The following is a 144179-nucleotide window of genomic DNA, read 5'->3' as shown; positions in this document are numbered from 1 at the left end:
TTATTTTTCTTATTATTAAGGATCATTTTTATGGTATTGATGCAGGAGATTTACTCACAAAAACTGCTACACCGGTGTGTTTTTAATAGGAATATGCTTGTTCCTAGTCATTTCTAGGGACCCCTGTTAATAATATGATTTAAATGATTTTATTTAAAATAATGTTTCTGTTTTCTACAAATGTTCATATTTTCACTGAGATTTTCTATATCTCTAATATTCATATAATTTCCTATTCCAGTAACTTCATACCAATTTGTGGTCTTAACCATATATTCTTCATTCTAATCTGTACATTTTCCATCCAAAACCCTGTCCACCTCATCCATCCATCCATCCATCCATCCATCTATTAATTCATTCATTTTCTGTAATCTCTTTATCCTTGCTCAGGTCTTTGGTAGATCTAGCACCTACCTTGGGAGTTGGGAGAAAACCAGACAACACAGAGAAAACCTGCTCAGATAAAGTAAGAACATGCAGAATCCTGCACAGACTGTAAACCAAGCTCAGGATCGAACTGCTGACCCCTGTGACCCGCCTGCTCCCAATTATTAGCCTCAATGATACAAACCTAATTAATGTGACACTCAGCTCTGGGGTCAAAACTGAAAGTGATGGTAGTGTTAAAGACAAATTATCCCAACACAATGTTTATGACCTTTTCTGTAGATAAAGCCAAACACTGGAGGAAAGGGCAGCTAAAAAGAGTCAGTTCTGTTATCAACAAAACACTGTTCTGTTCACGAGCAAATATGTCGGTATATTACACACACACACACACACACACACACACACACAAACCCATGAGTCATGTTCTCTGTTCTAGAGAGAGTAGCAACTAAGGGTCAGTGTGATAAAGATCTCTGTTGTGACAGCTGGACAAGTGAGAATTCAGATAAACAGCATGGCCATGAAGGGATGAAAGAGGCATGACCAGACACATTAAAAACTCGACACTATACTCACACACACAGAAACAAACATCTCTATCACAAGTGTGAATGTGTGTGTGGAGGGGGTCGTTTTGAGTGTCATATGTTGAGAAATTTGGTTGTAAAAAGTAATACTGCTTTTTTAAACTGATAGCAGGTAAGGTTAAGGTAAAAGGTGATGTACTGTAAGTTGAAGGCATAGCATGAGTTAATAGCATAGAATTAATTAACTGCATCAATAATTATGTCAGTTGAAAGTCCACATGTGGGTCTTAAGACAAATGGGTGTGTGTGTGGGTGTGTGTGGGTGTGTGAGGTCAAGTTTGTGCAAGGCAGGAAGCTTGTTGCAGAAAACACTGTCCCCCAAACACATTTTGCACTGTTCACTCATTAAGAAATAGGTCAAGGATTCCGGCTGCATGCACAGCGCCTTGTCAGAATCTCTCAGGCTAAACAGGGGCAAACCCACTGGGAGGATGTGTGTGCATGTATTTGTGTGTGTGAGAGAGAGGGAGAGAGTGAGAGAGAGAGTGAGAGAGAGAGAGAGAGAGAGAGAGAGAGAGAGAGAGAGAGTGGGATAGTGGAGAGGAGATCAGAGGTGACAAAAGAGAAAGAGGCCTTGGAAGAGCTGTGAAGGTGCCATACTCACTGGAGAAAGTGTACAACTAAAACGCAGTATCACATCCAAGACAGATTGACCTCTGATGCAGCATACTCGAAATACATGCAGCATCACATGCCACTGGGAATTTGCTGTGCAATGTTACAACAGTGGAAATTCAGAGGTATCATAACAAATTCTCTCCGGTTCACTGGTTTCACCCAGATGGTTTAATTCAATAGGAGGCGCTACTGAGCCATGCAGGTACAGTATGCCAGTGTCCATCAGTAGGATTAAGGCGTTTCAACAATTAGAGCTGACAGATGATGAGCGATCAGACAACACACATATAAACGGCTTTAAAATAAATATGTTCATTTTATTTATAACATTTTTTACAAGAGCATGTATTTATGAAAGGTATATTAAAAAAACAAATGTTTTCCAGTTACTAAAGCTATACTATAGCACTATTGAAACACACCCCAAAGTGCATCTTCACAACTAATGAGTCGAAGAGTTCTGCATGGCCTGCAGATCCATCCAAACCCACTGCTAGACTAGGTACTTCAGTTTGATTTCCTATAGAAGACTGAAAAATTGAAACCCTCCTACAAATACAGGCAAAGAGGGAGCTCTGGAAACTCAGGACTACAGAGAGCCAGACAAACACCCGTTAAGCACATAATACACCCCAATTAGCCTCCAGGAAACATTTAACGAGTTGGATTGACATACACAAATCAATACCATGCGTCCGTGCATTAGAGGCTGAAAGGCTTATTTGACAATTTCACTGAACATTGAAATCCAACCAAAGAAGCTCATGCTGCGAAGGGAGCTTTTATTTTGCCGAGTGTGACTACTGCTGGATGGAGTTCTAGAGAAGTGATGCACTCAGTACACAGCATTAGGCAGGGAGAACGATGGGTACAAGTCGTGACCCCATGGCTTTGTGTAGTTAACCTTATTGATTAAAGAGTGTGATGTGGAGATGCTCCACACTCCTTTTACATCTCCCATGACTTCACTGAAGAAAATACACTGGAAGGCTCTGGGTTTTAATCCAACTGCAATTTTTCATCCACCAAGGAGGTAAAAGCGCATTCTTAAAGCAACAACAAGGTGTGCGGCTCATGCTCACTTTCACCAAGGGAAAGCCAAAAAAGGAGTCTGATACAGTGATAATAAAATATGAAAGAAGGAAAACACAATCCCAATTTGTTTTACCCAAACATTAACACACACTAAGACTTTAACTTATTATTAGACAATATGTGTAAAATTAGCCATATGCAGCTACTGGTTAGGATCAGGTATTTGTAAGCTCTTGTAATCCGTTTAGTGTAAGCCATCACTTGGAAGCTGCTCTACCATTCCTTCCATAAGATATAAAAGTAATGCCACCATAATTTTAGCCTATGCCACAAATTAGTGCCTCATTTTGTGTTCAGTATACAACCCTTTGCATGCACAAAATACCCGACAGGGATGACCATGCCTTATTCCTAATGTATACTGACAGATAATGGTGAATTATTTTGGTGGTAAGTGGGCATCTATTTTAATAATATCTCTTAGAAATGAATCTCTTAGAACGGCTCTATAACATAAGTCTTTAAAAGTGTGGAGTTACCTGTATAGCCGTTCTTTACATGACCTCAGATCTTTCACAATTTTTAAAATAGCTATTTGTAATATTCTACTCATCAACTCTTGAAACATTCATGCTTTTTGAATTACTTCTTTAATAGCAAGGTAATTAATATTTTTTCAATAACTTTGAATGTTAAACTGTAAGTTAATCATGTTTCTGAATAATTTGTATTATTGTGGTAATCATACACATATATACCATCAAATATATTTTCATAAGTGACTATGTGAGATTTATGTGCATTTAAAACAGTGTTATTCCCTGACATTTCAACTGTGACTTCATGTGAAAAATTATCATGTGAATGATGAACTACTGGAAAAAACACAAATAAAAACACATGGAATATATATAGTGTGTGAAAAGTGCACTTTTCTAAATAACACTAAATAAATTTCACATGTGCGTTATGATTATTTCTTTCCTTTAACTGATTGTTCATTAAGGGTCTTTTCAGAATTAAATTGAAAGATAAAACCACACATCATGTTAAACCTACTCTCACCAGTAAAACAAGTAGTGATTGTAGCTTATATTTATTGTTATTAAAATTTGATTTCCCTTCATTGTGCGTTAGACTAATATGTTCTGAGAGAACACACTAAAGTCGACATGCAGCGTAGCTTAAGACATAACTTCACTCATTTGCCACTGATAAAACAAGTTTTGTTGGCATTTAGCTTGAAGCAGATGTAAGTTATAATAATTCAAATTTAGGGTTTATTTTCAACTACGAATGACAACTTTTCCTTGTAGCTCATGTAGTTAAGCGTTCTAGATGAAATGAAGTGACGATTTGCGTACAGCCGAAATTTGCTGGTCCTCTGCAACCACACATGAGCAGAGGTACATCTGGAATAAAGCTTATCCCAAATGTGCACACCTAGGCAAGCGTTATACTGTGTAAAGACTTCAGGGAGCCATTTCAGACGTGTTTTACTGAGTTGACTGGATCATCATTGTACCTTTTCTTAATTTGAATGAATCTTCAAAGGTATATTTCTGCAAAGCATTTAAAGAAAGTCGTATGTATAACTCATCACATTTAATTAACACTAAACATGTAAAGACACACGGTGTGTGTCCTGTAAAATAAATCCACCAAATGTCAAGCACATGGACATCTTGTCAATGCCCACACGCTCATCATGTTTAGATTCGTATATTATCCACAGACCAGTCAAGATTCTTGGAGCGCTAAGCAAAAGGGTAGGCGATGCTGTATCCTGCTAGATTTCGAACAGGTTTGAATAACAGCTCACATAATATATAATCTATCTTCTGTTATAGACCAGAAGATGCTGAGGTCTATGATATCATATCACACACATTGATTCATGCTATGTTTAGTGTGATCATTTATGAATACAGTACAACTTTCTATATGATAGTCCAGTCATTTTAGACTAGTTCACATGAAGGTGATGGTGATACAAGTTAAATAATGGCAAATAATGGATGAATGAATGAAACCGCGTCTATTATAATGGGAAAAGACAGACTATAGTAAAGGGGAACGCATACAACACACACACACATACACACGCACACACACATACACACACACACACACAGAAGGTGTCAAATCCACACAGGTCATCTGGGTTAAAGTGGTCTGAATACGAGCTGGCTGTCAGTTGTAGTTAATACAGCCGACAGATCGACAGAAATGTTCCGATGTGCTGGCGTTAGTATTTACAGCCGCACGTCACACATACGAGCGCTTTCAGGTCCACATTGAGTCAGGATGCGATTCCAACTCACCTTATAATAGTGAACAACGACAATTTGCTCTGTCTTCCAGTGTCTGTCCTCAGCATGGATAAATCCACATCAAGCTGATGGACCGTCAGATCTGCACTTATTCCCAGGAAATTCCTAGGAACCTACAGGACGAAAGGAAGGACGAAAGGTTCTGCGCTCGCTTTTCTCTCTCTCTCTCTCTTCGCTCAAACATCAGTGATGGGAGATGCAGACGCTCTGTTCTGGGTAATATAAACCTTCGCTTTTATAAAGATGGCCATTTACAAATGTCTTCCAGCTCCATGGAACGTTCAGGAGTGTGTGATGTCCTTCTTTCTCCTGCTCGGCTGCTGCTTGCGGATCTCCAGACGGCACGCGCTCTGTCTGCACTTTCACTTCACTGATGGTCTTGTGTTAGAACTGCACGAGGCAGGAGCGCGAGGTACAGTGTGTGTGTGTGTGTGCGCGCGCGTGTGTGCGCGCGAGAAAGAGAGAGAGAGAGAGAGAGAGAGAGAGAGAGAGAGAGAGAGGACGGCATTACTCCACTGCATAGCGTTTAAAGCAACCACACACACACACTCCCTCTCTCTTTCCTCATCCCTCCTGCATCATCCCTCACGCGCTAACGCTCGAGGGAAACACTGCACGCTCATTAATCAGAAATACACAAATCTGAAATGTAGCCTGTCTTCCAGAAAATCAAGTAGCTTACACCTATGACGTGTCTACTACAATCTATACCAGGTTAACCACTAGTTTTAATTGATTTGTTTTGTTATATAGAGTGGCCACCAGATTAAACGACTATTCTTTGTAAGGAATAGTTTCTTAGCTGCAGTTCTGACTATGATGTAACTTCTGGTCACAGCTGAAGCATATACTTAATGCCAGTGTCAGGTGCTAGTGTAAGTACCTTTAGGAACTGTCCTTTATCTGTTGTACATTAGAGATACTCGGTTTCACTGCATTTTCTTTCTTTGAAAATAGATTTTCCATCTATTACTAGGACGTCATGCATTTTGAAGTGTACCAGTACAATTATCATACAATAACAACCATAATAACACTCCTGTGCAGTTTATTATACAAATATATGAAATAGCATCATTTCTAATCTACACTATCATCTTCCCAAAGTATTTGTTATTATTTTTGGATAGTTTGTTTGGATTGTAGATATATCATTGTGGATGCATGGCGTAGATCTCTTTGCCATCCGACAGCACAGTAACTCAGACATCTTAATCGTATACAAGAAATAAACGCATAAATATTTTTTTAAAGTAAAACACGAACACGCGGATAAAGTGAGCGTAGATCCAGCCTGCAGTAATTATGTATTTACATAGTGCCATCTATCGTCCAAAACCTGGAATTACAGCAGTGTGTTCTCACGGGTTTAAACCTCTATTACATTCTAAATTATGTTACGTTTGGAATAAATAAATAAATAAATAAATACGACCACCACCATCAATACTCTTTATACTATATATAGTCTTTATATAATAATAATAATAATAATAATAATAATAATAATAATAATAATAATAATAATAATTGTGTTGTTGCACAATATTATATATTATTGATAATGTATTTATTTATTCATTTATTTTGTGTCAGCACTATATTCTTATTTATCTAACATTCCTTAAATGATTTATTGAGCTGCATGCAAATAGATAGATAGATAGATAGATAGATAGACAGACAGACAGACAGACAGACAGACAGATTTTTTACACTATATTGTACTGCATTATATATAGTATTGCATATAGATTGTAGTGTAATAGCATTTTAAAACATACAATATCATTAACTTAACTGTATAACTTGGTATTAAATGCTTTTAGGAATCTGGACTGGCATAATTTCTTCTTCTTCTTCTTAATGTATATTTAGGTAAAATTGCTGTAAAACAAACAATACAGCAAGAATGTTGTAAATGACAACACTACCAATACTGGATGTATATTTCCATAGTGATTTTTCATGGTTTAATAAAACTTGTGGTTTATCACTAACTACCAAAAGAATTTATTTGACCCAAGTTAATTAAAGGCTTTTAAATCCACTAAATTTTTAAATTTGACATACATTGCAATTTGAGGTGTACTGCAATAGTAAATCCTGCAGTTCTGTGGTAAATAGAGCCATTTGGATTTAGTAGCTTTAACATTAGCCTGAGCTCTTCACCCTTACTCAGAGTTATAAGGCTATGAAGAAAGCATTGCAGGGCCATTTATCCTGTGATCCATCAGTAATCTAGAGTGGAAAAGGGCCTGATGGCAACCATCAAAAGTATTGCAAAACTGCCAAGGGCATTGTCATATTGAGCAATTGATATGTAAGTACACTAAAAACCTGAACCAAAGTTAAAAGATTGAGTCAATACCTGGAGGACTTTTATATTCAAGTTCAGCTGCACTAACCCTCAAAAACATATTAGCCCTTCACTAGTAATGCAATCATGTGCTAGGCTTCTTCTGAGTTCATTATTCGCCAGTGAGACTAGAAGATGCAGAAATCTCGAAAAAGGCTGCACAGAAAAGCAAAGTCTGTAGCTTTTTATTTTATAAAGTGTTTATCTAATAAATGCAAATCTGTTTTGCCTTTTAAAACTTCTAAATTACATGATCAGTGAGTTTGGGATATTTACACTCAGAACTGGCAGTGCTCTCTGCACAAGCAGACCCAAGAGCACACATTATGGGCTTCAGGCTCAGAGGGCTCTGATTCAAGGTTGGCTCAAGTGCCAGCTCTGGAACGAAAGCTTTAATTGGTACAATCCGTGAAACATTATCTGGTGCTGACCTTGGCTGAGATGGCACAATCTGAGCATAATTACAGATGATTGTTTAACTCTGATGGGCTATGAAGGCTCAAATTAGGCTCCAGTTCCAGATGTCAGAGAATCGAGATACATGTGAAGTATGACAGGAGAGCATGAGCTCAATTAAATCTGGATTATGCAAACTAATAGGTATATTTGATTCTTCAGACCATTATGGTCATGATCATGTGTTTAGGCATAAAATATGATCTCTTTTTCTTTTTCATAGAAAGGACAGTTCATGCTTACTGTCTCCTGAAGGTCACCAGATGACAGCTGGTGACTTTTTTAATTATTTTCTAATTACCCAGGAATTTTTACAAATGATCAATTTGACCTCATAGAGAACACTGCTGGAAAGCAATAAAATGTATTCAAATAAGCAACTAAAATTTGTCCTTCAAACTAAACTGTACAAACTTCATTAACCTCAAAACAAGTCAATGCTTTACCATTTCTAATAGATGCATTCATATACTTGGCATCCATTTACAGTCTGGTTTAGAATTCCAATATTGCCAGAGTCATTGAGCAAAACTGGCCATGGTCTCTGGGAGTGAGGGATTGTATGATCTTTATCCCTATGAATCATAGTGATATTATAAGCAATTTGGAGTCTCCGTGAGCTTTATGTGGAAAAGAGTGATCTATTCTGAATGTGTTACGCTGCCCTCTGATACAATATGAGTAGTAGTTCCCGAAAAGATGTGGTTGGCAGACTTCTCAGTCAAAGCATGTTATAAAACTGTCATAATTTCTGGTTGGTATCAGTCTTATGAAAGGGGACAGAAGCTGCTGGGTGGGAACTGGCAGATGAAAAAAAAACATAGATTAAATAATATTGGGATGATTAAAAAAAATCATACAATATCACACCATTGTCTACACGCTCCATGTCCCCAGCCTGTAAAGTGTTTTACATTTTATTATTATTATTATTATTATTATTATTATTATTATTATTATTATTATTATTAGTAGTAGTAGTAGTAGTAGTAGTAGTAGTAGTCTGTCTGTCTGTCTATTCTAACTAAAACAAGGAGTTTATCAAGCATGTTCTGCACACCTCAATTTAAGTTGAATAAATTATTTTCATGATGATATCATGAAAATAATTAGATGGAAATAAGCTGTGTCTCCTCAAAGACCTGCTTACTCTTTTTTTAAGATGAGACCATTTTCTATACTTACCACTATAGAATTCTTAATGCTTCCTCTGGGCCCTTAAACAGAGTGTTTTCTCAAAGAAAGGTATTTAAATTGAACCAGTTTTTGGAAGTTAAGAACCATTAATTATTCAGTAAATCATGAAAGAACCCTTGAAGACCATTTTTTCCTAAGAGTATACTATTTTACCATTTTACAAGTAGTACTCAGAGAAAACAAGAGGTGCCAGAATAATAAAACTTTGACAATTTATTTTAGAAAGAACATGCAGTAACGCCTTATGAATCAAATTCACCAACAGAGACACAAAGCTCATTTGTCCAAATATGCAGTTACAACTGCTAATGTCCTACAGTATATAACTTAACAAGCATTCCCGTTGCAATGTTTTGACATAAGGACTCCCATTATTGTGAAAAGTACTAGGAGTAATAGATGGATCTGCCATGGGTCATGGAGACCAAGCATGTCTTTGGAGGCTTTGTTGCACTATAACTTCAGAAAATATAAACTGGTAATTTATGCTGGCTCATTATTGACACCACAACTGTCAAGGGTTTCCATTAAAGCCCAGAGACTATACGGTAAAGATATGCATGTGCGTGTCTTTGAGTGTGTATTAGTGTTTAACAGCCACAGCACTGAATAGGCAAACAAATCGGTGTGAGTCATCATTCACACTAGTGACAGCTTTCCGTTGGCATGATGTGCCAATGCATCATTTGAAACCATTCCCTGAGCTGACAGGCAGCCTCATCCTCCCTGCAGGCCTTAGAACACATTTGCAAACAAAACCAACTCCAATTTTAGCTTTTGTGCTGTTAACTCTTATGTTTTGTTCACCATTTAGCAATGGATGTACACCGTAGCAAACCTCTCTTGATTTTATAATAATAAAAGTTCACATATTATTTTAGAATATTAATTGTATTGTTGTAACAGTGAAAAGCAACAAACAAAATGTTTAGGGAAACAGTTGTATATAACTTACATAACCATGTCAAGACATGAATGGAAGTGTGTATGCACAGGTGTGAGAGCAAGGAAGAATCATGACAGAAACTAAAATAAGCTAAAAAAAATATATAATTTTATTTATTTTTAAAGACTCTTGATTAACTATGATATTTTATAGTAAACAAATAAAAAATAAAAAAAATAAAAAAAGGAATTTTCAGGCACATAATTGTTCGCAGGGTAATATAAAATAAATTAATAGGACATATTGATTAATCTTCCATGCAAGGTTCTCAGAAGGGTGAAGACATAGGTGAGGACATAACTATTAAAAACTAAATTGCTAATCTCAACAACTAGAAAATTATTAACTCAAAGTAAGATCTTGTCATAGCAGTTGTGTGGGTTTTTTTGTGTTTGTTTAGTTTTTACAGGACAGCATACTGAATGAAAATAAAAGCAACTTTTTCATTAATTCAAAAAATGAACATAGAGAATTAAAAACTTGAATTAGATTAAACTAAGTTTTAGACAAATTATAATGTATTGACCTCAATTCTGTATCTTGTGGCCGATCAAATATTAGTCATTAATTCAATATTTATTTCAATGTGTCCCTTCTTTCTGCATTTTATTATTTTTTATTTAATTTTTTGTGCTAAAACATGTGTTCAAAGGTGTTCTTCTAAGGTGGTGATCTGCTGTAGACGCTTTTAAAATACCACTGAGACCTTTCAATAAATACCTGGCAGCTTCAGAGGCATTAACAACACACTGGTAATTTTAATAATCTGAAAGGGCCTCCCAAGACAAAAGCACTTGCATAATTCACCTCTTAATACATGTAAACTTTGAATATAACCAAATGTGAATGAATAGGTAAGAACATATTGAATTAAAACTCAATATGAAAAAAAAACAAATCTTTTGACTTTTAACAGACTTTTTGACCTTTAACAGACTGGAATGTTGAGATTTTGGTGAAATGATGAAGGTAATGTGAGGTGATGGCACACAGCAGGGTTGCTCTCCATCTTTTCAGGGATCAAAGTGCTCACCAGGTGATATTTCATAGTGAGCTGGAATGTTTCAAAAGGGTATCTGCATTGGTGCTTCACGTCTCTCCCCTCGTGGTATTTGTGAACATCACGAGGGGCAGGCATCCTGCAGGGCTCCTGTTCCTGCTATCCTCTCAGTCATGAAGCCTCTGAGAACACTGCATAACCAAAGGCTATTTCTCCTATTAAATACTAAGCAAAGGACCTTACATTTTGCTTCTGCAGGGTTTTTGCTTCTATTTAGAATGTGTGGTGTGTTGACTGATTTAATGTGGAGTTACGGACTGTAAATTGTAAATCTGGTGTACAAGAGTTCAACTGATTGTTGTCTGGAATGAACAAAGTATGTTTCAAAATAGCTAAAAGCAATACTTATGGTAGCTCACCAGTTCTAGTAATTATTGTATCAATAATGTATTTGGAATATTACAGATTTTTTTAACTACTGTACTTAACTACCTTAAAGCATTTAGTTCAGCTTCAAAATCAGCTTCTTGAAGCTGAGTGAGAATATACCGTGGTTGTGTAAATATAATTTAATTTTATTTTAATTTCTCGGTTACATACAGTACTAAGCAAAGATTTTAGGCGGGTGCAAAAAAAATAGAAGTGGCAATAATTTATATTTATCAATTAGAAAGATGGAAAGTTCTGTGGAGATCTTCTGTGGAGGTAGCCTGCCTCAAATCCTTCATGTAATCCTAGACAAAATAGACAAAATGTTCCGATCTGTGGGGGCCAGATCATCGTTTCCTGGACTCCTTGTTTTTCTCTATGCTGTAGATAGTTATTAATGACATTGGCTGTATGTTTGGGGTTGTTGTTCTGCTGCAGAATAACATTGGGTCCAATCAGGTGCCTCCTTGATGGTATTGCATGATGGATAAGTATCTGCCTGTATTTCTCACCATTGAGGACACCATTAAGCCTTACCAAATCTCCAACTCTATTTGCAGAAATGTAGACTTGCAAGGAAACTCCACCACACTTGACTGTTGCCTGCAGACACTCATTGTACCTTCAGAAAACAAACTTCCTCTTGCTACAGCCAAATATTTAAACTTTTATCCATCAATCAATAGCACCCGCTGCCATTTTTCTGCACCCCAGTTCCTGTGTTTTTGTGCATAGTTAAGCATCTTAGCCTTGCATCCACATCACAGGTATGGATTTTTGACTGCAATTCTTCCATGAAGATCACTTGCCAGATGTCACCAGACAGTAGATGGATGTAATGGGCACCCACTGATTTACACCAGTTCTTTGCTGGTGGCATTCTTAATTTACAGCATCTCTTCTCAGCTGCCTATATCTTTTGCACAATAGAGAAGTAATAACACTACGTTTAATTTGTCTGCAATTACTTTTTTTTTTTTTTTTTTTGCCGGGCTGTGTATTTATTTGTACCAACATCTAGGGAGAATAAAAAAGCTACACTGATTAGTATAGAATGATGTTTGAAGTTGTTCTGCAATGATGCAATGTGGGAACACTTACAGTAGTGCTTCTAGTGCATTTACTGTCCTCTGAATTAACTGTCTACTATAACATTGTTGGCAGCTTGACAGGAGGTACAGGCTTAGAAAAATTAATTAACCAAATCTTTTACAGAACTAGACCAATATGCCTAGGGTGACTACTGATGATTATGACTGTGATTATCTGCTCATAGTCCAGCAACTCTGCTAATTAGAAATGAACCAAGCTAATACTGATGCTTAGTATCCAATCCACTGCCTACTTTATACCAGAAATATGTGTTACGTGTGTGGCTAAGACAAACGCATGGGAGAAATAATCTTAAAAATCTTTGTCAACTACTACTAATTCCTGTTACTTTTTCAGATTTCTAAACAATACATACTCAAACGTAGTTAATATGACCACACAGCATTTTGTTGTTGTTTTTTTTTTTTGTTAAAAATGCAAGGTTTCATTCTTCATTGCTCAGGGATAAACACGCTGATTGAGCAGAAAAGAAGTAATTTCTGTTAGGAAAAAAGTGTAACTGACATGCATTTATCTAGTTTTTTTTTTTAAATAATATAATGTTGCCACAGTCCTGCTTAAGTCTTAAATCCCCACAAAAAAGCAGCCAGTAAAATGTTCTATTATTTTTTTAATATATTTCTAAAAAGCGAGGTTTCAACCAGAGTACTCTTTTAACACAATGAATTCTTATTACATATAGGTCAGAAGAAATACTGTAAGTTTTCTACATCACATGTTTATATATAATGTGCTTGTTTAAATATGTTATTATTATTTTTATATAGTAAGCATGTGCAGAGGAGCTTTAAACAGATTTTAAAATGTGTTTCTGTTGATATGATGACATTTTCTTGGGGAGATTTTGGAAATAGCATTTTGGAAATAGTTTCTAGTAGGGCTGTTTCTTTTAGTTTTCTGAGCCAGCAACGACACAATGGAAAATAAAAATAGTGGCCTTGTGACAGCCTTTAGTCACGATGCTCCTACTATTATAGATGTTTTAAAGTCAGCTGGTCTCAACTGGGCACTAAACAAGCTAGTAGCAGGTGTCTTTAGTGTACTTTACAAGCAAGATTTAGTATACTGTATTTTGCCACTAAGGATCATTGTTGAGTTTTCCAAATGGACACTATCTTGAAGATAAAAAAGAAAAACAAACTAGGCATTTTATCTTTAAATACATCAAAAAGAATTTAGGTCGTACTCAGTCGATATGAGGGCTCTGCCATCAACATCACAATCACTTTTTTCATTGACAGACATTTGCTATTTGCGTCTCCCATCCTTTTTCCTTCCATACACATACACAATCTTTATCTGTCAATACTGTCAGTAGCAGAGGCTCTAGAGGGCAAACAATATCCACCACTGACACACGGGTGTTGGCTTTGCAATATTGGGCCACCCAGAGAGATAGCCTGTGGTAAAAGCCTCTGCTGTATGACTGAGACCGGAAAACAAACAGATTTGTTTTATTTTTCACCATGTCTATGTGAATGAGAGACAGAATGATGTGGACACATATTTGGGGTAAAATAAAACAGTTGTCAGTTCCAATTTTTCATTAATGAATGATCTAATACTATGTGAGTAGGAACACTTGAATTTTTTTTATTCAAATAATTTTTCATTAAAAATAACAATGTCTTTCTCAAATCAGGGAACTATTGTTTATGATTGACAACAATAGCTGGGATATAGTGCTCCTGTCAAACTGGGCTCTTTTAAGCAGCAGTTCAATGTAATGCCTTTTCACTGAATAATAATGAAGGACAAAAAACAGAGAAATGCTTTTGTGTGATATGCATGGAGTCTATATCTGATGGCTCTATAAGTAAAAGTATTTATTTTGAGAACTGCAGGAATATGCTGTAATATTTATGGGGTAAGATTACTGAAGCAGTCCACTGACTACAGGAAAAAAGTTATTCTAATCAATTTTTGTATCAGATAAGTTCATTCTTATAACTTCTTATAAGTTAAATAAGAAGCTGTAGCAGTTGTAAACTGTAACAGTCAACTTATCCAAAATGTGCAATTTGTTAGAAGTGTGGACGAGGGTGTGTGAGTAATGTCTTGTGGAGTTTAGTAGGGTGACAGCTGAGGGAAGGAAGCTATTCCTAAGCCAGCTAGTGTGACAGTGCTGGCCCTTATAGCACTTCCCTGAAGGGAGGAGAGTAAACAGTCCATGACTGGAATGAGAGGGTTTCTTGATGAATCCTCTCACCATCTGCACACAGAGTTTTTTGTGGATTACTGTGATTGTTGGGAGCTGGACACCAATGATATGTTGAGCAAATTTCACCACTTGCTGGAGCTTTCTTGTCGTTGACTGAGCAGTTGCCATACTACACTGAGATGCAGTTTGTCAGAATGCTCTCAAAGCTAATGTGGAGATAGGTGAGTCACTTCAGTAGTATTTAGAATATGAATGATGGATCATAGATGCAAAAAAAAAAAACATTCTACTAAATTTCACTAAACACACCATCAACTGAACTTTATTATAAGAGGCAACAAAGACACATCCACAGAATAATTTTCACACACTGGGCACCTCTTTCTGACCATGACTGACAGATCCTATACATCTTTGTAGTATCCTGCTAAAGGAAAAAAAAAATCATCTTGATGTACTCGATTTTGTTTAAATCTACAGAAAAAAAGAGAATTCTGCTTTCACAGAGAGAGTCAGACATGCACTGGTGCACTAGGGAGTAATTGACAGCAGCTTCAACATGTGTGTGTGTGTGTGTGTGTGTGTGTGTGCCTGAGTGTGCATATTGCTGAGCCGTACATATTGCGTTGAAGTGCTTATTGTTATTTTGTCCTTGCTTGAAGGCATCTTGCTGACAAGGGGTGGCTGTGTCGCACAGATGGCGTAACCTTCAACACGTCAGCATTGAGATCATAGTCACAACCATGCCACCATGTATATGAGACATCAGTCTAAACAAGAACAACACCATTAAGAAAAAGAGAAAAAGATTAAGAAAAACAATAAAGCTCTTTTGAACTCACATCAGACAATATCCTACACCACACTTACCCACACAAATAATATAATTTATTTAGAAAGGTGTGACGTACTTTATACATACATAAACACTAACGCACTTGCACTCATACAAAAGCTATCACATTAATTAAATGAACAATAGATTGCAGTCTGGTTTAATAAGATGCTTATCAGAATGTGGAACATGACGTGTTTATTTGCTTCTTGTTGCAGGTTAAGCATTTGGTTTTAATTAAACACATTTCCGTCTCTATGTGCAAAACTCCAGGTGGAATGATGCCTCTTTGCTGAATAAGCAGAATCATCCGAGGACGTATCCTGCCGTTTCTGTATGGCTCAGTGCAAATCAAGCTCTCCATTATTAAACTAAACTGCATTTATTAATAGGGTAATATCTTGTTAAATTTTTTTCATTATGCCCCTCACACTCAAAAATGAAGCATTGTGCATAAGCGAGATGTGCTGCTTTGTAAGTTAATGAGGACTCCAGAATTTCCGTTCCCAAAAAATACATATTGGAACAACGGGACAATAATAATCTGACTTAAGGCTAAATTCAGAAGAGAAGATTAATTTTTAATCTTTAATTAGAGTTTAATTAGAGGTTTTAAAGCTCTAACAGACTTTTTTATATTTCCTGTGGCAGAAGACTTATATGTTTAGCCATCGACATGCATTTCACAGACCAGTGTTAAAAAGCAGGCTAGAAGTATGTTTTGTTAGGAACGCATTCAATGTATTGGATGTCTACAAGCAAATTTCTAATTTTCTTTCTCTAGTTTGAATCTAAATAAATATATAAATGGTGTTTATTTACTCCTGTAAACCTACATACTATTGAGTAATGCATAGTAGTTCCTAAAAAATATGCTGTAAGATTATAATAAAATTGTAATAATATGGAAGTTCAACCGGTTAACTCACTTTTTTTATGTGGTGGGGTTGGGGGTGGTCAGATGAATTTGAAATTTTGTGTCCTTTTACAGACATCAATTGTGCCATCTAGAGGACCTTTAATTGGCTTTAAGATCAACCAAACTAAAATATTCCCATCTACAGCTCTTTCAACCACAAGGACACCAGATGTGTTCCATCAAAAATTCATTCCAATTACTTTTCTTAAATGAGTGTGGGGGTTGGAAGGTGTGAGGGACCCCAAAATGCCAACAGATTACTTTCCCTCCTTGCTCATTCTGTTGCTCTATTCCATTTGGCTAATGTCACTCTATGCGCTGGAGCACAGAGGACAAGGCAATTACACACGCCATTATGTGTCAGTGCTTTTGATCTCCAGAGGGATGGTGGGAGCAGAATGGAAGTAGAGTATGAGACTGATGACGGCTTACCTGCTTCTCATCCCGTCTTTCCGCCCAGACAGGGATTTACGGCTCATAGTATCAGGTTCTAGAAAGAACACATTGATAGCTTAATCCTGCCTGGCCTTTATTTGGGGTCACATCAAGGTCTATGTAGATAGAGGCTGAAAGTGTAGGAATGAAGGGATGAGAAAAAGAAGGATAAAGAGGCTCACAATATGACATTGTGATAAGTACCTCACTCAGCTGTCACTGTGATAAACATGGGATGGAAAGGAGTATCAGACATGACTTATATATTAATGACTGGACCAAGTGAATATCTTGGTAGTGAAGGTAGCAAAGTTTTCCCAGCCTTTCAGATAAAGATATATATGCAGGTTTTATAAGGAAAACACTAAATCCATATTACTTAATATTTTAAAAAAGGAAGCTTAAAATAAAAATACTAACATCAGCACATTTATGCTGGAGCCAAATTACTTTAATCTACATCTTAAATTTAAGTGCAAATGTGTGAAAGCACTATTCTTCAGCTGCCTACCTCTTGTTGGCCTCTTCATGAGACTTCTCATGCAGCAAATTTAGATTTAAATAAGAAAGTCATTCAAAGGTTCATTTTTGATCATGCATTATTTAAAGTTAAATCACTTCCAAATGCTTCCAAATGCTACCCTTCAGGATAACTTACCAGACCACCATTATCTGTATAAATCACAGTAAAAATCTAAGAACATCACTATTGGTTTTCTCAGTTCTGTCCTTTATCTTGAGACAGTTCCACAGAGTAATGTTGGAAAATTAATTTTCCTCCAGTAGATTCAGAACCACTGTGAGTCTTCCCAGGATAAAGTGATCATGGAGAATGAATGAATGAATGAACCACTGAACCACATGAATCAGAACCACTGTGAGTCTTGCCAGGATAAAGTGTTCACTGAGAATGAATGAATGAATGAATGAATGAGTGAATGAATGAATGAATGAATGAATGGAGCTCATACCAGCATTTATGTATGAAAGCAAAATAGGGAAACAACTGAAAATACAGTTTTTTCAGGAAAATATAATTAATGGGAAACCTATGCATCAAATTACTGTTTGAATTTACACTAAATTCAAACAGTAATTTGATGCATAGGTTTCCCATTAATTATATTTTCCTGAAAAAAATTACTTAATTCAGAATTTAGTACCTACCTTACTTTTAATTTTAGGTCAGTAACTCTTAATAAAAAAAAACAGCAGTTCAGGTAACCTTGACTGTAAGAAGAAAAATTATTATTTAAAACTAGATTTGTAAAGTTTGTTGCGACAAACTTTGATGTTGGCTTTGACGAGGCAAGTATTCGCAAAGGCAGGTGCTTTTTGGAGGTGAGTGGACATAAGGGTCAGTGTTACTTTTGGAGGCAAGTGGACAGAAAGATAGGGTGCCAAAACATTTGGAGGCAAGTGGAGATGAGCATGTGACGTCATCCGAATACTCCTGAGGAAGTTCCCCTCATTGGGCTGAGTGTTTTGATATGTCACACGTTCATGTTGTGCTAATTTTTGATTTTCACGTGACATCACGTGACGTCATGTGACGTCATCAGAATACACGTGAGGAAGTTCCCCTCATTGTTCTGAGTGTTTTGATATGTCACATGTCCATGTTGTAAAAAGTTTTTTGATTTTGCATATTTTGGGGGCAGGGCTGCGGCACAACCGGAAGGCCAGTCGGTACACCAATTTAAAAGTTTGTTCAGAGTATCACCCTAAAGGAGTTGGCCGAGTTTGGTGTAGATAGTTCGAAAGCTTGCCGAGTTATAAACCTCCAAAGTTTATAATGGGAGTCTATGGGGAAAAAGGCCACTTTGAGACCCGGTACAGGAAGTACCGGTACTCGGATCGCTTAGAAAAGTAATAGCAACAAACTTCAGACCAGGGTGTACAACATATCCGAATTTGGTGCATGAGGTTCGAAAGCCCTAGGAGGAGTTACTCTTGATAAATTTTTGTCTAAGCTGAAATAGGAAAACAGAATGTTGGCTACTACAAAGCCAACATAAAAACAGAATGCTGGCTTCTACAAAGCCAACATAATAAAATGATATATTTTTAAATTTTAAAATTAAAAAAACTGTAAATAGTAAAAAAAAATATGTAAAAATAAGTAAAGAATTCCGTAAAGATTATTTCAAATGACTAAAATAACTGTTATTATTTCTGTATAGACAAAATATATGAAAGAACATTAATACATGTTATAAATAGAGACAAAAGAAAATACATGTTCTAAAGCCAACCATTTAAACTCGAAAATGGCATTTATGAAATTCTAACCAATATGATGTCCAAATTCAACCTTTACCACACTGCTCCTCTCAGACAGCACTCCTCCCAGAGTCACTAACATGCTGACACAGATCACTGTGGTCAGAACAAATGTCAGGTAAGATGTATTTTTAACTCAAGCAGTTGTGCACTCCAAAGTAAATATCACAGTCTACTGCAAGCTAAGCTGCAATCGTCATATTTTTCTTTCCATTTTCTTTTTCTAGTTTATATCTGTTTTGACCTCTTTCCATTAACAGTAGTTTAATACAGGTAGTACTTTATTCTTTAAATATAGAACAGCATTAAACAATTTAAAATAAAGAAAATTTTAAAATAAAACATACCAGCATGTTGGTTTAAATGTTGGCTAGCTAGATTTTAGCCATAAGCAAAATATATTACTATTATTGTTGTTGGATATTATCTATATTTTGTGATACATGTATAAATACTTTAGTATTATTAATTTACTTTTATTAAGTTAATTATACCTTGTTTATGTTAACATATTGTAACTGGTGTTTGTAAATGTCTATATTAATTAAAGCAAGCTAATATTATTTAATACTTAATATTAGACTGAAGACTTCACACAATGAAATCTCTTCATAATATGCAAATGTTCCCCCACAGTATGCCAAACATATCCAGACAACACTGAATTATTATGTTTTGGTGTATATTTTTACTCAATTTCCTGGCTTGCAACTTGATAAATTTATATTTTTTATGGATTTTTTTTTTTTATTGGAAAGCATAAAATTTTTATAGTCTTAAAGAAAGACAGAGAAATATTAGGGCCTGGGGCTTCATTCAGAGAGGCAATTCAGTTATGATTAAATTACTGGTGATGTGTGTGAGAAACCGGGCTTATATCATCACTGGAAGCCAAGCAATAACTTCACAAATCACTTCTCCTTTCAGGAACATGAGTGAGTAGTTATTATTCAGGTGACAGTGCCACTGACATGGTAATGGATGAGCTGTGCGCCTATACTGTAGCTATAGCACATACAGATGGAACTACCAGTGAATAGATGACAAATGTCACCCACAAAATCATGTTATTGACATGTTCAGCTCACTGCAGTGCTGATAATAATAATCTGACATCATTCTATGTCTCAGTAGTAATGTCTAAAAAAATAAATAAACTGCATTTAGCATCTTTAGCATATAAAACAACAGACAACTGTTATATATTTTGCTATATCTTTCTTTTTTAATCTCTGATTTACACACAGAGTATATACACTACATTACCATATAGTATACAGTATATACACTATATAGGAAACTTAGTCGGCCTTTACTGCTATAATAACCTCCAATGTTCTGGGAAGGCTTTATACTAGATTCTGGAACATGGCTGTGGGGATTTGATCATTCAGCCACAAGAACATTTGTGAGGTCAGATTTGTCGGGGGATGTTGGGGGAGAAAGGCCTGGGGCATGTCAGTGTTCCAATTCGTACCAAAGATGTTCACTGGAGTTAAGGTCCTCCACAGAGGTCACAGCTCTGTTTGAGTTGTTCTACAGAACATCCAGGTTTCGGATTTCCTGCTAAACTGACCAGGATAAAGCAATTACAGCAAAGGATTGAATGAATGAGTGAGTGAATGAATGAATGAATGAATGAATGAATGAGCACTCATTATCATCTTGGGCAGTTTTTCATTGCCACCATCACCTCTGCTTGCTCATTAGGGATACATTCAAATTTTTTTGTTTGAATTTTTTCATTTCTATAAAGCTGTTTTATGACAATGTTCACTGTTAAAAGTGTTATACGAGTATTTGTGCTGATTGTTCAGTGAAATAATACTTACTGTATCTAAATAATGGCTATATTTAACCTTACCCTCAGTAACCATTTATTTTCCAAGATGTTTACCATTGTAAAATAAAAAGCACAAACTAAAACTACTGCAGTCTCACTGTAAGTTTACTGAGCTTGCAGGGTCAATTATTCAAAAAAATGTGTAAAATTTTCAAACAGACCAAGCAGTTTAGGTGCTACAATCAGGTTAATTTAGTTACAGTTGAATGCTCCATGTTGGGGTAATGCTGATGCTTTCCAAACAAACCCCCTCCTATTAAATCCCTCAAGGGGGAGATGAGGCAGGAATTCATCTAATGTAAATATGAAGACAAACACCTTCTCATCCTATCACTCATACATTTGCAACAGCTGACATTTGCCTGACATTTTAGGCCTGGGACAAGCTAAACAAAATAGTCAGCACACATCATGTTAAATGATGGAACGGAAAGTGGTGTGCCAGTGTGAATGATGATTGTTCCTTGTACATGTATCTTATTGGGTTCACAATATAAACAGTGAACACCTGGAAATGAGCTCATCAGTGCTCATCCAGGTGGAAAATACCTAACAGTGGAAAAAGGAGTTGACTATAATGCTTTTGCAGTGGAGAAGCTTTCCAAAGTCTTAGCCTACTGTATCTCAGTTTTTTAGTATCAGAAATGCAAGCAACCTTCACTTCTGTAAAATCGTGGAATTAGAAAAATCCAGAGATAAGAATGTAAGAATCTCAGGAGGTCACATCAAAATAGCCCTTTATTTATGTAGTCCTTACTCTACAATAGTGTAGGTCATACTAGCCCCAACAATTCTGCTAATGTGGTGTGCAAATAAATCCCTTAATGAATCCAACTAACTGCATTATCTTTCACTGTTAAACCAATTAGGGTATTACAGGCCAGGGGGGCCATGACCAGCTGATGAAAGAGACTAAGTTGTACAACATGATTCTGTTTTTACACACACACACACACACACACACACACACACACACACACACACACACACACACACACACACACACACAAACCTTTCTGTGTAACTTGTATGCTGTCAAAATAGCCCCTAATTGTTCTGTTTTCAGGTCACTTTTTTGGGCTCGTGCTTTATTTTAACTGACCAAACAGAATAATTAATTTCATTATTAAAATTTTATATTATTTTTCACAGTTATTTTTGATTTATCCTACCCTAAGGTTTCTGTATGCAGGTCCTCAGTTTTAGTTGACACAATAACATAAATGAAACATTTATAACATATCAGCCCTTTTTTTTTCTATTTTTGCATACTCAAAGTAGGCTATGGGACAGCAAACACCTCAAAAGAAACAGACTTTTTTAAAACTGAGACACAGAAAGTGGAAATGTTAAGGTTGGTTTCAAATAGCATAAGTAATTCCCTTTAGGTTACCACTTCTGTGTGGTCCTTTCTGTATTTTGGTTTCCTATTAGTCTGAAGACACTTGGCTGTTAATAGGATTAGACCACCTGTGTTTTCAGATGTCAGGGAATTGTGGATTATTCGTCATGATAAATTACTTTCTCTTGATCTCAAAATTTCTACCACTGAGTCCCTTTCCAACATCAACAGTAACTGAGCCCTTTTCTTTTTTACTTCTAAAAGCTTAAAGCTAACTTAATTACTTAAATCATTATATATTGCATGAAAAATTAGGGGAGATGTGTGACCTTTCCATTCTTGAATTAATTAAATGGCAGTAAAGATCATTCAAAATGCTTTTAGAAACTTAGGATCAGGACCATTATGGTCTTCAGAATCTTCAAGACTTTCCCTCAGATTTTAGGATATGGACATAATTTTTGAGGTAGCAGAAAAGGTTAGAAAAGCCTTTTTGGATAATAGTGTGACATGCATACTCATTTAACATGATATAACATAACACAACCTTTCAATTTTATGATTCATTGCACATTCTTTAGTTGTTCATGAGACAACAACACAGCATTCCGTAATTAACAAACTCAAGTGGCATTATGTAAAGAAGAAGAAGAAGAAGAAGAAGCCTTTATTAATGTCACATATACATTACAGCAGAGTCAAAATCTTGCTTCTCATATCCCAACTTTTGAAGCTGGTGTCAGAACACAAGGTCGGCAGCTTGTGAATGAAAAAAGACAACAGTAATATTTCAGTTCCCTCTGATTATAGAAACCACCTATACACTTGCTGAAGACTTGAACCTAGATTTGAACTTGAGATCATGTGTCTGTTTTCTAAGAATTGGAAGGAGACAATAAGGAAAAGAATTTGCCACCTACACTGAGCTTCATTGTTCTAGGCACTGACAACACACCGAATTTAGAGTCTGTATAGGGCACAGTAGATTATACGATTCTGGGAGATTACCTCTGCAATCTTAGGCAGGTTAAGCCATTTTGCACTATATATACAATCTAACTGATAATGTGTTCAAACTTTCTACTATATGGAATACGGCTGTATATCTAGTGTGAACTATTTTTCTGTGTATCTGTCTCATTTTCTCGCCAGTTTTTTATTGCACTCCCACCCTCAGATAATGTGATTGGATAGAGGGCTGTGGAGTAATGGGGTTTATGCACATGCTCACAGATACAAAGCATAGTGGCACTGAAGCCACAGGGATGATTCCTCGGCCCAGAGGGCACACCAAGGAGAAGTGTGCTACTTCGCAGAGCTAATAAGAGTCGAGCTAGTTCCAGGTCTTCTGAAAGGCTCATTTAACCCCAGTTCTCCCTCTGGAGAATGGCAATTTGATTTGCTCAATTGGTAGCATGCTAGAGGAGGTCTTTAATGAAATTTGCAGGAAGGCATTAGAGAGTATGAGGGTGTGGGGGTGGAGTAGGGTGACAGAGACAGGGGTCAGAAACTTTTTTTTCAGAAGATCTTCAGAAAGAATAGTGGTCTTTCAGCTCCCCCAGTTGGTTAAGATGAAATAAATGGTAAGGAGGGGGTAGCTCAGCATACAGAATCACTTTATAAGTCTTTATTTGAATTCCCTAACCAGTAGCATGTCACCAACAGCATCCACATTAAAACTGGGCCAGATTCAAATACATACACCACAAAACAAAATCGTACGATTGTAAGAGAGATGAAGAAATGACTCTCTAAATAATTAAAATAATAAAAGGGCATACAAGAATACACACTGAAGCCCCATCAGACTCTGCACTGATGAACTACAATCTTGGATGTGTAAATGTTGATGACAAACATTTACATTCAAACTTAATTTTCCACAGCTGTACACATTTTATGTTATTATACTTTTCCTGTGTTAAGTCAATTAGCGTATCTACTTATGTCAAAAGCTTACATACACTTAGTATTTACTTTTATTTGCTTTACTTGAAACAAATGCCTGGGGTGTCCTTAAACCTTTTACAATATGTTGTCATTTTGTTAAAACTTTAGAAGTATGCAAGTGTATGCATTTTTTAGCCTTAACTGTATGTGCAAATACACTGCCAGACCACATAATAGAATAGAGCCCCCCATTGCTAGTAACAACATCCCCCTTATTTTGCTTAGAAAGGCTAGAACTATGTCTGGCAGAACAGAAAAGAGGGAAGGGAGTGTTCTTGACCTTCATCAGCACAAGGATTTATTCCTAGCCATAGACAGTGGGAGACAGTTTCATGTGGCTTAGTGCCAAAAGCCAAAGTCAAGCACTAACTGATTACCTACTCTTAAAATACTACCATATACATTTTACACATAAAACTCTTAACGCTCCCAGAAACAATATATTTCATATATAAGGATAGACTGTGAATTTCAGTGTATTTTGGCTAACCAGTATAAAAAACAAAACAGCTTTTTCTTTTTTGTCTGGCGTGTTCATGGATCATTTAAATCAATGAACTGTGAGAAGAGCAGGGCTTCAAAAACATAGCTACATCCGGAAACCGTGTAATCAGTATCTCTGAGTAGTTCACTTAACATAAGTGAAGTGCATAACAGCAAGTAAAACCAGCAGCCCCATGTGTCTGTCTTCCTCCCCTCTCCCTCACTATCCGTCTCCTATTATTGCCGTGAGGAATCTGAGCTGTAACCTTTACCTAGAATGAAACACAGCAAGAAGCATGGCAGAGGACATGAAAGGTAAACATTGCCATTTTGTTCCGATGATTGAGCCAAGAATCTGATTTTTAATATAAAGCTGACAGACACATAACATACAATCACATTTGGGTTCTGTGGTGGCCAAACAGGTCCAGAATGGCAAACAGGTCCAGAATGACAAAGGTTGTTTTCAATCAGCTGAACAAATTCTTAAACTCAAATGGCTATCTGGACAATTTTCAATCTGGTTTCCGCCAACATCACAGCACAGAGACAGTGCTCATAAAGATAATAAATGATATTCGCTTAAACTCTGATTCAGGTAAAATATCAGTGCTGGTGCTACTAGATCTTAGTGCTGCCTTTGACACGGTAGACCACACCATACTCTTACATAGACTGGAAAACTGGGTAGGGCTTTCTGGGATGGTCCTCAAATGGTTTAAATCATACCTAAAAGGGAGAGGTTACTATGTGAACATAGGTAACCATAAATCTGAGTGGACATCCATGACATGTGGAGTCCTACAGGGCTCAATTCTTGCACCGCTTCTCTTTAATTTGTATATGCTCCCAATTGGTCAAATAATGAAAAAGAACCAAATTGCTTACCAAAGCTATGCAGATGACACCCAGATATACTTAGCCCTGTCCCCTAATGACTACAGCCCCATTGACTCTTTATGTAAGTGCATTGATGAAATTAACAGTTGGATGAATCAAAACTTCCTCCAGTTAAACAAAGACAAAACCGAAGTCATTGTATTCGGAAATAAAGATGAAACTCTCAAGGTTAATGCACACCTTGACTCTAGGGGTCTAAAGACACAAAATAAAGTCAGAAATCTTGGTGTAATTTTAGAGTCTGACCTTAATTTCAGTAGTCATGTGAAAGCAATAAGCAAATCAGCTTACTACCATCTCAGAAATATAGCCAGAATTAGATGTTTTGTCTCAAGATAGGACTTAGAGAAACTTGTTCATGCTTTCATCACCAGCAGGGTGGATTATTGCAATGGACTCCTTACTGGGATCCCCAAAAAGAACATTAGACAGCTGCAGCTCATACAGAACGTTGCTGCCAGAATTCTGGCCAGAACCAAAAAATCTGAGCACATCACTCCAGTCCTCAGGTCCTTACACTGGCTTCCAGTTACATTTAGAATAGATTTTAAAGTATTGTTACTCGTTTATAAATCACTTCATGGCTTAGGACCGAAATACATTACAGATATGCTAACTGAATATAAACCAAGCAGACTACTCAGATCATTAGGATCAGGTCAGTTAGAGATACCAAGGGTTCACTCAAAACAAGGTGCGACAGCATTTAGTTATTATGCCACCTATAACTGGAATCAGCTTCCAGAAGAGATCAGATGTGCTTCAACAGTATACACTTTTAAATCAAGATTTAAAACACATCTGTTTAACTCTGCATTTACTAAATGAGCACTGTGCTGCTTCACAATGACTGCACTTTTTATCCAAATCACTTTTACTCCTGTTTTATTCTTTTTAACATATTTTAAAGTTTTTATTGAAATCACATTTATTTTCTTTAATTGTTCTTTGTTTTTATTATGATTTTATCGTATGTCTCTTTTTACATATATTTTTTTTCTCTCATAAACTGTTTTCTAATTTCTATGTAAAGCACTTTGAATGACCTCTGTGTATGAAATGTGCTATACAAATAAACAAATAAAAAAGCTGTTTTAATTTTTATTTTTTTTATTTTTTTTATTTCAAATTTACAAGACAAAGCTCCTAAAAATATCTTGGGAGTGTATGGCTACTACATCAGGCTAAAACACACTGGTCAGAATTATTATTATTATTATTATTATTATTATTATTATTATTAGTAGTAGTAGTAGTAGTAGTAGTAGTAGTAACAACAACAGAATCAACAACAACAACAACAACAACAACAATAATAATAATAATAATAATAATAATAATAATAATAATAATAATAATAATAAATAACACTGCCCCCTTAAGGTGCAAGCTATTTTCACTTGAACAAAAAATATCAGCCCTGGTAGACACACAAAAAAGAACTGGCTCAGACGGTCATTGCCCACTTGATTTCATTGTGACGTTCAATATAAAAATAAAAAAAAAGCTTGAATTAGATTTCTTTCTCTAATTTATACAGACTTATATCATATTATTGCTTCTTCATTAGCATATTGTTGCTAACACTTTCCTGTACTTGGTACTCTCCTTATTGGTATTGGTATTGCTTATACCCCACCTATTTGTAGCTAAGGGTTGCTTTTCTTCTTACATAATCATTCATTTATTATAATTTTTGGAAACACTATCTGGATATAATATTATCTATTATAGTTAGGCAAATAAAACAGGATGCTTAGATTAAGACAGCCACACAGAACCATTTAAAACTTAAAAAATTTTGCATGCTGGGCTGTTCTGAGTGTGATTCTGGAATTAGATATTATTTTCTTTTTTTTTTTTTTTTAGTTGCAGTTGATGCAAGTAATATATGATGCAAGTAATCCAGAGCCAGTTAATACATTTTTATTAAATACATTTACAGCTGGATCTTTTATTTTAGAGTATGTCAATTTATTGCATCGAGGAAATATTTATCTACCCTGTGTCCCATGATGCTTTGAGCTGAGCACCAGTTGTGAGACCACTACACATTTTAGTGCTGTATTCCTTGGATTTTTTTTGTATAAGCTTTTGATTTGGATATAAAGAAAATCCTATATCTGAATTTCATCCACACACAACCTGTTTGGGAGAATAGTCTGGGGGTTGTTTTTTTCTACTCCCTTCCCTCATGTTATGCTGTATTTCTTTTTCAATCCTCTGTCTTCCTGTCCTGTCCCACCTTGTCATATTGTATGTATTGTATGGACAGGTTGATGGCTAATTTTGCTGGTACAGTCCAGTGACAATAAAGGCTACTACTACTACTGTTTAAAACCTGAGTTCTCTGTTTACTGAAGGCAATCTGACAAAAAATCAATCATGGAATTATTTTTTTATTGTTTCATTTTACAATGTTAAAATTGTAAAAATTGTTAAAATCTCCTGTGGGCCCACCACCTGCAGGAGAAACCGTAAGGGGCTGGTGCAATGTGGATTGGGTGGCAGTCGAAGGCGTGAGCCTCTGCGACCCAATCCCCGGACACGGAATCTGGCTCTAGGGACATGGAATGTCACCTCGCTGGTGGGGAAGGAGCCTGAGCTGGTGCGAGAGGTTGAGAGATACCGACTAGATATAGTTGGGCTCGCCTCCACGCACAGCTTGGGCTCTGGAACCCATCTCCTCGAGAGAGGCTGGGCTCTCTACTACTCTGGAGTTGCCCGCGGTGAGAGGGCTGGTGTGGGCTTGCTCATAGCCCCCCAGCTCAGCAACCATGTGTTGGAGTTCACCCTGGTGAACGAGAGGGTCGTTTCCCTGTGCCTTCGGGTCAGGGAGAGGACTCTCACTGTTATTTGGGCTTATGGGCCAAATGGCAGTGTAGAGTACCCGACCTTCTTGGCGTCTCTGGGAGGGGTGCTGGAAATTGCTCCGACCGGGGACTCCGTCGTTCTACTGGGGGACTTCAACGTTCACATGGGCAGTGACAGTGACACCTGGAGGGGCGTGATTGGGAGGAACGCCCCCCCCCGACCTGAACCCGAGTGGTGTTCTGTTATTGGACTTCTGTGCTAGTCACAGTTTGTCCATAACGAACACCATGTTCAAGCATAAGGGTGTCCATCAGTACTCATGGCATCAGGACACCCTAGGTCGGAGGTCGATGATCGACTTTGTGGTTGTTTCATCTGACCTCCGGCCGTATGTCTTGGACACTCGGGTAAAGAGAGGGGCGGAGCTGTCAACTGATCACCACCTGGTGGTGAGTTGGATCCGATGGCCGGGGAGGAAGTTGGACAGACTTGGCAGACCCAAACGTACTGTGAGGGTCTGCTGGGAACGTTTGGCAGAGTCTCCGGTCAGAGAGATCTTCAACTCCCACCTCCGGCAGAGCTTCAACCAGATCCCGAGGGAGGTTGGAGACATTGAGTCTGAGTGGACCATGTTCTCCACCTCCATTGTCGACGCGGCCGCTTGGAGCTGTGGCCGTAAGGTCTCCGGTGCCTGTCGTGGCGGCAATTCCCGAACCCGGTGGTGGACACCGGAAGTAAGGGATGCCGTCAAGCTGAAGAAGGAGTCCTATCGAGCCTGGTTGGCTCGGGGGACTCCGGAGGCAGCTGATAGGTACCGGCGGGCCAAGCTTCAGCACGGGTGGTTGCAGAGGCAAAAACTCGGGTCTGGGAGGAGTTTGGTGAGGCCATGGAGAAGGACTATCGGTTGGCCTCGAAGAAATTCTGGCAAACCGTCCAGCGCCTCAGGAGGGGGAAGCAGTGCCCTGCTCACACTGTTTACAGTGGGAGTGGGAATCTGCTGACTTCGACTGGGGACATTCTCGGACGGTGGAAGGAGTACTTCGAGGATCTCCTCAACCCCACCGACATGTCTTCCACTGAGGAAGCAGAGGCAGAGGGCTCAGTTGAGGACTCATCAATCCCCCAAGCTGAGGTCACTGAGGTGGTTGAGAAGCTCCTCAGTGGCAAGGCACCGGGGGTGGATGAGATCTGCCCTGAGTACCTCAAGTCTCTGGATGTTGTGGGGCTGTCTTGGTTGACACGCCTCTGCAACATCGCGTACTGGAGAGGAGAATTTGGCCGATAGTCGAACCTCGGATTCAGGAGGAACAATGCGGGTTTCGTGCCGGTCGTGGAACACTGGACCATCTCTATACCCTCACCAGGATTTCGTCTCTGCTTTTTGCAGATGATGTTATCCTGCTGGCTTCTTCAAATCAGGACCTTCAGCGTGCACTGGGACGGTTTTCAGCCGAGTGTGAAGCGGTGGGGATGAGAATCAGCACCTCCAAGTCCGAGGCCATGGTTCTCAGCCGGAAAAGGGTGGCTTGTCCCCTTCAGGTTGGTGGAGAGCTCCTGCCTCAATTGGAGGAGTTTAAGTATCTTGGGGTCTTGTTCACGAGTGAGGGAAGGATGGAGCGGGAGATCGACAGGCGGATCGGTGTATCTTCTGCAGTGATGCGGTCGATATACCGGTCTGTTGTGGTGAAGAAAGAGCTGAGCCACAAGGCGAAGCTCTCTATTTACCAGTCGATCTACGTATTTACCAGTCGATCTACGAACCTACCCTCACCCATGGTCATGAGCTTTGGGTAATACCCGGCCCTGGATAAGCGGTAGAAGATGGATGGATGGATGGATGTTAAAATTAATGTAATTTTAAAATAATCACATTGTGTATTTTCTTAAGTTGACTTAATTATGAATTAATGTTTGATTTTCATAAGATAAAAAAATATGTCAGCTTCTAAATTATTTACATGCTATCTAATTAAAACATTAGTAACTAACCCTACTCTTCTATGTTCTGCAAACATCTGGCTTATATTTTACATTGTAGAAATTAAGCAATGTGCGTCATTCATTCATTCATTTATTCATTCATTCATTCCCTAAGCAACCATTTATCCTAGTTAGGATCAAATGAGATCCAGGGCCCATTTGCTGAATACTTTGCATAATTTAAGGCAATTGGTTTTTGGATATTTTTTGTTATATTATTTTCATTTATAGTATTCTTGTAGCAGGGAATTAGAAATAGAAAAACATTCTGTAAATATACATACAAGCTTCTCACACTCCTCAGTTTTCTCTTTGTCCTCTTTGATAACATGATTGTTCAGTGTAAATGCACTTTGTTCAATCCCTCTGTGGCACAGCTGTCATTCTTAAAGAATAATTTTCTATGAAATATTAATTAAAAATATAACCTTTGGGAAGGCTGTTATAATTGTCTCAAGTATTATGAAACATGGCTTGTATTTAGGTCTTACTACTTTCAGTAGACAGCTCTTATTTATCTGATGTTTGTATAAATATATTAATAAATTCTAATAAATAAACACACACATACCAATAAATCACTTGGGCTGAAATATCAAATGCTTGTCAGTCAGTACTGATGACAGCCCATCTTTACCCAGTAATAAAGCAAGTATGAGAATAATGAGCTTTCTGCTAAAAGAGGGTGGGCAGACAAAGAGATAGACAGATTTGGAAAGAGACAGAAAAAGAGAGAAAGAGAGAGTGAGTACAATAGATAGAGTTTTATACAGTATATAGAGGAAGAGTGTGTGTGTGTGTGTGTGTGAGAGAGAGAGAGAGAGAGAGAGAGAGAGAGAGAGAGTATAAATGATAGATTAAATTTTGGTATGTTGGAGAAAATGGAGAAAATGCAAGGATTTAATATACAGACAAGAAATGTGACAAAAAAGTTTTGAATTACACAGCTGTACCAAGTGAATTCATTGCATGTTTTCTCTCTCTGGTCCAATAATGACAGTACATCAGTAGAAAACAGCTCCAATGCCACAGATGCATGGGTGGTACACTTAGTGGTACACTTACAATAGTACAACCAACAATCAAGCTTCCTGGATTGAAAAGCAAGACAAACAACGGATGGCATGTATTTTTCGATTCATCTCCATGGCTGTGTCAGTAAAGGGTGCGACAAATTACATCTGCTAGATCATGTATTTTCCATCCTTCTGTAGCCTTTTATTTCTAATCAAAAAGCTCATTATGGATAGTAAAGTAGATTGCCATCGTTTGTGTCTACAAGAAATAAGGCATGGCTATTGCTTAAAATATTATAGTAGACATAAATAGGGGGAGTATTTACAGTAGAGTGCAAAGAAAGTCACCAAGGAGAGACATAAAAGAAATAAAACTTAAAAAACTTACCAACAGTACTTTTCTTCATTATTCTTAGTTTTTTTTGGCTCTTTGTTTTCATAAGTGCATTAAAAGGCAGTGATTAATGCTACTAACATTTGTTTTCTCTACACTCTTTTTTCTATCATTTCATCTACCCTTACATACAATTCATAGCGTTCTGCCTTAAAATGGGTGAATCTTTAAAAGAGTTATATCTTATGCCATGAGACATCTTGATTTTTCTCCTGTCAGTCCACATGAGAGATTTAGCTATAGGGATTAATTTTTTTTTCCTTTAAAGGAAGCCATAATGATCCAAATGTGTGGGCCATTGTCTAGGATCAGTCACCATACAAACCATGGGCACTACTCACAGCCATCTGGAACAATGTATGTGACAGAAAATGACTGTAATTGCAGCATATGCCTCCGTCATGACAGATAAATTAGCTACTGTCTGTATGCTGAGCAAAGAAGCCTCCCTTTTTAGCTGTGACACCACAGGAAAATGCCCTCTGTTTGCCTTTTTATTCTATATTATAAATCATGGAACTAGCACGTCAACCAGAGCAAATAAGCAAATATTCTATTGGGAAACAATTTGGAGTTTGTCTGTGATGAATAGCAGCGCTTGTATCCTTTTGGTAAGAAGAGAAAGATTATTGGGGTTTTGTGTCCTGTTTAATAACAAAGAAAGCACAATGGGACATGGTGTGTTGCTTTATAGTTACATTTAATGTTTAGTATAGTACATTTAATGTAAAGTTACTCCTTGTTTTTAAATGTTTTATAAGCCATAACATTAAATACGATGATTTAAGTGAAAGTGAATAACACGTTATTACATTACAATGGTACACGTGAATAGGTGGAATATTTTAGGTAGCTGTTGAACAGTCATTTCTCGAATTTGATTCATTGGTAACAGAAAAAAAAGGCAAGCATTAAGATCTGAGTGGCTTTGACCACGGCCGAGTTGTAATGGTTAGTCTTCTGGGTTAGAGCATCTCCAAAATAACAGGTCTTGTGGTGTGTTTGCGATATACAGTGGTTGGTACTTACCAGAAAACACAATGCATTGCACCTTGCTGTGTATAGGGCCATTTAGCTGCAGAGCAGTAAGAGTGCTTATACTGACCCCTGTCCAATGACAAGGCAACTACAATGGGTACATGAGCATCAGTATTGGGCCATGAAGCAATGGAAGTAGGTGTTCTAGTCTGATAAATCACGTTTTCCTTTAGCTCATGTGGACAGTCAAGTGCATGTGTGTCACTTACCTGGGGAAGAGATGGAAACAGGATGCACTATTGGAAGAAGGCAATAAAACAAAGTCAATTTGTTTAAAAGAAATTTGTCAATTAGTCAAAGAAAAAAAATGTCAGTTTTACTTTATTGACTTTTGGCCATAGATTCTTGTGGCATTGTTGGGATTTGAACTTAAGATGATATAATAATATAGCAAACACTATTTATGTCACTCTATTAAAAAAATAAAGTGCAAAAAATGCAAATGAGCACATTAGTACAATCCTCTGTCCTGTGTTAATGCATCCCCCACCACAGACAGAGCTGCTGTTAAATAATGCTGTGTTATAATTAACATTAACATTACAGTAGGTTTGTAAAATATACAGTTTATAAAATATTGCCTACCATTTGTTGTCTCCTTATTATGGTGGATACACAAATATAGATGTTATAGACAGCACTGGCTATTAATATGTATTTGTCTTAGAAGATTCATTGTTCCTTCAAAAGGTTTGGTTAGCATAATGTCATTTGCATGCAATAAAGCTAGTTTAGTGTCACTTTATTACCTAAATGAGATGATTAACAATTCCCTTCCACTTTAAAACAAAAAAAAATCTAAAAATGCCACAGTACTTAAGGTATAAATTAGCTGGTGACACCTCATCCAACCAAAAATAGACTTGACTGATCTATCCTGCAATTAAGGCAGCGATCCTCTGAAGCCACCTACTTATCCTGCTTGATGCAGACCCTCACACAGTGGGAGAAGTCCCCATGGCCCCCATTACAGATTCGAGTCTGGATTCTCTTAATAGGGCTAACAGTAATTATGGGATGCAGTTAGTGGGTAATCAGTTTCCACTGATTGAGCAGAAACATTTGCAATTGGAGTGCTATGGTGAAAAGGGGTGCAATCTGATGTCTGTCTCTGTCAGATTATCTTTTGAGTATTGCTTTATTGCTGTGATACCTACAAAATCAATGCATACTAAGTCTCATATAAAGGAAAGGTAAACTTGTTCCCTGTTTTTCCTTGTTGCAAACCTGAGGTTCTATTGCCACAATGCCATAAATGTGTTTGAAGCTTGTGATTACTGGAATTCTCATTCTCTCTCTCTCTCTCTCTCTCTCTCTCTCTCTCTCTCTCTCTCTCTCTCTCTCTCCCTGTTTATGTGTGTGTGTTATATTTTACACATCACATCCGTTATCACACCATCACTGTGGAGCATATTTAGATGCTATTTAGATGCTTAGTGTTGCAATTGGATGCACACATGTATTACCATTTTAATCTCCAGGGCAGCTCAACTGTACCTGGCTGCATTTACAGTCATTCATTATGTATTTGCTTGATGAGAACAGGTGTTTAATTTGCAAAACTTGCAATCTCACCTCATCTACTGCCAAGCTAGCAGAAAGAAAACTGAAATGGAAAGTCAGGATAGATTGAACGATATTAAGCATATATTGAAACAGAATAGGATGTAATTATTTAATGAATGCAGAAGAGCTATACTAATCTTGTCATCTGAATTTCTAATGAATTCTGTGCATTAACAAGATGCAGATGCTCATACACCATATTCAGAATGACTCTTGTACCAAATTTATGAGTACAAGGATTAATTAGAGATGTGTGGTGGCAGATTTTCTGCTACAGTAAATTGGATCATTTAAATCAGTGAACAAAGATGTAATACACAACTACAACTACTACTACTAATAATAATATTGAGAAGAAACTTATAACCTATGTCATCTGGGTGACACCGGATTGTGAAACTAATTTCCCTTCTATAACTTTGCAATGTATTGTAAATAGTGCAATTGTGTACCCAGGAAATTCATTTTAGGTTTAACATGAAGCCCATTTTGTTGAAGTTATCAACTGTTTACTGACTTGAGTGCACAACTTCTTCTTCACGGATGCCATCCACAGTCATTTCATGTAAGTGAATAATCATAATCATGCAATAAAGGCTTTTACTGCTGCACATGAAGAAACAAATAAGTTCCTATGTAATTAAAGCATACATCTAGCTACATGTGGTCCTGGTACAAATACTTCAAGGACAGAGCATCCACTGTCTAATGCCCTTTGCTTTTTAAGCTGATGCCTCTCATCTGACTTTGCTGCAACATACAACTATGTGTCACAAACCTAACAGTGAAAGCTAATATTCATTCATTCATTCATCTTCTACCGCTTATCCGAACTACCTCGGGTCACGGGGAGCCTGTGCCTATCTCAGGCGTATATTGTTAGACAGTTGACATGGGTTGAGGTCAGAATTTTTTAATTAGGGCTTTAATAACTGCTAGTTAAAATATTTAGTTAGATGGTGTGTTTTATCCATTTAGAAAAGGTTCTGTTACTCTTGGTATCATCTGTTTGCGAAACATGTAAGTAGGGGATCTAGTTCACAGTGAGTCAATGATTTTGATGAAGAAGTTAGCTTAATTTCTATTACTTTGAAACTTCCTAGTAATGGAAATTGAGAATTTTTTTTTTTTTTTTAAAGAAATTACATGTTTTTTCTTTGGGAGGAGAGAGGGGGTAGTAAAAATCTAGTGACCATAAAGGGCTTTACTACAATTTCATACTCACCATTTAGAGAGACCTCTTTTTCTCTGAATGGGGAAAGGATCATCCTGGAGGGTGATCATGAGATCATCATGAGAGAATTGCTTTAATATGATAAAGGGGATACATTGGAATTTTTCCTCTGAGTTGACAAGTTGGCATAGTTCGATGAAATATATAATCTTCAACCACAATCATTTCAGAAACTTTCTCCATTGTGGCATCTATAAAGTTTGTCTTTCCTCTGATTAGCACTTGTATAGCAGGTTGTAAGTTCTTATCAGGCTGTAGGGAGTAGTTTATTGTTGAAACATTCATTTCCATTAGATGAGCTTCAGAAGCATTTGGCATTCATGGCTGAAGAAAGACTTTTGTCAAATCATACTTTTTCACTTGAAATCTACAACTGTCTATGTAATTTCACTGCCGGGGTGTCTGTGTGTGGCAGAAAGAGAAAAGGGGTTGTTTGGCAGAAAGAGAAAAGGGTAAGCATGTGCTCCACTGTGAACTATTGCATTTGGCAATGGAACCATCTGAGCATTAGCCACATGCTGGGAGCTGTAGTAATGACACCAGCAGCCTATTATTAATGAAGGCTGAGAAAGATAGAAAGAGGGCAGTCAGGGATTTTTATACTGAATATTTAAAGAGTTTTAGCAGAAAAAATAGTAAATTCTCCTAGCAACCCCAGTAGCCTCTGGGCAGCAGGTCATACAAAAGGAGGTATGGGAATTTCCCCATTAAGCACATGTTTGACTCCAGGTGAGGGATTGGTAAGGATTGAAACAAGAATTAGTAATATATTGCCATGAATTATTTAGGGAACAGCACCCATCCATAAAATAAAATGATTAATTGTTTTCACAAGAAACATTCATTTGGAGCATGCTGGAATTACAAAAATGTTCGTCCTGCTCTGGTTTTTGCCTGATGAAATAAAATATGATTCATTGGTCGTTTCCACTGTGGTGGATCTATGTCATATACATTGGAAGCAATAAGAGGAAAATAGTAGTAACAAAAAGAAAGAGAAAAAAGTGTGCGTATATATAGATAACAAGATAACAAAAGTAAACATGCAGTTTTTAAATGAAGGTTTTTATTATTAAGGGAAAACAAAATCCAAACCTACACCACCCTTTATGAAAAAGTGTTTGCCCCTAAACCTAATAACTGTTTGGGCCACCCTTAGCAGCAAGAACTGCAATCAAGCATTTGTGATAACTTGCAATAAGTCTGTTACAGCACTGTGGAGGAATTTTGGTCCACTCGTCTTTGCAGAATTGTTGTAATTCAGCCACATTGGAGGGTTTTTGAGCATAAACCGCCTTTTTAAGGTCATGCCACAGCATCTCAATAGGATTTAGGTCAGAACTTTGAATAGGCCACTCCAAAGTCTTTATTTTGTTTTTCTTGGACTTGATGGTGTGTCTTGGATCATTGTCCTGCTGTAGAATCCAAGTTCGCTTCAGCTTGAGGTCACAAACAGATGCTCACACATTGTCCTTCAGGATTTTTCGGTACACAGCAGAAATCATGGTTCCATTTATCACAGAAAGTCTTCCAGGTCCTGAAGCAGCAAAACAGCCCCAGACCATCACACTACCACCACCATATTTTACTGTTGGTATGATGTTCTTTTTCTGAAATGCACACACCTTCCAAAAAATTCAACATTTGTCTCGTCAGTCCACAGAGTATTTTCCTAAAAGTCTTGGGGATCATCAAGATGTTTTCTGTCAAATCTGAGATGAGACTTTATGTTCTTTTTGGTCAGCAGTGGTTTTCGTCTTGGAACTCTGCAATGAAGGCCATTTTTGCTTATTTCTTTTCCATTCTTCCGTTCCATTCTTTCGTATGGTGGAGTCATGAACACTGACCGTTAAGGTAAGACCATTGAGGCAAGTGAGGCCTGCAGTGCTTTGGATGTTTTTGTGGGGTCTTTTGTGACATCCTGGATAAGACCTTGGATAAGACTGCGCTATTGGGGTAATTTTGGTCGGCCGGCCACTCCTGGGAAGGTTCTCCACTGTTCCATGTTTTCGTCAATTGTGGATAATGGTTCTCACTGTGGTTCGCTGGAGTCCCAAAGCTTTAGAAATAGCTTTATAACCTTTTCCAGACCGATAGATCTCAATTACTTTATTTTTCATTTGTTCCTGAATTTCTTTGGATCTCGGCATGATGTGTAGCTTTTAAGGATCTTTTGGTCTAAATCACTTTGTCAGTCAGGTCTTATTCAAATGTTTTCTTGATTGTGAACTGGTGTTGCAGTAATAAGGCCTGGGTGTGGCCAGAGAAATTGAAGTGTATAGGTGTGATAAACCACAGTTAAGTTATGTTTTAATAGTGGGGGCAAACACTTTTTCACACAGGGCCATGTGGGTTTGGATTTTGTTTTCCCTTAATAATACAAACCTTCATTTAAAAACTGCATGTTAAGTTTTCTTGTGTTAACCTTGCCTCTGAGGTCTAAGGGTATTTTTAGGGCCTGGAAAAGTTTTGTCATACCCTGACATTTGTGCTTTTTTCAGTTGCTTATAAAGATATAACTGGCTAAAGTCTAATATCACTGTAATCAGCACAAACTGGACTACAATAATATTTAAGCAGCATGTATGCACATGATTGTGTTTTTGAGAAAACAATGTTTATGCGTGGTTAGTGAAAAATGAAACATTTTAAATCACTTGAATAAGGCCATAAAACACATACAGAACATTGGTTCACAGGACTTTTGAGAACTGGATCTTGTAGAGTGTGTGTGTGTGTGTGTGCGCACACAATGTGCTATGTGAAACAATGTATTGATTTAAATTTTCTAAGACACTTTTTGTTTGTAAAGGGCATATGCGAGTAGGCTATCATGAATATTAGTGTGATTCACACCTGAGAAGACAAAGGCCCGCATAATGAGCTGCATAATGAGCCTTTCGGGTAAGTGTGTGACTGAGAGAGGAGTTACAAGAAAGAATGTGAGGACAAAATAAATGTGTATATTTTTTGTTTGTAGTTTATTTAGAATATTTAACTATCACACAAAATAACTTTAGAAGTTAGTAATAACACAGAAGACACAATCAGGGCAAAACTGCAACAAAAAAGTGTCAACAGGAAGAGTGCAAGATATAAAAGGGTGCAAGGTTTGTAGAAGCCCACTAACCTACTCTGTCACATAGTACCCAGAATTGAACAGTTATACATCTTTGTGCCACTCTAGGAAACAGTTCCTTTTCAGCTGAACACACAAGTGAACATCACATGCCTGGCATTTCCAAGGAGTGTCCTGCCTCTTACCATGCTTTGCTTTGCAAAGCACACAGGTCCAGATTTCATGTGCTGAGTCATTCCTGTGTCTCGGAGGCGTGTACGTGATTACCTGAATCACCTCAGTTCATTTCCATATGAACAGCGCGCTCAGACGGAGGCGGGAACACATTAGCTATAATTAGGCGAAACGGGAAATGTATTTTTTATTTTATTTGTTATTATTACTCTTTAGTACATTTAGTTATATATCAATCACAAAAATATATATAAATAAAAAACAGAAAACATATCCATGCTGCAGACAGTATTAGAATGCATAGCATTTATATATGTATATATATATATATATATATATATATATATATATATATATATATATATATATATATATATATATATATATATATATATACGTATATATATATATATATATATATATATATATATATATATATATATATATATATATATATATATATATATATATATATATATAAGGCATGGCTGTGAGTGAGTGGGTGAGTGAATGACAGCACCAGTCTACATACATTCCTTCATGTTCTGACAGCAGCCTCTAGTTGGAGGCCAAAACAACATATTTTTAAACCTGGCTCAAGGAGGAAAGATTCTGGGCCCTTAAAATCAATTCAGTCAGGAAGGGAAGTGGGATTTTAGTGATTCTGTGCTTTTCTGACACCAGATCAATAGCAATCTATAAAGAATGAGCAGTCAAATGCACTTATGTGCACCACCACAGGAAAATGCTACACCGAGGGGAAAAGGTGTTCTTTAAAGTTATTGGAATGGAATGGAATAAAAAGTAAATATTGACTAACTTGAATGTAAATTCGATTAATAGAATTATAGCATCTTTATCACTTATTTTAGTATTTTAGAATTGATAGTCATGTAGCACTGAAGTCTCAAATAGGGAATAAATCAATATACTCGGAATGTGTTAATTACCACTAATATTGTTTCTTGAATAACAGCTTTTTTATTCCGACAAAGGAATACACACTCACTGTCCACTTAATTAGGAACACCTATACACCTGCATGTTCATGCAGTTTTTTAATAAGCTAATAATATTTTGCTGCAAGGCATACGATTCTGACAGAAACAGATCAAGAGCTGCAATTGATGTTCTCACATCAGAATGAAAAACGAGTGGCTTTGTGGTATGGATGTTGGTACTAGAAAAGATGATTTGAGTATTTTGGAAACTGCTGTTCTCCTGGGATTTTCACAGATGCAGAGGTTAAACTGAATGGTATAAAAAATAAAAATACAAAATAAATAAAAAAAAATTATCAGTTATCAGAAAAAATCTACCAGATTCATTTATACTTAAAGGAAGGATATAGTCAAGTGATCACTTTTGTTCCGATCCTTTTGGCCATCTGATGCTATTATGGGAAAAACTGTATGAATATGTACAGTAGGTGTAACAATATTCTTAATAAAGTGGATGCTGAGTGTATATTTTCAGTCTCAGGGAAAATGGATAAATATGAAGCTGCATGGTAAATCTTTTGCCTTCACACTGGCAGAAGATTAAGTTAAACAACCGAAGACACATTTGCAGCTTAAACCTGCTATGAATAAGTCACATACTCTCAGGGATCAGTGCAGGCTCAGCAGTGTGTGAAAGAAGATCGGGGGATCTTGTCTGCTAAAGTGACCTTATGATCACTACATTTCTTTAGAAAGACTCACCAACAGCTCTGCTCACTTTAGATGTAAGAATTTTTTTTATTGCCTATAAAGTTTGAAGGAGGGCAGCTAGTGGCCATAATCATGCAATGAGTTTATTAACTTTACTTAAAGAGTAAAGAGCCAAGTGGAGATAAATAGTCCATGGCAAATATAATATTAAAGAAGATGTACATAATCACAAAGAAATAGAAAATAATAATAAATGATTGTGGGGCAGTGCAGGTATTGCTTTTGCTTGGCAATTTATGCTCAACACCAAGATATGTAAGATATATATTGCTACTAAATGGGCAAAAGTAAAATCATATGCCACAATGTGAGTGTTAAAATGCATAATAATTCATACAAATTATACATCCCAGTGTTTTTTTAAAAATATTTACAATTAAAGGCTTCCGCAATTAAAGTATATAATCTTTAAGTATATATTTAGGATCTTTGCATTATTGTGATAAAACATTGTCACAGACAAATAGAATATTACTATTCACTTGGGGAGAGAGAGAAAGAGAGAGAGAGTCCTGCTGATCCAGCCAGATGTGCTGAAATCTTGGTGCAAGCTCCATCAAACAATCACAATCCATCACACAGCATCCCTTGGCATTCCTGTTTTTAATAAAAGGCAGCCAATGAGAGAAGAGACGATGTTTATGAGGCAAAAATATTCTTTATTCAGCAAGGGTAATTAAAAAATGATTAATATTAGAAGAAGAAGGAATAAAACCCTTTACTAGAATAATTTTAAAGGTGAAGTGTTAGTACTGTATCAATATGCATGATGGTTGACAATTTAAAATAAAAACCAACATGAGGTTTCTTAGTTCTTAGTAATCCTGTATTTCAATTGATTGGATTGTGGAAGCCTAGAGGTTAAAGTGTTGGACTACAAAGTTCAAATCCTATGTCCACCAAGTTGCTACTGCTGGATGCCTTAGCAAGGTCCCTAACCCTCAATTGCTCAGTTGTATAAAATAAAACAAAAATGTAAGTTGCTCTGGATGTCTGCTAAATGCTGTAAATGTATATTATCAGACAATGGCTCTTCCTCACAGCTCACAATAATGTAGAAACATCACTGTCAAATGCAGCTTCCCACTTCACCTAAAGATCTGAATGCAGATGATAAAATCAGTCACTTTCTACTAAAACATTTACATAAATTAAATGTTTAATAGGAACAGTGACACATATTATACAGTACGTATTCTGTTCTATTGAAGCATGAGAAATTTTATCATTTGTTAATAGTTGAAGCATCATACAACCCCAACAGTACACCCTTGTTCAAAGAGTCATAGATCTTTCTATTTTTTTCTGTATCTGCTCAGAATTTTTATACAAGGTACCGAATATGGAATTATGTTAACTACATAATTAGTTAATTTTTGTCACTCACCTGTATGCTACATATGATACAGTATCACATAAGGTCAATTTCACCTGAGATCTTAAAGAAAAACTATTGAGCAAAGAATAGTTCTGTATGCTGTATTTTGACTTATGGATTTTTGGTGAAGTGTAAAGATACAAGAAAGAAAAAACAGAAGAGAGGAAAGCAAACAAGCCTGTTAAAGTGAACACAAAAGCACAACGCTGGTCTTAATAGCATCACCTGATAAAACTAGAAAAAAAAGAGAACGGTAAGTGACTCATAACCTCTCTCTCTCTCTCTCTCTCTCTCTCTCTCTCTCTCTCTCTCACACACACACACACACACACACACACACACACACACACACACACACACAAAATGAAAAAGGAAGACGTACAACAAAGGAACCTCCGGGGTCAACACTTTTTTCCATATCAGGACTGATGACCTGTAAAGAATGAGTGCACTCTGTCTGCACAGTGAAATGAACAGTGAAAGGAAAAGAAAAGAGCATCCACAGTATCAAGCTGCAATTCAGAGCAACTAAGGAAGCACTTTCTTCTGCAAAGCTCTTATGCTATATATAATAAGTTTACAAACCTTGAGGGCTTTTCTAAAAACACCAGAATGATCATTTTATTCATAAAACTGACAGAAAGCATTATCAAAAAAGATTTGTAGAGCATGCAAAAGGAAGAGTGGTTACAGCAGATGCCAGAACATCAAATATAAAATTTATATCAGTAAAACATAAACAGCTTTGAAATTAATGGTGTATTTTTGTGCTACATGTGGCTGTTTAAAAATAAGCATTATCTGCAGAATCATATGCAGTGAGCTTAGTGAGAGTTGCACGTGTGCAGCAGCTTGCTGACTGACAGCATAATTCAGCAGATGCTTGAAAAAATACTTGTATAGATGATGTAGCCTCTAATCAACACTCTTTATTTCTGTACTCATTATATCCAGGATGTAAAATGCCATCAGAATGCAGCAATGTGTGCTACATATACAGAAGGTTTCTGATTCTTAAGCGCATCTTTATTATAATGCACGTAATCTTTTGCAATGCAAATAATTCAACAGCTAACCTTGGGAAAAAAATAATAATAGTCACTTAGTAAAACAATCCACCAGAACAAATGTTTCAATCTGCCATGGCATAAATTCTATATGACTGAAAGAACTGTACTTGATGATGATGAGACAGATAATGTTATATAACAATATATCTTTATATAATATGTTTGTATTTCTGATTACTCATTTCTGATTGCGATGGCCAATCCAAAGGCTATGTGTACCAAAAACATAGCAGCCAGATGGCTCCTACACCTTAACAACAATACTGTTTTTTCCTCTGTCATAGAGAGAAGTGTGTTTTTGTATGTGCATGAGATTTTATTGTAATTTGCTTGTGCGTGAATGTCATCAAGTGCTTTATTTTTTAATGTAATTAACATATGCTGTCATACATCTCGCTCTACTCTGAATTCCAGAGTGGTGAGCATATATTGCAGCATCCAGTAGGAAAGTGTGTGTGTGTGTGTGTGTGTGTGTGTGTGTGTGTGTGTGTGTGTGTGTGTGTGTGTGTGTGTGTGTGTGTGTGTGTGTGCGTGTGCGTGTGTGTGTGCAAGCAAAGAGAAATGTGTGAGGGAATAGAAAGAGAGATTGAGCAAGAGAAAGAGCATTTAGTACACTTCTGTGAGCTACACACAAAACCCTTTCTGAGTTTATTCCCTTATTATTGTTTTATTTATCCTTTCTTTAGAAAATAATGCATCAACTGTCACCAATTACACTATATAGTTCTTTGAAAAAAATTGTATTTTGCTAAATGTGTCATCTGCTTGAGTAATGTATTTCTATAAATATCTCATCTATATAAAAAATGCAATGGTTTAGACCATAAAATTCTTATATTGCTATGGGCCTATTAGTCTCATTTTCCATGGGAAGTTAAACACTTGATGATGGAATTTAATGACAGAGAATAAAGCTTTATTTATATGCAGAATATGCTCTAATGACAGATGCATTAAAGCTGAACAATAAAGGGAGGTTTCATGTATGGATAATATTGCAGATAATCAGTGAAAGCTAATAATGTCATGAATATCATAACATTTTTATTTATCTGAAAAATTAAATTGATACTTTAATTTATTTTATTGACATTTTGATATTTCATCTAGAAATAAAAAAATAATTTAGTGCTTGGGGGGTACGGTGGCTTAGTGGTTAGCACGTTTGCCTCACACCTCCAGGGTTGGGGGTTCGATTCCCGCCTCCACCTTGTGTGTGTGGAGTTTGCATGTTCTCCCCGTGCCTCAGGGGTTTCCTCCGGGTACTCCGGTTTCCTCCTTCGGTCCAAAGACATGCATGGTAGGTTGATTGGCATCTCTGAAAAAAAGTCCGTAGTGTGTGATTGCGTGAGTGAATGAGAGTGTGTGTGTGCCCTGCGATGGGTTGGCACTCCGTCCAGGGTGTATCCTGCCTTGATGCCCAATGACGCCTGAGAGGCACAGTCTCACCGTGACCTGAGGTAGTTCGGATAAGCGGTAGAAAATGAATGAATGAATGAATTTAGTGCTTATGTTTACACACATACTTTTTGTGATCTATTGCATCTAATTCAAATAGTATTGTATGTTTATTCTTAACACAATGTTAATTGTAGTCATGCCAGACAACATCTATTTGATTGAGACAGTTATGACAGTACCAGCACCAAATATCCATTAGTGCCTGATTTATTTGATTTATTTGATGTTGTTGAATATTTTTTGATGTTTAATAAATAAAATAATGATGAATAAATTCAAAAGTGACAAAAAAAATATTTAAGTGGTATAATACTGCAATTGTTCGGAAAAAATCGTGGACTAATAAAAACTCAAATCTTATTTTGTCTGAATAACATTTTTAACATTTTTATGATACCTATGGAATGCAGTGATCAACCAGACAAGTTAGTTACACAGGGGAGGGATACTAATCACATAAACAAATTAAAAAACAGCTTATCACCAGTGATTTAAACAGAACAGTGTGTTGGGTTCTTCATGCATCATTGTTGGTGACATATGCCTTTGCTCTTTGTATCGCTCCAACTCTGATTTCACTTCCTGTTAGAAAGGCTCTCAATCAAGACAGCAACTTGTCACTCATCAAGGTGCTTCACTTGATTGCCAACACAAGTGTGTAGAGGGTACTTCTCTAGAGTGTGTGTGTGTTTGTGTGTGTGCTTGGTGGGGGTGGGCTGTCACTCGCTCTGTTTCAGTGATCAGCTATGACAAGTCTGCTCAAAGAGACGCATCATTGAACATGCACCATCTCCCATGCATGGTTGTTGAGATGAGTGATTTAAAAAATAGTCCACAATAACATTTAAGACTATTTAGGCAAAACACAATTTTCAGTTAAAAAAAGAAAAATAAACGAAATTGATGTGCCCCTTGTTATTATGATGCATCCTATGCACTGCTATCAATGAAAGCAGACTTGCTGTCAGCTGTACATATATGCTTTTTGTATTTGTTATCTGATCATGATAAATAATCCCAACCAGCTTGTTACTTTGTTCTTTACAAGCAGTGACACTGCACTGAGAACACAAGACATTCACTTGTCTGTCTTCTGCAAAAAGACAACTCTTATTTTTTATTGGCTCTGACAGGTTGGCATTTTTGTTTGTTTGTTGTTTGTGTGTTTGTTTATTTGTTTTACCTGATAGGTAGCATCCCAATGTTTCGGCAAAAGCTCACCTCAAAATTAATCCGAAAATAAATCCATTGAGAAAAAAAAAAACATAAAAAAACTAAAATAAAATAAAAATAAAAGCACTCATTTGCTAAACATTTAGAAAAAAAAAGGCTCAGTTGCCAAGAGTTTTTGGTCAGATGTGATGTTTAAAGGTTTTAGTGACCAACTTAAAGCATTTCTATGCACAAACACACAAAGGTACATTTCATGTGTTACCAAACATATTGATTAGCATATTGATTAATTATTCACAGTAATCTTTCCTGCTTAAAAAAGTGGTTTCAGATATATTTCTGTAATTTCTTGCATGAACACTTGCAAGAAATTTACAGAAACACTTTAGGTCATTCCTCAGCATGTCAAGTCTGGAATTAGACTAAAACTGGCCAGTTTTATATATATAAAAAAAAAACTAATTAAAAAAACCTCTATTAAGCTTCATGTGATGGATTACTACCCTGGTATTCTCCTGTAATGAGGTTTTGGTGATGGTAGAAAAAGGGAAAAAGTGAAAGAAAAAAGTAATGCACAGTAACACCAAAACCTTATCCCCGCTATGTAACATGATCCCAGCTATGCATGATGGTTTGGCAGAGTTTGCTTGAGTAATGGTGGAAACTGCTTAAGTACGAATGAATGCAAGCAATTGATTTTAGCAAAAAGAAGAAAGAAAGAAAGAAAGAAAGAAAGAAAGAAAGAAAGAAAGAAAGAAAGAAAGAAAGAAGACAAAAATTATAGAAACAAAATGTTACAACACATGTAAGCAAAGATGGGAAGCAATAAAAAAGGGTAAATGAAAAGTGTGGGCCAAATGTCATCTTGAAGTGTTCTGTAGCATTGTCTTCTGTTTCATTCCAGGAGTGCTATGTGCTAAAGGTCAACATAGCTATGGCAGAAATGATCCTCTAGGAGACTAGATTCAGAAGGACAGTCAGTGGTGAAAGCCCTGAGGAGCAGAGCCAGGAACCCCTGACAATGTTATTTACTCCCAAACAACTCTCACCAATTAGCTCCTGTGCTTTTATTGACTTTAACACTGTCGAACGACAACCACCCTACTGTCAGCACTAGTCTGAATAGCTATCACTGTCACTGAAAATGGTTTAAAGCCTCCATGCTGAATGTTAAGTGTTAAAAAAAGGTAAGTGCTTTTATACATGCAGATGAAAACATAAAAAACACTAAGAAGAAAAAAATACTATTAAAAAAAACCCTTAGAAAGAAACAAAAAAATAAATAAAACAGGAGATTTCCCAGTCCATAGGTTGCTCATCCATCCCATTTAAATTCAAGTGTTTTCTTTGCACTCGTGCCTGGCAGGATACACAAATGAAATGCTAATATATGCAGATATCAAAAGTTTTTTCTCTCAAGAGAAAACATTAATGGGTCATCTATGTAAGTAAAACAAAAGGATTTATTTCCATATGATGGTGGAAAACTTAAAGCATTTTTTTCGACCCAGCTGCACTGTAAGCTAAAATGTACTTTTACAAAGGTGAAATAATCTACTGTGGCATTTCATTGTTTTGCTATTACCTGTACTTAATAGACAGTCAAAGCTTAGCAGTCAGTTCATTTTTATCAGCAAGTTCAAATTAAATATTTATTAATATTATTAATAATCAGGTTATTACTGAGAATACATGGTCAAATTCTGACATTTTCTTCCATATAGTAATATATGCTTTCCTGAAATTTGTTTCTTAAATGCAAAAAAAAAACATTTTCAAGTATAGTTTAAGAATGTTAAAGCCTGATTAAGTGTGAAAAGATTTAATTATTCCTTTTCAATTGCACTAAAATATGCCTCACCTTTACTTCTGTAATCTACTTTTGAAAAAAAAAGCAAACTGCTAAATTTTAATGAATTAAACATTTATAATGGGATATAAGTATTCACTTATCATTAGCACCACATCAGTGTCTCATCACTGGAGGTAAAAGTCATTAATTTTTAAATGAGACTCATCGGCATCTTTTCAGTCAACTGATCTGTCTTCACTGAATAAATAAATAATAATTAATAAAAAAGATGTAATTGTTATTTATTGAGTTTCTTGTGCCAAATCATAGAAATGGTATTTGATTACAAAGTTTAAGCTATATTTGATGAAAGTGTGATATTCACTGCTTTAGGAAATCACACTTAGCTAGACATATTTACCCCAAAAAAGCAAGCAATAATTCCAGATTTCACACACAGACTGTTTCACAAATATAGTCTGAAGTAACATAAAACTGAGACCATTTAAAAGTCTAGAAGAAAGTTTTAAATTGGTGTTCAAAAACATCTGAAATATTTACTTGCTTTTCACTTCAGTCTCTGCAAAGCATAGTTACATTAGATAGTCGTATTGAAAGCAATTATGAGTGATAATGATCTGAAGTCTTAAAGCATAATTAACACAGAATATTATTTTTTTTTTGAATGACAGGACTTAAGTTCACCTGAACTGGAACTTGCCATCTCCTTAATCAAAAACATCCAGTAGTAATCAAGGGACAAACAATTAAGGTTAAGAGGGAGCGGAGCTATGGGAATCCTGTTGTTGTTGATGCAGTCAGTTGCCATTTATCAAGAGCAATGGAATTAACATCAACACAGATGAAAAACAAATAGGAAGTGTACACAGAAGCAATGGCAAAAAATAAGGATCCATTATGCTTTGATTTCTGATGCAGTGACCCGGAGCTAGTCAGGGCAGGAAGGCAGTGAGCGTGAATTCTACCAGCCTCATTTCCAACCTACTGGCCAGTCAATAACCTATTTAATTTAATGTCACAGCCAATGTGGACCAAGAGTGTTGACAAGGACCTGAATGCACCTCTGAAGTATAGGGAGAAAAAAAAAGAACTGTCCCCCAGCTGTGGGCACCAGATAAACAGTAAGTGAAAAATTCAATCTCTTCCACCCTGAAAACATCTTACCTCTTATAAATTATTAAACTCTGTGGCCTCCTGTAAAGTCTATCGAGAACTTTAAGTTGAGGAAGTAATGCCTATGATTTGAAGGGCTAGAGGAGAACAGTTGCCTCCTGCAATCACTTTTCAGCCAGCCTGGCCTTTTCCTCTTCCACAGCTCAATCAAGCCCTGCCCTTTACCAATGTCTCAGTGTGCCCACTCTCATGCACAAAATACCTATTACTGTGTGTGCAGTGATACACAATGTTTTCTACTGAGTGTCTTACAAAATAAACAGAGCAAACTAGTATGATATGCACTAACATAGTCATTTAGGTAAGCAAAGACTCAAAATAAGATGTCTTCTTTTGTCGAATTCAAAATGTATGTATCTAAAATTAGCTTCAAATGGTGCCAATGTCCACACAGATCAGTTGACAACACTATTGCTATGTCCAGAATTTTCAGTGTGTGAGTGCTGTCTCGCCGTGATAAAGAACTCGTTTCCCAGTCCTCTTTGTCTTCAATTTGGACCGGAGGAAAAAAAAGCCTGCTGCTGATTTCATTAATTCTGTGTGTTTAATGAGCCCCAGTAATCTGCAGCAGCAGGCCATGACTGCCCTGCAGTGCTCCAAAATGAACACGATTAGAAGATTACTCCCATGCATTTCTACTTACATGGATTAACATGGACTAACTTACAAACATGACAGTATCTGTCCAAGAGGTTGGGTGCCATTGAGGCTTTTAAACATGTGAGCCAGGAGTTTACTTTGTTTAAAATCTTATTTAAGCATGGATTTTAATGGCAAGCTTTTTAGTTCCTCAGCCTAGACCTTACCACCAGTGAGGCTTTCCAAATTGATTTGCTCCATGCATGACACAAGACATTTAGTTTGGTTTACTTTTCATTTCTCTTTATATTACTAATACTTAACTGAATGTGCAATAAATCAAAAAATTAGATCATTATTTAGGCTTGCAAAAGAATGGAAACATTTCAAAATTAGAAGAAAAAAACAAGTAGATTGCAAAATTTGTTTTAGAATGTTCTTTTGTTATATTTTGTTGAATAGTCAGTTGTTTATGTTCATGTGACTCTCATTGCCTTAATGCATGCTGTGATTTGCCTCTGATTTGTCCCTGCATGCTGATTGCTGGATTATGATTGGTTTTCTTTGTGTTCATTCCAACCACATGTGCTGTGCTGCCCTGCTCATCATCATAATTGCTAGCAAATAGCATGCATTTCAGTCTTGAAATCCTTGCCTTAAATTCCTGATTTCATATTGTCTGAAATCCTGACTTGTCAGGATTGTCTGACTTTTTTTATGTCAATCAATGGCTGTTTTGAGTGCCACTAATATTAAATTATTGTTAGAAAGCATTCATTCTTACATAATAATAAGTGATTTCAAATAGCTCTAAGGGAATTTTTGTATTTCTGTAACTGTCCTTCTGCATTTTAATTCTTTATATGCCTATCAGATTCTAATGCAACCTATTTGCTACATGGAATTTTATGAGAACAAATATCCCAGAAATATAAAATTTTAAAATATTTGTTTCGATCATGAAAGAAGGTAGAGCATAATACTGCAGAAACATTTTATTATCTATTTAAAATAGCTGCTTTTATGTGGAAAAATTAGAAAATTTTGTTAGTTTTCCAGATAAATGTATAAAGCCATACAGTATCTACAATATGTGTGTGTATATAGGATTCAAAATAATTTAAAATTATTAGACAATTAGACAATTATTATTGTCTTAAGATGATCAGAATTGTAATGTCCCATATTCATGACACGGGGAACTGCTAAAGCTAAAAATAAACACAGAAAAACGTATTCAAGGCATTCATCTGTATGTCCTGCACTACCATAGAGTTCACTCTAATAGTTAGGTCAACAACCAAACTTTTACTTTTGTTAGTTTTCAATTCCTCTGCTAACTCAGTCACCACGTCTACAAACAATGTTCAGCCAAGCAGTCAGGGGCCATCAATGGGTTTCTAAACCTCTACTTGCACTCTATAGAGGTTTCTGTATTTGCTTTTAATTTGTATCGATCTTGCTCCAAGGCTTCAATTTTACTGATGTCAAAAGGTGAGAGAGCATTACAATATACAATGTTTTCTCTCCAGTCTTATCAGCCAGGAAATGAAAAGCAAATGGTACCTTTGTGCCAGGCCATAAAGCTGCCCAGCTGGTCTGGGCTTGGCCGCATGGAGCGGAATTGAAAAGGTCATGATGTCACCGTGTAGGACAATGACAGGCCTGTCCTTTCTCTCTTTGGGGACTTAAGTGGCAGAAAGATGAGGCAGGGAATCAGCCACTGCTTTATTTTTTGGTCAGAAAAGGTAGAGAAACACCAAGGAAAAGCAAGAAAATCACTAAGTGCTGACCTTGGATTGATCAATCACTAGATCTTTTGTTTCTTATTCTGAATGAGAGTCACAGAGCCAGACATAACAAATCAATAGCCAAGCTGGAAGGATGATTGAGCATAATATGATAACAGACTCCATTCTCTAATATATAGCCAGCATTTTTTTTGTTTGATTGTTAATTTTCTGTTGACAGTTATAGGATTTCCATCAGAATCTAATATTTTCTATCCTAAGGCTTCAAGACATCTACATTTTGCTAATTGTATCTATACTGTTATTTAAGTCAGATGTTTTAACTCATGTTTAGTCGCAGCATAAGTTGCAATGAGCCATTGCTAGTTGCATTAAAGCATCCATTGGAGAGTATGAATCTGGTATCATGATCACAGCCCCTACTAAAAACATTCATTAAGACGTAGCATCTGCCTTGTGACAGCTGAAGCCTAAAACATCTAATTCTTATGTATAGATTTCTACGATAAATAATAATTTACATTACACATAATTTTGTTCAGAAATATTAAACAGTGGAAAACAGGAATTGAATGATTGACCTGGAGCTACCAGATGTTAAGTATATACTATTCTTTTAGTATTTTTTCAATAATTAGACTGTCTGTGGAAAAAATCCCTCAGCTGAAATGGCAATTCACTGAAGGGGAAAGAATGCTGGACCTGAAACTCAAATTTACAGTTACTTTTTTTTTGATTGAATGTTTGCATTTTTGCCTTGAAGTGAAACTGGTCTTATGAGCCGTAGAAAACATAATCTCATGTATTTTGCATTACAGTGATTTTATTTGATCAAAGTCAGCAATATATTACATACAGATATGCTTGTCATCAGTGTTAAATGGCATCAAGAATTTTCAACAACTGGGGTTCAATACATTTTTATTAACAAGAAAACAAATCCATCTGCATTTTGAATTTCACCAAGAATCAAATATTTAAATTCCTATTTTTTTCTCTCTTTTATCCATTTCTTTAAATGTTTCATGTATCTTGCTATTCTCCTGGCCTAATGTTTGAATTTATAACTTAAATGACAGCTTTGGCTTGCTGTATTGCTGAGGCCTTGCAAGGATTCAAAAGTCCCTGGATTTTGGCTGTCAGGGGCAGATGGGAGTGTGTGGTGGGGAGATAAGTCACTTCGGACGACACCTCTGTGGCCCCTCTGACAGCCTTATTAACAAGAGGATGCCGAGGGAGAATGCTCTATCATCCGAGGAGATCTAAAAGTGGGTTTGAGAAAGGGCAAAAATACCCTTATCACCAGGACACTGGGGATTAAAGCCTGGTTCCCTCTGATAAATTAATTATTCCCTTTTATCTCTAAAGCTGTCACGCAAGTACACCTAAAGCTATTTCAGAACCAGAGCCTAGGTAGTGATTACCTGCCAAAGCACACACAAAGATTGGGTTTTGAGGTCTTTCCAGATAGATGTACATGTTTGAGGGAGAGTTTGTTAATTTTACTGCATTGTAGCACAGTGACATTTTCAAACCCTGGGGGCTTTTTAAGATTTTCCATCCATAATTCTAAGTTAAGGCTTCAAAAGGACAAAAAGTAACACTACATTTCTGAAACACTGGCTTGAGTGTTTAAATTGTGGAAATATATGCTTCTGTTAAAAAAATTGGTCAAATGAAATCAAAATAAACAATGGCAAGGGGTCAACCACACAGAGATTTTAAATCCTGTCAAGATTCTAGAGCTCAATTTGTGTGTGTTGAAGTTAGAAGCCATCCCTCACTCGTCAGTCAACAACATTACTCAATACACAGCTTTGATAGCTTTCTGTTTAACTCTTGATAGCACACTGAACTATTACACAGATCATTTCATTTAGGCAATGAATTGTTCTCCATTCTCCAGTGCTAGAATAAATTATTACTGATTATTATCCCAGCTATGTGTACAAGAAATGAAACTCCATACACTGTAGATCCACAATAATAATTATGGAATTATTTCACAATATACAAGTTTATCTCTGGATATTCTTTCCTTCACAATAAAAAAACAAGTCATAGCCAAAATATTATTCAACAAAAATATTTAGTTACACACATTTGACAACATTCAGAAGTAAACTATTTATTTATTTATTTAGTTAGTTACATTTTTGTAATAGTAAGCAGAGTCGAAATGGAAATTTATGTTTTTAATATATGATGGAGCACTCTGTAGCTTTGCTTCCTCAAGGCTCCAAGGGTCTCTGGTTCACCACAAGCTTGAGTTTCTGAAAGACAGAAACTCACATTATCTCTATTTGTGCATGGTTTTCCTCTGGATTCCTCATTCCTCCACTCCATTCCAACATGCATTCCGTTGGTTTGTTTATGCATAGAAAATGCCAAACCATTTGTATGAATGTGGGTGAACATGGTGACCTCTAATGAAGAGACCCTGTCTCGTGCCCAGTGTTCCCAGGAGAGTCTGCAGATCCACTGTGACCCAGGATGAAGTGTTTACTAAAAATGAATGATTGATGACTTTGATGACTTTTTGTCTCATGCAGCAGGCATAAAACACCAAAGATCACAGCACTCTGAAACTTGATAATGAAAAATCAGTGTCAGGTTCTCACATGTAAAAGGGATTCTGACAGATCAAAGGCATAAATCAGTTTCTATGTGCATTATTTTCAGTCTCTCAACAGTGCCCAGTCTCTTTGAAGTCTTAAAGAGTTAGAGGTTTCAAGAGGGGTGAGTGCCTAAACCAGTCCTAATCTGACATGCAATGTAGGAGTGTCAATAGTTGCAGGGTATTTGAACATCTTTCATATTTCATTTCAGTTTTACGATTTTCAGTAAATGGTATTCTTGAATAATTCACTTTAGTAGCATGAGGATATGAATTTGATAAATGTTATAAAGCACCTCTGTACGGTGGCCGAGAAGTGCAAAACAAATTAACAAATCCGAAAACAAATTAACAAATCCGAAAACACATTAACAAATCAGAAAACAAATTAACAAATCCCAAAACAAATTAACAAATCCCAAAACACATTAACAAATCCGAAAACAAATTAACAAGTCAGACAACCCGGAAGAGGTTGGCATAGTTTGTGAATGGAAACTTACCATCATCGGACGAGACACCTTTCATTCACCTGTATATCTTTAATGACAGGTGTCTTGTCCAATGATCGGTAAGTTTCCATTCACAAACTATACCAACCTCTTCCTGGTTGTCTGAATCGGTGCACGAAACACATTAACAAATCAGAAAACACATTAACAAATCAGAAAACACATTAACAAATCAGAAAACACAACGACATTTCAGACAACCCAGAAGCGGTTGGTATAGTTTGTGATTGGACAAGACACCTGTCACTCAAGGTATACATGAAGTTCAACAGTCTGCCGCAGGGGAAAGTTGGAATGGATGGATGGAATGGATTACTGTGGACGAATTCTGTTATTTTCTTATATTTAAACGGACAACTTTACACATTACACATAAGATTCCATACCTGTATATCTTGAGTGACAGGTGTCTTGTCCAATGATCGGTAAGTTTCTATTCAAAAACGATACCTACCATTTCCGGGTTGTCTGACTTGTCGTTGTGTTTTCGGATTTGTTAATGTGTATTCTGATTTGATAATGTGTTTTCGGATTTGTTACTGTGTTTTCGGATTTGTTAATTTGTTTTCGGATTTGTTAGTGTTTTCGGATTTGTTAATTTGTTTTCAGATTTGTTAATGTGTTTTCGGATTTGTTAATGTGTTTTCGGATTTGTTAATGTGTTTTCGGATTTGTTAATGTGTTTTCGGATTTGTTAATGTGTTTTGCACTTCTCGGCCACCGTACCTCTGTATGTCCAACTGGATAAGAACAATGGTTAAACACTGTAACTGATTTGGAACACCTGATGCTGAATGATGGGTGAAAGTGGCCTAAACTGTCAGAAAACGAGGGTGTCCTAATGGATAAAATTCAGACCCAAACGTGAGGACAGGTTTGGGTCTATTAAAATACAAAACATAACACACAACTGGAAAAACACTGGGAAAGAACTAAGGGAAGGATAAGAACCCGAAACTCAAGACTACCAAACAGAGACCATGAAGACAAAAACAATGATAAGGATGCCGGAATAAAAAGTGCAGGTGCAGGTGTGCTGAGGCGGGAAGGAGTTAGACAAGGGCCGGGCAGACACGTGAACACAAAACATAAATGAAAACACATGGTATAAGTAAAAAGTCTGGGCATGATCCTGACATGAACAGTGATTAATTTAAGATTCTATGAACATTTAAATTTTACATTTGAAGTGGAGAAGCAATAGTGAGCAATGAGGGAAGGAGGTGGTATGCTATGATAATTTTGCAGATGTTACTGTGCTTTTCTTAATAGTTACAAATAAGAAAAACACATGTACTAGTCCTACAGAAAATATTACCCAGAGGCCAGGCTGGATACCACTGGTGGACTGTTCTCTCATAACCTTTTATTTGTTTGCCTGAACTAGACTAGCCTGAAGAGAACAACCTTTAGGAGCCTGACAGGAGGGTAGATACCCTGCTAAACAAAAGGGTCTTTCTATATGGAAGCATGGGGATCATGGATCGCTTGCCCAAAGGTATTCAGTGAGCATCAGGATGTCAAAGATAACAAACAGGGAGCAAGCCTCTTTGTCTGCCTCTGCATGTACAGTTTCAGCTGGGAGAGACCTTTAATAAGACACCATGACACAAGTGAGCTCAAATGGACCACAAAATATTATGCAATTTTTGGCTGTTTTGATCTCCATTCCCTTAGAAAAAGTAATACATTTAGCAGGAATACCATACAACAGAACTGTGTAATACAACTGCTAAAAATATGTAAAGAATATATAAAGCACTGCAAACTTTGTGAACTGATGCTCTTAACAAAAGATCTATACTATTTCCATTCTCTCTGCTGCATTCTGCCTCACCTATATAGTTTTGGAGAATATTAAACAAAAATAAATCAGTCTAAAAACAGAAATTGATTTTTAAAAAAAAGAGCTTCATCATGATCAATTTCACAAATTACCTGGGTTACTGAACAGTCTCATTGTTATATATTTTATAAAGATATATGTTTTGCAATAAACACACACACACACACACACACACACACACACACACACACACACACACAAACACACACTTAATGCCAGATGGCATCTTACAAGCAGGTGACATTTATTGTCTTAGGAACCTACTCCCATGGAGGTCTCCTGTGTGCTGAGTAGGTACAAAACAGAAAATTATAGAGGAAAATCTATGATCATGATATTATCAGATTACAGTGAAATGGTCTGAATGAGAAAAGAATGAGGGAATATTTGCTGAGAAAAATGTTAATTAATGTGACAATTAAATCTGAATTAAATACTGATCGATTAATTATTATTATTATCAAACTGTTTTATTTATTATTTGACTAATATCAAACTGTTTACATGCTGTTTTGCACACTGTTTTTGTTCTTTGCACATGCTGTCTTGCACATTTCAGTAAATTGCTGTTTTGCACAATTCATTACGATACCTCATATAAATTTGTTCATTCCAGTATGTTTGCACATGTAGGGCTTTCTAGTATACAGTTGTTAAAGAGTGACCCCCATCATCAAGAAGAGGATGTCTTACCTTTGGATATTGCCACTGGTGTGTTTATCTTAATCGATTTTAAATTCTGATATAATAAAGCAGTAAAATCAGTGCTATACAGGTAAATGTAAATTGTATTTAGTGGAATTGGAATTTGTGAGGGATATTAACATGACTTGAATGTAAGTAACACCAGGTAGGCTACTGTTGTTGTGTGAGTCTGTGTGTGTATAGGTTGGGAGGACATGATATAGGCTGTTTGTAAGGTCATGCTCAGAAACAGGTAAGGGTGTGTGTTTGTGTGTGTGTGTGTGTGTGTGTGTGTGTGTGTGTGTGTGTGTGTGTGTTTGTGTTGTTAGAAAGATCCATTAACCTAGTGTCACAGCAGCTGTAATCAGCGTCCACCCTGACTGCCTGCCAACAGCCTATTATCTGCACCATGTCATATTAATCTGAACGGAAATAAAAGTGCCCAGGCTGTCTCATCACCATGACAGACAGCAGAGAGAGGTGGAGAGACCCAGTGAGGTCTTGTAGAATATTAACACAAAATCACCCACCTCCTTTCTGACTTAAGAACTGCAACAACAACTTTTGGCAATGAAAAACATTCTCAACTATTGTAAACTTTAAATAAAGTCTGTCAACAAAAAAATAAGAAAGTGCTCACCTTCTGGGTTACGTTGCAAGCTCACTGCTAAAGCTAAGATCACAGCTGAGAAACACCAAAAGCCAGATCTCAGTAGCCTTGCATGAAATCTACAATAAATTACAATTTGATAACATTATAATTTTCTCAGATTAAGCGACTAAGTGATTGAATACAGTTATCAGGTACAATTATTGAAAAGCTAAATAATTGCAAATTGTGTAAATGGCAGGCAATCAAAATAACTCAAAAAAACAGCCATTAATGGATAAACCCCTGTCCACAAAAGTGAGTACACCGGTAAGTGAAAATGTCCAAATTGGGACCAAAGAGTCAATATTTTGTGTGGCCACCATTATTTTTCAGCACTGCCTTAACCCATTAAGCATGGAGATCACCAGAGCATCACAGGTTGCAACTAGAGTCCTCTTCCACTCCTCCATGACGACATCATGGAGCTGGTGGATGTCAGAGACCTTGCGCTCCTCCACCTCCAACCCACAGATGCTCAATAGGGTTTAGGTCTGGAGACATGCTTAGCCAGGCCATCATCTTTACCCTCAGCTTCTTTTGCATGGCAGTGGCTGTCTTGAAGGTGTGTTTGGAGCCGTTATCATGTTGGAATACTGCCCAGTGGCCCAGACTCTGAACGTAGGAGATCATGCGAGCCTTACCTTTAGCCGCAGTAGAATGGACATAGCGGACGATGGAGTCTCCGATGATCACCGTGTCGTGTTCAGTCTTGCAGAGGGGGGTGAAGCAGTTCTGGGTGGGGATCTCGAAGACCGGTGGCGGTGGAGAAGGAGAGGTCCTCGACCGGGGCCCGGCTCACATCTTCCTCTGCTGCTGCACTGGAGTGAACAACACCTGGGCCAGCTGCTTCCTGGGTGTGCTGGGCCTGGACAGAGAAATACATGGAGTAGAGGTGGAGGACATACTCATTTTGCGTCTGGAATTTACCTGAGACAGGTGAGCGACCGACCGGGGATATTTCAGCATGGATTTACGCTCTCACTGCTGGGCCTGCTTCACTTGTGGGTCGCGGAACTGCTTCTCCACGGCCTCCAGCTCCAGTTCCACTGAGTGCAACTCAAACATATCCTCACCTGCACTCAAAGGCAGACACACAAGCGACATTCGTGTCATAGGCCAAGTACAACAAAGATAATTGGTGTGAGAAGGTGTAGGGACTTAGCGGTAACCAGGCTAGCAGACTAGTGATGCAAGCGGGCTAACCAGCTAGAAGTGGACGCCCAGGAAAACAAATAAAATGTTAGCTATTTCAAAAAGTATTTCGAACGAGTATTTTTCTTGTGAGATGCTATTTCTATTGCTGGTATGTTCACCCTTTGTAAAAGTTGAGTTAGAGTATAAACTTAAAGATAATCCAAAATTGGTCATCTGTCAGTGGTTTTAATGTTATGTGTATGGTCTCAGGAATCTGTTTTCATTTACCTTCAGTCATATTATTAATTGGAATTCCTGATTTCACACTTGTTAAATGTTTTAAGTTAAATGGTTATTACTGTACGTAACACAATCAAAAAGGCATATTTCACACACACACTCAATGATGTATATAAACAACACATGTGTGCATGTGTTCATGAAAAATCTGAAATAAATATTTAATATATTTTATTTTATGGCTGTGTCTGCTTGTAGAGTTGAGTAAAGAGTACATAATTAATTCCTAAGGAATCAAAATACTCAGTCAAGCAAAAACATGTGACCGGCACGAAAACTGGCAGTTCTTGAGACTGGTTTTTGGACCTAATATTTCTCCTAACATTTATTTGAGAGATTATTCTATGGAGAGACCTTCTGTTTCTTTCAGTGCAGCAAGCATAGAGACACTTTCAAAACTTCCTCCACAAGGAAGTTGTATGTCTTAAAATGCCGGCTCTTGTGGTATAAACAGTGCCCAAAAATTCTTGGGTACAGTGCTGGAGTTCCTCTAAGAGTGCCTTGGAGCAGTGTTATCCCCTGCTACTTAAGGTATTTAGGTCTGATTTTTCTGCTAACCATATCCCCTTTGTTTGAGCTTCTGATTTCTCCCTTTTGTGCAACATCAGATGCCTTTTGAGCTCTTAGAGTCAGCCTCAGAAAAGTTCTTTACTCTAAAAGAGGATCTTCAACTAGCAAAGCTTCATTCAAAAGAGTTGGATATCTGCAGGCCCTGTCAGTAGGCTCCTCCTACTTAGACTTTGCTTCTGTAGTGCTCAAATTTATTCTGAACCTAAGACTGGACTACATTTAGGAAGAGTCTTCTGTGACCAGTCAGCCACTATGTCATCTGACCCCATGTTGGCCAATAGAATTGGTGTTATTCCACACATGCTTCAGACAGTTGTCTTGTGGAGCCGTCCCCATAGCATCAAGCCATGATGCAGCGTCTCATTACCTTAAGATATATTAACAACACACAAGATGTATTTTTAATCAATAATAGGATGGCAGAGTTAATTGCTTCTGTTTTGTTTATATAGTTTTAATAGCTTTAATAGATTACTGTGCAGAAAGCACGTGACTGCCCTCTGTTCAGGTGATTTTCAGTAGACTGTTTCCTTGGTATCTTCAATGCAGTCCATATTTTGTTATTTAGTTAAATTTACTATTTAAAATATTGATTATGGAAGTAGGGCTATAAATCGTTGTGTGTGTAAAGTGTTTTTTCCAACTGTGTGCTTTCCCACACTTCTCTCACTGTTTGAATGGTTAAACTGGATTCCACTCAATGATTAAGCCTTGTGAATTTCATTCATCCATTTATTTGGCATAGCATTAATCTATGTAGCATTAATGTAGGTGAAAAACCTTTAAAGACAAACATACAGTGTAAATTACCAACAAACCCAATAAAATGCATAAATTAGCAGGTTTAACATGACTTGATTTTAACTTTACACAAAACATTCAATACCTTAAGCTAATAAACCATTTAAACCATGAATATTTCGCCAGACCTAGGAGTTGGTAAATATCTCACATTTGTATAGCTTAATTTACTGGACTCTAACTACATGCTTTTAATCATATTTATCAATTAGTTGCTATTTTAATAATTAAACAATCCATATTTAATTATATAGTTAGATCACTTAAAACTTTTACACACTAATTTATATCACATGAATTTTAAGCAATATTTTTTATAGTATTAAAGTATTTAAATGATCCGAATCATGAATTACCAAATTAAACAAGGTAAGCTTAAATCAAATTCAAATAAATCAAATTTAGATAAATAATTAACAAACCCTAATTGTTAAACAAAATATAAACATATACAAACCATATTAACCCACTACACAAACACCTTATGAATGGAAGATACGCTACTCAAACCAAAAGCGCGCTCTACATTGCATCATTGAATACTACATTCATTCATTCATTCATTCATTCTGGTAGCAACTACTACTATAGCATGCATCACAACGCACAGAGTTCTTTAGCCAGCAAAGCTTCAGCTTACCGGCTGTCACTTCAGAGTTCTTTGAGTACCCGCTCCCGCACAGTGTTATAATCAAGCTCTAATACTCCTTTTTTGTTAAAGCGCTGCTCTTTGCCGTGGCGTAAATTCCCAGTGCAGAACAATAAAAGCAAAAACACGCTTCCTTATCCAGCCAAGGCACACGCAACAGATTGTGGATTAGTTTCACCTGGTTCTAATGAGGGAAGGCGGGGCGACGGGCGGTTTGCCGCAACACCTCCCACTCGATCTTTCATAGTCCCCTTGGAAGATCGCAGAGCTTAGCAACCATGCCGTTTTATAGCCTTTACTCTTTTCTCATCTGCTCCTCAATTGGGAGAAGAACAACAAGCCATCTCACATCTCTATGCAGCACTGTACTTTGACAGACCCTCTTCACTTCACAGGATGCAGACTCTTTAACCGCTGAATTCTGAACAGGAATACAGTGACTCTGAGACACCTGAACATTTACATCTCTTACGATGCCCCTTGGATCAGAGTTTACACTAATGACTCTTCCGAGCTTAAACTGCCCTCTTAGCGCATTTTGATCGCATAGCCACACAATGTCTCCAACAGCAATGTTGCTCTCTGCTGTGTGCCACTTGTTCCTCACAAACAGGTTTGGACCAGCAAGTTGATTCCAGGATCTCCAAAACAAGTTGACTTGGGTTTGTATTTCTTGCAGCCTTTTATAGGGGTAGCTGGCAAAGTCAAATGTCTTGTAATCCCCTGTCTGTGTGGCTCGACCAAGCAGTAGTGAATTTGGCGTGACATATTGTATGCAGCCTTCTTGGCTCTGAACTCTTGCATCAATAGGACATTCGTTTGCAAGATTTGCTGCTAGTTGAAGTGCTGTTAAGAACTCACTGAAAGTAAGGTTCGACCCTTTCTCGAGACTTTGAAGAGCTCTCTTTATAACACGCACGGCAGCTTCCGCAGCTCCATTTCGGTGTGGTGAATCGGCTGGATGCACTTTCCAGGCAAACTGTGTTCCATTTTTAACTGCATACTCCTCTAAGGTTGCTTTATCTTGACTTTCCAGAAAAGCATACAGATCTTTCAGTACAGGTTTTGCACCAATGAAATTGGTTCCTGGGTCTGACCAGACCTTTCGGGGGTGACCTCTAACTGCCGTAAACCTCTGGTATGCCAATAGGAAGCTCTCTGTAGAAAGAGTATTAGCCAGCTCTACATGAATGACTACTTGCCATAGCAAAGGACAATTCCCCAAACTTTCATTGACACTCTTCTCTTGACATCGTCCTTTACTTGGTAGGGTCCGAACAGATCAATGGCGGTGAACTCAAATGGTGCAGCAGGTCTCGTTCTCTCTTCAGGTAGTTTACCCATTACTTGTTGACATACTTGGGCCCTTGCTTTTTTGCAAAAGATGCATCGATCAACGACTTTTTGAGCAACTCTTCTTCCTCTCAAAACCCATGCTTTCCTTCTCATCCTCAACAAGGTGCCCGCCACTCCATCATGTGCCTCGCCATGAGCTTCACAAGCCAACAAGGTTGCGATCCAGGCATCAAAGGGCAAGAGAGGAACAGTTTTGAAGTCTTCATGAAATACTTGAACTCTGCCACCACACACCAAAAGTCCAGTTGCCATGTCTCTGTAGACAACCAGTCGATCTATTGTGGTGCTTGAGAAGTTCACATCTCTTTGTACTGCTAAGCAGAGGTCCCTGAATGCATCGTCTCTTTCCTTGAGAGTGATAATACCAGCTGATGATACCGCCTCCCACTTTAGTTTGTCCATAGTCTTGACTTGAAGGAACTTCTTTGCAGCTCTCCAGACCAATGCCACCGTCTTAATCAGCCGCGTTAAGCTGCTGAATCTTTTCACATCAATTAGCTCTTGAACTACTGTTCCACCAGGTGGTCTACTCGGCTCCGTCTGGATTAAACTTTGATTTTCTTCCGGCTCTTGTTTCTTCAACTGAGCTCTGGTAAGTGCAGCGACGAAAGCTTTCTTCTGGATCTTAGCAATATTTCCTCTGGCTGCAGCAGCAACATCTTCAGCGGATTTAATTGGCCACTCTCTCACTGATAGACTAAGAAACTTTGGACCTGACTGCCACTCAGAGTCTTCATCCAAATCTTTTGGGCCAGCTCCTCTCGTGATGATGTCTGCAATATTTACTTGCCCTGGAATCCACCACCAATCCTGGATGCTGGTGCTGCTTTGAATCTCCCCAATTCGATTGGCAAAGAAGGTTTGGTAACCATAACTTTCACGCTGCACTGCTCCCAAGACGGTCTGACTGTCAACAAGATGATACCACTTTTCAACTGGGACCCTGCAATGTCTTTGGAAGTATTTCTTTATTCGGGCAGCAAAGACAGCTCCACACACCTCTGCTTTTACAGCATCGCCCTTATGGTCGAGGGGGGTCAGTTTGGCCTTAGATTCAACAAGCCTCACAGTTATACCTTGACTGCAACTCCAACGCAGATACAACACTGCTCCATATGCCTGTTCACTGCCATCAGAGAAAGTGACACCAATAGGTTCAATGGCAGTGTCTAGAGGTGTCAGGGATCTGATGAACTTTACTTTTCCCAGCTCCACATACTCTTCCAGAAGCTTAATTGCATCCTCCCGGAGCCCCTCCGACAAAGCTGCATCCCAGGTATTCTTAATTTGGCTGTAGTTAACTTTGGCCTCTTGAAAGGCTCTTCGCACTAGAATTGCACCTTTTTGCTTTGCAGGAGTCACCAGACCTAGCGGATCATACAGCCCTGAGACTTGACTCAGTAGTTCTCTTCTGGTGAGTGGATTGGGTGTTTGTGATCTCACCTGCCCTTTTAATAAATCTTGGCCAAGTCTCATTTTCCTCCTCTTCTTTGAGAAATTCACGGCGATCATGATGTTTAGCTTGTCATCTTCTACCGTGTATCCAAGGCCAAGGGCTTTATTATCATCTTCTGTAAGCTGATTTGGTAAGAACCTAGTCTTTGGCTCAGTATTCTTGTCTCTGGACTCTTTCCTCCCACTTTGATTGGAGTAGACCCAAGGCTTTATGTGGAATCCACCAGTTTTTAGGATCTGCTCAACATTCGATGTAATGACCTTCAGTTGATCCAAGCTGTTGTGTCAGAATGTCATCAACATAAGCATCTTCTTGCAGCACACGTCGCTCTTCCTTAAGGTGATTGAATATGGGTAGATTTGCGGTCTCTCGCATGGCCAGTTGAGCAATACAGCCTGCTGGTTTGTCTCCAATATTTACCCTTGTTATGGCATATTCTTCAATTTCATCTTCTCCAGAGTCATGCCAGAGGAATCTGTGCAGATGGACTTCTCGGTCTTCCAGCCAGACAGAGTTATACATTTTCCTTATGTCACCCAAGGCAGCAAAGACTCCCGCTCGAAATCTCAACAGGACAGCACGAATGGGGTTGAGCACATCAGGACCTTTGAGCAGCAGGTCATTCAAGCTCAAACCTCTAAACTTTTGGCTGCTGTTCCAGACTAGCCTTACTGGGGTTGTAACGGAGTGAGGATTTGGAGCGATAAGGTGGCTGATATACCACACTGGCCCAGTCCAGCTCTTAACCATCTCATTTGACAACTTCACTGCGGCTTTGCGATGGACCATATCGTGCACTTGCGCTGTGTAGGCAACTTTCCATTCTGGTTCTTTTGCCAGCTGTTTTTCTGTCCTGAGGAATGTTGCTTCGACAGCCCTTCTGTTGTTTGGCAGGGAAGCTGGATCCTCTGTCCATGGGTATTTAGCATGCCAGTGTGGTTCCTCACAGTGCTCATCTCCATTTACATATGTTAAGCCATTTTTCACCATTTCCACTTCTCTTTCTTTAGCGAGCGTCATTTCTTTGCCCCCTGGCTGGCAGTTTCCACATCGACAGCCTCCACACTTGGGCTCACAGGCGGCTCCGATACTGTCCCACTTCCGGAAATCTCGCTTGATGGCTGCAGTGCTTGATTGAGCAGCAGGATACACAGGAGACTGACAAGTAGCTGGACTTTTACAGTTAAACTCTTCGTACTTGACTGCCGCAGTCCTCATTGAACGTGCAAAATGAGTTTTTGACATATGTGCAGTTACAGCAAGCTCTTCAAAAAGGTCAGGGTGACTACCTCCAATAGTTTTCCCCAGAGGACCATCCCAGAGGACAAGATCTCCAACTGTACGAATCTTCTGGGGCACCAGCTGTCCTTCCTTGTGGCTTATAAGGAGTTGGATTTCTTGGGGTCTTACTAGTTCATGCAGTGGAATGTCAGGGAATATTCTTTGCAGCTTCTTGGCTGTCACATGCTGATGGATCACTGCAATACTGTCGAGTCCATAACACACTAACTGGTGTGACTTAAGAGTACCTCTGGGGGTGCTAACTCTGATCTTCAGCAGGTACCGCTTGGTTCGAACCGAAACCTTCATCCCACCAACTTCATGGACCACCAGGGTGATGTCTTCTTTATGGGTGATGTAATTTGTATCTGAGGCCAGGTCAATCAAGGTTCCAACTTTTTGTCCGGCATTGGCCGTTACTTGCAATAGCATCATGATGACTGGAAATTCATGCAAACCACTTTCTGCTAGTAGCCCCTGCTCACTTGCCACAGAGTTAAAGGTCCTGGATGCTGAATTGCAAAATGCATCTCAACACTGCTGAGCCAATTCAGGTGCTAGCTTGGATAGGAACTCCTCCTGAGACTCTGTGCACTTTCCACCTCCCACTGAGCCAGACTTTGTTCTTCTCTGGGGATTACTTTTGGTTTCGGCATATGGACACAGGTAATAATGGTGCTCAGGGATTTGCTGGAATTTGCATCCCACATTTCTGCACAGGTAGGTGGTTTTGCAGTATGCACCACCATCATGGATTTCCAGACACCTGCTGCATGCTCTGAGCCTCCTTACCACATCCTTTCTCTCTGAAGGTTTCAGGGTCTTAAATTTCTTGCAGAAATACAGCTTCTTTTTGTGTTTGCTGTCTCCACAGACGATACAACCTGCTGAGTCACTACTCGCTTTGGTGGCTCTTGATCTGGCAGGCCTCGGGTCAGGCCTGGCCTCCTTCCTGCTCGGTTCATCTTCTCTTAACTGCTCCAGCTGCTCATATATTGTCTCCTGTTCTTTAAGGAATTCAAGGAGCTTGTCGAAACGAGTGTGTGGTGCAACAGCATTTTTCTCACCAGCAATATAAACCAGCCATTCCTTCTTCAGTGACTCCGGGAGTTTGCTCTCTATGGATTTTGTCACCAAGGGATTCTTCATGGCACCGGTGTCTCCAAGCTCATTTAGGTCATACAGGGCCTTTTCAATCGTTTGAATCAGCTCCACTATTTTCCTGGCTTGGTGACCTCTTACTGGTGGCATTGCTTGCAGCTCTTCCACAATTTCGAGGGCAATAGCAGCTCTATTCCCAAAACGGTTCTCCAGGACACGGAATATTTCTTCTGCTGTATTATAAGCTGTCAGTCGGAACTCTCTTGCCACTTTATCATCAAGACTATCCGGCAGCTGAAATTTCTTCAGTTCCTTTGACCCGGTTGGTTCACCTTGCCTCTGCAGAGCTTCCCACTCCTTCCTCCAGCGATGAAAATCACGTTTGTTTCTAGCAAACTTGGGAAGGGAGGTAGGTTTCAACTTGATGGCAGGCCTTGGAGAACTGTGGGCTGTAGCTGCTTCTCTCTCAGAATCCTGCTTGAATCTTGCTTGGATAAATTCAGACTTTCTGGAAACCAGCTTGGGGAAACAAACCTCAAGCTCCCTCAGACGGCTGATAAAGTATTTTTGCTCAGCAGAAGGGGCCCAGCGATTCCACCGGATATGCGCTTCTCTTGCAGCTTTAACCAATCCTCCCAGATGGCTCAGCATGAAGTCATATAATTCCAGGTTTGCACAAGGTTGAATAGAAAAGACCCGGTCACATTCCGCCTCTGCCACTTGGAAAGCCAGGGACATTTGGGGGTTCCCAAAACTGGCCAGAGAGTATTCATGATTAAATCTTTGCTCTCCTTCAGTTTCTTATCACATTCTCTTGCAGTCTTCTCTACATCAGCCTTTTGCAAACCTGGAATTATTTTTGCAACCGATTGTGGATTAGTTTCACCTGGTTCTAATGAGGGAAGGCGGGGCGATGGGCGGTTTGCCGCAACAGTGTGAAATGGAAAAGCTGCCCTGATGAGGATTTACATCCTGTTAGCCCTAACATTTCCACCCACTACTTTTTTGGACAGTATCTTTGTATCATTCTGGTAAGACAGAAGTTTATTTTGTGTATGTTTATGTATGTAATAAGCTAGCGTTTATTTTCACACATACAAGCACAATACAATTAACGTTTTTTGCATAGCCTTGAGGTTGGATTCACCCCAATAGGTTAATGGTCTTGCCCTAGGGCCCAATTTGCACATTTGCCAGTGCCAGGATTTGAACTGCTAACCTTCTTATCAGTTCTTCAGACCCTTGTACTGAACAGGTGAAATATTGAACTGACATTCAAGTGAGGTATCAGGAATTTTAATAAGGATGGCTCAAGACAGAGTGCTAAGAAACAGTCAACTCTCTATTATTTACTCAAAATTACAGAGTTATAAAGGTGTAAGAAAAGAAAACCTAGTGCTATGGGACTACTTAAAGGTGGTTTGCACTGATTTCAGACAAAATAATAGACATTTTTTATAAGGTTGGATTTTTGTACAAGATTTCCTGTGTCTCTATCCAGTGCTGAAGCATGCACTTGTTATTTGTTCAAAACAAAGCCATTGTCAATACACTTACTGGCTTTACTCAGAATAAATCTTGACTTCATCTTGTAATATACATTGCCTAATGAACAGGCCACTCCATTTGTGATTTATTTAGTTGTGATCAAGTGAGAGAGAGAGAAACCATTAGACAAGAAGAATAAAGCATGAACCTAATCTTTCCAAAAACGGTCAGTCAGGCAAGATTGATCAGCTAATTTGTAAGCAAGCACAGCAGAGAATAAGAAATTATTCATGTGTACTTGTCTGAGCATGGTACAAACATCCATAGTGAAGTACTTCTTTTGTAATTACCAATGAGAAATGAAGAGGCATGGGAAAGCTTCATCACTCCAGCTGAATTAGGACAGAGCAACAGCAAAATAAACACTAGATATTGAGCACAGCCTCATTTCTAAAACCATCTTCTCCATATGAATAATTCAAAGGTATGATTAAGTATACAGTTCGCCCTTCGACAACGACACTTAGCTAAACAGGTGTCATTAACCTTGCTGTGCTTTTAATGTAATGCCCAACTGTGTAAAGGTCTATGAGTCAGTCTAATAATTCCTCTTTCTGGAGGCATATCACTGTTAGGAAATTATAACAAGACATATTGTATAATATGATATATCAGGAAATAAGATAGAAAAACTGCTAGATAAAATTATAAACTTGATAAAATAAAAATGGTAGTGAGGACACACTATTAACATACAGCAGTTTATGATTTGTGATATCATACAGTAACATACCAATTTTGAAATAAATGGCACTTTTAATCTAGCCATTATTCCTTGGAATGTTGTCACAGGGTTGGAGCTGGATACAAATGACAATGGTTCAGTTATATAAGCAACTACTGTTCTATTTCTTTGTCATGAGTGGTAAGTGTAGCTCCCAGGTTTAAGAATGTATAACCTTCTCGGCTGATGATTCCATCACCATTGGACACTGTAAGATGTAGCACACCACTATAGTTCAGTGAGAATTAACATAAGAGCAAGAAAAACACAACAAAAGAATAACAAAAAAATAAATAAATAAATAAACAAATGCTGAAATATGCCTATGTGAAAACTACGTACAAATATCTAAACCTTTCAGTTATTTAAACATCACAAAAATGACAACATTTTTTATCACAAAGAAAACAAATCAAAACAACAAAATAATAACAGATAACAAGAAGTCTGATTATATATTGTTCTCCATTTAAAGCATGATCTCATGAGCTTGTACAGTTCCTTGCCAGACCACCAGAGGATGGGCTAGCAGGTGTTTTCACTCTTATTATAGTTTCTTGCTTGTCTTGTTTGCCTTGTTTTTGTAAGTCATTGTTGTTCATATCAATGTTAATGTTGTTGCTGTTTTGTTATGTCCAGGTTGTGTTTTGTTTATTATCTAGGGTTTTTATGTCATAGACATGTTTAGGTTTTGTTATGTTAAATGCAAGTTTTGTTTCTCAATTCATTAATAAAACGGTGTACACATAGGAATCCTGCATTTGGGTCTGTTTTACCGTTAATAGTAAGAACTATTAAAAAATATGACAAACCCTGAGGAATGAACAGAGCCTAATATTAATAGCTTTTCCAGCTCTGTGACACCACTTTTGTACTCTTGAACATCTTGAGTGCATGCCCAATGCACTATTGCACAACTCTACTAGATTGGTTGCTCACCCCTGAGGAGTTTTAATGCAAGGTCCTCCAGCCTCATGCTGTTTTGATAATTAGACTGTCAAGCTGTTATGTAGGTGGAGCAAATCCTGGATTTAAGAAAAAAAAAAGAAATTTTTTTTTAAAAAACTTCAGGGCCAGATCTGATTCCATCTTACTGTTGTGCACCATTACTTCATACACACCCGCATATGGAACCACACTGCTTCTTAGACAATAAGGGAAGTACCTAACAAAATAATCACCTAATAATATTTTATTACATTTATTTTTGATTTGTTACATTCCACAAAAATATCATGCTCCTTGGTGACCATCAGGTCCAATTCGTGTGTACATTTTGCAATTCGTGTGTACATAACATGTCCAAAGAGAGGTCACAGGGTGAAGCACTAAATTGAGAGTCCTGCATTTGCAAGGCAAACTTGAAAAAGCATCCTTGTTCTGGGTTGATGGGAATATGGAAAGAGGCATCATGTCAGACAGGCAGTTACCACGTACTGAGTGTAATGAAGAGCACATTTATGAAGTGGTGCTCACCCTTTTTGCAGTCAAGCAAAAAGCTCCAAACAGCATCACAAAGACACTACTTTCTTTAAGCTTATGACATATCTGTATCTGTGTACCGGAAAATTGTATTCTTTTAGGAATCTATGGAGATCCAAGCTTGCCAAAACTACTGAAATTATTTACATATTGTTTTTGCATGATTTCTATGATTTTTAAATACCAATAGAACACAGTTTGTTAGAAATCAACTGATTAATGATTAATACTACTAGTACTATTATTTAAGATCTTTAAATCAGAATCAGAGTTAATTAATACAATCTATAATCTAATTAAATTTTCCAGTTTTGGTGGCTTGTTCATAGTTGTTTTTGTCTTGCTTCTTATGCAACAGTTATTTCTATATCTCCAGATCATCTTGCAAGTCAGGAGGCAGACCACATACAGAGGACACACAAACTAGGGCAGATGACATTTAGAAAACAGTGACAGTGGTATATATTTATTATTAATATATAACCTACTGCATAATTTAGGATAACAAATACTGTCCTTAAACTAAATTGTTTATGGTAATGCTTTTGCATGTGTACAAACATATACCACAGCTTCTATGAATAAATTAAGCTTATGGGTTGACATGCTGAGAATGGCAACCATTGCAAAATGTAGGGATTAAAAAAAATCACCTACAAAAATCAAAAAAAAAAAATCACCTACAATCACCTACCTGTCTGCAAAATGTAGCAGAATTTTAGGCTGTTTGCCTGTGGTGAGAACCCAAAGCATTCGCACAACTACACCTGCTATAAATTCCTTCTGATTAACATATTAATAAACAGCACAGTACATTCTATTATTTAATTACTGGAAAAAAATAACAGACTGAAATAGAGGTCAGAATCAGTGATGACCTACACAAATGCAAGTTCTGTACAAATAAAAAATATGCATGCATCCAGACACTCCTCTTATCACTACACTGGTACCACACCTTAAAGGACATACTGTCCTTAATTTATGAAGGTTAATAATTTAAAAAACAGTTATATTGGGTGAGAGAAATTGCAATGTAAAGCATTTGGGGAAGGGGAGATGTCAGGGCAGTAATGGACCATCCTTGCTCCTGGCCTTGATATAGCCTGGAGATTCAACATGGTGACACTGACATTAACCAGCCTCTGTGGCAGCAAGAGGGATGACTCATTGCTTATTAACAAGTTATTGTCAAAGTAATTAGAGAAATATGCTTTAGATCAAGGCTTTGAAGACTGTACCAGTGCGTTATTAATAACAACCAATAATTTTTGTCCTTTAAGCCACAAGAAACAGGTTACAAAATAAGACATGAAATCCAGAACACAAGACAAAACACAAAACCTACGTTACACCCTGACCAGCAACCTTAATCAATGAGCCACCACTGCCCCACAACATACAATAAAAGTTACCATATTGGAAGTTGTTTAGTATTTAATTAAGAAACAGTAGCTAATGTGGCAGCCAACGTCTGGAAGAACCGTCATAAGCTCCAAGATATTTGGAAAATGTATCAGACAATCATAAGACTGCACAGCAATGCACTTGGGAGAAATAATATAGTCAATACTGATTTGATATACACTGCTCAAAAAAGTAAAGGGAACACTTAAGCAACACATCCTAGATCTGAATGAATGAAATAGTCTTATTAAATACTTTGTTCTTTGTTCTTTAGGTTGTGCTGACAACAAAATCACACAAAAATTATCAACGAATATCAAATTTATTAAACCATGGAGGTCTGGATTTGGAGTCACACTCAAAACTGAAGTGGAAAAACACACTACAGGCTGATCCAACTTTGATGTAATGTCCTTAAAAAAGTCAAAATGAGGCTCAGTAGTGTGTGTGGCCTCCACGTACCTGTATTACCTCCCTACAACACCTGGGCATGCTCCTGATGAGGTGGCGGATGGTCTCCTGAGGGATCTCCTCCCAGACCTGGACTAAAGCATCTGCCAACTCCTGGACAGTCTGTGGTGCAACGTGGCGTTGGTGGATGGAGTCAGACATGATGTCCTAGATGTGCTCAATTGGATTCAGGTCTGGTGAACGGCCAGGCCAGTCCATAGCATCAATGCCTTTGTCTTGCAGGAACTGCTGACACACTCCAGCCACATGAGGTCTAGCATTGTCTTTCATTAGGAGGAACCCAGGGCCAACCGCACTGGCATATGGTCTCACAAGGGGTCTGAGGATCTCATCACGGTACCTAATGGCAGTCAGGCTACCTCTGGCGAGCACATGAAGGGCTGTGCATCCCTCCAAAGAAATGCCACCCCACAACATTACTGACCCACTGCCAAACCGGTCATGCTGGAGGATGTCGCAGGCAGCAGAACGTTCTCCACCGCATTTCCAGACTCTGTCATGTCTGTTACATGTGCTCAGTGTGAACCTGCTTTCATCTGTGAAGAGCACAGGGCGCCAATGGCGAATTTGCCAATCTTGGTGTTCTCTGGCAAATGCCAAACATCCTGCCCGGTGTTGGGCTGTAAGCACATAGCTCCATACTCTGAACACTACGCTGACAGACACAGCAAACCTTCTTGCCACAGCTCACATTGATGTGCCATCCTGGATGAGCTGCACTACCTGAGCCACTTGTGTGGGTTGTAGACACCGTCTCATTCTACCACTAGAGTGAAAGCACTGCCAGCATTCAAAAGTGACCAAACTTGGTCGCCAGGTCACCACCTGCAGAACCACTCCATTATTGGGGGTGTCTTGCTATGCACAACAGCATGTGAAATTAGTTGTCAATCAGTGTTGATTCCTAAGTGGGCAGTTTGATTTCACAGAAGTGTAATTGACTTGGTGTTACATTGTGCTGTTTAAATGTTCCCTTTATTTTATTGAGCAGTGTATATATACATTTCAAGTGCTAGGCAGGGAGATGTATGTTGCCATCTAAGCATTTTAAGAGATGCGTGCATCCGTGCCCCCGCTATGTCATGCATTGTTTGTTTGGGAGAGGAGCATGCCCGCTCAGTTACCGAGGGAGCCGGCTTTGCGAGGGATTCTCTCTGCGCAAGCTCCATACCCACTTGGATGTATTTACCAGACAAGCGCCTGCACCTCGTGGTTCCACTGCAGGTTGAGTTAATGGAAGCGACGCAAGAGACTCTTCTTTCCCTCTCCCCTGACTTTGTTTGCTCGGTTTCGATTTAGGACTTTCTGCGTCGGGCTCTGAGGAGGCTTTCCTCCTCTGATCTGCCGCTTCAATCAGTGGCATTCGAGCAGCTCCTCAAGGGTCTAAATTGAGATTAGATTGGCCTGAAGAGTAAGTTATTGTCTGATTTAAGCTAGGCGACCACTTTCTGACTTCAGGCCGCAGGTGGCTGCCATTTTTCCCAGACCTCCATGGCAAGGTCTTGGGACAATCCTTGTCTGACTTTTCAGCTATTATAGGGCTTGATATTTATGGGTATGGGGAGTGTAGAGATGCTTGCAGCTATTTCTCTCATCTACTGTATTTTCTCATCACCCACATGGAGGAAGCCTACGTTTCTATCCAAGCTTTGTAGAGCTTCTTCAGCTCTTGTGAGTAAGGCCTATTTGGCATCAGGCCAAACAGGTGCGGCATTCCACACCATGGCAGTTTTGCAGGCCTACCAGGCTGACCTGCTGAAAGGGCTTGATGGTGGTAAGGGATTGGACCCTCAGGCGGTAGTTGAGCTCTGCCGAGCCATGGATCTCGCACTCTGTGCCACAAAGCAGACAGCCCACTTCATAGGTTGTCCAATGGTTGCACTGGTTGCCATGAAGTGGCACTTGTGGCTCAACCTAACGGAAATTAAAGACAAGAGAGCGAGAGGGGACCTTATGTCCATCATCACAACACATTATGTCTGGCTACACTCTCTCCTACTACCACTTTGCAGTCGCTAATCTCCCTCAGATTTACATAGAATGTAGCCAGAGTACTACTACCTCCTCTCTTATATGTAACTCTAATAATATCTATTAATATCTCTTCTGGAAATAAGTGTTAACTACAGCCATTTCCATCCAAGTCCACCACCATCTGTTTTTCTAGGTTCCTTTCTTTAACACCAACCTGCCCATCACCTCCTCATCAACTCTGTTCCCCTCACCAAAATGCTCATTGAAGTCTGCTCCAATCACTACTCTCTCTCATCTGGAAATAGTTTTTATCACCTCATCTATATCACTTCAGAATCTCTCCTTATTTTCTAACTCTTCTAACTCTCACCTAACTCATAACCACTGATGACGTTGAACATCACCCCTTCTGCCTTTCCTCTTCTTTCTCTGTCTATGAACCATTCTCCCTCCTCTCCTTCCTTGACCAAAAGAAGTAAAAAAATTCTGCCTTCACCCTGTAGGTCAAAAATGCCATTTGTGGCCGTTGTTAACCCAGGCCACGACTGATCCTGTATGGAATTCCCACTGACGATTAGCATATTTAAATTTGGCATGTTTTACACTGGATGCCCTTACTGATGCACCCCTCTCTCTTTTTTTTTTTGTCTTGGGACTGGCACAAAAGTCATTGGCTTGCAACCCCTGTGGCTACATTCCTTGCAGCATAGTGTTCAATAATAATAATAATAATAATAATAATAATAATAATAATAATAATAATAATAATAATATAAAAACTCAAACTGTAATTTTGTTTGCTTATTGTTCAATATTAAATTATTTATTTATTATATTTTCTGCCAACTGTAAAAATTAATTAATATTCCATATTATTCCGAACATTTTTGATTTTGAGGAAGTGATAAGAAAGGATTAAGCCTAAATAAGTGTCAATCAGAATAAACATTTGATTTTAAAAATATGCCCAGTATGAGAAAATAACAATGACATGCATAAGGACACTGGAAAGATAACAGAGTTGACACCTTGTCACTTACAGCAACTGGCCTGCTTTCTCTGCTGAGAGACTAACAAGAACTGAACAGCACCTGTGGCCCCTAAAGCAGCATGGAGAAGCAAATCTTAGGTGTCACTTTGGTGGAGGAATGAATAAGATATATATTATATGCATGCATACATATATAAATGAAGTAGCAGCACAATCGAACAGATATTTTAACCCTTATGTCTAGTATTGATCTAGTGTTTTGTTAATAATGGCACACTGAAATATGTATAGTTTATTCATCAATTTATGCTTTCTTTTTAATATGTTAATTGATATGTGCTATGAATGCTACTCAATTGAACCTTTTAATTTGTGTCACTAGCAGTTGGAAGCACTACATGATACATAGTAAATCCCCCACAACTATAAAATATCAATTTGTTTAAAAAATATCCTACATTGGATACAAACTATGTTATTGTACTGTGAAAGCCATAAATCTATATGAAAGTGCGGGGGACTTTCATTTTTCATGTTGAGAGGTGTGGAGACATAGATTTAACAAAACCATATAGGAAATTCCATATAGGCAACAGCAATCAATAGATGAGCATTATTCTGTATAAGGCATCTAAAAAGAACAGACTGCCTATACTAAATTCACCACACCCATTTACATTCACAGCATTCTGCAAATGCCTTTATCCAAAACAACTCACATTTATCTTATTTATACAACTGAGCAGTTGAGGGTTAGGAGTCTTGCTCAAAGGCCCAACAGTTGCACCTTGGTGGCCCTCGGATTCCAACTTCGAAGTAGACCAGAAGTGAACAGTAACTATGTGTCAGCCATGCAGGGATAAAAACAGACCAAATGCAGGATAGCTAAAATAAACTGAATTTATTAACTAGAAAACACAAAACAGGGACAAAGACATGACAACCAAAGACATGACCATGCATGACATGAGACGAGGATTCCGCGCCGCCATCGGCAACGCGGCGCAGTTAAATACACTAGACAATTAATAATAGAGAACAGGTGCGCAGTGGCGGGGAGGAGTAAACAAGGGCGGGGCAGACACGTGAACACAGAACATAAACAAAAGCAGATGGCCAAAGTCCGGGCTGGATCCTGACACTCTGGACAAATTGCTAATTAAAACACCATACCATAGGCAGTTACTCATATGTGCATACTGTAAACATTGATAAATTAATCAAATTGCAATGTAAACATGAATATAACAACATCAAGATATCTGCCATTTTCTTAAAAAGATTAAGAAAAACCTTTTCCCGTCGCAAATGACTTGGTAAATGGAATGTTGTCTCTTACAAGATCATTATGGATTTCATGCCTGGAAAAAGATAGACTTCATTTTCTGTATTACTGTGTATGCTGATTTATTGGGTAAGATCAATGCTTCAGTATATTTTATTGGTAATCTACTAACAAAATGTATAACTGACTTCTCAGACACAAGCAGACAACATGTCAAGAGTTTAGAGACTGCGGCATCTTTATTTTCACATTGGCATAGTTCATAAACAAAGTTTTGGACACTGCCAATCGGCTGGACAGGCTCTCCTAGTTTTGTCCCAACAGGAATACAGCTCTGAGCAGTAAGGCTCATGGTGATGATGTGCATGTATACATCAACACGGTATGGCGCAAGAACTCGGTTGTTTCTAATTATTTCTCATTTCTCATTATTTCTGTGACTGTGACTGTTACTGTTTTGTGACTGTTAGATGCAGGCTATTTTATTTACCGCAGGAATTCACCACTGTTTTCATTGTCGGAGTGTACATTCCCCTGGCCAGCAGAAGCCAACTCTGATCTTCAGGACTGTTTTGAATGCACTGACTGGAACATGTTTAGGGAGGCTGCAACCAACCCCCCCCCCCGGCCTTGTCTTTTCTTCCCCGCCTCTGCACACCTGTCCCTCATGTCTGTTAATTATTTGTATTATTTAATTGAGCCGCGTTGCCTTGTGCAGCGCGGAATCCTCTGTTGTCTTTGTCCTGTTTCGTGGGTTTTTTTAGTTAATAAATCTCTGTTTTTGTTTAGCTGTCCTGCATTTGGGTCCGTTTTTACCCCGTGTTCGTGACAGAAGGATTCCGCCAGACCAGGACCCAGCAGGACAGCTGCAGCCTGGACCGGCCGATATTGGGAGCATTTTTCTCATTGGATTTTTTTTTTCCCTGGACTTCGCGGTTTTGGTGACATCGGTCCGCATTTTTCCGGTGAGGGACGCCGCTCCGCTTCTGCTTTCTCCGCGGGGGGCGCCGCCTCACTTCCTGTGTGCGGGCCATGTCACCAGCCCGAGTTTTGTTTTGTTTTTTCGGTGTCCTGTGACATCGCCACGCACCTGTCGGGTGGGGCCTTGCTCCCCCCACCTGCCTCGCCGTGTGCCTTGCTCCCCCCTCCCGGACCCGTCGGGACCGTCAGGATGGATTGGCGCGTCGGGAGCCGTGCCTCGGGGGGGTTCTGCCCGGACTTTGGCCATGTGCCTTTTGTTTATGTTCTTTGTTCACGTGTCTGCCCCGCCCTTGTCTTTTCCTCCCCGCCTCTGCACACCTGTCCCTCATGTCTGTTAATTATTTGTATTATTTAATACAGCCGCGTTGCCTTGTGCAGCGTGGAATCCTCTGTTGTCTTTGGCCTGTTTCGTGTTTTTTTTTAGTTAATAAATCTCTGTTTTTGTTTAGCTGTCCTGCATTTGGGTCCGTTTTTACCCCGTGTTCGTGACAGCCTTTGACATTGATGCCTCCCTCCCAGATGATTTATTGACTCAGTTTGAGGTGCAAAACAATGTAGTGGCAAAGTAGTTCCCTCCTGCCAATGACCAATCTAAGCACAGCTGATACTCAGTCTAACCAGGCTGGGTTAACCCACGGAGGTCTGCTGGACCATTCTTGTATAGGGAATTTAACAGCTAGTGGATGCCTTCAATGACATTTTCAACATTTCCCCAAGCAATGCTGTTGTTCCTATGTGCCACAAGACAGCCATCATTGTTTCTGTGTCTACAGTGTACTGCCTCATGCCTCATTGTCCTGTCGCACTCACACCCATCGTGATGAAGTGCTTCAAGAGGGTAGTCATGAAGCACATCAAGACCTAGCTACCACCTTTACTAGACTTCAGTTCAGCATTCAACACATCCCTTAGCATCTGATTGAGAAGCTGAGCCTGCTGGGGCTGAACAGCTCCCTCTGCAGCTGGATTGGGAACAGCATCTCCAGCACCACCACACTGAGCACTGTGGGCTCAGGGCTGAGTGCTCAACCCACTGATGTTCACTCTGCTGACTCACAACTGTGTAGCAATGCACCATGAACCATGGTGGGTCTCAACAGCAAAAACAATAAGTCAGCATACAGAGAGGAGGTGTAATAGCTAACAGCCTAGTTTAGCACAAACAACCTTTCTCTGAACGTTGATATAACTAAAGAGATGGTTGCTGACTTGGTATGAGATGGTTGGAGAGCACAAAGTGACCACTCTCTGCTGAACATCGACAGATCCTCTGTAGAGAACGTCAAGAGTACCAAATTCCTTGGTGTACATCTTGCAGCTGATATCTGATAACAGCTTTATCAGTAAGAAAACCCAGAATCGTCTCTACTTTCTATGAAGGCTGAGGAAAGCACATCTTTCTCCACCTTTCTCCAGCAGAGAAGGTCATTGGTGTCTCGGTTCCCTCTATCACAGACAAAATACACCACATGCTACATTCACAAAGCCAACAGCATTATGGATGACCCCACACACCCATCACACATCTTCACCCTCCTGTTATATGGAAAAAGGTTTTTAAGCATTCGGGCCCTCACAACCAGACTAGGCAACAGTCTTTTTCCCACAAGCCATCAGACTCCTCAAAAACCAGAACTGAACTGTACCGAACACACACACACACAACTGTGTGAACTGCACAGTACTTTACGAAATCAAATCAGTTACGTTGTTTTGCACTCCACATTTCAATACCTTATCAAGCTGCTATTACATATGTGTATATACAGTATGTTTACTTGAACCCTCTTTGTTAGAATCCTACATTTTTAACACAATGTACTGTATAATATACAGTATGCACTGGTCAGCACTAATTTCTATTTTGTGTATTTGTCCTGTAGAGTTTTGTATTGTGTATATTGTCTTTGGTCTCACACTGTTTGCACTAGGTTGGACAGATGCATTTCATGTTTCACTACTTTAAGAAAGTTCTGTGTTGTTTTATGATCTTCATGTTTATGAATGTTTCATTTCAGTATGTACTGTGTAAGCTACTGTATATATGGTTGAAATGACAATAAAAACTTCTTGACTTGATTTGATATGACTCTTGAGTAATCCCATGCCTTCTAATCATGTTTACCAAGGGAAGCATGTATACTGAGAAAGGGGAGTATGGGTTTTGAGGTCCTAAATCTTATTTTAATTAATTAAATTTCTTTGCTATGATGGGGCCTGAAACCTGACAGAAATTGTTCTCCTGTAAGAAGGAGCATAACTGAGTGGACATAAATAGAATAACCATTTTATAGACATATAAACTATTAAGACGTAAACAGAAGTTCTGAAATGTGTCTGTAATTTAATTATTTGTTACACTTCAGGACATTTTCGTACATTAGGAGGCATAGTTTCCCCACTTTTTGGCCATATTGTTCTCTACGTTTCAGCTAGAGAATGATTTTTTATATAACCTTTATAAAACCTTTATATAACATGTACTTTGGATAGAGTATTAAAATTTTTACCAGGTCTATTGTTTTCTGTATTCTGTATTTTACACCAGTAAGTGCGCTTCGAGACCAAAAATGTCCATTAATTTGTTTTTCTAAAAAATAATTTTATATAAAAATATATTAGATTATGTTTTTTCAATCAAGCTCAGTTCTATTCAAAACTAGTTAATATTTTAAAAAATGTAAATTTTAGTTTTTAATTACCAATTTCATTTAATTTAATTTTATTTTATTTTATTTAATACACACAAAATGACATTTTTAATATTAATATTAAATTATGAAATAATATTAAAAAAGTGCAATAAATTTAATTTGCAGTAAAATAAATTACCTTTTATTACAGTCTTGGATATATCAAAGGCTACTAACAGCATTGACTTTTATGCATTGTTAGTTTGCATCCCCATTGACTGGCATTATAACTAAATTTTTTCATTGCATGGCCTTGACATAAAAAAAATAAATAAATTAAAAAAACATGCATTCTTGCTTGGTAATGGTTCCCTCATCTGGGAAAAGGTACAATTTGTAATTTTTTTGTGCAAAAAAAATCTTATTTTCAGGCTTTTTACATTGAGTTCTATGGAGGATATCAGCATACTCTTGTGTGCATGTGTGTTTTTGTGTTTGTGTGTGCGGGTGTGTTTGTGTGTGCGTGTGTGTGCATGTGTGTGTATTCAGGCTTTTAAGCAGGATCGTGCTCACACACACATACACACACACCTCTGATTACTCCATAGACCTCCATGTAAAAAAGTCTGCAAATAAAAAATAAGCTTTTTTTGCACAGATCTCTGTGTTGTATACACACACACCTCTGATTACTCCATAGACCTCCATGTAAAAAAGTCTGAAAATAAAAAATAAACTTTTTTGCACAGATTAGTATAGGCAGTCTGTTCTTTTTTGATGCATTATACTAAATAATGCTCATCTATTGATTGCTGTTGCCAATATGGAATTTCCTATATGGTGTTGTTAAATCCATGTCTAATGGGTCAATGGCACAGTAAAAATTGCAAATTTTACCTAGGGAACCGTAACCAAGCAATGCCATGGCCGTACATATTTATAATGGCAGTCAATAGGGAAACAGTCCTGATATGTAAATGAGGGAGAAATTATTAAAATCTAATGTTGCATAAAAACTAACAATGCATAAAACTCAATGTTATTAGTAATCTTTGACATATCCAAGGCTGTAATAAAATGTCAAAAAAATTCCACTTTTTATATTAAAAATAATTTCTTTTTAAGATTTAGTAGTTTTGATTAGAACTGAAATTGATTAACAGATTTATGCAAAAAAAAAAAAAAAAAAGAATAATAATAATAATCTGATATATTTTAAATAGGTTTAATTTAGTGGACGTTTTTGACCACAAACATCACGAAAGGGTAGTAAGTATCCACAAGGGTTAATAAGAGGTTTAATAACAGCCAACTTGAAGAGTTTAGGGATGTGACTGAGAAGAGGCTCTTAAGCTGTATATCACACTTCTTTCAGTAATTTAGTTGGAATGGGATTAGTTGGAAAGCATTGTAGTTGTTTGTGCAGTTTCATCAGAGACTGGATCATGCTGTTACTCATCGGGGTCTCCATGCTCTTGCAGTTTGTACTGCAAGCCTTTTCAGCACAGTTTTGGTAACATTGACTGACAATCAGAGACTGCGTGTGTTTTGAGCCACAAACCTGCAGTCACACCATTGTGCTACCACAGTGAATAAATTGAACCTAGCAACAATATGTCACTGTTGCTGAAGATTTGTCACTGTTGTTTTTGTTAAGAGTGACATCCCTTTATTGTTATATGAAGTGTTACTCAGGTTATTTTTCTGGTCACTTTTCTATCAATATATGATTGAATTTCATGAGTGTTGTTTATCCAACATTTATTTTGAAGAATGCTTGTTGTAGTTGTTTGTGGTTTTCTTGTTGTGGGTGCTATTTGTCACTACTTTCAGAGGATAGAGGATGCAGGGCATTGAGTCTAGCTGTGTGAAAAAGACCTTTGTGCTCTTGACAGCAAAAGGAATTTCCTGGTATGTTTGGTAACCTACATAGAAAATGGTATAGCAGGCTATTCTTATGCTACCTGTTCTTGGACCTTGGGGTAAGCATAGCAAAGACTGCTTTGTCATATAGGAGTCTGCCAAAATTAGCTGCTACTCAATCCCTGCTGCTAGTTATCAAATATCCTGTACCATTACAAAGCAGGATCCTAACTAAGAGCTCCCAGTCCATCCTTCCGTGCTAACATCACCAGACACCCCATGTGTTTTTTGTGCACAATCTTTACTAGTGTCTGAAGGTCCCTATCATATATTGAATTAAAGTTTTGAAGTTTTAAATTAAATAGTGTAGGCTGTTGCTCTTGAAACACTGACGAGTTGGGCCTGTAAAGGTTACAGATGTTCTTGCTAAACCAGCTTCCATCATCTGTCCTCTTTGGAAGTTTGATATGTCAACCATTTCAACAATGTTTTAATCTAACAACTGCTGAGCACAACTTGTTTTATACTGGCATGCAACCTAGACAATATTTAGCAACAATAAATAAATAATAGCACAACATTTTTTTACAGATAAGGTATAGAATTGTAGGGTGTTGTTTAAAAAAAGAAACCTAGGAATAGCGATACAAGATAATATTATGACTATGAATGGCCATTTTGCGTGACAACAGGTCAACAGGTAAGCCTATGTTTCCCCAAGAAGAATTGAGCAAAATTAAGGCAAACATTGTTAGAATTTTTCATACTTAATCATCATGAAGATGAAAACAATAGCCGAAAAAAAAAAGACCTGGCAACTGCTATTATTATTATTATTATTATTATTATTATTATTATTATTATTATTTACTATGGGATCTCTTCTTTGCAGAAGTTATTTGTAAAGCTCAGTGTGCAGTCAAGCCAATTTATCAGCTTGGGTAGGTCATGTGACAAAGGGGAGCACAGCAGCAAGACCATAAAAGGTCATCTATGTGACATTACTCCAACTTGTATTTGTCTGAAGGACACATGAGTGGATGACCGGAGTGTGGCAAGCATTGCAGAGTCTTGTACCCTTCTCAGGGAACCGATTTTCATTAGTAACATGGTGTAGTACCATTTCAAGGGAACTCGACACTGCGTCATTGCGGATGCTAAAGGAATGTTAATAACAATGCCACCACACACCAGGAGATGTCTGTCCCCGAAGTGATTAAAGAGCCTAAACAAGCTGGGACCAGAGCACCACTAGCCCTGAAAGACAAACTGTAGGACACAAGAGTGGGGTCCAGGTTATTTTACCTGATATTGGTGTGCAGAGATGACCATCCTGCCACAGAGTGCTGGACAAGGCAGTACCCTTAGTGGAGTGAGCCTTGTAAGACAGAGGGCAGAATTATATACCTGAATTATATTATATAGCTGAATGCAGAGGGTGATAGGCCCTCAAAGTGGCATGTCTGCAGGAAGTCTACCACTGTACTAACATGACAGCAAACTAGCTTCTGATGATGTCAATTACAGCAGAGGAGAAAATTCAACATCTTATCCCCATCCTTGATTGGAAGAATGGAGTTTAGGACATGGTCACGCTCAGGGGCCAGGTCAAGAGAATCTGAATCTCAGAGCGGGGGTGAAAAATTGAAAAGGAGAGGAGGTTCCTCCTGATCTCCAAAGGAGCACCATCCAGAAGGGAAATAGGTCCACAAGCCACAAGTAACAGGCGGACTTTGCTATGGTGTACCCTGGATAGGACCCATGTAAGCAGTGTTATCAGGACAAGCATTCATACAGAGCCTCAGCTACATCTGCAAGATGGCATCCAGCCCCAGATGGGCTAAAACAAAAAAAACATCTACACAGTGGATCGACTCCTCAGATGTCAACAAAGCCAATTCTGCCAAGCCAAAAATTCCATATGCTTTCCACCACCTGCAGATGTAGATGCCATGGCCTGTATATCACTCTCAAGATCTGCACCAAGATCTGCTGTGCCAACCTAATCAAAGGGAGTGAACACAGAACGCTCAAATGATTGATGTTGGGAAGCACCTGAGTTTCAGAAAGAGTCCCCCATCTGCAGGCAATCTCTGTGTGAGACAAGAGCCCACCTAAATGCCATACTTGTGGTGGCTGCCTAGGTCCTCTCCCCAAGCTGAGGGAGGCATCTGTCAAAAGAGTCTTGTGATAATCACATGCCCTAAGAGTTGAATCCAAAGTGAGTAACTCTGGTGTATCCACAAAAGAAGTATATGTAGCTTGTGATGTGTAACCCTTGTGACCCTAAAATGAGTGTGTGTGTGGGGTTAAAAAACCTTGCTCCATAGCCAGAGTTGAAACTGTCTCATATGAATCAGACCCCAAGGAATAGATTTGGCTGCTAAAGCTATGACCTGAGCACCCTTTGTGTCTGGGCGGCAGAGAGACATGGGCCTAGCCAGAGGTCCTTTATAGCAGAAAGGAATGGAATCTTCCTGAGAGGAGACAGACATGCCTGCATTGTTGCTGAATCCCAGACTATCCAGAAAAAGTTGATTCTGTGAAAGGAAGAATGCACACACTTCCCTGGATTGAGTTTTAGGCCTGGGGACCTTATTTGGGCAAGCATGGCATTTCACAGCTATCAGTCATAATCTTCCATGTCTTTCGATATGAGCCAATATGAACCATTCCTCTCCCAGACTGTTTGCTGGCCATCTTTCTTAATATTTTTTATATATCTTCTTTTTCCCTAAGACAGATGGGACAAATAATCTGCAAAAACATACCCAGAGCAATTACTGAAGACAAAGAAGTTGCAGAAATGTGACGTACATGCCCTTTTATGGTGTTGCTGGAGTGCTCTGTTTAATCATATGACCTACCCAAGGCAATAAATAGGCGTGATTGTACAACTTCTACAAAGAAGCATTCCCATAGCATCAGCCATGATGCAGCCTCAAATATTTAAAAATTTTCAATATCTCCAAATAATTAATGATTGTCATTATAAGAAAATTGTCATTATGAATTGTTCTGCAGACTCATGGCATATAATATATTTAAAGTGTTCAAAAAGTGAAGGGCTCTGAATACTTTCAAAGTTTATTGAACTAGCAGCTGTATGGGCTAGCACAGGGGTCGGCAACCTTAAACACTCAAAGAGCCATTTGGACCCGTTTCCCACAGAAAAAAAAACACAGGGAGCCACAAAACCCTTTTTACATCTAAAATGAAGATAACCCTGCATATATCGCTTTTTACCTTTATGGAAAGTATTAAAAAAAACTGTAGTGTATTGCATTTATGAAATCAATGACCTGCTACCGAGTAAACGATTTTATTTCTGCAAGCAAATAAAAATATTTTGCACAGTTTGAACTAACCTTCACAAAAAAGACTTTTTTCAACCTTTTTTAAAAAAGGTTACTTTCAAATAAAATGTTCAATGTCTAATTAAGTCCTCTTCGTATTCATGACCAGGGCTCTCAAGTTTTGAAGACAGGCAAGTGTGACATCTCTAACACCCCCCCGCAACCCCAATTTTTATCATTGGTTGTTGCGTTAAATCTTTCCCAGGTAGTGCTATTTTCTGATTGGCTATTGTGTAGCCTCTTTTTTTGATTGGCTGATAAATGTCAGGCTCAACTAAGAACTGAGACGCGCTTGATTCCTGCCCGGTTCCATAGAGACAGCGCCGCGGCATATTAAATATATGATAAATAGTCAAAAAGTTTTAAAGCGTGAGAAAGAGGGCGTGAAAAAAGACTCAAATGCGTGACTGTCACTCTCAGTGTGTGACACTTGACAGCCCTGCATGAAGTCAAAATTTTAACTTTCCGGCTGCAGCAAACCAAAAATGCGTCAGCTTCTGTGTCGGATTTCGCAAGTCTGCAGTTATGACGCATATTTTGAGCGACAAAAAAAATTAAACACAGTTTATTTTAATGTTACAAGAGCATCATAATCTTAGAATTTAGAATTACATGGAAAAAAAAACTAACTAAAATGAAATTAATTTAAATTAAATATTTATTTTCCAAATCTACAGGGAGCCGCTGCAGAGGGATAAAAGAGCCACTTGCGGCTCCGGAGCCGCGTGTTGCCGACCCCTGGGCTAGCAGCTTTCATGGACTACTATACCATAGATTTAAATACACACATTTGCCTTTAATTTGCTTCATTAAATATTTGCTTTTAAAGGTAAATTAATTTCCATTAGTTCTATTTCTTTCTCAATATGTACTAAAAAAATATATGCTTTTACAGAGATCCACTTAGACTATAATTTCACCTGGATATATAAACTCAAAGCATTTTAATTTCTATAAATGTAGGTATAGAAAATAGTCATCCATTATATGAAACATGATATAGGCTTGAATATCAAAGCAACAGACAAAGGAAATATATTTGGTATTATTCTACTTCAAGTCCAGTGCCATTTTAAATCCATTAACTACCTCTTTCTAACAACAAAAATGTAGGAGTAGTAAAAGGTGGAAAAAATAATTTGATTGATGAACAGTGATTTGCAAAAAAAAGAAAGAAAAAAAAATGGGGGCTGCCCTCTTAACTCCAAAATATAATGTTTTAATTAGTGCAATGGTATTACCCAGTATTCTGCTCAACTGGAACCAATCTCCACCTTTCCCCTTCTGAAATGAAGGCTAATCAGAATTTTAATGAGAATAGCTGGTGTAATCATTTTACATGCCTGGTCCCACAGCTTAAGGCCTTATACTTTCTGTAACATGTTAATGATTTTCCAGTAAAGTAAAAAAAACATTCTCCCAGGAGTCATAATTCACCTCTTTCCCTCTTACTATGCCAAGGATAGCTCTTAACAGAATAATGCAGGTCAAAATTTCTAAAATGAGAAAAAGTAGTGAATAATCAACAGTCAAGATTAGAATTGGTTAATTAAAATAATTTTGTCTTGGCATTTATGGATCTTCAGTAATCCATGTTTTTGTACCTTTAAGTAAAATAATTCTGGGAAACAATAATTTAGTTGCATCACTGGGAAATAGAAAATCGTCCCCCGTGATACAGCGGGGGGTACAGATGCATGCACCTCTTAAAATGCTTAGATGCCAACTCCACACTTCACCCTGCTTAGTGTTATACTGTATGTGTGTATATACATATATATATATATGTATATGTATATATATATATGTATATGTATATATATGTATATGTATATATATATATGTATATGTATATATACGTGTCCTTCCCGTGCTGTTAAATTGGTGTTTGTAAACAGAGCTTCAGACACAACATCCCACAACATTCCCATAGCGTCAGCCCTGACACAGCTTCGAGAAAGGGGACTCTTATCTCTACTCTAAACACCTACAGAGAGCCATAAGAATGGGCCATAAGAACAGACTGATCATGTTTTTTACTGATGATAGAAAATGAATACCAAAGGAAAGTTAATCTGTAGGGAGTGCAAACAATCTTATGAATAATATGAGGCCCTTGAGTAAATACCTATGCAGACTGCACAAATGTATACTAGCTGGCGCATTTACTATTAACAGCTGTCATAGTAGTGCACTAACATACTAGTTAAAAAGTATAAAAGTATGAAATAAAGAAAGCACTATAAGTAGAGGTATTGATTTATATATTTATTGGGTTATATATAGCACAGATGATAACATCAGATCCCTTCAACATTTATTAGTAGGGCTGTCAGGTTTGTCTCACCATTTACAGTATTTGGCAGACTTATATATCCAGAGCTATTTGATACTGAGCACTTGAGGTTTAAGGACCTTTCTCAAGGACCCAACAGGGGAAGAGTTGGGATTTGAACACTGGGCTAACACTTTGGGATAGTTCTGTAAGAAGATTGCAAGACTGAGACAAAGAAGTAAATGTGTTCCTCATTCCCTAGGCATTTTCTTAGTTTAGTTTTAGTACTATGTGTGATTTTTGAAATGTAGTTTTTTTTGTATGCCTGGGAACCCTGTATACTAGCAAAGGTTTGTCATTAGGAATGCTGAACAGCAACAAGGAATGCTCAAAAGCCAACTTCAGAAATTAAAACCAATATGAGATATTAAACATATCTCAATTAAAATGACGCATTTACTCAGTTATCTCATTTAAAATGTGATAGAACCTTAAGTCAAAAAATAAAGTCTGTTTGGCACCCTAGATCGGTAGCATAACCCTTTTAAAGGGCTCAAGGTAACAAGAAACAGTGTTTTAACAGTGTTTAAAACATTCTGGAATGAACAAGGAATGCCCAGAAGTAACATCAAATGACAATATCTAAAATTTTACAGGTTTCTTAAAAACAATAACATATTTATTCTGAGTTCTTAATGACATACTGTACATAACAAATCAAAGTAACATTAGTGGAGTAACTTTTTAAAGAAATCAAGATTATTGGAGAGATTTGCAGTTCCAATTACTTTAACAACTGCAAGACAATACTAAGTGCCCATTAAGCAGAGTAACTCTTTTAGTGTGTGCGACTGTAGTGCAAGTTACTTTTTACATCAACTCATTACTCATACTAATTCCATGTCAAGCAAAACCTTTTGCACAGATTCAAATGTTTTTGCAAGTCCTTTGGGATATTTTATGTGAAGGGCACATATGAATCAAGACAAGACAAGAAAGGCCTATGAAAGTTGGTTGTGGGTGAAGACCAATTCATTCTCAAGAATAACTGAGACATTTACTCAGTCATAATGCATCATAGCAGTAGTGTTGTCATGGACAACAGAATCATCAAGCTAACAATGCAGAATCATCAAGCTTACAATGAAAAATCATGAAAAACAACGAGGATAAGACATAAAAATGATCATTTTCTTATCATTATAATTTTTATGTCTTATCCTCTCGGACCACATCTCCAGGGTGCTGCACACCTTCTGACTGGTAGACTATGATTTAGATTTAAATTTAAATTTCAATAGCCATCCTTCACCTCATCACATTGATACAAATACACACATAGCTCATCCTATAGAAACTGTGTCTGTTCCCTGAGTAGTGGGATCAAAAAGTAAATGCATGAGAAGTTCTCTAAATAATCTTACCATAATTAGACTAGAAAAAATCCAAAGAAACAAACTTTCTAAAGTTTGGGTTTCTGAACATTAGATCACTTGCACCCAAAGCACTTATAAATGAAATCATCTCAGAAAATAGCCTTACTGCACTCTGCCTTACTGAAACTTGGATTAAACCAAATTATTACATCGGTCTAAATGAGTCTACCTGCTCAGGATATATCTATAAGCATGAGCCTCATCAGACTAGTCGTGGAGGTGGTGTTGCCACTATCTTTAGTGATTTCCTTACTGTTACTCAGGAATTCATAGATTTAATTCCTTTGAAGTGCTTGTTCTTAATGTTGCACTCTCGCACATTCACACGAAAAAATCCCTCATGTCTCTTGCTCTAGCGACCATGTATAGACCCCCAGGGCCCTACACTGATTTTCTAATGCAGTTTATGCAGCTGCCAGAGTTCTCACTAGGACAAGAAAGTATGATCATATAACCCCAATTTTATCATCTCTACACTGGCTACCTGTTAAGTTTAGAATTGATTACAAACTGCTGCTACTTACAGGCAAGGCTCTTAGTGGTTTAGCTCCCATGTATCTAACTAGTCTTCTAACATGCTACAATCTACAGACTACACAATGCTACAGACACACTTTCCCAGTTTAAATGTAGATTAAAAACTTATCTCTTTAGTCAGGCATACACATAATACCTCCCATAATATTGTGCACTATTATATCAGACTTACAAATATTATGAACAGCAGCTATGTTAATACCTGTCCACTGCTTCTTTCTTTATACCAATCCCGAGGCATCTGAGTAATTGTACCAGCTCCGATCATCTGTGCGATGAAGATTTTGGACCTCCACTGAGATGAGGCCGACTCTGAGAATCCTGAGGCATCTAGAGATCTACCAGCTCCAGTTGGACTCTGCGATACTACTGAGGAGATGTGAACTCCATGTGATCTTTTGCATAAATACAACATTTGTCAGACTGTATATTTATAATCACACCCTCCAGTGTCACCCATATGAGGTTGGGTTCCCCATTGAGTCTGGCTCCTCTCAAGTTTTCTTCCTTACCATTTAAGGGAGTTTTTCCTCACCACTGCTGCCTGAGTCCCCTCAGACTTGCTCATTGGGGATAAATACATACACATTTAAATATATCTAATATTAATCTTGAATTTTGTATTCTATTAATCTTTATATTATTCTTTATATTAACCGTTCTATGTTTATTTTCTGTAAAGCTGCATTGATTATATTAGTTATTAATTATTGATAATTATTGATTATATAATAGTAAGTTATTTATTTTTATTATTTTTATCTTTTTAACTCAGATATTAAACACAGTGCAGGCCAAAGATGCAGAAACTCTTTCACTGATGTTCTGGTCTTTACAGTGATCTGCCATCTTAGAGCAAATGTTTTCTCCATTTTCTTGCAGATCAGACTACTGTTTATTTCTCTCTTCTCTACTTCTATGGCAATTTCTTGTCTTATTGTTTCATTCATTTATTCATTCATTCATCTTCTACCGCTTATCCGAACTATCTTGGGTCACGGGGAGCCTGTGCCTATCTCAGGCGTCATCGGGCATCAAGGCAGGATACACCCTGGATGGAGTGCCAACCCATCGCAGGGCACACACACACTCTCATTCACTCACGCAATCACACACTACAGACAATTTTCCAGAGATGCCAATCAACCTACCATGCATGTCTTTGGACCGGGGGAGGAAACCGGAGTACCCGGAGGAAACCCCCGAGGCACGGGGAGAACATGCAATCGAACCCCCAACCCTGGAGGTGTGAGGCGAACGTGCTAACCACTAAGCCACCGTGCCCCCGTCTTATTGTTTCGATTAAAATTAATTCCCTTCATTAAAGTTAGGCAAACAATTAACCTCAGAAGCCTTGGTTTCTTTATTTTGGAATGTGATGTTTTTATCCCAGGATAGGATTGGCTTATTGTGACTAAAGAGAAATGGATTGTTCAAATATACAGACTATATTTAAGTTATATTATACAGACTATATTTAAGTTATATTATATCAAATATACAGACTATATTAAAAAGTGTGTCTGACTTTCATAGGTAATACAGCTACTATCTTTTCCATTGTATCTACACATGTGTATTTTGAATGCACTGAATGTGTGAAACATGCAGTGTCAATCAGGTTACATACATAGAAGTGGACTTATTTTAGAGAAGGTTTGTGTTCCACGCTGCAATGTCTGAGGAGATGGACTCGGGAACAATAAATCTTTCTGCACACCCTGCACTTCAAGTCCATCATTTGCCTAAAAGCAAACACTTAAGGATGCAATGACAGGTACACATCATGCAAAATGATGCAAATGAAACATATTATTTACATTTTGCAAAGCACTGAAAGTGCCTTAAAATTGTCGTTTCATTATTAAATATTAATATAATTCATGTAATTTTGTCTGTCACAGAAAAAACGTTCCAAAAACGTAGTTAAATCAAAAACTACGAAAATACATAGAAATACATACATAAAAAATTAAGCAAAATGAAACATGCTCTTAAAATTTCCACTACATTTCCCTCCTATTATATAAACAAATTTTTAACATAATCATGACTTAAGGCATTCAAAAGACAGCTTTAGATGGAACATCAGACATCATCTTTTCCCTTGAGCTTTTCAATGACATCTTCATTAACTAAAACTTTGGATATGCTGTTTTTTTTTTTCTTTGAGGGATAGGGCCCCTCCAATCTGAGCATAGGAAAAGATAGGAAGAGAAGAAGCACATCTCGAATTATTAACAAAACATTAATCATCAAAACTGTACCTATAAGGTTAATCTATAAAACTATACTTTAAAAAATGTTGCTATTTTTGTGAGGGAAGACCTCGGTCAATGGCATGCAAGAAAATAAATCTTAGCAAAGATAATTCTACATTTACATTTGTCAATGCCGGAGCATAGTCAGTTTGTGTTGGATCAGGCGGAAAGTCCATTTCTCGAAATTGTTTTCTCTACTCCTTAAATTTGTCCTCTGTTATTTCTCCAGCAGAGGTGTGCTCTCATCAAATTTCAACCCTCTGTGTCTCGGAAACAGGATATTTAGGATGTCTGCAGGGCGGTCAAGTGCCACATATTGTATTTCTCACGCAGAAAAACTTTTTGACTATTTATCATATATTTATTATGCTGCAGCACCCAAAACGTGTCTGTTCGCACCGCTGTCTCTATGGAACTCAATAGGAATCGGCAGGAATCAAGCGCGTCTCCCCTGGAGGTCTTAGTCAAGCCTGACACTTATCAGCCAATCAAAAAAAATGGCTACACAATAGCCAATCAGAAAATAGCACTATTGTATATGGGTAAGATTTAACGCAACAACCAATGAAAAAATAAAACATTCATTAGAGAGGGTCAGTTTGAACAAAACCTCAACACGAAACAGCTTGTCTCTGGACAGGACATTGTCCTCAATCATGACCCTAAAAATGGCTGGGCTTGAGCCGAACTGTTTTAAATGGGAGCCAACATTACAAATGATAAAGGAGTCCAAAAAAGGCAACAAACACTTACAATAAACAACACCAGTCATAATCTCTCTCTCTCTCTCTCTCTCTCTCTCTCTTATTTTCTTCTCCCTCTGTCTCTCTCTCTCTCTCTCTCTCTCTCTCTCTCTCTCTCTCAAACACACACACACACACACACACACACACACACATTAATAAATGGAAACTGAACAAAAACAGTTATTTTATTTATTTATTTATTTATTTATATTTATTGGGGGGTGGGTGGGGGTGGATGGTTGCTGGGGGGGTTGGAAATGTCACTCTTGCCTGTCTTCAAAACTTGAGAGCCCTGTGTCTGTCAGGTGATTCATATGCACAGTACTAAACTTTGTGAACCTTCACTCTTCTTGACGTATATCGGTGCTCAGAGTGCAGGCATTGCCCTTTCACTCTCGTCCCACCTCACCGGGGCTTGGGAACACTACCAGTCTAGGCATATAGGTGAGTGAGGGTCATACAGATGTAGTCTCAACCCAGGTTTCTCTGCCTCCATGGTGATGATTTTAGAAATCTCTCCACTTAGTTCTGGAATGATAAAGTAGGTGTTGATAAGGTTTTTTTCTTTTACATGCAGAGACGAACAGCACCACCATTCAGAGACAGTGACAGCTGGACTCAGATTCTTATTTGTAGGGGCTTAGTTTCACCCCAGGTGGAAAGATCGAACCTACTGGTTCTGAACTCAGTGTCAATTACATTTGTGACGTCAGTGTGATGGTGTGTGAATTCATAACTATTTTTCTAATTCCTCTCAGGTGATCTTCGACTAGTCTGTTAGTTACCATGGAGGGTTCAGCCACTAGCATGTATTTCTGATTCAGGTTACTGTTATAGGTGCTACTGAAAAATGACAGTTCTTGCCACAACAATAGGATATTTCCCAAAAATATTGTGTTTTTTTTTACCGCAGTCAGTGGGCTCTGGCAGAAAATAATTTCTTCTAAATGTGGGTGTAGATGTAAGGCTGTTACTTGTCGAAGTTCACTATGAATTTCTGCCATAGATCCATGCCCCTTTTCCATGGGTGTCTCAGCTGATTCGTTCTTTTACTCCTGGCTTGGCACTGGAACTTGTTTGCAATGGCTGGCGTGGATCCACATTGCTCTCTCTACTATTTTCACAGTGGTGGGCATAGTCAGAAGAATCTGGAACATTCCCAGCCAATGCTTGGCCTTCCATTTCTTTCTCCTGAAGTCTTTTGCCACGATCCACTCGCCAAACTTCCTGAGCAATAGTTCAACATTTCATCTTCATATTTGCCGATATTGGATCACTGGCTTCCCGGAGGACCCACTCCTGTGGTTAAGGGCCTGCCAAAAAGAATTTCAAATGGATTCAGGTTAGCTCTACCTCTTGCTCATGCTCGTATGTGCATCAACACTATTGGGAGGGCTTTGACCCATGACAAGCCTGTTTCAGCACAGCATTTTGAATATTTGTTTTTTTTAGAGTTTCAAGATGGCGCCACGGATGGCAGCCTCAGTGCTTAGCTCCTCAGTGTTTACTGTTTTTGTTAGTTTTTCCTGCTCTTTGTCAAGAAAATCCGGTCAGTTTCACCAGAGATGAACTGCTGAACATTTGGCTGTACACACCACAAGATCTTTTACCGGTTTTTGAGTATTCTGACGTTTTGCTGCATATTGTAGTTGGCGGAGCGGCTGCGCTGTTTAAGCGCTTCAAGACACGCAGACGGGGAAAACGCGCCGGCACGCTAGTGAAACTTAGAGAGCGCGGTTTAAGAACACCGCTGCCAAGCATCCACCTGGCGAATCTCCGCTCTCTACCCAACAAAACGGACGAACTCCTTCTGCTCACCCGGAAAAATAAGGATTTTTCGAACTCTGCTGCTCTGTGCTTCACGGAAACCTGGCTGAACGGCACCATTCCGGACAGCGTGTTAGGTCTGCCGGGCTTTCAGCTCTTTAGAGCGGACCGCGACGCAGAATCAACGGGGAAATCGCGCGGTGGCGGGACGTGTTTTTACATCAATGAAAGGTGGTGTTCTGATGTAACTGTGTTAAAGAAGATGTGCTTTCCAGATCTTGAAACAGTCTTCATTAACTGCAAACTGTTCTATTCGCCGCAGGAGTTTTGCTCGTTCATTCTGGTGAGTGTTTACATTCCTCCGCAAGCGCACGTGAGCTCGGCACTACAGACACTCGCTGATCTGATCACAGAGAGTGAGCAGCAACACCTGAACTCTGTAGCAATAATTCTTGGGGACTTCACAAAGCGATTCTTTCACGTGAATTGCCTAAATACAGACAGCATGTTACATGTCCCACCAGAGACAGTAACACACTGGGTTACTGCTACACTACAATAAAGGATGCATATCACTCTGTCCCACGGGCAGCTCTGGGACTCTCTGATCACTGCATAGTTCATCTGATACCGACCTACAGGCAGAAACTAAAAACAGCTAAACCTGTATTAAGGACTGTAAAAAGATGAACTAAGGAAGCGGAGCAGGATTTACAAGCCTGTTTCTCGCTCACTGATTGGTCTGTTTTTGAAGATGCTGCCACCAAACTGGACGAGCTCACAGAGACTGTAACATCATATATTAGTTTCTGTGAGGATTTGTGTATTCCTACCAGGACTCACTTAACTTACAACAATGATAAACCATGGTTCACTGCAAACTCAGCCAGCTCTGTCAGGCCAAAGTTTATGCTCACAGGAATGGGGATAGAGTCTTGTACAAACAGGCCAAATACACACTGGAAAAGGAGATCAGAGTGGCAAAGAGAAATTATTCTGAAAAGCTACGGGCTCAGTTTTCCTCTAAAGACTCAGCTTCAGTGTGGAAAGGTCTGAAAGCCATCACCAACTACACGACACCATCCCCCAGCACTGTGGTGAAACAACAACTGGCAGACGACCTGAACGAGTTCTACTGTAGGTTTGAAAAAGCCCAATTCTCACCTCCTGTAACCCCTGACTCCAACACACCTAAAATTCAGTTCAGTGAAGATGAGGTGTGTCAGGTCTTCAAGAAGAACAAAAGAAGAAAGGCACCAGGCCCAGACAGTGTTTCACCAGCCTGTCTGAAAACCTGTGCTGATCAACTGGCCCCCATCTTTACTCGGATATTCAACACGTCACTGGAGCTGTGTGAAGTACCCTCATGCTTCAAAAGCTCCACCATCATCCTTGTCCCAAAGAAACCCAAAATTACCGGACTAATTGACTACAGACCTGTGGCTAACATCTGTGGTCATGAAATCATTTGAAAGACTGGTTCTGGCTTATCTGAAGGACATTACTGGACCCTTAATGGATCCTCTGCAGTTTGCCTACAGAGCAAACAGGTCTGTGAATGATGCGGTCAATATGGGACTGCATTATGTTTTGCAGAATCTGGACAGACTAGGGACTTATGTGAGGATCCTGTTTTTGGACTTTTTCAAGACCATCATCCCATCACTCCTTCAGCCCAAATTAACCCAGCTCTCCGTGCCCTCCTCTGTCGGTCAGTGGATCAACAGCTTTCTCACAGACAGGCAGCAGCTAGTGCGACTGGGAAAACTCAAATCTAGCACCCGCACCATCAGCACTGGCGCCCCCCAGGGCTGTGTTCTCTCCCCACTGCTCTTCTAATTACCCCTCTGTCAAGCTCCTGAAGTTTGCAGATGACACCACACTGATCGGCCTCATCCAGGATGGTGACGAGTCTGCTTACAGACTGGAGGTTGAACGGCTGGCTGTCTGGTGCAGCCTTAACAACCTGGAGCTGAACACGCTCAAGACAGTGGAGATGATCGTGGACTTCAGGAGAAACCCCCCTGCTCTCCCCCCACTCACCATCATGGACAGCATTGTCACAGCAGTGGAGTCATTCAGATTCCTGGGAACCACAATCTCCCAGGACCTGAAGTGGGACATTCACATTGACTCCATTGTGAAAAAGGCTCAGCAGAGGTTGTACTTCCTTCGCCAGCTGAGGAAGTTCAACCTGCCACAGGATCTGTTGAAACAGTTCTACACTGCTATCATTGAATCCATCCTCTGCACTTCAGTGACTGTTTGGTTCAGCTCAGCCACCCAATCCGACCTCAGGAGACTACAGAGGCTAGTCCGGACTGCTGAGCGAATCATTCGCACAACTCTCCCCACTCTCCAAGACCTGTACTTCTCCAGAGTGAACAAAAGGGCAAAGAAAATCACTCTGGACCCCTCACATCCAGCACACTTACTCTTTGAACTGTTGCCATCTGGCCGACGCTACAGAGCCCTGAGCACCAAAACAACCAGATATAGGAACAGTTTCTTCCCTCAGGCAATCCATCTGATGAACACCTAACATACACAGAACAAACCCTATTCTTACATTGTTTACAAGTACTCATTTATATTTTATCTATATTTGAATTTGCACATCTTTACTTCAATTTGCACATTTATATTTCAATTTGCACATTCTTTTTTTTCCACTGTACATACAACTGTCTATTATTTATGTGTTCATTTCTTATCAATGCCTATATGTTTACACTGTGGAGCTCCTGTACTAGAAAAAATTCCTCGTATGTGAAAACATACTTGGCAATAAAGACCTTTCTGATTCTGATTCTGATTCTGATTTAGTGTGCCATATTCCCTTTCTGTTGCTCCACCACTAGCTGGATGATACACACAGTGTTGTTTTAGGTTTAACCCTAAGTATTCACTGACTTTTTGTAGAGCCTGATTTACGAATGGGGTTCCATTATCACTGCCAATTCTCTCAGGAATTCCCCATCGTGGAATAATTTCAGTGAAAAGTGCTTTTGCTACTGCACTGACATCTTGCTTATATGTAGGGAAAGCTTCTATCCATTTAGAGAACATATCTACAATGACCAGTGCTTCTTACCTTAACTAGGTGTTAGCTCAATAAAGTCCATCTCTAAGTGTTCAAATGGTCTTTGTGGTGGTGGATGCTAGCTCTATGTAACCGGAATGCCTCTCCCAATGTTGTTTGTTGCACAAATTTGGTGTTGACCAAATTTTTGGGAGTAATTAGTAAAGCCTTTGACATGCCAAGTCTTCCTTATTTCTGTTACCATCCCTCCTTTTGACATGTGCTCTTTACCATGTATCAATTTAGCATAAAAAGGAAACTTTGTTTTTTTGGTAAATGGTTTTCCCATGGGACCATACCAAACACCCTGTTTTAGGAAACATCCCAGCTTTCTCCAGCATTGTGTCTCCTCACAATCGCTCATACACTGTAATTCAGTGAGATCTAGGACAGGAGAAAACAGTTTAGTCTTAATGTTTGTGTTTTGTTTCTGCTCAGGTCGTTTTGCTGCTGCCTGTCCCGCTGCATCGGCTTTGACTTTACCTATGAATATACTGTAGGATCATTATTATGCTTATTCACTTTGCATTTACAGACTGCACTTGATTTTAGAAGTAGGATTGCATCCAGGAGGTCAGCTATCAGGCCATAGTGCATGATTTGAAAACCCACAGTGTTTAAACAATGTCCCAAAGTCTTGTTTGACCAAAATGCATACCTGCTATCAGTATAAACAGTCACAGTCTTACCCTCATTCCTCAAACTGCATATAGTATACCTAAAAGAATTTATGCTGTTATGCAGGGTGTGGTGGACATTTTTACTTTAGAGATGTTTGTAAGGCCTTGTCCTTCTATACTCGTGACTAGAAATTGTCACTGCCAGTGGTTGTTTTCTTTGATTATGACAAGGAGAGAGGGGACTGGACTCGAGTTGTGGGACTTAGGCATAAACAGCTTCTAATAGACCTTCTAGTAGGCCTTGGTAAGACAAGATTAGCTTGATCAGGAGATGAGCAGGCGGTGTGCATTTAAGCCAACGATTGATGATGTTTTGCTTTTACATGTCTTTGTTTGAATCCTGTCTATAAAATCTTGATGTAATCAATGATCGGGGCCTGGCCTTACTCATGCTATTTGAGGAGTGTTGGGTCCTGCTGTGAGTGTAGGAGTGTGTGTGTCCTACAGCAGAACACAATAAATTGTGAAACCATTTAACCCTTGCCCATGGCTACCAGTGTGATACTTTATATTTTAAATCAATCAAAATTCAAACTTCCACAACACAGGTCACACAAAATGTTGATTTGGATTTCGCTTCTGTCCATTAACTGTCCATATATAATATATAGGTCACATATCAATGCTCCTTGTGCAACTACCACCCAGGTGCGGAAAGGACAGTGTTGGATCAACTGTCCACGGATTCCCCAAGGTTGTGAGCTATGGCCGAAGGGGAGATCAGATTGTTGTGTAGGGATATTTCAAGATCTTGACCAGCAGATGAATCACCTGTGATGACAAGCAGTTCAGACGTTCAACAGATGAGCCATCATACAAGATTATATCCAATACATGCTGAGATCAGAAGCCATGGTATCTGAGGAAGGGAAGGAGGAGATAAGTTGGATGTCATCAGCAAATCAATGGTAGGAGAACCCATTTTGAAGTTATTTTGCCAAGAGTGAGTATGGAGTATAGAAAAGGAGATAACCAAGTACTGAAACCCAGAGCACACCAGTGGAGAGTCTGCATGGAGCAGATGTTGCACCCATCCATGTCAACTAATATTAGTGACCTTCCATTTGGAAGCAAACCATTCCTATATTGATCCACAAATTCCAGAAGGATCATGACAAAGGACAGCTTGGCTGATCTAACAGCTTGTACTTTCTCAGAGACGGCCAAAAGGGCAGCCTCTGTGGAATGTGACACTTTGAAGCCATATTGGTTGGAATCTTCAAGTTTGTTCTGTGAGAGATAGACAATTGATTATAAACAATGCATTCAAGAATTTTAGAAATAAATGAGAGAAATGATAACGGTCGTCACCTGTGTGCACACACGGCAAATTAATGGCTCAGGAAGGAAACAGGACAGAGTGATTACATGCCAGCAAGTCCATATAAGGGCATCTACATCATATTACTCCAGATTTTTTTTCTCTATTGAAAGTGTGCGATGATGCCTGGGGCGTGTCCAGAGACACAGCATCTTGTTCACTTCTCAGGGAACCGGGTTACATATGTAACCTGGTGTAGTTCCCTTCCGAGGGAACTTGACGCTGCATCAGGGCTGATGCTTAGGGAACACCAATATCCACGCTGCCACACACCGGTCGATGACTGTGCCAGAGGCCGTGAGAGAGCATGAGCAGGCTGGCAACAGAACATCAATAGCCCTGCAGGGCCTGGGACTCTGGAATGGGGTCCAGGTCAAGGTTATAGAAACAGATATAGGTGTGCACAAAGGACCACCCTGCCCAGCACAAATATCTTCATGGCTAAGGCATTAGACGAGGTGAAACCCCTAGTGGAATAAGCACTGATGTCAAGAGGCGAGGCAAGTCCCTGCCTCCACTACCCAGTGCACTACCCAGTGCAGTGATACTTGGAAACTGGATTACCCTTGTTCTGGGTCCCAAAACAGACAAACAGGAAGGAGGAGTTCACATGCCACAAGCTCAAGCGGTGGACAGAAGTCCTCAAGGCCCTTACTGAGCAAAGCAAATACAGCCTCTTCTGCTCTGCTACCTCATGGGGTGGAGGACAGTAGGCTTGCAGGATGACTGGCCAAGTGGGTGCAGCCCTGCACTCAATGGTCTACCAGGCTGACCTGCTGAAAGAGCTCGATGGTGGCAAGGGATTGGACCCGCAGGCAGTAGCTGAGCTCCACCGAGCCACGGGTCTCGTGCTCCTTGCCACAAAGCAGATGGCTCGCCCAATACACCATTCAATGGCTGCACTAGATGCCATAGAGACGCTCCTTTCTCCTGGTCTCGTGCTCCTTTTTTACCTGGTCTCGTGCTCTCTCACAGCCTCTGGCACAGTCATCGACCAATGTGTGGTAGCATAGGTATTGGTATTCCCATAAAATCAGCCCTGATGCAGCGTCAAGTAAGGTTACGTAGAGAAGTGAAAGAGATGCTGCATCATTGGCCATGCCTATCGCATTCTATCGCGCTTTATTTAGGTAAATAGAAGCTGGAGTAATGTTATGTAAATGCCCTTATATGGAGGTGCTGGTGTGTAATCACTTCGTCATGTGTCCTTCCCGAGCCATTAAATTGGCATGTGTTCACACAGAGCTTCAAACACAACTTCCTCAAAGAAGTGTTCCCATAGTGTGCATGTGTGTGTACTCTTTTTATTGTGATCACAGCAGGGGCAATGCCTTACCTCCCATCCACAGCTCAGCTAGATACTGAACACTTAGCTGTCATGGAGCTTTGTTTCACAGGCCAGCGGGGAAAATTAACACACTGTTCAGTGCCTCTAATTTGTGCCAGACTGCTCCCATCATGAGCATGTCATAGTGGCTGCAAAGGGGACACTCAAAATGATGTACAAAAGGCCCCCATACTTGATCTTCTGCTCATTATTATAGAGGTAGGCAAGAATGTACTAAATCCCTGTATTCAAAATGGTGCATGATCCACAACTTTTTAAATATGAAACAGCAAACTGAAGCTTCGATTTCCAATAAAAACCTCTTTATTGGATATAGAATCTATAGAAACTGGCAACACCACTGGTAGCTTGGTAACTAGGGTCAAATTCCAGCCTCACAATTATGTAGGCCCTCTAATAGCACTAGTTGCAGTTTTTTACCATTAGGTTCAATAATAACTCTTTGAAAGCTAAATGTGGCAGTGAGCACTTTACCCAACAATTGCATAACATCTAGAATGGTAAGCAAGTAAATAGCAGCTTATAACCAGCTTATATCTGACAAATGGAAACATTATTCAAATTGTTGGTCACCTGAAAGAGTTTTTTGGTATTTCAATGGAAATTTAATCTATGGAGTTATGAACAAGGATTTTGAAGATTAAAGTTTTTTAAATATCTGATATACTGTACATGGTGTTGAACAGCTAATTTATATCATGTGGCTTACTGATAAGCATATTGGCATAGTGTAATATTTAGTTTCAGGTCAAGATGTTACCTCTTCATACCTTGTGAGTGAAGGAAGAGGTCTGGAGCAAGTTTAAATGATGTGTAGTAACATGGGTGCTCATGTTGGCTATGCTTGATTTAAGATAACAACACCAATTAGAGCAGAATTGCTCTTTTTTATGGAATTGTTTATAAAATGTTACACACACTAAGATAATGCCATTTGATTACATTCTTCTCTTCATCATCATTTTCTTAAACACTTTAAGTGATTTGTAGTTTTCATTTTGAAGGGGCACAGGATATAGATGTCTAGCAAACTCAACACTTAATAGGATTAGGAATAATAACTAGGTTTGCAGACTGTGGAGTGGTGGGATGCTTTACATCCCAGGAAGCCCTAATGTCTGTGTCACCTTCTGGCTCTAGCATTTTAGTTATGCTGTCATAGCTATTCTTGCCGGAGTCCCTGTCTGCATTTTGCACATAATTTATATTGTCCATCACCTGATATCACCTATCATACTTAACAATTTTCTCCCCATTCTCTCTCTCTCTCTCTCTCTCTCTCTCTCTCTCTCTCTCTCTCTCTCTCTCTCTCTCTGTCAAGCTCTGTCAAGTGGAGAAGTACATGGCATCAGCCACTCCCGAGCTCCCAGTGTTCCGCTGATCTTCTCTTCTTATGGAGCTACTTTCTCAATCCTGAAGTTCTACCCCTGGTTGGAGTCTCGTCACCCAGTCGTCACCATGCCAGGGATTGATCTGCATGGTCATCCAGTGTCTCATGGGATTGTTGTGGATGGGGCCACACAGAGACTGTCATGCCTTTGTTGCATCAATCAGCTGTATGGTCTGGTATTTATTAGAAATCATTTGAAGACTTCCATAGACTGTCAGGAATTAGTGTTGGGTCCATGGTGAACTCAGAATTTGTGCTGGCCCATTAGTTCCTAAGGAGCTCTTGGTTGCACAATTATAAACTGTTGTAGAAATGACATTATGAAATGTCATTTATATCTTTTTCTCTTTTGTCTTTTGTCTGATTTTGTGCAGATCCATTTTCTTTGATTTTGTTCCAAGGCTCATCATCTCTAACTGTCAATGCTTGTTATTGTATAGTGCCACATAGTTCAAGCAAGATATTTCTGGGTGCCTTATATTTTTAAAAAAGTACACCCTTATATTAAAATGTATACATTTGTATTGTGAAACCATTGCTGAGCCAAACAAAAAATACCTATATTGTGTAGTAATTCAATATTCTTTTTGGATATGAAAGATTTTTGGCATTTTAGGCTGCTTTCAAGAATTTACTTAAAGAGACACCTAACATTATTTGTTGGGCTGCCTCTCATGTTTGGTGGAGGTGACCCTGTTTCTTAAAATTAGACTTCTGATGTCAGGATCACGTTTGAACATTTTCCTATTGGATAATTAGGGAGTGTTCTGGCAGTTACGTCTTGTGCAATGAGTTTTTGTTTACATGTTGTGTTCATGTGTCTGCCCTGCTCTAGTCTTCCTTTTCACCTCTGCACACCTTTTTCTTATGAGTCTTTTTTTCTTGCTTATTTATCCCTGCCACATTGCCCAGCATGGAATCCTTGCCATTGTGTTGTCTTTGTGGTCTCTGTTGCAGTGTCCCAGTGTTTTCTGTTTTGTGTTTTTTTATGTTACTAAATAATGTTTGTTATGTTACCAAATAATGTCTCCATTTCCCCAAATTTTTTCAGGTTTTGGACATTTTTTGGGTCTTGTGGGGATGCGCTTCTGTTCTGCAAAGGATTTTTGCCTCCCTCCTTTTCCGGATGTGGGTCGTGATGCGGCTTGGCTCTGGATGTCATTTGTCCATTCAGCATGTCTATGGACGCTGCTCAGCCCTTCTGCTCGGCTGTGGACATCACTCGGCCCACCTATTTGGCTGTGGATTCGCTCAGTCATTCTGCTCATTCGCAGTGGACAAGCCTCATGGACATTCACACCACGCTGCATCCACGAAGACAACAGCATGTTCCTTGCTCCCCCCACCTGCCTAGCCATGTTCCTTGCTCCCCCCACCTGCCTTGGCACGTTCCTTGCTCTCCCACACCTGCCTTGCCGCATTCTTCGCTCCCCCCACCTGCCTTACTGTGTGCCATGTGTTTTTGTTTATGTTTTGTGCTCACGTTTCTGCCCTGCCCTAGTCTTAATTCCTAACACCTCTGCACACCTGTTCCTTATGCGTCTAATTGTCTTCCATATTTATCACTGCCATGTTGTCTTTGATTTTGGGTCTTTTTTTTATCTGTGAAGACATCCCAGTTTTCTAAAATCTGATTAGATCAGCTACTCCTTTGCCCCAACATCTCTAACTGTTAACCTAGGCTTTTGTACAAACAGCTTTGAAAGAAACTGCATCAATATTTATATTAAGATTTTTAGATACAACACATTTGGAAGAGTGGTGCTTTTACTCATTTTATAATGCTTATTATATTTACCCCTGGGCACATATACCCAATGAATTCTGCAAATGACTATTTTATAGTTATCCTTTGCATTTATATGACAAAATCTTACAATATTAGGAGAAGAATCATACAACTAAGTCAACCTGATCCTGTAAAATTTTGAAATGATTAATAGCATGATAGTAGTCCCTTAATAGAGAAGACAATGAAACATTAAAACAAATGTTTTTAATATGGTTGTGGGCTAAGAGTAACACTCCTCAATCTCTCTTCATCAATTATGTCAACATGGACACAAAGAAGAGACATCATGATTTTTTTTTTTGTAATTAAATTTCAGAGTGCAAAATGGAAAAACAATCAAGGAAAAATGGAAATAGTACTGTACTACATTTCACTAATTCAAAATGCCTCTTTAGTAGCAAAAATAAATTCACTTTTATACTATGTCCGAACGGATAATTTAGAGAAACCTCTGATTTCCATGCTGTCATAGTACTTCTACCAGCATATATCAGTGACAATAAAATTCAACTTGAAGTCATAAGTACTTGACACTTTTTTACAGACAGACTTTTTTCAATTTGCACTGCTGTAGGCAAATAACAACTTGCTTTATAAAAAACATTACTGATGGCTCCCTTCCCCAAACCCCCAACACACACACATACACAAAAGATTACTTCCATGCCACTGACCATTTACTACCCTTCCAGTGATATGTGACCTAGTTTTATTTGATTCATTTGTTCACTTTCATTACCGTTTTTCTTTTTGATTTGAAGAAATGTCAGAATAGGGACCGTAGACAATTATTTGGTCTGACAAAGTGGGTTCTAGTCTATTACCCAATTTCTCAGAAATAAAAATGCCTTTTAAGAAGGATGAGAATTTTGAAGAACTACTGTATGGAAATTATTTATTTGTTTATTTAATTTTTAAATACAGAAGCGGTATTAAATTTTATTTGCGTGCTTTCATAATATAATTATGAACAAGGTAAATTCATGTAAAAGCAGCTTTTAGATAAAATCCATTAATTGGTTAATATTAAAGATTTTTATTGAATCTTGGGTACCAAATCACAAGCTTTCAGCCATAAAGCTTTAAAGATATCTATTTGGTTGCATACTGGAATTGAATATTTGTTTATGTAAATATTAAATATATACACACACACACACACACACACATATATATATATATATATATATATATATATATATATATATATATATATATATATATATATATATATATATATATACATACATGCCCTGTGATGGGTTGGCACGTCCAGGGTGAATCCTGCCTTGATGCGCGATGACGCCTGAGATAGTCACAGGCTCCCCGTGACCCGAGGTAGTTCGGATAAGCGGTAGAAGATGAATGAATGAATGAATGAATATATATATATATATATATATATATATATATATATATATATATATATATATATATATATATATATACATAATTTATACAGTAACTAGTAATGAGCCTTATAATGAGACCTTGGAATTTGTTAGGTAGGCAGGCATTAATTCAGATTTACATAACTTACATTTACCCCAAATGTAAACATTTACACAAAGTAGAATAATATTGGTTTCTTTCTTTCTTTTTTGTGAAAAAAGGCTAAACTAAAAAGTAAGGAAAACCCACAGGCCTTATCAAGTCACACAATCAACTCTGTGCAATGTATCCATCCAGTAATTTAGAGGTGTCAGGAATGAGTGCCAAAATTTGAACAAAATCAGACCCAAATGCATGGATAGCAACAAAACGGAGGAATTTATTTAAAACAACAGAAGAAAAACAAGAAACCAAAGCTGCAGAGAAAAGACGAGGACACGCTCCTACAAAACATAAGGAACAGGTGTGCAGAAGAGGGAACAGGATTAAGCCCAGGGCCAGGCAAAGACAAGTGAACATGAACATTAAAAAAAACACATGACACAATACACACACATGGAACACCTCCTAATGTTCTGGCAGGAAGTTGTTCAAATAAACACTGACATTATCAACATGAACATGTGCAAAAAATAAAAATAAAAATGCCATTTCATAAAACTTTCAATTTTTAAGCCAAAATATTTTTTCTTTATAATATTATTTTTTATGTTTAGATTTTCATTGTCAGAGTGTACATTCAGCGTTAATGTTAAAGAGGCTCTACAGTATATGAACCCTATGGGGTTATTAGCGATATGCATACTGTTGACCCAGATGGGCTGCTTATTATCGCCAGAGATTTCAATCTTAAATCAGTGCTCCCTAAGTTCAATGAGAATTTGAACTTTGCAACGAGAGGGGAAAACATGTTGGACCATGTTTACACAAACATTCCCCACACGTATCTTGCAAAGCCCCACCCCCCACCTCGGCTTCTCAGACCACATCTCTGTTATGCTAATTCCAGCATACCGACCACTTGTCAGACGCTCTAAACCGGTTCTGAAGCCGATAAAAACCTAGACAGCAGAAGCCACCTCTGCTCTTCAGGACTGCTTTGAGTGCACTGACTGGAACATCTTCAGTGAGTGCAACCAGCGGCGACTCTGTAAACCTGGAGAAGTACATGGCATCAGTGACCAGCTATATCGGCAAGTGCATTGATGACGTGACCATCTCCAAGACCATCACCACAGTTTCCAACCAGAAACCGTGGATGACTGCTAAAGTGCATGCGCTGCTCAAGACTAGAAACCTAGCCTTCAGAGCAGGGAGACACCCAGCGACCAGGACAGCAGAGACACCCAGCACATGTGGCAGCTAACTGCCTGGTTTAGAGCCAACAAACTGTATCTGTATCTGGTAAGAGCACCAAATTCCTTGGTGTTCATTTGGCAGAGAACTTCAACTGGTTACTCAATGCCAGCTCCATGACCAAGAAAACCCAGCTACTTCCTATGAAGGCTCAAGAAAGCCTATCTCCCTTAACCCATCCTGACTATGTTTTAAAAAGGAACAATTGAGAGCACCCTGAGCAGCTGCATCACTGTCTTTTTTGGGAACTATCCCATCTCAGTTCACACAACTCTGTGAGGACAGCTGAGAAGATCATTAGAATCTCTATCCATCATGGACATTCACACCACATGCTGCATCCACAAAGACACCAGCATTGTGGATGACCCCACACACCACTTACACACATTCTTCACCCTCCTGTCATCTGGAAAAAGATGACTTTTCGGACCCTCACAACCAGACTGTGCAATAGTTTCTTACCGCAAGTCATCAGACTCCTCAACAAACTGTTTGAACTGCACTGGATTGCACAGTCAATTTTGCACACCACATTGCTGCATTGCACTACTTATTTCAAATACCTCGTTCACTGCTGTTACTTCCTAAGAGTAGATATGTTTACTTAAATCGTCTTGTTTACAATCCTCTAGTTTTGCACAGTGTATTGTATAATATACAGTATGCACACTGGCCGGTGCTATTTTGTGTAATTGTCCTGTACTATTTTGTATTGTCTGCACTGTATTATATATCTTTTGTCTTACACTGTTTGCTCTAGGTTGCAACCGTTGAACATTATGTGGCTAGGTGTCAGGGATCAGCGCGGACCTTTGGACACGTGCGAATGTTTTTATTATTGTCACGTGTCTGCCACGCCTTCGTCCGCTCCTCCCTGTCTCCTCACCTGTTTCCCATCCTGTGATTGACTGTGTGTGTGTATTTATGTGAGCATGTATTTGAACATGTATTTATGTATCGGCATACGTTGCTGATGGCGGCGCGGATTCATTAGTGTATTTAAGTTAGATTAAGTTACGTTAGTTCCCCGTGTTGTGTGGATGTCTGTTTGTTTCCCTTGTGTATTAAACCCCTATCATTTGAAGCTATCCTGCCGACGGGTCTGTCTCCTTTCCACCGGATCCGGGGGCCTGACACTAGGACAACTTACTTTCAGACCTTAGCGCTGTGTTATTTTTGTCAGCGCATTCCTCCACACTTCCAGTTTGCATGTTTTTCACTAGATTATCTCTCCAGTTTTGCCGTGATTTGTGTCATCCCACCTTCTCTCTGCTTTATATATTGATTGCTACTGTGTTCCAAGAGGACTTTCTACCAGGTTGGATTTGCCTTTAGATCACTTTACCCTTTGTGTTCCTGTTAGTGCCTTCTATTGCTGAATCGTTTTCCCTAGTCTGCACTATTTTTTGGCTACCGTGCTCCGGGTGATTTTCGGCCAATTTGGATTTTTTTTTCGGCCAATTTTTTCCATTTTTTTTAACTTTTCTTATTTTTGCGCTCCAACTTCTGTGAATTATTCTTGGCTTGGGAGCCTCCTTGTGTGGATTAGTGCCTATAAGGCTTAGTGGTGGTTTCATCCTATTTCTGTGGACATTTATTGTACCAGTTGCACTTTTATTTCAAATTTATTTAATTCAAATTCAAATTCAATTTATTTGTATAGCACTTTTAACAATTCCTATTGTCTCAAAGCAGCTTTACAGAAGTATTAAAACAGAAGAGAGAGAAAAATAAGATATAAGAAGAATAAGATAAGAAGATATAACAAGAAGAAAAAATAAGGAAAATATTAAATAAATGAAAATATACAATTATGGTTTAAAATTAATTTTAAAATATTAACTTAAAATTTAAAATACTATATATCTGTCTCTATCCCTAACGAGGAAGCCGGAGGTCAACGATGGAAAGGAACATCTCCCTGAGATGATATGAGGAAGAAATTATGAGAGTGACCAGGCTCAGAAGGGAACCCATCCTTATTTGGGTGACACTGGACAGTAAATAATGTAAATGTAAATAATGTCCTTTCTACAACAGTTTGTAACCCAGAGCTCCTGAAGAACTAATCATTCACCATTCAGCACAGACCTGATTGCTGATAAAGACCTGACCATACAACTGACTCACACAATATTGGTTCAAAGAAGGCATTCTCAGTCTCTGGGCCACTCCATCTACAACAATCCCATGAGACATGGTCTGACCATGCAGATCAATCCCTGGCAGGGTGACCACCCGGGGATGAGACTCCAACCAGGGGTAGAACATCAGGATTGACAAAGTAGGTCCATAAGAAGAGATAATCAGGCTAGGAACTCGGAACACTAAGAGCTAGGGAGTGGCATATATAGCTCGGCAGAGAGAGAGAGAGAGGAGAAAAATTGTCAGATACAGTATGATCTGAATTGTTAGATAGAATATTTTTTTCCTGTTTGGATTATTTCCTGAACTGTTCGCTCGGATTCTATTGGAATTTTCTTCCTTCTCCTGTCCTAGTTTTGGGCCGCTCACGCTCTCAGTTACTGTTATTAAGACTATTATTAAACTCCCTTTAATCTGATTTTTGTCTTGTATTTGGGTTCCTAACTATCATCTCCACACCGACCCATGACAGTTTTATTTAGCTTTATGTCGTTTTTTTGTAGCACCATTGTCCTGGAGAAACATTGTTTATCTCACTTTATACTGCATCAGCTATATGTAGTTGAAATGAAAATAAAAGCTTCTTGAATTGACTTGCCTTGAATATAGTGAGGAACAGGTCAGTGAGGAAAAAGCCATTCATTCAATCTGACAATACAGTACATTGAGTCTATTTATACATTATTCAGTTCCATACTGGCTGCAAAGGCAAAAGTATCTGTTATAAAGAACTAAAAACCCTGTGTAATACAGGTAAACAACTGGAGTTAGGTCAAACTTCCTTAACTGGTCCTGTTTGGCAATTTGCACCTTTGCTTGCTGAGAAGAACTTGTAGGTCTACACAACAATCAGTTTTAAATAAAGTCATGAATTTCTTTGTTCTCAAAACAAGACCATGAATCTTTGAGCAAAAGAGGGCTGCTTTATGAGGGCTAATTTGCTATATAAAAATTCATGCATCTCTGCTTTTGTTAAAGACCAAGCACATATGTATTTTTAATATCATATATAATATTTGATGCACAATTAATTGAAAATTATTAATAAAAATACTAAAAAGTTATGTTAGATGTTAACAACTAGCAGCAAGATCTGAATTGTAACAAGCCTGTGGTATTTTTTTCCCACTGTAAAGAAATAACATGTACTAGAAAGATATGTGGGTGGAATTATATGATTATGGCATATTGTACTTGATCATGCAAACCTAATTACTACTCTATTCCCCCATGACCAATTCCACATTCAGAGCCTACTATAATAAATATTAACAAATGAATCTGAGTTCATGTTTTTGAATTAAGTTGCTGCAGTCAGTCACCATTAATAAGTGCTTCATTCACCAACTCATTATAACAAGGTTCATAATTTATTAGCAACACTCCCTAAACTCTTAATAAAGGCTCTTTATATAGATGATATTTCCTTTTCAAGCAGCCACAGACTGATGTTTTAAATCTGGAAAAATGTCAGAAAAACCTACACCAATTTCCTGATTGTGTCTGTGTGCAGAGCTGTGAGGAGTCTCAAATCCTATTAGGTCTCATGAACTGAAAAAATATAATTTGTAAGAAGTCTTTAAAATATGGTTTCTAGATTATGTTTAGGATAAAAATATATAAATGATAAATATGGATAAAATATGGATAAAAATAAATAAATGAATACATACAATTAATGTTTAAAATTAATTTAAAGAATATTAACTTAAAATTTAAAATTCTATATATCTATCCCTATCCCTATCCTTAATGAGCAAGCCGGAGGGGGCAGCAGCAAGGAAAAATTCCCTGAGATGATATGAGGAAGAAACCTTGAGAGGAACCAGGGTCACATAAATGAGCCTGGTGAACCCATCATAATGTCCTTTCTACAACAGTTTATAATATTGCAACCGAGGGAACTGATGGGTCATCATAATCTCTGAGTTCAGCGCAGACCTTAATGCTGATAAAGACCAGACCATACAGTTGACTGACACAACATTGATTCAAAGAAGGCATGACAGTCTTTGGGAGGCTCCATTCACAACAATCCCATGAGTCACTGGCTGACCATGCAGATCAATCCCTGGCAGGGTGAACACCAAGCGATGAGACTCCAACCAGGGGTAGAACATCAGGGTTTATAAAGTAGCTACGTAACAAGAGACGATCAGGCTCGGACCTGGGAACATTGGGAGCTCGGGAGTGTCACATATAGCTCGACAGAGAGAGAGAGAATAATTGTTAGGTATGATTGTAATCAGGTGATGGACAAGGTAAATGTGCAAAGTGCAGACAGGGACTCTAGCAAGACTAGCTATGACAGCATAACTAAAAGGTTAGAGCCAGAAGGTGTGACAGACATGAGGGCTTCGTGGGATGTAAAGCACCCGACCACTCCACAGTCTGCAAACATGAGCAACTTGTGATGGTGGTAAGCCGACAGCATCCACACATCCCAGTTCACCAAACAGTCTATGCCCATGAACCTTCCAGATCTGCCCTTTTACCTAAGAAAAGCTATTCATAAAAAGCTAGACTAAACAAATGTGTTTTTAGCCTGGACTTAAACACTGAGACTGTGTCTGAGTCCTGAACACTAATTGGAAGTCTCTCCCATAACTGTGGGTCTCTGTGAGAAAAGGCTCTGGTCCCTGCTGTAGCCTTTTGTACTTGAGGTACTACCAAATAGCCTGCACCTTTTGATCAAAGTAAAAATCATAAAAAAAATGAGACTACTGTTGCATGAGACTATTAAGTGCTTTAGAGGTTTATAATAGAATTTTAGAATCATTGCGAAACTTGACTGGGAGCTAGTGCAATGAGAATAAGATTGGGGTAATATGTTCCTATCTTCTGGTTCTAGATTGGACTATAGCTGCTGCGTTCTGGACTAACTGGAGCTTGTTTGTGCTCCTACTAGTACATCCAGACAGTAAAGCATTACAATAATACAACCTAGAGGTAAAAAATGCATGAACTAGTGTTTCTGCATCATGTAATGTCATCATATTTCTTATGATTTCGCAGTATTTCTGAGACCAGTATCAATAATCACACCAAGGTCTTTTACTGCTGCACATGATGTAATAGAAAGACCATCGAGAGTTACTCTGTAATCAGAAAGTTTACTTCTGGCAGGGTGCAGACCTAGATAAAGCACTTCTGTCTTGTCAGAGTTAAGCAGGAGAAAGTTAGTTAGCATTGACTGTCTAATGTCCTTCACACAGTCTTCAGTCTTATTAAGCTGGTGACTCATATCTGACTTAGCTGAAACATATAGCTGTGTGTCATTAGCACTGAAAGTCATTAACAGTGGAAGCCAATACCATGTTTACAATTAATTGCACCAAGTAGTAGCATATATAGCTAGAAAAGCTATGGGCCTAAAACAGAACCTTGCGAAACACCAAACATTACCTTAATTTGTTTAGAGTGGTCACCATTTATATCTACAAACTGATATTGATCTGTCAAATAAGACCTGATCCAGGAGAGGGCTGTCCCTTTAATACCAACATGTTCTAGCCTATCACATAGAATCGCATGGTCAGTGGTATCAAAAGCTGCACTAAGATCAAGTAATACTAGCAAAGAGACACAACTCTGATCAGAGGCCATTAACAGGTAATTTACAAATTTTACCAGTGCTGTCTCTGTGCTACATGTGTACAAGACAGCAGTATGTTCTTGTAATGATAAATGTTTCTTATTGTACAGTATATGCTTGGCATGAGGAAAAATATTTATTAATATTGCCAATTACTGCCAATATTCAAAGAGTGTGTAAGACAAAATATTGAATACTGTTTAGCATCCTGTAGTGTTAGAAAATACTAACTGTGTCAGGTGAAAGTGTAATCCTAACATCAAGCATAAAAGACCAATGATAACCAACGTCATCCAAAATGAAGTGTGATTTGACATGCTAGGTTTTTAAGTCAGGTCCACAGACTTGTGAGAATAAAAAATAAATAGTGCTTTTCTAGGCAAAGCATGTAGTCTAGGTATATTAATGACAATAGTTTGAGAGAAGTCTGTAAACTCTGCATGAAATCACGCCAATGTGTTGACGATCATGGGGTTCGTAGGTCAAGCTGGGTCAAGTGGAATAGGAGATGGGTGATTTCCTTTATCTTGTCCTCTCCTCTGATTTGGATATCTCCACTTCAGCTTCAGGAGCTTGCTCCAGGATTTCACCCAAACTGAGCAAGGATAAACATGCAAACCACTGCCAAATTGTCACTGCAATTTTTTGGCATTCAAATAGCTTTTGGAGGTGGTTATACGTGCTGTAGCTTTGACTCGCCTGATGAGAAATCAGCCTTGTCCATTCCAAGCTTGAGAACTGCTACTTAACTTCAGGTCACATGCCTCCTCCATGCTTATGTCCCTCATTTTTCCTGTTGAGTCAGAGGTGGTGTTAAATCTCCACCAAACCACAGACTGAGTTCTCCAAGCCAGTAAGCAGGCATCCTGTGCCATCAGCTATTTCATGGCTGCTTTTATTTCATCAGAGAGGCATCTGTGTCTTGATTTGATGGGGATTAAAGAAAAGAAGAAAGCCTTTCTTTTAAACACCCAAGGGTCTGTTCAGCAGGTACCAGGAGGACAGGCTATGGCATTTAATGAATTTATCCCTTGTCACAGTGAAGATATAAGGTCTTAAACAAGTGGCATCTGGCCCCAGTCTACCCTGCTGTGGCAGGAAAAAATATCTAACACTGCAGCTCAAACCCCCCATGTAAAATCAGGGCAGTTGGTCAATGTGTTCAGGGGAAAGCCTGTCAGAGGGGATCTCCTCTCTCAGGCATATGGGGCAATTCTCCACCCCCACCCTGAGATTTGGAATATCTGGGTCTGGCCCCAGAGGGAGACCAACTCTAAGTTCTGGCTGGAACCAAGATGGCTGCGTGGCAGTAACACGCAGCGGACACTCTGGATTCAATATGGTGCTAGGTTTTATTTACGGTTTTTAGCCCTACTATTGCTAGGTTACTAGGCTTCGTGACCTCAGCTTGCTGTGGAGACCAGGCTTCCAGTCCTCTGTGTCGCTTGATACCGGAGACCAGGAGAGGGGATGCCGAAAGCAGTGCGCGAGGAAGCGGAAGCGCGGTAAGCGGGCGGGTGTCCGTGCTAGGCTAAAAACAAACCCTAGCCAGCCGCTCTCCCGTCCATTCTACTAGCCAATGTTTGCTCCCTGGACAATAAGCTGGACTACATCCGACTCGAATGCGCTACACGGTGAGAGATTAGAAACTGCTGCGTGTTTGTTTTCATGGAGACATGGCTCAGTGACAGAGTTCCGGACGCCGCCATTCAGCTGGACGGGCTAACTTCATTTAGAGTTGACAGAAATGCAGCTCTGTGCGATAAGACTCGTGGTGGTGGTGTGTGTGTTTACATCAACATTGAATGGTGCAAGAACTCTGTGCTTGTTTCTGCTTACTGCTCAGTGAAGTTGCAGGCCATTTTATTTACCACGGGAATTTACTACTGTTTACAATGTCAGAGTTTACATTCCTCCTAGCGCTAATGCTAAAGAGGCGCTAAGTGAGATATACGGAGCTGTTAGCGACCTGCAGAATGTTCACCCTGACGGACTGTTTATCATCGCCGGAGATTTCAACCATGCAAATCTCAAATCAGTGCTCCCTAAATTCCATCAATATTTGGACTTTGCTACAAGAGGTGAAAACACGCTGGATATTGTTTACACAAACATTCCCAGCGCATACCGTGCAGAGCCCCGCCCACACCTTCGGCTACTCAGACCACATCTCTGTTATGCTAATTCCAGCATACAGACCACTCGTCAGACGCTTAAAATCGGTTCTGAAGCAGGTGAAAACCTGGCCAGCAGGAGCCACCTCTGCTCTTCAGGAATGCTTTGAGTGCACTGATTGGAACATCTTCAAGGGAAGCTGCAACCAACGGCGACTCCGTCAACTTGTAGGAGTACACGCATCAGTGACCAGCTACATCGGCAAGTGACCGTCTCCAAGTCCATCACCACACGCTCGAACCAGAAGCCGTGGATGACTGCTAACGTGTGTGCGCTGTTGAGGACTAGAGACCTAGCCTTCAGAACAGGTGACAGGGCGGCCCTAAGAACAGCAAGTGCCAAACTGTCCCGAGCCATCAGAGAATCAAAGCGTGCACACGCCCAGACAATCCACAGCCACTTCCAGAACAGCGGAGACACCTGGTGCATGTGGCAGGGCATACAGGCGATCACGAACTACAAGACAGCTTCACCTGATTGTGATAGTGATGCCTCCCTCCCAGATGCGCTGAACGACTTCTACACTCTTTTGAGGTGTTTGAGGTGCAGAACAACGTAACGGCAAGGAAGACCATCCCTCCCCCCGATGATCAGGTACTCTGTCTATCCACGGCCGACGTGAGGAGAACTCTATGCAGAGTTAACCCATGGAAGGCTGCTGGACCAGACAACATTCCTGGCAGAATGTGCAGAACAGCTAGCGGATGTCTTCACTGACATCTTCAACATTTCATTGAGCAGCACCATTGTTCCTACGTGCCTCAAGACTACCACCATTGTCCCCGTCCCAAAGAAGTCTACAGTGTCCTGCCTCAATGACTATCATCCTGTCGCACTCACACCCATCTTTATGAAGTGCTTCGAGAAGCTCGTCAAGAGGCACATCAAGATCAATCTACCACCCTCACTGGTCCCCCTACAGTTTGCGTATCGTGCAAACCGCTCCACAGACCATGTCATTGCCACAGCCCTCCATTTAGCCCTCACCCACCTGGACAATAAAGACACTTATGTACAAATGCTGATCATAGACTTTAGTTCAGCATTCAATGCAATCATTCCTCAACACCTGATTAGGAAGCTGAGCCTGCTGGGACTAAACACCTCCCTCTGCAACTGGATCCTGGACTTCCTGACTGGGAGGCCTCAGTCAGTCCGGATCAGGAACAGTATCTCCAGCATCACCACACTGAACACTGGAGCCCCTCAGGGCTGCATGCTCAGTCCACTGCTGCACTTTGCTGACTCACAACTGTGCAACAATGCACAGATAGAACTATATCATCAAGTTCGCCGATGACATGACTGTGGTGGGTCTCATCAGCAAGAACGAGGAGTCAGCATACAAAGATGAGGTGCAACATCTAACTACCTGGTATAGAGCCAACAACCTGTCTCTGAATGTTGATAAAACTAAAGAGATGGTAGTTGACTTCAGAAGAGCACAGAGCGACAACTCTCCACTGAACATCAACGGATCATCGGTAGAGATCGTCAAGAGCACCAAATTTCTTGGTGTTCATCTAGCAGAGAACCTCACCTGGTCACTCAACACCAGCTCCATCACCAAGAAAGCCCAGCAGCTTCTCTACTTCCTACGAAGGCTGAGAAAGGCACATTTCCCTCCCCCCATCCTGACCATGTTCTACAGAGGGACCATTGAGAGCATTCTGAGCAGCTGCATCACTGTCTGGTTTGGGAACTGCACCATCTCGGTTCGCAAGACCCTGCAGTGGATAGTGAGGACAGCTGAGAAAATCATTGGAGTCTATCTTCCCTTTATCAAGGATATTTACACCACATGCTGCATCCACAAAGCCAACAGCATTGTGGATGAACCCACACACCCCTCACACACACTTTTCACCCTACTGCCATCTGGAAAAAGGTACCGAAGCATCACGACCAGACTGTGTAACAGTTTCTTCCCACAAGCCATCAGACTTCTCAATAACTGAACTGAACTGAACACAACACTCACATGCACATCAACTAAATGAACTGCACAGACATACATTAAATACACACACTTCCAATATATATCCATCGATCTGTTTACATGCTGTTTTTTTTGCACACTTTTTTTGCTGTTTTGCACATTCTGTTTGACATTTCAATTGATTGATTGCTATTTTACACAACCCTTTACAATATCTCAGGTAACTGCTGCTATAACACTGTGTTCATTTCAGTATTTCTGCACACGTAATATTGTCTGAACTTACAGTATTTTCACTGGTCGGCGCTGTTTCTCTTAATTATTTTTTGTGTATTATCTTGTAATTTTTTGTCTGCACTGTCTTTTGTCCTGCACTGTCCTGTCTGTCTTGTTTGTCTTGTCCTGCACTGTTTGCACTAGGTTGCACAGATGCAGTTTATGTGGCTAGGACTACTTACTAAGTCCTAAGCTCTGTCTTTGTTTTGTGTGGCACCATGGTCCTGGAAAAACATTGTCTCATTTCACTGTGTACTGCAACAGCTATATATGGTTAAAATGACAATAAAAGCTTCATGACTTGACTTGCATGATGTGAGCCCTTAGCTCATGCCAAGAATGTTGTCTGGTCCAGCAGCCTTCCATGGGTTAACTCTGCATAGAGTTCTCCTCACGTCAGCCGTGGAGTGACTGGTCATGGGGGGAGGGATGGTCTTCCTTGCCATTACTTTGTTCTGCACCTCAAACCGAGTGGAGAAGTCGTTCAGCACATCTGGGAGGGAGGCATCACTATCACAGCAGGTGAAGCTGTCTTTTAGTTTGTGATCGCCTGTATGCCCTGCCACATGTGCCGGGTGTCTCCGCTATCCTGGAAGTGGTTATGGATTGTCTGGGCATGTGCGTGCTTTGCCTCTCTGATGGCTCGGGACAGTTTGGCCCTTGCTGTTCTTAGGGCCGCCCTGTCACCTGTTCTGAAGGCTAGGTCTCTAGTCCTCAGCAGCGAACGCACGTTGGCAGTCATCTATGGCTTCTGGTTCGAGCATGTGGTGATGGTCTTGGAGACGGTCACATCATCACGTTTGGCCATCTGGCATCTTGTCATTTTGTCAAGACTGGAATCTTCACACTACTATTAATTACTTAATATAAAGTGATCAGAGGCTTAGTAAATATGTCTGAGGTTTGCTTATCCATGTAAAATCAACTTTCCTTTCTCAGTTTATCCCACAAGAATATTTTCTTATATGCACTGTGTAGCAATTCAATATATCAAAATGACCACACAGTGCCTCTAAGAAAATATTCTTGTGGGACTGTTATTTTGAAGAGATTAGTTGTGGAGTGAGCAAATGGGTAATGGGTTCATTCATTTTTACTGCCAGTAAACATTACAGCACAACATCTCCAGTTAAATACAAGTAACCTGGTTCCCTGAGAAGAGAATGAGATGTTGCATCCTGGATTGATGCTATGGGAGCCACCCAGGGACACACCTTGGAAGCAATGGGACTGGAGGCAAACTGGATTCTGATGTTAATGGTGTTAAGAAAACTTTGAGATATATTTGGCAGGAATTGCCACACTGCTAGATGATTTGGGCATGTGGTAGCCTAGTAGTTAAGGCTACCAATCAGAAGGTATTGACTTTGATCCCAGGTCTACCAAGCTGCCACTTTTGGGCCCCTGTGCAAGGCCCTTAACCCTTAGTTGCTCAGTTGCATAAAAAAAGTATCTCTGGATAAGGGCATCTGCCAAATGCTGGAAATGTAAAATGTAATGTAATTTTAAATTTGACCTCTGGCCATTTGGGGCCCTGAAGCAGCACACTGGCAGGGACACACAGAATGGGTTAAGAGTTATAATGGGTTATAATGGGTTATAATGGGTATATCTTGCGGCTGCAGAAGGTTCAAAATGCTGCTGCAAGATTAATAATGAATATTAAAAAACATGAACACATCACTCCATCCCTGGTCTCCTTGCATTGGCTTTCTTTACAGTACAGGATTGATTTTAAGTTACTTTTACTAGTATATAAATCTCTGCATGGCCTTGCACCATCTTACTTATCAGATTTGTTAACTGAACATCAAACGGGAAGAACACTGAGATCAACAACTCAAAATTTACTTAAAATCCCAAGGACCAAGTTAAGCCGGAAAAGGGATTGTGCAATAGCTTACCCTATGTGCTTACCTTATGTACGTCATAGATGCTGATTCCGTACATGTTTTTAAAATACAACTTAAGACATACTTGTTTTCCATGGCATATCCCTCTTGTTGAAATTTTTTTATTATTACTGTTAATGTGTGTATTGCTATTATTAAAATTGGATTTATTTCTTTTTTATACTTAGATGTTGTAAAGCACATTGGTCAACATGTGTTGTTTTAATAGTGCTATACAAATAAAGTTGACATTGACATTGACAAACAAGCAAAGGAGAGGATTCGGCACGCAAACGCTTCCTATGCCCATGCCTCTCTATGACAACCATGGCAGCCAGACCATGAGGAGCAGGTGCCTGACAAAAATAAAGCCAGGTGGGAACGGAGCTTTGTGAGTAATAGCCTCTTGTATTGAACTCAGCCATCTCCTTCATGAGCTGGTTGCACATTCTCCGCTCCAAAACAAACAACATAAAGAGCATGTGAGTCATCCTCGATCAGAAATTGCTTGTTGCACATTTCACAGTCAGGAACCAACAAGATCACAACAAATAATAGCCAAATGACAAAATAGACAGACAGACACAGCTTTCTGAAGACAAAGAAAATAAGGATTTTTATGGTCTTGCTAGTATGCACCGCTATGTCACTTGACTACCTATAGTCAATTAAAAGTGGCAAGTATTATTAATGACCTTAATGCTGGCAAATCTTTGGCTTTATTTCCAGCTGTATCTCTGTGCTGTGATCTGGAAGGCCCTTCCAGCTGGGCAGGCTGCAGCAGGGCACCTCCTTTGGGTAGTGGAGGGCCAAGTACAGCAGATAATGATTTATTGCTGTCCTTAATAAAGCCAGACTCTTTATAGTGACTAATTATCTGAGTACACATCTCAGAATGGAGGAGGGAGGAGTGGTATAGCAGAAGGCCAGATTTTGAACAATTGTATAGAGTTGAACTGGGGTGTTGCATGCAGGCTTTCTATTACAGAACATAATAGATATTGTCATGAAAATTTATAGCGAGAGAGGTAATAGATAATCATTTGTGTTGGTAGATAAATGAATACATTGAAAAGGAACAAAAGATCAGTTTAAGGCTTTTCTGGAGTTTTTTTTTTTTTTTTTTTTTTGGGGGGGGGGGGGGGGGGGCCGGGCTTTTAGAATGTGATGTGATCATGAATAAGATCCCAGATAATAAAGATGCACATGTGTCACAACCGGGCGGAGGAAGACAGACCCAGATACAGGACAGCTTCAAATAAATAGGGTTTAATAAATAATAAACACAAAACAGGAACAAAGACGAAACTAAACAGGACAAAGGACGAGGGTACACTGATGATGATTCGGCACGGTTAAATAGACACAACAATGAACACATGACGAACAGGTGTGCAGAGACGGGGAGGAGTAAACAAAGGCGGGGCAGACATGTGACACGAAACATAAACAAAAGCACATGGCCAAAAGTCTGGGCTGAGTCCTGACAACATGAGAATATCGCAAACATTCATTCATTCTTAATTCTTAAATCTAGAATAATATAAAGATTAATAGAATACAAAATTAAAGATTAATATTAGATATATTTAAATGTGTATGTATTTATCCCCAATTAGTGGGTCTGAGGTGACTCAGGCAGCAGTGGCAAGGAAAACTCCCTTACATGGTAAGGAAGAAACCTTGAGAGGAACCAGACTTAATGGTGAACCCATCCTCATATGGGTGACACTGAAGGGTGTACAGTCTGACAAATGTTGTATTGATGCAAAAGATCACATGGAGTTCACATCTCCTCAATATTATCCAGCGTCCAAATGGAGCTGGTAGAACTCTAGATGCCTCAGGATTCTCACAGTCTGCCTCATCTCAGTGGAGGTCCAAAATCTTGCATGGAAGACGATCGGAGCTGGTACAATTTCTGGATGCCTCGGGATGGGTAGAAAGAGAGACGCAGTGGAGAGGGATTAACATAGCTGCTGTTCATAATATTTGCAAGTCTGATGTAATAGTGCACAATATTATGGGAGGTATTATGTGTATGCCATCTACAGTTAAACTGGGAGAGTGTGTCTGAGCTCCGAACACAATCAGGAAGACTATTCCAAAGTTTGGGAGCTAAATATGAAAATGCTCTACCACCTTTAGTAGACTTAGATATTCTGGGAACTACCAGATGTCCTGAGTTCTTTGATCTCAGAGAGCGTGAAGGATTGTAGCATGTTAGAAGACTAGTTAGATACATGGGAGCTAAACCATTAAGAGCCTTGTACATAAGTAGCAGCAGTTTGTAATGAATTCTAAACTTAAGCCAGTGTACAGATGATAAAATTGGGGTTATATGATCATACTTTCTTGTCCTAGTGAGAACTCTGGCAGCTTCATTTTGGACTAACTGTAGCCTACAACCACCTAATAATGCATTACAATAGTCCAGTCTAGAGGTCATGAATGCATGAACTAGCTTCTCAGCATCAGATACAGATAGGATGTTTCTCAGCTTGGCAATATTTCTGAGGTGGAAGAAGGCTGTTTTTGTTGTATGGGCGATATGATTTTCAAAAGACAAGTTGCTGTCTAATATAACACCCTGGTCTTTCACTGTCATGCTACTAGTAACAGAACATCCCTCTAAATGGAAGTTAAATTGTGAGAGTTAGTATTTCTGTCTTATCGGAGTTTAACAACAGAAAATTACAGCTCATCCAATCTTTTATCTCTCTATCGCACTGAGTTAATTTAGACATTTATAAAATATATATATATATATATATATATATATATATATATATATATATATATATATATATATATATATATATATATATATAACTGTGTATCATCAGCATAACAGTGGAAACTAATCCCATGTCTTCTAATGATGTTTCCTAATGGAAGCATGCATATCGAGAAAAGCAGAGGTCCTAGTACTGATCCTTGAGGGACCCCATAATTAACTGGCAATAAACTGAAGGATTCACCATTTAATTCTACAAAATGGTATCAATCAGACAGGTAGGATCTAATCCAACATAAAGCCTGTCCAAGTCCTGAAAAAGTTGTTGGTTTATATGTAGAAATAAGCTTATCTAACTCTTCCTGTCCTGTACTTGTAAAGCACTGTAGTTGTGAGTGTAAAGCTTTAGGTGAGACTGGGTCACAAGGTGCTCATATGTTGAACATCAACTATTTTGTTCCTGATGCTTCCAATTTTATCAGTGAAGAATCTCATAAAGTCCACACTACCAGACTGTGATGGAATAGTGTGTTCAGATTTCTGTTTTTTTGTTAATCTAGCCACTGTACTAAATAAAAACCTGTTTTTAGAGCCTGTCTATAGCTGGACATACTGTCCTTATACACAATTCTAAAAACCTCTTATTTAGTTTTTTTCCACTTTTGCTTGAGGTTATGGGTTGCTCTCTTGATGGTGTGAGTATGAATATTATACCATGGTGCAGGAGATTTGTCTCTAACTTTCTTTAATCGGATTGGGGCAACAGTGTCTAATGTGCTAGTAATGATAGCGCCTATGCTGTTACATCAAGATTTGAACAAGATTTGTTCTACAGGTAGTGTGTACATTATGAGGTAATGGTTTCACTTTGAGGTATGATATCTATATCAGCAGTGTTGGGCAGTAACGCGTTACTAGTAACTAACTAGTAATCTAACACATTACTTTTTAAATAAATTAACTCCGTTACCGTTACCATATGGTGCATGTCCGTTAAATTTTTTAATTAATTCATTTTGGCTGAAGTGTAGCCTACAGACTAACCTGTTTACAGCAGCAATGCATTGTAGGATTGGTGGATGCCAACCACTGTAAACACGAAGACAATGCACTGTGGGTGTGTTTCTGTTTATTCAAATATGTGCGGCAGTAATGGCGAGTCAAGGCGAGAGGAACACTGGACCATCTCTATACCCTCACCAGGTGGCTGGAGGGTTCATGGGAGTTTGCCCAACCAGTCCACATGTGCTTTGTGGATCTGGAGAAGGCATTCGACTGTGTCCCTCGTGGTGATCTGTGGGGGGTGCTCTGGGAGTATGGAGTCCGGGGCCCTCTGCTAAGGGCTGTCCGGTCCCTATATGACCGGAGCAGCAGTTTGGTTCGCATTGCCGGCAGTAAGTCAGACTTGTTCCCGGTGCATGTTGGACTCCGGCAGGGCTGCCCTTTGTCACCGGTCACCGATTTCTAGGCGCAGTCGGGGGCCGGAGGGAGTCCGGTTTGGGGACCACAGGATTTCATCTTTGCTGTTTGCAGAGTAGTAGATCTGTAGTCCTGTTGGCTTCTTCAAATCAGGAACTTCATCGTGCACTGGGACGGTTTGCAGCCGAGTGTGAAGCGGCAGGGATGAGAATCAGCACCTCCAAGTCCGAGGCCATGGTTCTCAGCCGGAAAAGGGTGGCTTGTCCCCTTCAGGTTGGTGTAAAGCTCCTGCCTCAAGTGGAGGAGTTTAAGTATCTGGGGGTCTTGTTCACGAGTGAGGGAAGGATGGAGCGGGAGATCGACAGGCGGATCGGTGTATCTTCTGCAGTGATGCGGTCGATATACCGGTCTGTTATGGTGAAGAAAGAGCTGAGCCGCAAGGCGAAGCTCTTTATTTACCAGTCGATCTACATTCCTACCCTCAAGATCCCGGATACAGGCGGCCGAAATGAGTTTCCTCCGCAGGATGCTCCCTTAGAGATAGGGTGAGGAGCTTGGTCACTCGGGAGGAGCTCAGAGTAGAGCCACTGCTCCTCCACATCGAGAAGAGTCAGCTGAGGTGGCTCGGGCATCTGTTCCGGATGCCTCCTGGACGCCTCCCTGGGGAGGTGTTCCAGGCATGTCCAACCGGGAGGAGGCCCCGGGGAAGATCTAGGACACGCTGGAGGGACTATGTCTCTCGGCTGGCCTGGGAACGCCTCGGTATTCCCCCGGAGGAGCTGGAGGAAGTGTCTGGGGAGAGGGAAGTCTGGGTATCCCTGCTCAGACTGCTTCCCCCGCGACCCGGCCCCGGATAAGCAGTAGAAGATGGATGGATGGAGGTGAGAGCAAGACGAGTTTCTCAAAGTGGAAATATGCTCATTATTTCTTTAAAGAAGTAACTAAAAAGTTACTTTTAACAGTAATGCGTTACTTTTTGGTGTAAGTAATCAACAAAGTAATTGAGTTACTTTTTGAATGAAGTAACTGTAACTAGTTACTATTTCTTAGTAACTAGCCCAACACTGTATATCAGTGACATCTATTCCGTGTGATAATTCTTAAATCTAGTGTATGATTAAAATGATGAGTTGCTCTAGTGATGTTTTGTCCATAAAAGTGAGTTCTAAAGCATCGTTTGTATTGTCAACGTGAATGTTAAAGTCTCTTATGATTAATGGTTTATCAAAATTAACCAATAGGTCTGAAAGAAAATCTGCAAATTCTCTAAGAAAATCAGTGCAGGGCCCTGGGGATCTGTACATGGTTGCTAGCGCACGAGACATGAGGGATTTTTTCATGTGCATGTGCAAGAGTGGAACATTAAGAACAAGCACTTCAAAGGAATTAAATCTATACCGTGTTCTCTGAGTAACAGTAAGGAAATCATTAAAGATAGTGGCAACACCACCTCCACAACCAGTCTGACGAGGCTCTTGCTTATAGATATATCCTGACGGGGTAGACTCCTTTAGAATAATGTAATCATTTGGTTTAATCAGAAAGGCATACTGTAGGTTCAGTAAGGCATAGTGCAGTAAGGCTATTTTCTGAGATGATTTCATTTACTATAAGTGCTTTGGGTGCAAGTGATCTAATGTTCAGAAGCCCAAACTTTAGGAACTGTTTTTGTTTGTCTCTTTGGCATGTTTCTGGTCTAATTATGGTAAGATTATTTAAAGAACTTCTCATGCATTTACTTTTTGATCCCACTACTCATGGAACACACACACAGTTTCTATAGGATGAGCTATGTGTGCATTTATATCAATGTAATGATGAGGTGAAGGATGGCTATTGAAATTTAGATTTAAACTTTAACCATTCATTTAGAAAAAAAAGTCTACTGAACCTTTCAATTCCTCGCTGGTACATGGGAAGTGGTCCAGACACGATGATCCTTGCCGTGGGTGATGTGCTGTGAACCGTCTCCACCAGGGTGTTGAAGTCCATCTTCAGGATCTCCGACTGCCTCAGGCTGGTGTAGTTCGTGCAGGCATGAACCACAGCTCCGGTGTGCGTGCTCAGGATCCCAGGTACCTGTGCAGCGAGATCAAATCATCAGAACACAATCATCAGGTAAGCAGTGAGTGCGAGCCTTACCTTTATCCTGGACCTGTAGCACGGACATGGAAGACAATGGAGCCGCCGATGATCACAGCGGCGTGCTCCGTTTCATGAAGGGGGGGCGAAAAGGTTCCAGGTGGGGATCTCGAAGTCCGGTGGTGGTGGAGGGGAAGAGGTCCTCGACCAGGGCCCGGCTCATGTCTTCTGTTGCTGCACCCAGGGTTCCCTGTAAACAACACTTGGGCAGGCAGTAAGTAAACAACACTTGGGCAGGCAGCTTCCTGGGTGTGCTGGGCCTGGACAGAGAAACACACGGAGTAGAGGTGGAGGGAGTACTAATTTCATGCCAGGAATTTACCTGAGACAGGTGAGCGACCAACCGGGAAGATTCCAGCGTGTCTTTCCGCTCCTGCAGCTGGGCCTGCTTCACCTGTAGGTCACGGACCTGCTTCTACACGGCCTCCAGCTCCAGTTCCACCGAGGGCAGCTCGATCATGTCCTCTCCTGCACTCAAAGGCAGACACACAAGCGACATGGTGTTATAGAGCAAGTACAACAGAGATAATTGGTGTTAGAAAGTGTAGAGAACTAGCAGTAACCAGGCTAGTGATGCTAACCAGCTAGAAGCGGACACTCAGAAAAACAAATAATATATGATATCAAAAATTTTGAGCGATTATTTTACTGTTAAGATGCTATTGCTATTGCCGGTGTGTTCAACCTTTGTAAAAAGTAAGGAGTTAAAGTATAAACTCAAAGATAATTCAAAACTGAATTAAAATACTCAGCCAAGCAAACACATTCGACTGGCACGAAACTCGCGACAAACAATTCAAGCACAGGAAGTGACGTCAGAGACGATGTGTCAAAGAAAGAGTGTGTTAACCTTGAGTCTCTTTCTTTAGGTAAGAGAAGGCATACAGGTAGGTTGCTGGAAATGGCAGGCAACAAAATTGAGGACAAAATGATAAAAATAAATAAATAAATGTATTAGATGCATGAGACGTCTTTGTGATTAGAACATTGTTTAAAGATTTTGTGAACAGAAGAGGTGGCAATAATTAACTAAAACAAAGGTCACTTTAGCAGGAGGAATAATTTAAGTGCATGTACAACCAGTTTACTGTCACTGACAATAAACAGAAGCCCAGTAATGTATTATTGTGTATGTAATGCATATTGCAACATGGATATTAACCCCATGTTCAAGGCTAAGGATGTAATCACCAGTATGTAATCACTATGTAAGTACCAATTTGCTATCTATTGGGCATAGATATATACACTAGATGTCGCCTTGTATATGGCAGAACATTGAGACGAATGCGTCAACTGAGCCGCCATCTTGGTACAGGGGACCCCCTCCTCTTAATGCATCAGTGTCAATGTAGGCAAAGAAATAAAATCACCATAAATCGTCATGAATACAATTTTCTAGTTTTTTTTTTTGGTTCGTTCCAAAGGTCAAACGTGTTTATTATTAAGTCCAGAGAAAATGTAAGGTTTTGATATTAAGATAATCTACTTTTCCACAATGTAATGCATAGTAATAGTAGGTGTAAGTTTATTACTTACATTCTTCCACTTGAGTAAACTTCAAATGAACAATCACTACTTACCTTAGCCTACTGCATGCAACACTGCTACAATGGTGTGACTATAATTGATTAATAATAATATAGTGTTAATTTAAACATTTAAATTGTATTGGTTTATTTGTATTGGTTTATATAGTATCCATGCAACAACACAACCTTACACAGTTTCTTCCTTAGACTTTTGCTCTGCAGTTGTAGACATGGTGTTGTCTCAACTTATGAAAGTTACAGACAACCAGTGACATTAAGCTAAAGCAGTGTTACTCATTGCGCGGCTCACGAGCCTCCTGCGGCTCGCCAAGCTTTAATATGCGGCTCGCTTGGCAGTAAATAATACGATGATATGATCATGTGGTTACAATTTATTTTTCATTTAAATAACATTAAAAACAATCAGGGCAGCATAGAAAAATGAATGTGCTCTATTACAAATAATAATATATATTTATATATATTATTTGATTCGTCACTGCCTCACTGCGTTCTGTGCAATAGCCAGTTTTTGGCGGCCTGCCAGAAGCTAGTTTGTGTTTCATGCTAGTTAACAACTTGTTTTTACTGTACACACGGACTAAAAAAAGAACGCACAAAATGAACAGCAACAAAGCAATGTGACAGTGACAAAAGAGGTAACTGATGGGGAGCATGCATCATCCGCAACTCGAGTAATTATTGTATTGCAATATTGTACATTGTATTTAAGCAGATAAGCTATTTAAGACTGAATAACTTGGCATACTTTGCGGTGAAAGTGGCTCTCGTATTGACTTTGTCCTATCAGTGTGGCTCACATAAAAAAAATAGTGAAGACCACTGAGCTAAAGTGATGGTTGTCTATGCCATCTCGAGTCTCAACAGTGTGATCACGAAGACCAAATATGTCCTCAGAGCGTACTTCTGCTTTAGATTCGGATTCAGATTATTTTATTTAATGCCATGTCAGCAATAAAAAATATTTTCATGGCAAAAATTCAATTACAAAAACACAAATATCATATAAATACAATGAAAACAAAACAAATATAAACAGCAAGTCATGTTATACATTCATTCATTCATTCATTCATTCATCTTCTACCGCTTATCCGAACTACCTCGGGTCACGGGGAGCCTGTGCCTATCTCAGGCGTCATCGGGCATCAAGGCAGGATACACCCTGGACGGAGTGCCAACCCATCGCAGGGTCATGTTATACAATTTTTTTTAATTAACATACGATAAAAAAAATCCAAGTCCTTTTCAGGCATAATGTCATTAAATATGTCCTTAAGTGAAGTAACTTGATAAAAGAGCATTCTGCTTGTGTTAAGTCCAGGACAATCTAATAAATTGACAGATAAAGGAATCTTACAGAACATACATAAAGTTTTGTCTTTTCACCTTTAAGCAAAAAAGCATGGGTCAATTTTTAATGTCCTTATTAAGAGCTTCGGAATCTACAAACATTGTCGGTTTTCCTAACTGTCAAAAAGTAATGGGTAACTAGTATGGATTAGCTGCGGTCGTTAACCAAGAACTTAAACAAACCAACGGAACCAGAAATATAATTTCCTAACATTCAGTATCATAAAACACATTCTCACCTGTGAAATGTAATCCCTTGCTGTCTGGTTTTTAGATTTCTTTTGTTTGAACATCCAAACGCAGCACAGAAGTCCGGCATCGTGCATGCATTTGAAGTACAAGAGACCTGTACAAAGATGGCGGCAGTTTTGATGCATTTTTAGGACCCCAAGGCAACATCTATGGTATATATCTATGTCTATTATGCAATAATTCTAAGTACTAGCAATGAGAGAATAGTGATATTGGAGTGTATGCCTGAGTGTACATTGTACTATGCACATGGTTTTCAAGGACCATATACATGGATATATGGACCATATACCATATTCATATTACATATTCAGTATATTTCATAGAAAATAATAATATAGCCAAGAGATTCCATGACAGTAATATGAAGGAGGAGTGATGGCAGTCCCTCTCAATCAGGGAGCTTATAATACACATATTCCCATATTGGCTTTTTTATAGCTAGATAAGTTGATCTGAAATTGTTATCTCACTGCAAATAACTAAAAGAAGGGGTCCAAGATGGACGGCGATTAAGGCTGTAAACCATAAACAATGCAGTATATTAGAGTACAAAAGACTGCAGCTATTTTTGTGCATAGCCATGTAATTTTGCTTTAGGTGATAAAGTGCTTCAAGCCTATATTGACTTATTGCACACAGTTCATATACAAACAATGTTTTACCAATCCACAATAGTGTAAAATCTTGTGTCCCAATGTCTGTCCAGAGACAGACTGTCCATTTCTGTGGTTGCTTTTTTACATGCTAAACCTCTCATATCTTTATGCATGTACAAGGCCAAAAGCAGAAGTCTGGTTAGTAATTTATATTAGCTTGTTATCAGCCCATAACAAGAATTTAATTCCAAAATGTTTATTCAGAATTTAAACATAACTACAGATGTTCACGCTACTCAGCATGAGTTGCCTGAGTAGGACAAATTGGACCAAAATCATTTACGTGAATGCAGAATTAAGCCTGTTTTTATTGCATGATATCAGCTTAAACAAGGAGCAATATTAAGCCCAGCCACATTTTTATTTTCTAGAAAGCATAACAATGAGCATAACAAATGCTGCTCATCCTCATTGAGCTAAGATGTCTCTGAGTTACACAAAGCCATCATGGCACTGAATAAAAAGTATGAGAAATGTCATATCCCCTTCAGTGTCAAAATCTATTATTTCAGAGGCACACATACTGTAGTCACTCAATATTGCAAGCATGCAGTTCCATATACTGTAAGGCACAGAATGTTCTCTTCCCTATTCACCGTACAATATTCACCATCTAATGATGAAACTTTAAAATGCCATTTACTGTGGCACAATGATACATTTTTCCAATCTGCACATACTGTATAACACTATTACAGCAAGAGGAAAATATTGCTATAATAAAGCTCCGGATGTGTGTCCAAAATATCAGAAACTTTATTTGATTCTGTGTAATTAGGAAAGGGGGAGAAACAGCAAGATTCATTTCAGTACACTGGGAGAAAATTATGTCTCTCTAGCCAGCTGATGTAATTTGCTTCTTATTAAAGGTGGTTTATATTTCTACTCAAGAATGGCTTGTGTCTGAAAACAATAAAAAAGCATAATAGAAAATTGTGCTTTGAGAATTGAATTGCCTTTTTTCATTAAGCCCTTTACTTATAACCACTGACCACTGATTAACTTTCCTGCAGTTGAAAACAGACAGAAGTAGCAGAAGAATATCCACAAAAAGACTAAACATATCCATATCTACAAAAAAAAGACTAAACTGACTATGTTCACATTTACTAAGTGTAGTGATCAGAATATTAGTTTTATAAGGCACTATATATTTATTCATAGTTGACAATGTATGGCTCATAATACAGATTGTCCTCTTTTTTCTCAGAGACCAATGACAGACTTTATGCAGGCAATGGAAGGCTTTACTTGTGTGAATAATAATTGAATAATAATAAACACGTTGTTTTGCACGTCCAAGTCAAGTTTTTATTTATGTACTCTTACAGACTAACTGTATGTCATGTACAGGTAGCTGTATGTTATTATTTCTAGGGAATGCACTGCAGTGCACATTATTCAGAGAAAACTTTTACTTCTCTTTAATTACCTTTAATATCATCTAACTCTAGAAGATCCATGACAACGCATATATACAATGGAAATATAAATATTCTACATGGCCCTATAATTGTAGCTTTTTGTGAAGTAAAAAAGCTAGCCCACTACCCAGACATGTAGAATAAAAAAATATAGTTGTGGGTAAGTGACCAGAAAAGTTTTTCATTCATTCATTCATTCATTTTCTACCGCTTATCCGAACTACCTCGGGTCACGGGGAGCCTGTGCCTATCTCAGGCGTCATTGGGCATCAAGGCAGGATACACCCTGGATGGAGTGCCAACCCATCGCAGGGCACACACACACACTCTCATTCACTCACGCACTCACACACTACGGACAATTTTCCAGAGATGCCAATCAACCTACCATGCATGTCTTTGGACCGGGGGAGGAAACCGGAGTACCCGGAGGAAACCCCCGAGGCACGGGGAGAACATGCAAACTCCACACACACAAGGCGGAGGCGGGAATCGAACCCCCAACCCTGGAGGTGTGAGGCGAACGTGCTAACCACTAAGCCACCGTAGATTAAATAGGCCCTGTTAAAACAGTAATCATAAGTATATAGCAGCTTCAGTTTTCTTGGAAAGGTGTCTGCATTGATAGCACACTAAAATGAATATGTCTACTTAAAGAACTTACAGACAAAGTCAGTGTCATGAACACAGAACAGAGCGGACCCAAACGCAGGATAGCATAAATAAATGGGGTTTAATGACAAAACACAAAATAGGAACACAGACTCGAGACGGGACTAAACAGGATTAAGACCACAGTAGATGCCGTGCTGTACGAGGCAATGCGGCACAGTTAAATACAAAAAAGGACAATGACACAATAAGGATCAGGTGTGATGACAGGGAGGAGCAGACGAAGGCGGGGCAGACACGTGACGAGAAACGTAAACAAGCACACGTGGCCAGAGTCCGGGCAGAGTCCTTACAGACAGATACATAAGGTTAGAAAAGTATAGCTTTGCACAGTGAGAAATTGTTGACACCCTGGTTTGATCACTGGCACCTGCTTTATAAAGTACCCAAATAAATTCAAACAGAAAGTATGAGATGGTCTATGAGCTACAGTCATGTGAAAGAATTAGGACAGCCCATAAAAGCCCTTTTTTTTTTATTTAAAATGTAAACCTTAAACCTTAATTGTTGAATTGAAAGGGTATCACCATAGTAAGATCCAAAGAGCTCTCTGAGGCCCTCTGAAAGAAGATTGTTTGGCATAAACCAAATATCATTTCAGCACTGAACTGTGAAACATGGAGGTGAAATTGTTATCGTTTGGGGATGCTTTGCTGCAGCAGGATATATTTTCTATCGGAATTTGCTTGAGGAATTGTGAGACCATCTGTCAAACAATTGTAACATCAATCATGAAATACACTATGTCATCACACTCCCATCTTTGTAAGTCATTACAGGTGATTTGAAATGTACTGTGCATGCAAGAAGCTGCGTGGTAGATGAAAAAAAAATGGTAGATGGCTACAAGAAATGACTCATTGAGGTTATTTCGGCCAAAGGCGGAAATACTAGCTATTAGGGCATAGCGTGTCCTAACTTTTTCTCAGTTGAAATGTTAATTTTGATTTCTTTTGTTTAATAAGTGAAAAGTGATTTTTGTTGTTGTTTAAAAGAAATTACATCTACAAGTACATATTAAAACAAAATAAGAAGATTTCTTAATCTTCTTTTTCTACTTTTGGATTTTCCCATTAGGATTTGCCACAGGGAATCATCTGCTTCCACGTAATCTATCCTCTGCATCTTCTACTCTTGCACCAATTAACTTATATCTCCGCTTTGGACTTCCTCTTGACATCTTACCTCGCAGCTCCATCTACAAAATACTTCTACAAATATAACCACTCTCTCTCCTTTGCACATGTCCAAACCAGTGGTGTAGTCCTCAAAAAAAAGTGGTACACTCCTACCACCTCTTAAACCCCCTGTTCCCTGCCACGCTGCCAAATCAAGAAAAGAAAAACAACCCACAGAAGTCAATGTTTGCATTTACATGACATTAACATCAATGCCTTTAGCAGACACTTTTATCCAAAGAAACTCACAGTGCATTTGAGTTACATACATTTTATCAGTATCTGTGTTCCCTGGGAATCGACCCCACAACCTTTGCGATGCTAACGTAATGCTCTACCATAATGCACTCTTACACAAACTATTTTGCCATTCAATTATGCATTGTTTGTTCAGTTACAGTATGTTCCAAACATTTTTTTTATCTATTGTAACATGGATTGTGGAAAAGTGGCATAAGGTCGATTTTTTGATGAATCATCTATTCTACACCTTTCTGTCCTAATTACTCACTCACTCATTTTCTACCGCTTATCCGAACTACCTCGGGTCACGGGGAGCCTGTGCCTATCTCAGGCGTCTTCGGGCATCAAGGCAGGATACACCCTGGACGGAGTGCCAACCCATCACAGGGCACACACACACACACACTCATTCACTCACACACTCACACACTATGGACAATTTTCCAGAGATGCCAATCAACCTACCATGCATGTCTTTGGACCGGGGGAGGAAACCGGAGTACCCGGAGGAAACCCCCGAGGCACGGGGAGAACATGCAAACTCCATAGTGCTAACCACTAAGCCACCATGCCCCCCTCTGTCCTAATTAAATAATTATAAATCAAGGCATGATAAGATTTTATTTTGGTAAAATAAGCTTAATCTAGAGGTCTTTGCCTTTCATATAAGCCACTTCTGATTCCAAATGATCAACTAGAAGTCAAGTTATTATCTGTTGTTCCTACAACTTGGATAGGCGATAAGTCTTTTGTCAGGGAGTGTATGGATAAATTTAAAGTAATTAAATATCTCAATATGTTTATGCACTACAGGATTCCTAAAGCAAATATTTTATAGATATAATTTAATATTTCCCCCTTATAGATTCAGTGTGGAACCTGCACAAAATGGTTCCACATAAAATGCCTTAGGATGACAGAAGCACAAATACCGAGCAGACATATCCCTTGGTATGTATTGTGCATTGTGCATTGAGCTAAAGCAAGTACAGATACCATAGAGTTTAACAATATCTATAATAGCTCTTATATAAGCAGCAGGATTACATATGTTTGACAAAATCTGATTTTCACATTGAAGTTTACATGACAGTTAAATGTATATTGTTGTATATTGTTTATAATGCAAACAATAAAAATAATCAAAAAGCAAGCTTTCTCAAAATAAGTGTTGTAGTATTATCAGGATATCAGTGATGTGTGAGCTGAATTTGGTGACAATACAGTGTATTACAGTGAAGTTATTGAACATAATTTCCATATTAGTGAAGTTATATATGGTTATATAAGTTATATATTAAATATGGAATTATTTTCATATAAAAAAAAAAAAAAAAAATTATACAAAAAGACATTTCCCCAAATTAAGTGTTGTAGTATAACTATTAGGACATCAGTGGTGTGTGAGCTGAATTTGGCAAAAGTACAGTGTGAAGTTATTGTTTTTTTTATTATGAAAATTCATAAAAATTATACAAAAAGACATTTCTCCCAAGTATGTATTGTAGCATAACTATCAGTGGTGTGTGAGCTGAATTTTGTGACAGTACAGTGTATTACAGTGAAGTTATTGACTGTTTTTATAGTATTCGCTTTTCAGGTTTTGCACTTTGCTGACGGTCCCTTGGAATCTGTTTCTCAGCCGTCTGCACATAGACACTTATGTATTTTGTCCACCGCTTATTTTGAGGAAAATTGGGTTGTAGCTGCCTCTCTACTTTACTACGATAAAAAAGAGGTGTTACTTGTGTAGTAACAGCATTTAGTTCAGGAGTTACTGACTCGGGAATCTCCAATCTGTGAATATGCGGCCAACTTTACTTAAGTCTGCTTCAGCATGACACCAGCTTCTGTTGATGAAGTAAACTCTTCTGCTTGGTGAAGTTGGTACAAGACAACTGTCGGGGGCGGAATTCAAATAAAAATGAACCAATTACAACGAAGTTTTGCGAGTTAAAAAATGCGATGCAGTTAATGTGGTATAGTGCAATAAACCTCCTGCCCAGTTAGTGGCACTATGCACCGATGTTATTGAACAGAATACGTATGCATGGTGGAGAGGAAGAGAACTGCGTGTGAAGAAGTTGAGTAAAAGAAAGTTATAGTTAACCCTGGCTGTGACTGCTTTGTTTTCTACTACATTTCTACTACACGAGGAATGGCTTTTCTTGGAATTTCACAACCCCCAGCTTTCCTGGTCACTCCTGGTGAGCCGACAATGTTCTATAAGTCTTTGATACAAATGTTTGAAAGTTACCTCCTGGCACTCACTGCTAACGAGATGCCTGACAGGCGAAAGCGTGCACTGCTGCTTCATTGTTTGGGCACAGAAGGCCAGCGGATTTTTCTTACACTTCCGGATGTCGGTACATCTTACAAATCTGCTCGTGATGCTTTACAAGCCTTTTTTGTTCCGAAAGTGAACGTGGTTGCGGAGAGGAATAAATTTCGTCAGCGTGCGCAGAGGCACGGCGAATCTACTATTCAATACGTTGCTGCATTACGGGATTTGCTTTGGAACTGTGATTTTGGCGCTCTCGCTGATGACATGATTAGGGATCAGATTATAGAGAAAACGTCCTCCGGACGTATTAGAGAACGTCTACTTTTGGAAACAGATCTCACACTGCAGAAAGCTATTACAATTGCTTCCCAAATTGAAACTGCAATGGCTGAAGCAAAAGCGATGACTCCCGCAGCTGAGGCTACAGTCAAACTCGTCCAATCGAGAGGTAGTGCTGCCACACACAAACGTAGAATGACAACGAAATCAAATGCGACACGCACACACAATGGCCCTACTCACACTGCCCAATGCAAAGCTTGTTACCACTGTGGATCCAATTCACATTTAGCCAACAACCCAACATGTGCTGATAAACATGCAAAATGCAAACAATGTGGGAAAATAGGACACTTTGCCAAAGTTTGTCGCAGCGCAGCTTCCACATGCAATGTGCAAGAAGTTACTGTGCCAGATCTTACAGTCTTAAATATTACTCCTACTTCAACTGTGTCACAGACAAAACATCTTACCTGTACTGTGTCTCTTCATGTAAAAGATGGACAGTTACTTACCACAGATTTGCTTGTAGACACAGGTTCAGCAGTCTCCATTCTTCCAGAGCATGTTTACCGCCAGACGTTCCTGCATATGCCCCTTAAAAAGCCTACACTACGTCTAGTGACCTACATGAAGAAACCAATTCCTGTCCTTGGATGCCTTGCCCTTACTGTTTCATACTGCAACCATAGCACGCAAACAGACTTCTACATTGTCCATGATGGGACACCTTTGCTAAGAATGGATCTTTTCACAGCTCTGCACCTTCAAATTCAAGATGGACACATTGAACCACCTGCTTCACCAGCAGAGGATCGAACTACTGTCAACAACACTGAGGCTTTAGGCATTGCTACTGGATTTACCCACGAAGTTAAAATGCATTCAGATGTGCCCCCAGTTCAGCAGAAACTTCGCAGACTGCCATTTGCTGTTCGTTATGCTGTTTCAGAGGAGTTGAAAAGACTCGAAGCAGAAGGTGTCATAGAGAGAGTTGACTCGTCTGCCTGGGTGTCTCCTCTGGTGGTCGTGAAGAAAAAGACTGGTGGCATTCGTCTTTGTGTGGATTTACATGAGCCAAACAGAGCGGTGGTGATAGACAGTTACCCTTTGCCACACATCGAAGAAGTTTTTACTGAGCTCCGTGGTGCAACTATGTTCTCCACAATCGATTTGCAAAATGCCTACCATCAAGTCCAGTTACACACAAGCAGCAGAGATCTTACAGCGTTTATAATGCATGACGGACTTTTTCGTTTTACAAGAGTTCCATACGGCTTGCCCTCAGCACCTAGTGCCTTCCAACGGATGATGTCCCAGATTCTGGCAGATAAAAAAGGTGTGCAATGCTATCTAGATGACATCATAGTATACGGTGAGATGCCTGAACTTCATGACACGAGACACGAGACTGGAAGCCGTCCTTCACTGCCTACAAGAGAGTGGGTTGAAGCTGAACACAACTAAATGCCACTTCAGGATGTCTGAGTTGTCCTTTCTTGGGCATCTCATTTCTGCCTCTGGCCTACAACCAGACCCTGGCCATGTTCAAGCTGTGGCTCAAGCTCCCTCTCCTCATGACGCTCAGTCACTACGTTCTTTTCTTGGCTTGACTGCATGGTATTCAAAGTTCATTCCCAATTACGCCACACTTGTAGAACCTCTTTGTGCTCTACTTCGAAAGTTTACTGTTTTCCATTGGACTGAGGAGGCTCGGGAAAACTTCTCCCAAGTTAAAGACATCATAGCTACAAGCCCTGCTCTTGCCTTGTTCAACCCTTCCTTGCTGACAGTCGTCACAACTGACACGTCAGATTACGGCATTGGCGCTGTGCTGACACAGATCCAGGGCCATACAGAACAGACAGTTACATTCGCCTCTAGAGTGCTGACTGAGTGCGAACACAAGTACTCTACAATTGAAAAAAAGGCCTTAGCGTGTGTCTGGGCGATTGAAAAGTGGCGCGCGCACTTGTGGGGTCATCACTTTACTTTAAGAACGGACCACAGCCCTCTGACTACCTTGCTCTCAACCAAAGGCCTTGGACGTGCAGGCATGAGAATAGCCCGATGGTCTGCTCGCCTGTTGTGTTTGACTATAACATTGAATACAAACCAGGGCGAGAGAATGTTACAGCCGATTGCTTGTCACGTCTGCCTCTTCCCATTACAGAAGAACATCAAGATCCTGAGCTGAAGATGGTGGCTGTTGTGTCAGCTGACTTTGCAGCTGTCACTGCTGAAGACCTCTCAAGAGCCTGTAATGAATGCCCTGTGCTACAGAAGGTGAGACACTACATTTCTAAAGGATGGCCTGGGAGTGCGAAAAGCCTAGACCCTGTCATCACACCTTACTTTCGTATCCAGAATGAACTGGCTGTGCAGGATAGTTACATAATTCGCGGCACTCATCGTGTGATTGTACCTCAAGCTCTGCAATCAAAGCTCATTCAGTTAGCTCATGCCACACACCAAGGGATCATTCGCACAAAACAAAGACTGCGAGACTTGTATCGGTGGCCTGGCATAGATTCAGAGGTTGAGTCTGCCATTAAGTCATGCTCTACCTGCCTGCAGCATGACAAAACTGCCATCACCCGTGCTGCCATGCTACAACCTGTACCTACTCCTACTGCAGCCTGGGAAAAGGTAGCTGTGGATATCGTGGGACCTATTTAAACTGCACCTCCTGACTGCCATTTTGCAATAACTCTCATTGACTACTATAGCCGATGGCCTGAGATTGCCTTCAGCTCAGGTATTACCTCAATGACTGTTATGAACTTTCTTGCCACTGTGTTTAGTAGAGAAGGAAATCCACTCGAACTGGTCACTGACAATGGCCCTCAGTTTGTTTCAGCTCAGTTTGAATCCTTCCTTGCTGACAGAGATATCAAGCATTGCCGCAGCTCCGTGTATTACCCACAAGCGAATGGGGAAATAGAACGCTTCAACAGAGTATTCAAGGACTGCTTAAAGACAGCCAACATCAAAGGTAAACCTTTGAAAGCCTTTGTCACTGAGTTTTTACACACATACAGAGCCACTCCCCATGCCATGACCTCAGTGTCTCCTGCCGAGCTACTTCATGGTAGACCACTCAATACAAAGCTGCATATCAGAGGTCTCCACTCCACATTGCCTCTTACAGAGCACACAAACCTGAAACAGAACATCCAGATGAAGCAACAGATAACAAAACGGTATACAGACAGAGGACGTAGTGCAAAACCATCCACTTTGGATCCAAGTTGGATCTTCTGTCTGTGTCTGCAAGCCTGGGTTCATTGCAAAAGGATGTTCTAAGTTCACCCAACCTTTTAAAGTGGTAGCCCAGAAAGGTCCTGCTACTTACCTGTTATCCGATGGAAAAGTGTGGAATGCCATCCACCTTGCACCTACACCTCCTACCAATTCAAGTGTTCCTACATCACAGCCTGATGATGCTCACCTGAAACTGTGCAATCCCTTCCCCTCTCTCCAAAAGTCCCAAGGATGTGACATGCCCCAGTATAGTCCAGAGACTGTGATTTAAAAAAAAAAAAAAAAAAGATAAAGCATTGTGAACATGTTTATTCTGTTTCTGTTCCCTGAAGATTGTATCTACAGTTCATTTACTAGTCTATTTTGTCATAAGATTGAATTGTGACTTACTGATTAGACTTTTTGTATACATTCTAGTCTAGATTTAACATACCTATGGATTCTGTTATTTACTTCCATGTTTAGGTCATTAGTGATATTATGACTTACATTTCTACAGATTTTGTTACATACTTTCTTTCCATGTGATCACATGTGAGAGTATTATTTTTTACAATTTTTGCTATTTAAGGAAAAGACATGCTTCATGTTGTTTCAGTTTACATATATTGTTCATGAAGTACTGATATTCTGGTGCTACAGTACAGAGTTTTATTTCTTACAAGAGAGGAATATGTGGTATGGTGCAATACACCTCCTGCCCAGTTAGTGGCACTATGCACCAATGTTATTGAACAGAATACGTATGTATGGTGGAGAGGAAGAGAACCCCGTGTGAAGAAGTTGAGTAAAAGAAAGTTATAGTTAACCTTGGCTGTGACTGCTTTGTTTTCTATTACATACACAACAGTTAAAGGGGAAGAAAAGACGAGGGTAAATTATGGACGTTTTAAGCAGCAAAACAAGTGGGTATACCGAGGGTATACGCTAATATTAAGCCATAAAAGTCGTTATACGCAAACAGCCCTGGGGGAAAAAGTAAGCATACTCCGTATACGTGCGTATGGCCCCGACTACACCACTGGTCCAAACCATCTCAATCTAGCCTCTCTGACCTTGTCCCTAAAATAGCCATTCTGAGCTGTCAGTCTGATGTGCTCATTCCTAATCCTGTCCATCCTCATTACTCTTAAAGAGAAATTCAACATCTTCATCCCTGCTACCTCCATCTCTGCCTCATGTCTTTTTATCATGATCATTGACAATGATGATCATTGATCATGATTATCATTATCGTAACTGATCACACTACTGTCTTGTATACCTTTCCTTTGATTCCTCACCTAACACTGTCCTCACCTGTTGGCACCTTTCAATCTCTATCTTCAATCACCCTTATCTGTTGTACATCATTCCTATCTCTATCTCTCTGTCTCTCTAAAGTCCTTCTCTCCTTCCCTTATGTCTAGCCTGGCATACAACTCATCGTATGCTTTCTATTTGACCTTTACCACATCCCTCTTCACTCTGCGCTGCAATTCCTTTAAATCATGTCTACTTTCTTCTGTCCTTTCTACACTCCACTTCTTTTTAGCGAGCCTCTTCCTCTGAATTAATCCTGTACTTCCTCTTTCCACCATCATGTTTCCTTATCTTCTTTTCTCCTTCCAGATTTCAGGCCTAGCCCCTTCCTACCTGTCTCCCTGATCACTTCTGCTGTAGTTTCCCAGTTATCTGGAAGCTCTTCCTGACCACCCAAAATCTGTCTCAGCTTCTGTCAGAATTCCTCACAACATTCTTCCTTTACAACTTCTGCCACTTGGTATTCTTTTCTAGCTTTCCTCTCCTCTTCTACCTGATCACCAGAGATATCTTATGCATCACCACACGATGCTGCCTGGCTACACTCTCTCATACCTTGCAGTCACTAATTTCATTCAGATTGCTGGATCTACATAAAATGTAATCTATCTGCCTACTCATACCTCCTCTCTTATATGTAACTCTATGCTCCTTTCTCTTCTGGAAATAAGTTTTAACTACAACCGTTTCCATCCTCTAAGCAAAGTCCACCACCATCTGTCCTTCTAGGTTCCATTTCTTGACATCAAACCTGCCCATCACCTCCTCATCACCTCTGTTTCCCTCACCAACATGCTCATTGAAGTATGCTCCAATCACTACTCTCTCCCATCTGGGAACACTCTCTATCACCTCATCTCACTCACTCCAGAATCTCTCCTTCTCTTTTAACTCACAGCCTACATGTAGAGCATAACCACTGACAACATTCAACATCACCCCTTAAATTTCTAACGTCAAACTTATTACCTTGTCTGACACTTTTTTTTTACCTCTAAAACAATCCTCACAAACTCATCCTCACAAACTCATCCTCTCTTCCTATACACACTGTAATAAAACAATTGCCATATTACATACTCTGCTCCCCTTCCACCTGGTTTCCTGCACACAAAGTATGTCTACTTTCTTTCTCTCTATCATGTCCACCAGCTCTCTACCTTTCCCTGTTATTGTACCAAGGTTAAGAGTCCCTATTCTCAAACCTATACTCCTGCCTTTCCTCTTCTCTGTCTGTCTATGGACCTTTCTCCCTTCTGTCCTTCCTCGACTAACAGTAGTCCAATTTCTGCCAGCACCCTGTGTTTAAACAGTGCCGGTTGCGGTCGATGTTAACCCAGGCCTCGACCAATTCAGTATAGAATCATGACAATTACATATGATTAAATTTGGCATGTTTTATGTCAGATGCCCTTCCTGATGCAACCCTCTCTATTTGTCTCTGCTTGTGACCGGCACCTTGCCTTTCTGTGGCTAGATTGTTGATGTTTCTTAATAAAGAATAGGAAGAAATAACATATAACTATAAAATAAGGACTCCTATTACTGGTGCTAAAATGCATTGAATGCACAAGAACATGTTCCAGTGCAGTACTTTACTGTACTATTCTGTATTATTTACAACATGCACTAAATTTTTTAAAACAAAGTTTTCCTTTTAACATTTATTTGCTCTCTCATAAGGCCTTTCTTAGAGTTAATCTCAAGGACCGTATTTTCCATTAATTTACTTATTTACGAAGCTGAACAAGTTCATCAAAGTCTGTCATCGCTATCCGTCCTTCATGCATTTCCCTCTTAAATTAACCTCTCCGCAACCCTCTTTTTTAATTGAGGAGACATTAGAATTAAGCTGACTGTGTGGTTCTTAAACAGCCATTGAGATAAAGTCTTTAATGTACATTGTTCAATGGTACTTAAACTAAAAGTCACAGTACTTTGTTTAATAATTTCTCATAAAATATATATTATGTTCAAGTGTGTCTTAAATACTAAGAGCTGTTTCTTTCCTTGTCTTGTCTTGTTTTGTATTTCTTTTCTGTTCTTATATTTGTTTGGTGTACCCTGCAATGTTTTACCTTTTTAACATTACACATCAACACACTGTATAGTGCTAGGGGTGACAAACCCTCACTTTTGGAATACTTGCTTTGTGATTGTTCTACAGTTAGTTAACATTGTATTCCAAATATGACACTCCAAATATGACTCTAAAGAGGCAGTGGTGGCACTGTCACAAAAGGCCCCAGTATAAGCATTACACTTTATAGTTATTTCTAAATAAAGATTTACATCTGCTTAATGTTATCAGTGTTGTTTAATTTTTCATTTGTGTAGTTATTTATGATGTAGGAGTCACACAAAAAACTAGATGTTAATTCAATCCATTAGAAATCTATTTGTTTCTAATTATACAAGCATATTTGTTTCTTATACAAGCATTACTTGTTGAAAACATTATGAAAATATTAATTTTGATAAGCTGAAAGAACCTGACAGACAGCAGTTGTGTCTGTCCTAGAATCATAAACCTAATTTAATCAGAATGTAATAGTACCCTTCTTAATGGTGGTCACACTTAATGGTTATCTCATTCTAGCATTCAGATTAAATATAGAAAATATAGTCATATTTTTTACATTCTAATGGTATTTCAGACTATTATTTTGTCTCATTTAAAATGTGTCTTAGACATAATACATGTATTTTGCCACATTTCTATGTTAAATATTCATTTATCTATATAAGGTGGCAATTTGATAGATACTTTCAACTTCATAATCATCAACTTGGCTACCTCCTTTGGGCTAGAATTTTCCTTTGAACTAGCTTTGTATCTGTGTATCTAAATCTTTTGAACAGTTATCAAACCAGAACAAAAAAAAACTGACCTTGACGTATATAACGTATTGAGCTGTATAACGTATTGTCCAACAATATCAAACCTCCTCTTTATATCCCAGATTTTAGAAAAGTTTGTAATACAGCAGTTTGCTTATACCTACATAAGAATAACATTATATCAAATATCAGTCACTTATATTGGCCTCTGATTGACTTGATGACATCTCTATTAATTTCAAGGTAATGTTTGTTGTTAAATACGTTTTTTTTTTATAGGCCCACTACTTTTTTCATTGCATGCTTATTAACATACTACTATTTTATTCTGATGAGACAGAAGCACTTTGTACTAAGACCACATGCATTCCATCTAGAATTACTATGTAAAAGCACATCTGTCTTATACGTTTTAAGTAGGAGGAAGTTAATAAGCATATACTGCCTAATGTCCTTTACATGTTCTTCACCTTATTACTTGTACCTTTCATCTGGCTTTGCTGAAACATATAACTGTGTTATGTGTAGCATGTATAATGAGAACAATGGGCCCAAAACAGTACCTTGTGGAACACCGGACTTAACCATATATATGCCTACAGTAGTAACCATTTAACTCTACTGATAACAATTAGTCAAATAAGACCTGAGCCAGGAGAGGAGTGTTCCCTTAACTCCAGCAAAATTCACTACCCTTTCAAGTAGAATAGAACCTGTAAAGTACGGACATTGCACTGTACAGGACATTAACTTTTTGTATTGCCATTTGTGTTATTTACAGCATTTGACACAATCTTCTGATATAATGTGGGGCTATGTTTACATTGTCCAATCAAATTTGTTTGTTTCATGAGTCGTGTTTTGGATGTGGTCATCTGAAAATGGGCGCCAGAGAGCACGGGAGAGATACGAGCGAGAGAGACTGTGTTGGACAGCGGAAAGAGATTGACCCCGTCTATGTGGGCTTGTTCAGACTTTTGGGATCGGTTGGTCCAGTGGAGCCCATTTTGTATACTCTGTCAAGGACATTTGGTAAACGAGTCTTTCTGGTGGCCAGCGCATAGTTTCGTCCAGTTTGTCTTCACTGGATAACTGCACATTTGGGTGCGGATACGGTGACCTCATCTGCTAACGGACAAGTTTTAAACTGCGGGATATTGCCTCAGCTGTTGTGGATGGATTCTTGTGAATCAGAGGATCATATGCAGTGGGGAGTTACATCGCCATTGACACTGACCCATGTCCATTTACCATTCTTCTCACTCATTCAAACTGCATGTCTTCTCACTCATTGACTGTTATGTTTGTTGTATTATTAACATAGAGAATGCTGTCTGAGCACTTACTTGCGTCCGAAAACAGTATGAATCATATGTCCTATATGGCTTATATTTTTGAGAATTTTATTGCAGGAAATAAATTCTTATTTTCTATTTTATTATACCCCAGGTATTAACACACACACACACACACACAAACAGAAGGAGTTTAGGACATCATACTTTTATTGCATTCCCATGTTCTGGTAATATACATTATGCACTAGCTGCAAAGTGTAGTAATTACCAGTGGAGGCACCACACTACTAAATTTTTTTAGGGCCTTTTTACTACTTTACTATCTTAAATACTACTTTCCATTTCATGTTGTTAGCCTACTTAGGTACTGGCAGAGAAGTCGGTTCACCATCCTACCGCTGAGAGTCCTGTTGCGCCACTGCTATATATTATACAGTACTGTATGTTAACCCTAAGTAATGGGTAGCCAGTCAGGTTGTGGGCCGTTGTTGCCTAGGTGTCAGGCAACTCCCAGCTGTGAAAAAGGGGTTACAGAATGACAAATGCCATTAAATAGCTTAAAGTCAAGCAATACCAGCAAGGAGACTCAAATTTGATTAAAGGCCGGAGGTAGGTCATTTATGTAATAGAAAATGTTCTGAATAACAAAAATGAACATTGAACATTCTGTACCAAACAAATAGAATAGAATTTCCTCCACATTTACCACTTTGCCTAGTGCTGTCTCTGTACTGGTTCATTTCTTTAATGAATGTTATTCCTAGATAGATGTTAGCATAACTGCTGTGCTATAACCATCTCTAAGATCTTGAAAATAAAGAGGAGGTTTGAATTTCACCTACCTTCTGGGACAATTCCCTGCCAGACCAGAAGAGGGAGTGCTGGCAGTTGGTTTGGCTTATTTAAGGTCATGTGTATAGAGTTGTAAAAGAATATGCTTGGTATATAGTATGACAGGATCAAAAGCATGACAATTTCTAATGCATTGTTGTCATGTGGATTACTGTGGTTTTTGAATTCTGTATTTTTAATTATTATGATTGCTTAAAAATTCAACACAGCATTCTGTCTATAAATCACAGGCAGAGATCATCTCAAGTCAAGTCAAGTCAATAAGCTTTTATTGTCATTTCAACCATATAGAGCTGTTGCAGTACACAGTGAAATGAGACAAG

The 144179-nt window shown here is 39.0% G+C and overlaps 1 protein-coding gene and 1 long non-coding RNA gene across 4 annotated transcripts in view; both read right to left on the bottom strand.

Annotated features, from left to right (window-relative positions):
- The window catches only part of plxna2 (plexin A2), a 207192-nt gene extending 201762 nt beyond the window's left edge, over positions 1 to 5430 (bottom strand). The window contains exon 1 of the mRNA XM_060894004.1: positions 4958 to 5430. The gene's annotated coding sequence lies outside the window, so the exon portion shown is untranslated. The remainder of the gene's footprint in view (positions 1 to 4957) is intronic.
- A 46479-nt stretch (positions 5431 to 51909) lies between these two features.
- On the bottom strand, positions 51910 to 89350 carry LOC132862161 (uncharacterized). 3 transcript variants are annotated; one of them, XR_009649996.1, is made up of 4 exons: positions 89147 to 89350; positions 57975 to 58406; positions 57322 to 57410; positions 51910 to 53610 (listed from the first exon to the last, which is right to left on the bottom strand). It is a non-coding gene; the product is annotated as an uncharacterized LOC132862161 (long non-coding RNA). The 3 variants fall into 3 exon arrangements; XR_009649997.1 differs by having other exon boundaries at positions 51910 to 53527; XR_009649998.1 differs by having other exon boundaries at positions 53230 to 53295.
- Between the last annotated feature and the right edge of the window lie 54829 nt (positions 89351 to 144179).

The sequence above is a fragment of the Tachysurus vachellii genome, chromosome 19 (genome assembly GCF_030014155.1).
Source record: "Tachysurus vachellii isolate PV-2020 chromosome 19, HZAU_Pvac_v1, whole genome shotgun sequence".
Lineage (NCBI taxonomy): Eukaryota > Metazoa > Chordata > Actinopteri > Siluriformes > Bagridae > Tachysurus > Tachysurus vachellii.
The sequence above is the reverse complement of the archived record's forward strand: the minus strand, read 5'-3'. Positions and strand labels throughout refer to the sequence as shown.